Source organism: Delphinapterus leucas, chromosome 3, assembly GCF_059928025.1.
Source record: "Delphinapterus leucas isolate spDelLeu-1000000601 "Yukka" chromosome 3, BTC_Dleu_Yukka2, whole genome shotgun sequence".
In the NCBI taxonomy this organism is placed as follows: domain Eukaryota; kingdom Metazoa; phylum Chordata; class Mammalia; order Artiodactyla; family Monodontidae; genus Delphinapterus; species Delphinapterus leucas.
Genome location: NC_143131.1, coordinates 58,737,959 through 58,882,137, shown reverse-complemented (window position 1 = coordinate 58,882,137; position 144,179 = coordinate 58,737,959). Strand labels below are relative to the sequence as shown.

At 44.2% G+C, this 144,179-nt stretch overlaps 2 protein-coding genes and 1 long non-coding RNA gene across 26 annotated transcripts; 1 reads left to right on the top strand and 2 right to left on the bottom strand.

Annotated features, from left to right (window-relative positions):
• Positions 1–51,845: 51,845 nt before the first annotated feature.
• On the top strand, positions 51,846–121,657 carry LOC111185556 (uncharacterized). Of its 21 annotated transcripts, none has more exons than XR_016392698.1 (16): positions 51,846–54,848; positions 55,726–56,358; positions 56,759–56,864; positions 57,226–57,322; positions 64,963–65,072; positions 65,669–65,787; positions 67,509–71,811; positions 75,429–75,661; positions 75,990–76,191; positions 76,782–76,964; positions 77,559–77,624; positions 77,881–77,994; positions 95,998–96,713; positions 97,462–105,390; positions 112,236–112,339; positions 117,998–121,651. It is a non-coding gene; the product is annotated as an uncharacterized LOC111185556 (long non-coding RNA). The 21 variants fall into 21 exon arrangements; XR_016392690.1 differs by adding an exon at positions 59,290–59,329 and having other exon boundaries at positions 51,941–56,358; positions 117,998–121,652; XR_016392692.1 differs by having other exon boundaries at positions 51,941–54,848; positions 55,128–56,358; positions 117,998–121,649.
• Positions 75,235–76,261, bottom strand: TMEM174 (transmembrane protein 174). Its single transcript, XM_022595211.3, has 2 exons — positions 75,633–76,261; positions 75,235–75,442 (listed from the first exon to the last, which is right to left on the bottom strand). Exons 1-2 carry the CDS (start codon positions 76,259–76,261, stop codon positions 75,337–75,339), a joined length of 735 nt encoding a protein of 244 aa, XP_022450919.1. The 3' UTR covers positions 75,235–75,336.
• Positions 121,658–129,944: 8,287 nt separating the features above from the next.
• TMEM171 (transmembrane protein 171) lies at positions 129,945–140,267 on the bottom strand. Of its 4 annotated transcripts, XM_022595194.2 has the most exons (5): positions 139,339–139,450; positions 139,035–139,130; positions 136,515–137,221; positions 132,461–132,602; positions 129,945–130,221 (listed from the first exon to the last, which is right to left on the bottom strand). In XM_022595194.2, exons 3-5 carry the CDS (start codon positions 137,152–137,154, stop codon positions 130,026–130,028), a joined length of 978 nt encoding a protein of 325 aa, XP_022450902.1. In that variant the 5' UTR covers positions 137,155–137,221; positions 139,035–139,130; positions 139,339–139,450; the 3' UTR covers positions 129,945–130,025. The 4 variants fall into 4 exon arrangements, with proteins under 4 accessions (XP_022450902.1, XP_022450910.1, XP_022450890.1 ...); XM_022595202.3 differs by lacking the exons at positions 139,035–139,130; positions 139,339–139,450 and adding an exon at positions 140,131–140,267; XM_022595182.2 differs by lacking the exon at positions 139,035–139,130 and having other exon boundaries at positions 139,339–139,447.
• Positions 140,268–144,179: the final 3,912 nt, after the last annotated feature.

Genomic DNA, 144,179 nt, shown 5'->3' with positions numbered 1-144,179 from the left:
AAAAACTATACTAAAAAACAAAACAAACAAACAAAAAAATCAGCCAGTTATGTTAAACTAGCATATCTGCCTTTGTGTTTGTCATTGGCCTGAATAGAAAGACCTATAAAATTGGTTTTTTTAAGAAAGCATTTTGTTTGGTATTATATTTATTCAATTAAGTATTTAGTTTTTAAAAAGTCTCTCCTCCTCCTCTCCTCTTTCTCTCTCTCCCTTCCTTCCTCTCAACTGAATTTTGAAGTAAACTGTCTCTTCCTCACTTTGACTGTAGACTTAACTTCAAAAAGGGAGAAATAACTCAGAAATAACATTTGAGATCCTGATGTTGTGAACTCTCTTGCTCAGCTAAGTTTAGAAAGGAATTCGTATGTGAGGTGTGGGTTGGACAACAGAATAGACCTAGAAGAGGTGTGTACCTAAATGTCCCCTCTTCTGGAAAGCAGTGATGACCTTAGGGTCCTGGGGAAGCAGAACAGCCTAACCAAACTCCTTGCAGGTTGAACTGCCCTAAAATAAGCTGACAGCCTGGGCAGCTTATGTCACCAGGGTGCCAGCCCAGCCCAGTTAGGGGAGAATGAGGCCAGGAAACTTTTTGTTTGCAGCACAAGCGTATTGAATTTAATGACCCAGGCAGCAGCCGAGGTCACTGCAATAGCAACTCTAAAACCAAATTGTCCCACACGGAACACTGCTGTCTTTCTCTTTAAAGCAGCCCTGGAAAAACATAGGCAGAGCCCAGTCAGAATATACGTTTTTAGATTTCATTTTTCATTTTAGAGGTCAATAACTGAAAAATTGAAAAACGTGCAAGCCTCACCAAAAAATCAGGTTTGGAAACTTATAGTTAAGCTTTCATCACAGATTTGGTTCCAAATGTACATTGTTGGGGAGAAGCAGTTAAAATATAAGTTTTAGAACAACTGTTACTATTATGAGGATTTTTTATGAGAACATTGTTCAATGTAGTCACATTTCATTTCTAAAAATAGACAAATAACAAAAATGATTCACAGATGTTGACTTATGAGAAAAATAGTGAACGATATAAACCAAAATGTATTTGAAGGAAGGGTAGAGCCCCTCATTAAAAACTGTTCCATAAAAAGCACCTCCTTCTGCCTGACTCCCCAGAAAATTCCACAACACATGGGTACAGGCATGCACACCAGCACCAGGACCGCAACCCAGGGCAGGACCTTTCAGTTTAACACTCTCTGACAGGAGCCTGCTGAGGGCAGGTTCTCAGAGGTGGCAGTTCTCACTAGTTGGTCTACATCAGAATCACCTACAATGCTAGTTAAATGCAGGTTCCCTGGCCCCACTCCTAGAAACTCAGATTCAGTATATCTAGAATGGAGCCCAGGAATCTGCATGTGAAACCAGCCTTCCAAGCCGTTCTGCTGCAGGTGGAGCACAGACCACACTTTGAGAAACACTCCTCTGAGGGATCCCATTGAAGTCATTTCCTCACTGTCAGAATCCTGCAGTTGCCAATTAGGGTTCACCTCGTCTATCCGTGGTTTTTATTAGCACCTGTGGGAGTCTTTAATACCTAGGTTTTGGGAGCCATAAAAGGAGTAATTAGAAATGACCAAGCCCTCATTACGGATTGAGTCTGTAAACTGTTTACTATATAGTTAACCTAAGCATAATTATATAGATCAGACTACCATTACTAGAGTGTGTGGTTCTGGAAATACACCTAATCCTGCTGTATTGTACTATTGTCAAAACAGTCACCACCCCTCCTGACTTTGCCCCACCCTGGCAGTTGTCCCTGGGAGATTGGACATCCTTTTTGCAAGCAGGCTTGGCCATGTGACTCATTTTGGCCAATGAAATGTGGGTAGGAAGTGGTGGTGCCTCTTGGAGCAGAAGCTTCAAAAGCCACGGTGTGGTTCTGGCCTCTCTCTTCCCTCTGCCATGCGAGCAGCATGTCCCAGATAGAAACTGCTCCTTCAGTCTAGGCCTGAGTGGGGAAGACCAGGGGTCGAACTACAGCAGAGACTGAAGCAGACAGGTTACAGGTGTGAGGGAGAAACCTTGGCTGCTGTAAGTCCCAGAGGCAGCCTACTTGTTTGCTCCTGCAGCCTAACCTAGCAAAACCAGCCACTAATACGGCTCCTCATTAGTGTCAGCAAAATACTCAACTAGGCGTGACTAAGGGAAATACCTTGGTCCTGATTCTTTCCGGAATTTTCTCTTGTCATCTGAATTCTTTGTGTTCCACACCAATCTGTGCTTCTTTTTCATAGTATACTTAACATTAAGAAAATTATGAGTTATCTTGTAATTATGAGTTATCTTGTAAGTGTTCAAAGTTCAGAGCTGAAATACCAAAACTTCATCAGCTGTCCCTCCGTTATTCTTTTTTTTTTATTTGAAGTATAGTTGATTTACAATGTTGTGTTAGTTTCAGATGTACAGCACAGTGATTCAGTTAGGCACATATGTATATCTCTATTCTTTTTCAGATTCTTTTCCCTTATAGGTTATAATAAAATATTGAGTATAGTTCCCTGTGCTATACAGTAGGTCCTTGTTGGTTATCTATTTTATATATAGTACTGTGTATATATTAATGCCAAACTCCTAATTTATCCGTCCCATAAGGTGTTCTTTTTTTTAATTAAAAAATTTTTTTAAATATTTATTTATTTATTTTTGGCTGTGTTGGGTCTTAGTTGCCGCGTGCAGGCTTTCTCTAGTTGTGGCGAGCGGGGGCTACTCTTCGTCGGCGTGCACGGGCTTCTCATTGCGGTGGCTTCTCTTGTTGTGGAGCACGGGCTCTAGGTGAACAGGCTCAGCAGTTATGGCGTGCAGGCTCTAGAGCGCAGGCTCAGTAGTTGTGGCACACGGGCTTAGTTGCTCCGCAGCATGTGGGATCTTCCTGGACCAGGGAACGAACCTGTGTCCCCTGCATTGGCAGGCGGATTCTTATCCACTGCGCCGCCAGGGAAGCCCACAGGTGTTCTTAATTACACAGAACCTAGGAAGCACCCTCCACTTCCAATATGCTTTGCAGAGTGGCCTTCCACCAATTACCGATGAACAGGACCACGATCTATTTGTGTGGTATTGCAGCTTCTTGTCCACCTTTCTGTTCCTGACATGCTGTGATCTGACGTAGTGTCTCCAGGGCTATGGTGGTGAAAAATAGTGTTTATTTGCCTTTATTTTGTAGTGAGAGTAAAAAAAAAAAAATGTCCACTTGAGACCATGCTTTTAGAGCTCCAATATGGGCTGCATAATATTTCCCTTATAACATTATCAAATATCTCTGTGGAAACTGGGCTTTTATTGTTTGACCATTTCATGTCCCCACTGTGTTAAGCCAGTGTCCTGTCACTGTCAGAACACACTTGTGAGTACAGACAGCCTCTAGAGAAAGGGATGAGTGGCGGTTAGCTCGCTGAGAATTTCCCAGAGGTCACAACCCACTTTCGCTCCGGGGCTGCTGTTGGTGATGACCCACTATTTAAAAAAATTGAAGTGTAGTTGATTTACGATGTTGTGTTAATATTTGCTGTAGAGCAAAGTGATTCAGTCATATATATATATTCTTTTCCATTATTGTTTATCTCAGGATATTGAATATAGTTCCCTGAGCTGTACAAGAGGACATTGTTGTGTATCCATTCTATATGTAATAGTTTGCATCTGCTAACCCCGAACTCCCAGTCCATCCATCCCCCACCCCCGCTTTCCCCTTGGCAACCACAAGTCTGTTCTCCGTGTCTGTGAGTCTGTTTCATAGATAGGTTCATTTGTGTCATATTTTAGATTCCACATGTAAGTGATATCATATGATATTTGTCTTTCTCTTTCTGACTTACTTCACTTAGTATGATAATCTCTAGGTCCATCCATGTTGCTGCAAATGGCATTATTTTGTTCTTTCTTATGGCTGAGTAGTATTCCATTGCACATGTGTACCACATCTTCTTTATCCATTCCTCTGTCGGTGGACATTTAGGTTGTTTCCATGTCTTAGCTATTGTGAATAGTGCTGCTGTGAACATAGGGGTGCATGTATCTTTTTGAATTATAGTTTTCTCTGGATATATGCCCAGGAGTGGAATTGCTGGATCATATGGTAATGTGAGTGACCCACTTTTCTGTTAATCACTCCTAGACTTTTGCCATGTCAACTTCCAAATTTTCTACGTTCCTTGGGCTAACACTCTGGAGCCAGTGTAAGCACGGACAAAGGGGTGGATTCAGTGAGAATGGTTTGCAGCTTGGCCTTGGAAAGGCCTGGTAGCAGGATTAGAGAATCAGTGGGAGCCAGCCCAAATTTTCACTCTCCAGATCTGTCTCCCAGTCTCCTTGGTCTCATCCTTCCCCTGCCCATAGCTCCGGAGTCCCAGCCTCAAGCACAGGAGGGATCTCTCCATCATCTCAGTCCCCAGGACCATCAATTCAACAAATGTTTATTGAACACTCACTGTGTTCCAGACACTGCCGTAGGTGCTAGAGATACATAAGGGAAGGAAGAAGATTCCTGTGGGGTGGGAGATGGGGGCCAGAATTATGTTCCATAAATATGGTTTCCAGGAGCCCAACCCTATAAATCCCAGCAGGGGCCTCAGTAAGAAGGATCACTGTCAGCTGGGCAGATACCCCAGAAGGTGACACTCGCACAACCAGAAAGTAAGTGCCAAATGGGAAGATTGTACCTTTTATGCCACCCACATAAGCATGATCTCACATAGCATTTTTCACTCAAGTTTCATGAGTGCTTTACAACCTTATGCTATCACTCCTCGTTAGTTTTCTTTACCCTGAGCCAGGCCGGTGGCTCATGCTATTAACTTCATTTCTCAGAAAAACCAAAAAACAACAAATAAACAAGCAAAATGGGAGCAAGTAAAGAAAGGAGTTAAATGAAATCAGTGTTGCTAAGAATTCTTTTGAAACAGTTGATTCTCAAAATATGGTCAAATGACCACCAGGGTTCACTTCTGAAATGAATTAATATCAATAGTTTTCTCACAGCATTTCTCAAAGCTGTCTTATCCAAAGTTACACCATTGTTGTGACACAGTCTATTCAGCTCTGTTTGAGAGATGGTCTTGTGCAAGCAGGCCCTGGGCCACCATTCTAAACCTTACTCTGCTCCATCCAGGCACGCAGTTGGGCTCCAGTCAGAGATTTATAAACCTATGGTGAGAATGACTATTTTGTAAATGAAAATCTGCCTTTGATTTTGAGTCTGAGATAGTGAAAACAACCAGAAACAGAACCCAGATGGAGCTGCTTCAGGCCTGCTGGGGAGACAGCACAGCTGAGAGGCAAACTAGAACCAGAAGTAAGAATAGAAATTAGGTATTTACCCGATCCCACCACAGAAGTTGCCAAGAAAATCATGGAGACTCATTTTACTGTAACAGGCTGCACTTTCATCACACAAAGGGCAGTTCCAGTTATGGGAAGAAGAAAACAGTTGTGAGTGGGAAATATTAGCCCATTAAAGAGTAAGGATGGTTGGCCCCATGCGCCCATAGACAAACATTAACCCAGTAACACTCAGAATGAATGTGAGCCTCTGAAGCTACTTCACAGAGCTTAAGATGAACAATTTCTAGGGAAGGGAAGGGGGAAATTCAGGCAAAGAAGATGACCCAAGCAAAGACCTAGAGGCAAGAATGAACACAAATTGTTGAGGGGCTGCATGTTATTTCTGAGCCATGTTGTGAGGCAGGAAGTAGGAGGAATGCAAGGGGCAGAGGTGGACAGTGTCATTTAAGAAACTTGACTTTGTTCTGTAGGTGCAGGGAGCCATTGAATGGCCTGATTTAGATTTTGGCTGTTGCTGGGAGACAATTCCCCATGAGTTTATCACTTTTCTGCATGTCTTGTGAATCAGGTACTAACTCATCTCCATTCCTCCTTGCTTCTTGAGAATCACAGGGACAGCATGGAGTGACTCAGGCAGATGCTATACATGAAGTGGAGGTTCTGTCTCTGTGAGAAACCCCAAGTGAGCTTAGGGAACCTGAATATTTTATAATTTTATAATGGGCTGCAAGCAAAGCTGCTGCCCTTTGAGTCTCTATCTCCATCTTCCAAAGATGCTTGCTATACAAACATCCTTGAAAGAATAATCCAGAACAAAAGGGTAGTTTCCCAGCTACTTGCTCTACTGAAAGTTATAAAGTCCTTCGTATCTGACCCAGGAGTCTCATGTATTCTGTCAGCATCCGTGAAATGGCTAGCATCCAGCCTGAGTAGGGTAAATCTGAGATCCTTCATGGTTCTTGACAGCTGTATGTTGGTCCAATAGTTTGGAGGCTGTTGCAGTGATTCAGGTGAAAGATAAATTCGTTAACTAGGGCTATGAAAGTCAGTATAGAGAGGAGGCAATAGATACCAGAAATACTTAGGAAGTAAAATTGATATGACCTGTGATGGTTTGGATTGGAAGAATTGGTAAAGGAAAGTGATCGTAGATGATCCTACCTTCTAGCTTGGGCGTTTTGAGTCATTAGAAGAGCTTATGCCTAAGAGAGTGTTAGAGAAGGAACCTGATTGGGAGCACAATGAAGAGTTTAGTTTTATACACGTTGCCTTTGAGGTGCTCATGGGACATCCAAGAAAGGATGACCAGAAGATACCTTAATATATGTGTCTGAAACTCAGGGGGAGACATTAGGACGTGTATCAAGAGTCGGGAGGCTTCAGCATATAGGTGATGTGGTAGCCAGCCTCCAAGATGGCCCCTAATGATCCCTGCCTCCTAGTATTTGTTCTCTTGTGTAGTCATTGTATCAGAATTGGTCTGTGTAATCAATAGATGATACATATGCCATCACCAGCAGAAATGATAGTATACGACTGCCAAGCTCAGGTCATAAAAGAAATTGTGGTTTATGCCTTGGTCTCTCTCTTGGATCACTTGTTATAGGGGAAACTGGCTGCCGTGTAGTGAGGACACCCAAGCAACCTTATAGAGAGATGGATGCGAGTGAGCCACTGTGGAAGCAGGTTCTCCAGCCCAGTCAGAACCTCAGAGGACTGCAGCTCTGGCTGACATCTTGGTTACAACCTCATGAGAGAGCCTGAGCCAGAAACAGTCAGTTCAGCCATCCCCAGATTCCTGACTCTTAGAAAGAAGCTATGTGAGATAACAAATGTTTGCTGTTTAGGTTGCTAAGTTCTGGGGTAATTTGTCATGCAGCAATAGAGAACTAATACAGGTTGTAATTGAAGTTGTGATCTCCTTCAGCCCCCTTCACCCTCAGCAGATGACCCCCGGCCCTGACTTTGTAGAAAAAAATGCCAACAGGCTGTAACTCTTTCCATCTCCCACTCCATTACTCCCCATATCTAAAGATATCAGTTCTGCACCTGCACTTACCTTTCCTCCATCCTTAAAGGAAGACTTACCTGTCTGGCTTTGCAGCAAAATGCCTCTTTAACTTTACATATTCATTTCCTGGGGCTCCTGTAACAAAGTACCACAAACTGGGGTAGCTTAAAACAATAGAAATTTATTCTCTCACAGTTCTGGAGGCTAGAAGTCTTAGATCAAAGTTCCAGCAGGGTTATCCTCTCTTGGCAGGATCTAGGGAAGGATCTGTCCCATGTTTTTTTCTCCTTAGCTTCAGTGTTTGCCAGCAATCCTTGATGTTCCCTGGTTTACGCGGCACAGCTCCAGTCTGTGCCTCCGTTCTTCTTTCCATATCTGTCTTTCCTCCTCTTATAAGGACAGCAGTCATATTGGATTAGGAGCCCACCTTACTCCAGTATGACCTCATCTTAATTTATGTCTTAATTATATCTGCAACAACGCTGTTTCCAAGTAAGTTCACATTCTGAGGTTCCAGGGCTTAGGACTTGACCATATCTTTTCGGGAGCACAATTCAACCTGTGACACTGTGCATTTCCTAGTTCTCATCTTGTTGGCTCCCCTGCATCAGCATTTGACACTATTGATCACACTCCACTCAGAATTCCCCCTCCCTGACTTTCAGGGAATCACTTTTTCTTTTCTACCCACCTAACTATTCCTCAGTCTCCTCTACTGGTTCCTCTTCTGTGCCTCTCTACCAGTGAGTTCTCTGGACTTCAGTATTTGGCCTCCTTTTCTCCCAAAGTTATGTCCTATGTCTGGGTGATTCATACTCATGGCCTCAGAATGCACCTAAACCTCTATATTTAGTCCAGGCAATGATGCTGAGACCCAGACCCATGTATGCAAATACCAACTAGACAGATGAACCTCAGAAGCCACCTGTCCAAAACTAACCAAACTCTTGATTTCCTCCTCCATACTTGCTTTCCTTCTTGTAATTCCTTTTCTCTGTAAATTTCTCCCCTGTCCCTGAGTCCCCTAAGTCAAGTGTCTGGGGCTCATTTTATAATTTTCCCATCCCATGCCTGAGTCATGTTAATCTTACCTCCTAAAGAACTCCAGAATCTGGTCCCTCTGCATCACCTCTTGCCTGGTTCGGGCCCTCATCATCTCTCATTAGACCAAGGCCACACTCTCCTCAGTAGTCTTCCAACCTCCACTTTCTGCCCCCTACTCAATACTTCACACTGCTGCCAGAATCCTCTTCCTATAACTGATCTCATCTAATCTTGTCACTCTTTTGATTCAAACCCCTCAATAGTTCTTCTTTGCCTTCAGGATACAATCCAAAATTTCCCTAGCTGTCCTCTAAGGCCCACCTCACACAAATCTCTTGCCCTTTTAACCACTTAGTCCAATCTCTAGCCAACAGGATTACTTATTTCAAACTCATGTTGAGTTCTTCCATGCTTCTAGGGGCCTCTGCCTCCTTCTCTCCCCCTTTTAAAACTTGATGAGGTAGACATGAAAGTGTACATTTCAGACCTCCCATTACAGGATACATAACTGACCAGGGCCCCAGCTTGTATGCGCTGAAATCCATTGCTACATTTGTAGTAAGGCCTAATTCCATGGGATGCTCCCAGCTATTGAAAGAGTCTGGCAGAATATTACGGCAGGCCCTTTCTTAGGAGACACAGAACTTTTCAACAGCCTACTTTGGCTTGAAGACTCCCTGTCAGTCTTGCTGAACCTTTCTTAGACGATCAACCTTCCCTCCCTCTCTTCTTATTCCAGGTCAGACTTACATAGTGGTCTGACAGTTTCTCCCAGCCTTCTTGGGTTCCTTCCCTATCTTCTCTCACAGATGTCTCCTCTAATGAAAATGTTTAATTCTATCTTGGTGTCTGTTTCTCAGAGGATTCAGACTAACATACCCAGCTTAAGTGTCTCAAAGCCTCATGTCTTAGGAAACTAGAGAAAAAAAGAGCAATTTAAGCCTAAAGGAGAAAAAAGAAAAATAAAAATTAGAGAATATATCAACAAAATCTGAAACAGAAAAACAGAAATCAACAAAACCAAAGGCTGGTTCTTTAGGAAGAAAGTTAATACAGTTGATAAACTTCTAGCCAAGGTAACCAAGAGAAAAAGAGAGAGGACACAAGTTACAAATATTAATAATGAAAGAGGCATGGTCACTGCTGCTACCATGAAAATTTAAAGAATAATCAACAGATACTACAAACAACTCCATGCTCACAAATTTGATGACTTAAATGAGATGGACCAATTCCTTGAAAGGTACAAACTACCAAAACTTACACAAGGAGAAACGAATAATCTAAATAAGCCTTTATCTATTAAAGAAATTGAATCAAAAATTAATAACATTCCAAAAAAGAAAGCACTGGGCCCAGATGGTTTCATTGGTTAAATTTCACCAAACATTTAAGGCAGAAATGATACCAATTCTCCACAATCTCTTCCAGAAGATAGAAGCAGAGACAAAACTTCCTAACATATTCTATGAGGCCAGCATTATCCTTAATATCAACCAGACAAAGATATTACAAGGAAGGGAAACTACAGACCAGTGTCTCTCATGAACATAGATGCAAAAATCCTCAAAAAAATATTAGCAAATCAAATTCAACTATGTATAAAAGAATTATAATACCATGATCAAGTGGGATTTATTCTAGGTATGCAAGATTTATTCAGTATATGAAAACCAATCAATGTATTCCACTACATCAACAGGCTAAAGATAAATATCACATGATCATATCAATAGATGCAGAAAAAGCATTTGACAAAATCCAACACTCATTCATGATAAAAGCTCTCAACAGACTAGGAATAGAGAGATACTTCATAACTTGATTTTTAAAAGTCTACAAAAAATGTATACCTAACATCATGTTAAGAAACTCAAAGCTTTGCCATTAAGATCAGGAACAAGGCAAGGATGTACCCTTTCACCGCCCCATTTTTAATATCACACTGGAAGTCCTAGCCACAAGTCCTAGCAACAAGACAAGAAAAGGAAATAAAATGTATACAAATTTGGAAGAAAGAAATAAAACTGTCTTTGTTTTCAGATGACATAGAAAATGCCAAAGAATCAACAAACTCCTGAAAATAATAAGTGAGTATAGCTGGGTGGCAGGACACAGGTTAATATACAAAAGTGTCATCTTTGATTCTTCCTTGTTCCTTCTCAGGCAGTCTTACTAACTCCTCCTCAGGCCCTCCAATGTCATTTTACAGACCCCTGTTCCAGCAAATGTGGCTCACGTACATTTATCCAGATACTTGGCACCTTTCCTGGTGCATACAAACCTCCAATTTTTTGTTCAGTGTTATGTGCTCATGAACAGAGAGTGGGTTACTCCTCCAAAAACTTCCTGGTGAAAACTTCATTTCACCTGCTGTTTTCCAACAAAACCTCTTCTTGCTAAAGAAAAGGAGAAAAGCAAATGATAATCTCACTTGGGTCATTTCCCTTTTGAGAAAGGTTATTTTACTTCAATATTCAGAAATGTCAAAATGCTAGGACCCACTGTTCTAGGACAATACTTTTTCATTTGATATACCTAATTATCTTAGAGTAGGCAAATGATAAAAATTCAGTCCCCAAGTGTACATATGACAAATAGATGATATAATATCGCATCTGGATTCTGACATTGTCTCAGTCCTTATGTCAACAAAATGGTTTTTGAAATGATGTCATGCTGTATGGTAAATTGTTGCCAAATGGCCTGAAGAAGAGCAATGTTCTGATGAAAATTACAGAAATAATGAGCATGTGATGACGTGGAGGGAGCCTTGCAAGGGGGGATGGGAAAGTATAGCAGCAAAATCTGTGGGAACAAGTGGTACAAAAAGAATGAGAGTGTGAGGGTACTGCATAAGAACTCTGTGCTCTGACCCCAGTCCTGGCAGGGTTCTGAGTAGGCAAACCTGTCTGTTATACTCACTTGGGGGTTTACCTTTGAAATTCAAGGCCACCCTGTTGGAGAGGGAAGAGAGTGCCTGCAAGGGGTTGGTTCCTGTTAGACTACGTTACTTCTTAACCACTTCATGATTTCCTCTCCATGGTAATTCAGGTCAAAAGTAGAACAAGTTTTTCTCCTTTCCTCCTCCTTAAATCAGTCTCACTTTTGTTCTTCTTATCTAGAATCACTTTTTTTCAGCACCTCTATGTAATACTTACTAGGCATAGGGGAAAGTGAGGTGATCACCAAATGAATGGATAATTTTTAAAGCAGTAGCCTGAAGCACATTACTGTCAGACTTAATATATTGCCCCAACATCATCTCCACCTGAGTTGAGCTCAGTGTGCTGGGTAGTGCTTCCTGGGAGGAAGGTGGGGGTCTTATTCTCTCTAGGTGACCACTTTACCTGGCACAGAGCAAGTGTTTCATAAACTTTTGAATAAATAAATTTTATCTACTGTTGCCTTATCCACAACAAACTTAAAAATCAAGACATTTTCCATCTGCCAACTAGACTACGTCTGAGATACTTCCCCAAACCAGCAGTGTATGAACACCCAGAGAATGGAAATTAATTTTCTTAACCCTTTTCAGAAGACAAAGCTATGAATACTCTCCCCACCCAAATATAAATTTTTATCTTAATCTCTCTTGTCTAACATAGATGGATTTTCAATTTCCATTGGTTGAATTGTCTGTAGCCCACTGCTTACCCTGTTGGCCTGTATCCTTCAGAGTTAAATAAACCCTTTATTTATAGGTTTAGACATAGGTCTAATTCTAGACTTTGGAGAAGATTTGGCCCGATTTATAAGCTGATTGCAATGAAATAAATGAGTTTTTGGACCGCTGACTCTCTCTTAAAACCCTAATCTAGCACCTTAAAATGTAAAAAGGACCTCACATCAAGAAGTCATGGAGGCTCCTTAGTAGAACCCTGTTTAAACTTTCGGTTAGCATCAATTAGGAGGGGCTGTTAATGGGTCTATACAACACTGATTTATTTAGAGAGTGGCATGTGCCTGAGGGCTGCCTTGGCAAGGAACTGTGCTAAACATAGAGATACACACTCCCTGTCCACTGGGCTCACATAAAAGGGAAAAAATACCCCATAGGGGTTTACCTCAGTGGGGTGAGGCTTGATATTTTCCATATGGTGACACCACAAGTGAGTTCAATAGAAATATCTTTAGAAAAAGGTGCTTGAATATTAAATAAGCAATGAATATACACCAAGCCCTGATCTGCTGCTGCATCTCTTTACATCTGGACTGGGAGTGTCTCTTGTCCCTAGCTGCAGATGGGGCGGTCTCCTCTGTCAGTGGGAGGCCCCATTAGATGTCCCATTAGGAAGATTTTCTGGCAGAGTAAATTCTAGAACTGGAACATTGTCCACAAATAGATTCAGGACTTTTCTTGGCGTGACGAAGGGAGAAGAAGAAAGCAGCAAAGGAGAGATTTGACTTGATTGCAGGAGTCAAATTATATGCATTGTGTGTGAAAGAGCAGGCGTTTCCTTCTGACTTTGGGAAAAGGTCAGTAAATGCAACAGTTAAGAAGCATAAAATGGAGTTGGTCAAAATGATGATTGTGAAATAGCTCAGACATGAGCTGACCGAGGCTCCAGAGAGTCATTCATAAGACAGGAGACTATCAAAAGGGAACATATGTGAGCTATTTGGTGGGTGGGGACAGGCAAATCCAGGCACTTTATAAGTTTACATCTAAGGAAATTATGGTGATGATGAGAGTCTCACTCCATTATCTGCGTTGCCACCCTGTGTGCATGTGTGTGTGTGTGCGTGTGCGTGTTGGCAGGCAGAGTTCAGGAGGCCCCAGAAGAGGAGGTGGAGGTGGAGAAGTCCTCAGGCCCTGCTTCCCTGGTCCCTACACGAGCTCCTTCGACACTCACTAAGGAGGCACGAAGCCTCTCTTCCAGTTTTTGGTTAAAGCATATAGAATGCTCAAGTGAGTACTGCCAAAATACTGGGTTTTCATGTCAGGTACTATCAGTGGACAGTGTTAGGGTTGTGTGGTTGTGTGGTACTCTCAGCTGCTCCAGCCCAGCCCCCCTCAAAAGCAATGCCGATCAAGTTTTAAGGCTCATTCACATGAAAACAGAGCCAAAAACCTCCCACAGAGTTTTTCGGTGATGGATTATTTAAAGACCTATTGAAATGTCTCTGAAACCCTGACCTCTGGCAGTATTTCCCAAACTTCCCTAAAGATGAGAATTACCTGGCCATCTTAAACCACTAATTGCTGGGCTCCAACCCTCATCTGCTGACACAGAATTTCCTGGAAAAGAGACATGGTAATCTACGTGTTTAACAAATGTTCCAGGTGATACTTGTCATCAGGGTTCTCAACCCTGAGGGGCTTTTGAAAAATGCCTATGCCCAAGTTCATTGCTGTAGTGGTCCAGTTGTTGTGAGATGGGGCCCAGGCACGGGGTTTCCTCGAGTGACTGTGATAAGCACTCGGGGTTACTCTGGGACCCAGCGTGTACAGCAGTTCTGCTCAGGCTGTGGAGTCAGGCTGCCTGGGTTCACCTTTGGGCTCTGCTGCAGCTTCTACCTGTGCAGCCCCAGGCAGTTCTTTTAAATTCTCTAAGCTTCAGTTTCCTTGACTCTAAAACAGTAGCCACGATATGATTTGCCTCCTATGATTATTTTGAGGATTAAAGAGCTAATTGTGTGAACTACCTGGCACACTGCAAGCACTCAGTAGATTTTAGCTTTCATTAGTCATTTCACATGTGCCTCTGTGTTAAGAACTGGGACACAAAGATGAAGAGTTTGCCATCTCTTGGGAGAGACAGACATATGCAAGCTAATGGGTGATGAGTGGGATGGGCCATCGGAGCAATATGGACTAAGCACGTGAGCTCAGAAGGGACGGTGGGCATCTCTAGCAGGAGAAGGCAGTACCAGGGACATGCAAGGGGGCTGGGGTTTGAAGAATGGGGAATGTGTAGCCTGACCGAGAAGGTGGCAGGTGGGCAATCCCAGTGGGGAGAGCAGAGCATGAACAGAGGGCGTGAATGATATCTCAGCAGACGATATTTCAGCATGGCTGGGCTTAGTGTTGGGGAGATGAGCCTACAAGGTAGATTGGGATCAAATTCTGAAGGTGATATTGGAGGTTTTGGTCTTTTAGCAAAGGGGACCAATCACCAGAGGATTTTTAGGTTGCTAAGTGACATAACTGGATCTCTGTTTCAGAGCAATAATCCTGGCAAGAGCTTGTGGGATGCTGATAGGGGTGCAGAATGGGAGGCAGGAGGCAGGGTGAAGACAGGAGTGGAAATTTCCTTAATTCATTTAGTAGATATCTTTTGAGTACCTACTGATGCCGGACACCAGATGCTGATCTACAGCAGTGAACAGACCTGTGTCACTGCCCCCGCAGCTAGAAGGTGGTTACAATAGTTCAGGGATGTGACAGGGAGGCCTGACAGGACCAACAGGTGTGAGATAGATGAGATAGATAGAGGAGGAGGGGTGGGATGGGAAAGAGATTGTGGAGATTCAACTAAGAGACTTGGGGAAAAATAATCCAGATAAGACAAATGCATCAGAAGAGGGAAATTATGTGGGACAGCATGGCACCAAGGAGGTGCATATAGGAGAGACCACAAATCAGTGGTTCCCAATCTGAGGCTTCTACTGATAAGAAAGGCCTATGGACTACTTGCAATTATTTAAAAAGCTGGATATGAATATGCATTAGTCATTCCTGTTAAGAATGCAGATGGTAACTATGCTGGCTCTCTGTTGCTGTGTGACAAACTGCCCTGAAACATAAACAACCATTGACTCAAACAAACAGCCATTTATTGGATCTCACATTGTGCGGAATTTAAGCAGGGCTTGGCAGGGGCGGTTTTTCTACTCCACAGGCGTTAACTGGGGCCATGAGGCAGGATCCAGCTGGCAGTGAGCCCGACCTGCAGGCTCCAAGGTGTCTTCGTTCACATGCCTAGCACCTTGACAAGGACAGCTAGAGGCTGGGGCTCAGCTGGGCCCCTCTCCTTTTCCATGTAGTCTCTTTAGGGGGGTAATTAGACCTTTTAGATGGCAGCTCAAAGTTCCAAAAGACCTCCAGCAGGAAACAGTCAGTTATCTTCAAGGTTTAGCCCAGAACTCGCATCGTATCACTTGTGTATTCTATTGGTCAAAGTAATCACAGGCAAGCCCAGATTCAAAGGGAGAGGAAATAGGAAGATTATCAACAGTTTGCAGCCATCTTTAATCCAACACATCAATTAAAACTTTAATTTACTTTGTCTTTAAAAGCCGGGAGTATACTACCCTAAGTTATATTCCAAGTTATATAAGCCTAAGATGTAATTTGCAGTAATGACTGGATTAATTAGAATGGAAAAAAACATATCAAAACATGAGGTCCTTGGAAAATATAATGAAACATAATAAGAGGGTAACTATTATCGCCCTTATGATCAAAAGATTGACAAACACATATTCTAAAATCCAAATTCCCCACCATGGCCCATCATCCCTACGAGGTCTGGCCCCTGCCCACCTCATAACAGGTCGTGCTCCCTATCATTGTGTTCCAGGCACCCTATCTTCTTTTAGTTCCTTGATCTCTCCAAGCTCTGTCCCATGATAGGACCTTTGTGCACGCCTCTTCCGCAATTTTAAATTTTTTTCGTGGTTGACTCTTTCTCCTCCTCGAGAGGCCTTTATTGACCAGCCCATCTAGGTAGGCTTGTCATCCAGCCCTCCCATCACAAGTTATTCTCTAAGGCTGCCCTATTTACACTCTTCATGGTTTTCATCACAAGTCCCTCCTCCCACCTCCCAGGATATAATTCCATGCAGGTAAGAGATTTACTATTTAACTCCTTGCTGTATCCCTGGCACCTTGCACAGTGCCCAGCCAGAGCAGGCCGTCAATAAATATTTATTGAATGAATGAAACTTTCCCTTAGGCATCCCTAGAAGGTTCTGTTACCGCCTGTCAGGAGCACAGGAGCATGCCTTGTTGGAATGATGTCACTCTGACTCAGCAGAGACTATGTTGAGGGTGCTGAGCCCTGATCTTGGCAGAACATACATACTGGTCCACAGAGGTTGCAGGTGAAAAAGCTTAATGGGAAATGCTATCAGAAAATGTCAGACTGGAAGTTGGGCATTTATAAGCTATAACACACGGCAAAGCCCCTTGTATATCCATTTCCTATATCTTGCCTATCTCCTGTATTTTTCCCTGAGTTGCTCCATGGACCTTTGAAATCTGGGTGACTTGGTGTGATCCTGAAGGGGTAGGGAACCATTCTGTAGCCTGGACTTGACATTTGTTTTATGACGTTATCTTCATCTGGAGAGAAACCTACCTAGAGAACTTAATAAAATGAACAATAAGCAACCTCAGGCCTTCAGAACTAGGACACCAGAGTCATCTGGCCATAGTTGTCTGAACCAGGAAATAAAGACGTGGGGCTCCTTCCTCCTCCACTCTGTGCCTCGGCTCTGTTCTCCCACCTCCCTCCGCCGAGCAGCTGCTCCTGCTTCTGCTGGTTGATCACCATGTGACTTAAACTGGCACATGGATTCACTCCAGCTCTGACTCCATATGACCTTTGGGCCATCACCATCCATCAACAGGCTGACTCAGTCTCTCTGTCTCCATATGTAAATGCCCTTGGGAGGAGGATTGGCTCAGCTGGCCTATAAATTGGTTCCCCTTTGGGTCAGGTGTCTGTCCTTGGCCCAGTCATCTCAGGCCCAATCTCTGAGTAAAAGAGGCAGCTGGGGCTGGGGGCAGGGGTGGGGCTGAGGAAGGAAGGAAAGGGAAGTAGAGCAAATAAAACAAAGTTCTCTTGAATGTAACTCTTGTACCACCCCACCTCTAGTTGTACTGTTAAAACAGTCTCAGCGATGTGAGAAGAAAGTAAAAATAGCATTACCATCGTTTAAGAACAGTTTCTAAATATTACCCAGATTTAATAAATCCAATGAAATCTTAGTTTAAAATAGTAAAGCAATACAATATTCTTTATGATTCAAGTAGGTCCCATTCTAACCTTCTAAAGCTTCTTTAAGATTATTTATCCTAAAATATCTTTAAATTCCCTGAAAGACTCAGACGGAAATATGTCAACATATCATTTGCCTTAAGTATTACATAAACTCGAAGTGATTTTTATGTTTGAATTTTTAAATGAATTATATTGCACTTTTTATATGTATTTGTTCAGTATGCATATAGATCGTTCAGTTCTGTAAAGTTAACCAAAGCCTAAAGATTAATTCTAGCGCTGAGTTTTAATAAGTCTGTTTCTTAAAAATCACCTTTGAAAAGAATGAAGTCATGCATCAAATTAAACCAGAGTCACTACAGGCAGAGTTCAGTGGACATACAAAGCTGAAGGGCGTTATAATTTCTGCATCCTTAGTGATACATTCACAGAAAAAGAAAAAGTATTAAGAAGAAAGCCTTTGGTCTGGGAGATGAGATAGTAAAATGTCAGTGTGTTTCACCCGACTCAAAATGAAACCTCCGGAGTCTATAGAGAGGCGCCTGTCCCAGCTCTCATGCACTCGCATGAGCATGAGCCACGACAGGATGTCCTGAACAGCAAATGGGAGGGATTATGATATCTTCCTCAGAGGTTTTTAGGAAGACTGAATGAGTGAAGCGATGTCAAGTGCTTGGAATACTATCTGGCACACGGCACAGCCTCTGGGAGAGTTGGCGCTTACTGTACCATTGCTGCCATTCACCCTCACCTGAGCCAAAGACGTTTTGCCCCTGTGAATCACCTGCCTTGAGTCCTCGGTTCAGCTTGTCTTCGCTGCAGCCGTCTCCATGGTTACTGACCCTGGGATCCTGGCTCCTCCCCGGTTCAGTCAGCACAGGCTCTGGGCATATTCTCTGTTAGACACCTTTGAACCTGCAAACTGCCGGCTTCCCTTCTATCTTGGTTTGAGGTCACTAGGAGGCATGAATGGTGAGAACTGTCACACAAACATGTCTCCACTTACTCGCGAACTCAAATATTTGGATTCTAAAGGAAATGTAACTTCTTCTCTGCTCTCTCTCTTTTGAGCCACCTTGGAGGGGTGGGAGGATGAAGAACCTCATAGAAGAGTGGAATCCCAAAGAAACAGCTTTAGGACCTGAGAGGAGCCAGAAATTCAGTATATCTAGGGCTCCCTTGTGAAAACACAAAAACAAAAATAAAAATGCCTCCTGCCGCTTCAGCATTTCTCTTCCACTGATGCCCGCCCCCCCCGCCCCCACCATTTGCTTTAAAAACAAATGGAAAAAGCTGAGTGTTGATGGCAGTCACTGGGGGGTTAGAGTATGTGCCGGTATAGAAGAGGCGTACTCTTTCAGACTGACAAGACCTTAAAAACAAAAACCACAAGTCAGTGCTGGTGTGTGTATGTGTGTGTGTGTGTGTGTGTGTGTGTGTGTGTGCACGCAAGCTCATGGATCGGTGGGAGGGGGGCTTCACAAGAGTCTGGATTTGATTTGCAGGATTACGAATTGCCTTGAATGTTTTGAGGAAACTTTGAGGATTTGGTGGATATTTAAGAATTAGAAGTTTTATTTGAGGGCCATTTAAGGATCAAGAGTTGGTTATTTGGGAAGCATTAAGGGCAGACTCTGTCCGTAGCTACTTTCACGAATCTTCTTTGTTTCCAGGAAGTTTGAAGTTCTTTAAAAGAGAAATTTGCCCCTGATATTCAGGGGTGATGGTGAGTGTGGTCTTAACTGCAAAGACAAGAAAAAGACAAGTGAAAAATCTCAAACACTGCTTGAAGTTCTTACTCTAGAAGACCATTCCGTCCACTCTGAAAATTTAAGATTCTGTATTTGTATAAGTATTTTCAAACATCATACTAACTTTTGGACCATGTGGGACAATGTTTTTTCCTTTAAATTTTTTTTTACAATTTAATAAGTGTGATTGGTATCTCATTTTAGTCTTAACTTCTTTGATTACTAAGGAGGCCATACATCTTTCAATGTGTATATTTCCTTTCCTGTGAATTGTTTGTTCATGTTGTTTTCACATATTTATTTTGGAGTTTTAAGGGTTTTTCCTTAACAATTCATAAGTCCTCTTTTATGAATTATGGAATATTTCAGACATACAGAAAAGTAACAGACACACTTAGAGCTCCTTTTATAAACTTCCTGGATCCTACTTTCTGCCCCTTCTTCCAGAGGTAAACCACTTAGAGTTGCTATATATCTTTCCATTCCACATTTTAATATTTTTAGTCATCACACACACACACACACACACACACACACAGTATTGATTTGTACGTTTTTTAATTTTATGAGTGATAATATACCAACCTTAGCATTCTGCAACTTGCTCTTTTTAAACTCATTATTGTCTTGCTGAGATTTATTTACATTTTGACAAACTGTAAGATCCAATTGATTCTTTCTAATGACTAAATTGAATTCCACTGTATGAACTTAACATAGGTTATTTACTGTACTGTCAGGGACCTCTTTATATGATTTATTTAAGTACTGTAAGGGAACTCTTTATATGAATATACATTAACCCTACTTTTTGTTGGTGTCTGTGTGTGTGTTAGTTATAAATGTATTTCCCCATGTCTTCTTATTTTAATTATTTTTATTTTTACAGAAGTATAAACTTTATAGAGTTAAATCTGTTGATTGTTTCCTCTGTGATTTCTTCTGTTGCCTCAAAGCATACAACGTGTTCACCCCTCCAAGATAAAATTAATGTTATTAAGACCAACTATGTTCTGGATTTTCAAGTGAACATGTCAAATTTATCTTTGTATAATTTGGGATACTGGCTTAAGAAAGTATCCTCTTTTCTGTTATCCTGTAATGTTTTTATGTGAACCTCTATTAAAATGATCACATTCCATCTTAGTGACTCATATTAATATATACTTATATCAATATATTTCGTAAATTTCTCTCAATTACAATCTCCTTAAATTTTGGGGTAAACAGGATATTTTACATATTATTCTTTATAGTCAACATATAATGTTCAATTCTGTTTCCCCCAGTTATGCATTTTCAAAATATCTATAGTTTTTGTTTGTTTATATTTATTGGATTTAGTATCAGAACTGTGTTTGCTTCATCAAATGATCTGGGTACCTTTGCAGACATGTGCATGTCGAGGAACATCCATCAGTGTGACAGTATGGCTTCCTTCTGCTGGAGTGACTTATCTTATTGGTGAGTTTGGGGTAGAGCCGGCCCCTCCTCTTGGGAGCCAGCCTGCCCACAGAGAACATGCTTTCTGACCTACAACTCTTGGCCACACATTTTGCAAGACAAGTTCCATGTGGCGAGCATGTGCTAATTCAGTGCTACCTGTGGCAGAGGGTGTGGGTCATCTAAGGGTTAGTTCCGAAAGATTTATGCTTGTCACACATCTAAGCTACATCCTCCAATATAGCATTTGTTAGCAATAACTGTTTTGATTTCCATCTGTTTAATTTCCTTGCTTACCTCTCAATTAATTCTGACTTTTAGTGGGGGGAAAGGGCCCCCTAAAGCCCAAACAGTCCAATATATATTTAAAAGGAATTCCAGAAAGAGAGAATAAGATGAAAGGAAGAAAAACAGTAATGGATGGTGATGGCTACACAACTCTATGAATATACTAAAACCATTGAAGTGTACACGTTAAATGGGTGAATTTTATGGTATGTGAATTATGTCAGTAAAGATGCTTTTAATAAAAGATAATGGCTGAAAAATTTTAAGAAGCAATAGAAGTCACTAATTGTTTCAGAAATTACAGTGTAAATCAAAATGAAAACATCCCCAGGCATATCATAATGAAAGAGAGAAACTCTTAAGACATAGGAAAGATCTTAACAGCTACCAGAAAGAAAGGTAGGTAATCTTTACAAGAATAGCAATTCAGTTAGCAGACTTCTCAACAGAAGCCAGAAGCAATGGAATAATATCTGCAAAGTGCTGACAACTGGAATTCTACACGAGCTAAACCACTGGGTCAAAAGTCAGAATGAAATAAAAGACCTTCTCAAAATCTGAGATAATTTACCACTAATGCACCTCTGCTGAATAAACCCAAAGTAGAAAGAAGGAAATAACAAGAGCAGAAATAGATCAAAGATAAATCAAACTTAAAGAGAAGCATCAAAGCCAATAATAGGCTCTTTGAAAAAAACTAATAAAAAAAGACGAACTTCCTTCAAGATTGATCATAAAAGAGAAAAAAATGCAGAAATACAGAAATCGAGACTAGAAAGGGGACCTACCTAAAGATAAAGATTTTTTTAATTATAGGATAATTTTGAACAAGTCACTAAACTTGAAAACTTCAACAAAATGATCATTAATCCTGGAAAAAGATAAATTATCCAAGCTACAGATGAAATAGAAAATCTGAATAGAGTATTAGCCATTAAAAAATTGAATCATTAGTTTAAAAACTTCGAATTATTTAAGGAACTGGTAATCCAAGTATTGATATTACACAAACTGTTCCAAAGAAAGATGGAAATGTCCAAAATTATTTTACCTATGATTTCTGGGTCCTTATTCTCATTTCTCAACTATTTTAGCTCCTGTGACATTATCAGTCTTTCTCCTATCTTCATTCTTGGTGAATGCAAAATACACTGAGACAACCTTTCCAACAGTCTGAACACTTGGTTCTTTGAGCTCCTGCCCTCTGATGATTTTGTCCTCCAGCTGTTCACCCCTGTGATTGGAACCCGGCACAATCTCCATTTCATGCAGCCCCTCTCTACTCTAACCACTACCTCTAACCACCTCCTTGTATCTTTCCAGGTCCTTCTTTCTAGTACTCTACATTCAAAAACACTTGGACCTACCAGGACCTCCATCCACTGATTCTGCCACCTTTTTCACTGCCTCCCATGCCCTGATGTCCTCTTCCCCTCCCACCTTACCCAGCTGAAATTCCTCAGTGCTGTTGCCCCTTTCTCCTTAGTCCTACTCGCTCGGCAAAACCATGATCCCAGTTAAATCCAACTTTCCACCTACTCTGAGCCTGCAGAAGAAAAATGCACACCCAATCTGAAAGGCCTATTTTAAATTCAGGATCACAAACCTCAAGTGAGCTCTTAATGCTGCCTGGCAGACATACTATATTTCCTAGTCCATTTATCTCCTCATACTTGGCTATTTCATACCTTTTCCTTTGTTCTCAAATTTCCAACACCTAATCCCACCTCCTCATCCACTGAAAACCTTGCTTTCCATTTCGCTGAGGAAAATGAAGCAATCAGAAATTCTACAGATTTTACCCTCCTTCTGGTCTAAGGGCCACATATTCTGTCATCTAATCTACTACTCTAAGGGAGCTATCCATGCTTCCATCTGAAGTCAATCCCTCCACTTCAGAGCTAGGTATTATTTCCTCTGATCTAAGGGCTAGTAAAGGACATCTCTCCAGCAATTGCTCTCTCTCTCTCTCTCTCTCTCTACTGGATCATTTCCATTAGCATAGAAACATATGGTTATTTCTTCCATCTTGAAAGAAAATTCCTTTTGACCCCACCAGCTCCACTTAATGACTTTGCTCATCATTGTGGCAAAATTCCTTGAAAGTGTTGTCTATACTCACTTCAGTTCCTTTCCTCCTATTCTCTTTGAAATGGAGATTTCCCCTGCACCACTCCATTGAAAGCACCCTTTTCCAGTCTCAGCGAGGAAGGTTTTTAACTATAAATTCAAAGTCTTTAATAGATAAAGAGGTATTCAGGGTATTTCTTGGTTCTTGAATGATCTTTGGTAAATCATGTCTTTTCAAGGAGTTTGTCTATTTCATCTAAATTGCCAAAATTTTTGGCACAAAGTTGTCCAAAATATTCCCTTTTTGTTTTTTAAATATCTAAAAAATCTATAATGATGTCAAAAAAAAAAGATAAAGACAGTGGATCACTCCCTTCTCCTTGGTAGCCTTTCACTTGGCTTCTATGTTACTTCACTTCACTCTCTCTGTCTCTTCCTTAGCTGGCTCTTCCTCTTGTCCCTGACTTCTCGACATTGGATTGTCACAGCGCTCATCTCCTCATCCTCTCCTCTATCTATACTCATTCCTTCATTGTTCTCACTTAGTCACATGGCTTTACATGCCATCAATATGCAACAATTTCCAGACCACACGTCTCCCCTGTGCCTCAGATTCATATATCTAACTGCCTAACAGCCAACCCCGCTTGGGTATCCAACAGAAACCTTAACATGGCCAGCGCTGAAATTCTGGCCTTCTCCCACCACCCTATTCCACCCATCTTCCCCATCTCAGTTGTTGGTGATGCCATCTTTCCAGTAACTCAGCCCTAAAACCTTATAGTCTAAAACGCTTTTCCCCCTAATATTCCACATCCATCCATCAGGAAATTCTGTTGGCTATACCTCAAAATATACCTAAAACTGACCACTTATCACTAGTTCCACTGCTACTGCCCTGCTCTGAGCTTCTGTCTCTCACCTGAACTCCTGTAGAGCCTCCTGACTGGCCTCCTGCATCATCCTTACTGTTCTGTAGTCCAGAAATCCCCTAAAAAGTAAGCAAGGTTGTGTGTTTCCTCTACTCAAACCTCCCCAGGCCCACACAGCAGAAGGCTTACAGCACCCGCAGAGCCTCCCCACCCCCGTACCTTATCTCCGTTTCATCTCCTTCCTCATCTTCCCCCCACCCCCTGCTCCATCACTCCACTCCAGCCACCCCAGCCTACACACTGTTCCTCAAATAGCCAGGCTCCCAACTTAGAGCTTTTGCCATCACTGTCTCCTCTGCCTGTAATGCTCGCCCGCAGGTGTCTGCGTGGGTAATGCCCTCACTTCACATTTCTGCCCAAATGTCAGCAGGTCTTCTTCAGAAATCACAGGCAACCTCTCCACCACCACCGCACTCCTAGTCACCATCCCCTGATTTATTTTGTATGCACTTTCTTGAGCTATAATTCACATACCATGACACTTACTCATTTAAAGTATACAATGCAATACTAGTTATTAGAGTCACAGAATCACCACAATCAATTTTAGAACATTTTCATCACTCCCCCAAAACCCTATACCCATTACGGTCATTCCCCATTTCTCCCAAATTCCACCCCGCCCTCCAGCCCCTGGCAACCACTGATCTACTTTTTGTGTCTATGGATTTGCCTATTCTGGCCATTTTATATAAATGGACTCATACCATATGCGTTCCTTTGTGACTGGCTTCTGTCACTCAGCATGAAGTTTTTGTTTCATGCATGTTGTAGCATGTGTCAGCACTTCATTTCTTTTTATGGCCAAATAAAACATACCACATATCATTTATTCATTCATCTATTGATAGACACTAGGGTTTTTCCACTTTGGGGCTATTATGAATAATGCTGCTATAAACATTTGTGTACAACATTTTGTGTGGACATACGTTTTCATTTTTCTTGGGTAGATACCTAGGAGTAGAATTGCTGGGCCAGGTGGTAACTCCATGTGTAACCTTTTGAGCAATTGCCAGGCTGTTTTCCAAAGTGGCTGCACCATTTTATATTTCTAACCAAAGTGTATGAAGGTTGCAATTCTTCCATATCCCCTCCAACATATTTTATTATATCTTCTCAATACTTGCTTTATTGGTACAACAGCACTTATCATTTTCCAATACGCTATGTCATTCATTTCTTGAGTTTTTTATTGTCTGTCTCTCCACTATAATGTAAACTCCATAAAGGCAGGGACTTTTGCCTTTTCTCATCTGTTTTGTTCACTGTTGAGAGTACCTAGAACAGAGGAAGCACTCAATGAATATTGGTGGATTGGAATGCAATGGGTTTAGCGTAACTGATACCAAAACCAGACAACGGTGTGAGAAAAGAAAGACTGAGTGAGTCTCAGTTATTAATGCAGTCAAAAATTTAAACAAAATGTTACCAATGAAATGTTACCGATGAAATAGATTAAGATTGTAAAAAACATATGTACCTCAGACAATATAAGCTAAAAAAAGAAAAAGCTAGCTACACATTAGCCAGCTACTGGGAGACACAGGGCCAAAGATTCCGTGGCAATGTAACACAAAAAGTCATAACTGAATTCTGTTTCCTACAGGGTCCATAGCTCATTAACCATGAAAGAAGCAGAAAAACAAATCAAGGAACCAGTTATCCTTCAGGAAGCCAGCAGACCAAATGGGTGCCAACTTGGTACCAAGTTTGTTATAACTTGGTCGGGCTCCTGACCAGGCTTCTGCACAGGCACACTGGGTCTTAGCAAAGCCAGCGTGGGAAGGAAAAAGTAAACAGGAAGAGGGTGGGGGGACTAATAGCCTAGAGACCTGATGCAATGCAGAATTCTAGTAAGCATAGGCAGCAGCTGGTGTGCCATGGGGTCCAATCCAGTGTACGGTGTGGATACTGAGTCAGGCAGTCAGCGCTCCCAATTACCAGTCCATTCCCAGCAAGACCCCAGCCACTGGCCAAGGTATAAAGAACAGGATCCGGTTCCACCTACCCCAGGGGTTCCTGGCAGGGACCAGCCAGCGTGTCAGACCAGCCAAACGGGTGGAGGGCAGGGTTCCAATCCAGGGGTAGGAATGGGGGTGGGTGGAAGGAGAGGAGGGACGAAACTCTGGATGGCCAAGAAGTCTAGCTGTGGAAATTGACCAGTACAGTGTGGAATATGTGATATATTTGGGTGGTGGGGGTTAGAGAAGATGCCAGGGGACACAGTTTTACATGTTTGGCACTTGTTTTTTAATATCTTGTTTTTTCAAGGGGAGATGTCTATCTAGTCCCTGTAGGGCCTTTCCAGCCCCCATCTAAAAGTTGCATTCCCCACTCCACCCTAGCGGGGCCCAGCAGAGTACCCAATAAGCCTCTGTAATTTATCACTTGGCCCCCATTCCCTGAATAAAGAGACTTTCCACAGAACAGAACCGGCACCCACACAGTCTTCCCAACACTTGCTTTCTTCCTCTGGGCGGCCCCAGATCGCCCCCAGGGCAGGACCGTGAGATTCACGGGACATCTGAACTCTGCCCACAATACTGTGTAACCCAACAGCTACCCCTCTGACTGTGCTGACCTTTGATGGGGGGTGGGGGAGGCAAGGAAACCACCCTTTTTTACTCCTCGTTATCCCACCCTGTCACCTCCGTTTTCTAAAAAACACATGTACGTTTGGAAAAAAAAAAAAAAAGTCTTTCATCTGGGATATGGTTTCTTTACCAGAGCAAGTGTGTGTGGGAGGGGACGGCGGAGGGAGAGAGGGCGGGAAAGGGGGTACCAAAGTGCCCAGCGGCAGGAGCACCTACAAAAACAATCCTCCCTTGGTGAGGCACCGAAGGAAAATCGTACTAAGCAAAGTGACTTGCAACTCCGGGAAGGCTGGGCAGTTCACGGTGGGCAGGCCTGGGCGACGATGGGGGGCGGGGGGCGGGGATGAAGGGAAAAGAGACGGAGAGGGGGAAGGGCAAGAGGAGGGGGAGGGGGCGGTCCCGAGCAATTCAATGGCGCTTTGATTTAACAACTCCAAGCCCTTTGAAAACATTTTGCCAAGAAAAGCTTGCCATCAACACGTATAATCTCTTATCAGAGGCCCCTGAAAGCCCGGGCCCCGGGGTTAATTCCCCCATCGCAATGAGTTTGAATCAGCTCTAAACCCGCAGTGACATGAAAGCTCCCGAGCCCCGGGCCGCACAGAACCCACTGCGATCCGCCGACCGGGGAGGATTACGGGGCCTGTTTCGCGGCGAGCTCGCCGGCGGGACGGGCAGGCTCAAAAGAAAAAGAATAATTAGGGATAATTGCTTGTGTCCAAACACAAGCATTAAGGCCCCCTGTTCCCCTTTGGGACTTTGTGAGCCAGAATGAAAGAGACACCCCCTGTTTTGACAGCTGGAACAGCGGCCTGGATCCGTGACCAAGGGAGGAAGCGCTCCCGGCTGCTGGGAACGCGGCCGAGTCTGGCCGCGGGTGGGCGGGGGGGCCTCCGGGCCCGGAGCCGCCCGAGTCCACGCGCGGGGTCCGCTTTCGCGCTCGGCCCTCGCGAAGCTCGGAAAAAGCGGGTTGTCTCTCCGCCTGGCGCTTGCGGCCTCGGAAGCCCGAGGCAGCCCAGGGGCCTACAGCGGGGCTGGGCAGCAGAGGCCCGCTCCCAGCGCACGGCGGCGGGTTGGGGGAAGGTGGCCAGGGACCCAGGGCCTGGCGCCTGAGCCGCCCAAGGCGTCGGGTGCGGCAGAGCTCCAGAGGCTCCGCTACGCAGGTTTGCACCCCCAGCCCCAGGTGGCCTTTGTCAGACCCACTAAAGCTCACAAAATGGGAATGAATATCCGGTCCCATCTCTCTGGGCGTGAGGCGGACTGCGCCCCATTTGGAGACACCCGAATCCCAAGGTGGTCCCAGCCACATCCGGCTGCGCCCTTGAAGCCAAGGCCCGCGTAGGAGGCCTCCCTTCGTAGCTTGAAGAGAATTAAACGCAACTAGGGAAAGGAGCTTAATGCACACCCGCTGCCTCAGGGCCCGGCAACAAGGCCCACAATCCCGAGGCGAGCTTGATGCTGGGGTTTGGGGCCAGGGCGCTCCGGAGGAGACCAAAGAGGCCTCGGCTAACAATCTCCGGGGGCCGAACTTTCTGGGAGCTTGGCTAGTTTGCCCTTCGTAGTCCAGGAAGCCACAGGGCCCGAAAAGGCCAAGCCAGGCCTGGAAGTTTCCTTGAAGGAGTGGGGTGGAGGTGGGGGCCAAAAAGCGGCTCCTGCCAGCTGGGTGCCAGCTCCTAAGGCGAGGGGAGGGAAGGGGAGGGAGGAAGGTGGAGAAGGGGGAGAAGCTGACGGAAATACGGTCTTCGAGACCACCGGCAACACCTGGACCACCCAGACCGAGGCCTGGAACTGCGAAACCCTGAAGCCTGCGTGGCCAACCGGCTAGAAAGTCCGCAGAGGGGAGTGGATCTTCCAGAGTGTCACCAGCTGGGGTCTCTCCAAGGCGGCTGGCAGCCTGGTGGCCGGCGGAATCCACAACCGCGCCATCCCCAGATGCTCGGGCCTGCGCTCCGCTTCCAAATACGGATCATATGCGGGGCTGAAGGAAGAGTGGGGAAGCGGCGCGGCGAACACGCAGGCATGAGTAATTGATTAAAGGGAAACCACATCCGACAAGAAAAAGGTTTTCTGAAAGGAGCCGAGTCCGAGACGAGCTTCCGACCCTGCAGCTGTGGCCCAGACGGATCCTCCCGCGACTGGGCCCTCCCCACGCAGCAGAGGACGCGCGCTGGGGCCTGCTGGCCCAGCAGAAGGGACCCACCTGGCTTGCAAAGACTGTGTACTTCAGATAAAGCTCAAGGTTAAAAGTTTCCGGGTTGGCCTGGGACTGGGGGAGGCGGCGGGGGTGATCTCTGGACTTCCCCTGGCTGGCTGCGACCACCTGGGTCTCCCACAGTGGCCTTAGATAGAGCACCCGCGGGTTAGATATAGGCCCCGCAGGGGTCACCTACATTAACCCAAAGCCAGCTTGGGTTCACCAGACAGGACTATTCTGCAAACAGAGCTTTAAGATCTAAAGGTTCAGATCCGGACAAAACGCACACTTGCTTACATTTTTCTGCCCTTCGTCTCACCCCTTTCTTTTCGGGAAAACCGAACGGCAGCAACATTGCCGAGAAATAAGAGAAAAGGCTATTTTTTTAATACCTGTTTTCATTTTCTAATTGCCAGTTTATTAAGATACCCTTAGCTTGTTGAGGATTAAATACAAAATAAAGTTTATAACTGTCGGTAGATTTTTTAATTTTTGTAATTGTAGGCTTCGGATAATTCTCTTGACCAGAGAATAGTTGGGAAGATTCTAAATGAGGAAAAGTGTTGTGTTTCTCTACCATAAAAGAATGAGCTATCACACCTCCCTCCTGTGAGTATAAAAGTCAGGAAAAAATTTTAAAGCCTTGATTTGCAAAGTCTCCTTTCATAGAAATGGGTGATGCTATCTGAATTTTCAGACTGCGGCACACTTTTCAGGTTAGGCCTCAGGTTTTGAGGCAATCAACTCTTTATTTATTTGTTTTGGGGGAAGGGGAGAATATTCCGATGACAGCAAAGGAGACCTTCCTGCTCCTTTCTCGTGATTCCGAAATCCTCCGTCTTCTCTCTCCAGCTGCTTAATCAGGCTGCCCTAAAGAGAAAGCTTTGGTTTGGCACTTTGTTTTGCTTTGTTTCTGAGATTTAATATTGCATATATTTCATCACACCACACTGGTTTCAACAACATATAAAACCCATGAAATTTAATATTCAATTTCAGAACCTTGGCCAAGAGATTAAATTATTATACCAAGAAGAAGAAAAACAAAGATTCTTGGGAAAACGAGAACCTCCATCGAATCTCTACTTCCTCGGAATTACACCACTTCTGCTTACGGTGCCTTGTGGGCCTGTTCCCTCGGTGGGCTCAAAATAGGCGAGACAAACCGAAAAAGGAGGTGTGAAAATGACGTAATGCATCTGAATCGGTGCCCCGCAAACGTCACCTTGGCGTTGCGGAGTTACTCCACAGATATGCCTGCGGGCCGCACCCCAAACAGCCTGGAAAACCGAAGAGCGCGATACAGGAGAGGGCGGGTCCCGACCGGCGGCTGCAGCGTCGAGGCAGGCAGGCCGCCCGGAGGAGTTGCGGGTCTGAGCTTAGAAGGGGCGGGTGGTAGTTAAATAAAGACCACAGTTCGGAATCCGGAGTTGCTAGCGCCCCTCCCAGGGATTTGGAGGGGGTAGTGCAAGTGAAGGACCCAGAAGTTTAAGCTTCGTGAGTTTGATGATAAAGTCGCTTTGGAGTTTTAAAAATAGATCTATTGGTCCCACAAGTCCCCGCTAGGGAGGCCACCAGCCCGCTCCGGCCTGCGTGGAAGCCTGCAGGTTCTACGAGGCGTGGGCTCCGCGCGGACGCAGCCCTTGGGCGGTGAGGAACCTCGGCGTAATTTACGAATGTCCCCCAGGAGTCTGGGACTTTTTAAGGAGCTCCCCCTGGAAGGTCTGAGCGGGGAGACCCGAGCGCGGATCGCCTCCAGCCAGGAGCCCCGGGGCTTCGACGGGCCCCCCCGCTTCCCGTTCTGGCCCCGCGGCCGGGGAGCGCTGGGCGACCAAGGCTGTGCGGACTGCCCGGAAGCCGTGCCCGCCGTCCCGGTCTTCCAGCGCGGGTCGGGACCCGCTGCAGTTGAACCTGTGCCCCGCGAGCCCCGGGAGTAGGGCGCAACGTCAAGATCGCAGGTCCAGCGAGCCCCCGAGCCGGGTCTGCTCCCGCCTGGGTGCAGCGGGTTCAAGGCCCCCGCCGAGGGCGCGCGTCTCCGAATTCGTGCGGCAAGGTGGGCCCGGCGGCGGTGGGGGGAGAGGGCAGCAAACAAGATCTTTCCCGGGCTGGGAAGGCCCCCTTTCCGCCGAACCAGGGCACGCAAACTGGAACCGGAGACCCAGGGGGATTGTGGGCAGTCGCCGACCCCGCTAAATGGCGGGAGTTCCAGTTTTAAAGCAAATCTCAAGCTTCGCGGCTTAGCTGATGGACTCAGCTTTTCCTTTTAAGAAGCAAACCCAAGTTCTCGTGGAAAAGGCTAAAAGATGTTATCCACTTTCGAGTCTTCCTCTTTCCCCAAAGAGGTGCATATCCCCCATCCTTCACAGCTGCCTGCACTACTACAGCAATGAAACATTTGTTTTGTGGGATATGTTAGAATTAATGACAATAAGATCTATAATTTTTCAAAACAAATACAGATTTTTTTAACCATTGTCCTTATACACATTATGTGCGCGTGTGTGTATCCACTCATGTATACATAGCACGCATATTTGGGTATATACTGTGGACTTAAATTTGCATTCTAAAGCTGCAAAAATACAGTCATGTATACCATCACGTATGCTATGCTTGAGCATGCTGGTTTTCTCAAAGGCCAATTAAAATGCTATTTTCTTTTAGTTTTTATTTAGAACCTCCAAAACAGGAGCAAACTGTACTTTTAGAATGTAGCCACTCTACACATGAAAAGATGACATGTATAAATTATATTTTCAGTGGAATGTTTAACATTCATTTCTTTCTCTAATATAACCTGACTTCAGGGCATAGGGGCTTCTATTCTTGGAGGGACCCTTAGACACAGTCAGTTCTTGGCTCCCAGAGCAGTGCCTGATGCTGTAAAACACTAAATCTGGACAGATTTACACAGAACAGAAGCTTTAATTTCACCATTCAAATTCCAGCCAAACAGCTTTGGGGATTTTTTCTATGTTCCAGACCCCTTGAATGTTTTTCCAGGTTGTATGGTTGAGCCCTAGCCTATGGCAGCTCATCCAAAATCATGACATTATTAAACACAGAAAGGAGAGGTGTCATCATGGTTTTTTTTAAATTGTGTCCACCTTGTAGAACAAAGACATTTTATTTTAAAGATGCAACTACTATAACATTGATGAAACCACTTATGCATATATGATAAAAATTTGATGAAGGCCTTTACATGTAAGAGGTGTATTGTTTTATTTGTAGTCCTTTACTTGAAACTGTCTTCACACAGTTGTTTTCTTTTTTTCTAAACGATAATTTTATGAAGACAAAAAATGAAGAAGATATTCAAGATCATTCTTCCAGATACCACCTGAATGAAACTGACTTCTTCCCATTGAGACAGGCATGGGTTTTCCTCTAACTTTAAAATAAATGACTACTAACCCTCGTGCACTGTTGGTGGGAATGTAAATTGGTGCAGCCATTTTGGAGAACAGTATGGAGATTCCTCAAAAAACTAAAAGTAGAGCTACCATACAATCCAGCAATTCCGCTCCTGGATATTTATCTGAAGAAAACGAAAACACTAATTAGAAAAGATATATGTACCCCTATGTTCATGGCAGCACTATTTACAAAAGCCAAGATATAGAAACAACCTAAATGCCCATCAATAGAAGAATGGATAAAGAAGATGTGAGATTGATTTATGTATCTATCTATCTATCTATCTATCCCTCCATATATATATGTGCGTGTGTATATATATATATACACACACATACACACATATACAAGCAATGGAATATTAGCCGCAAAAAAATGGAATCTTGCCATTTGTAAAAACATGAGTAGACCTAGAGGGTATTATGCTAAGTGAAACAAGTCACAAAGAGAAAGACAAATACTGTATGATTTCACTTATGTGTGAAATCTAGAAAACCAATGAACACACATAACAAAACAGAAACAGAGTCATGGATTCAGAGAACAAACAGGTGGTTGCCAGAGGGGAAGGGTGTGGGGGAGGGAGAGAAATAGGTGAGGGAGATTAAGAGGTACAAAGTTCCAGCTGCAAAATAAATGAGTCACCGGTATGAAATGTACAGTGTGGAGAACACAGTCAGTAATTATGTAACATGTTTTTGTGGTGACAGATGGTAACTAGACATGGTGATCATTTTCAAATATGTAGAAATATGGAATTCACTATATTGTGTGTCAAGAACTAACATAGTTTTGAGATCAGTTATACTTCAAAAACAAACAAACAAACAAACAAACTCATAGAAAAAGAGATCAGATTTGAGGTTACCAGAGGTCGGGGTTGTGGAGAGAGGGAATTGGATGAAGGTGGTCAAAAGGTAGAAACTCCCAGTTATAGGATAAATAAGTACTAGGGCTGTAATGCACAACATGATAAGTATAATTATCACTGCTCTATGTTATATATGAAAATCGTTAAAAGAGTAAATCCTAAGAAATCTCATCACAAGGAAAAAATTTTTTTCTATTTCTTTAATTTTGTATCTATTTGAGATAATGGATGTTCACTAAACTTATTGTGGTATATCATTTCATGATATATGTTAAGTCAAATCATTATGTTCTACACCTTAAGCTTATACAGTGCTTTATGTCAATTATATTACAATAAAACTGGAAGAAGAATAAAATAGAATTAATTACTACTATTTGCATTAGTAGAAAGACCAGAATCTGTTTTCTTCTACTGCTAATGAAGAGTATATTGCATGTCCCCCAAATGAAACCTGGAATTTTCAAACTGGACTGCCAGGTGTATCGCCATTAATAAATAGCATGTAAGTGCTATTTGAGGGGGATGGGAATTTCTTCTAGTAGGCCCTGGCTGCACAGAGTTATACTCTCAAGATGCTTATAACTTACTGCAAATACACCTCAGGAGATACATTGTGTGAAAAGATGCAAGTCAAATACATATGTACGTTGTGTAAAAACAAAGAAATTTGTATTATCAGAGTTAGGACAGAGAATAGACTAAAAATAATTCTCCCTGATGGTAAATCCATTCATGGCTGGTAAAATAATTATGGACATTTTTTTCTCCACATAAATTTAGTCACATATGTATGAAGCTTGGTGCAACCATGAGATGTACCAGCATTTCTACAGAGCCCCCTCCAAAGCACCCAAGAAGTCTGAAATAGTTAAGGTACCCCTTGCATCTTTCTTCCCCTACAGGCCCCTGTGGAGAATAGTGGAAAGTACAATGTACTGAGTTAAACAAATATTTAACTTGCTCCATGTCCAAGGCAAATCAGATTTCAGGCCAACATATGGGCTCCAGCTTAGGGCTGGAGACATGGCCTCAGGTTGGCTGGGAGTGAATGATGTGTGTGGTCATTGTTGGAGGCTCTGGCTGGACCAAACAGACACCGTCTCACCCACCTTTCCCAGGGCTGTGGGGAGTCTGAGCTCTGCTTTGTTCCAGAACCCATCACAGGCTAGAGCTCTCTGAGGTAGGTCCAGCATGGTTAATGTAGATTCGGAATTTGAATTCTTGCTAGACTGGCTGAGTTCCTTTAGGGCAGGCACTATGATTTATTGGTTTGGGGTTCCCCACGTTTTGCACCATGGTAAGCACTTGATACAGGTCTGATGGATAACTGAAATCATTTAAGTTCCTGGTAAGGAAGATCCCCGTAATTATGGTCTTTGGGTCTTCAGGTGGCTTCAGAGCATCTAGATGTGGGTTGTGACACTGTCGCCAGTGGCCACATGTGGCTACTGCTGCTTGAAATGTAGCTTGTCCAAATTGATAGATGCCGTAAGCATAAGATATGTACTGGATTTTCACAGCTTAGTATGAAAAAAAGAATGTACAATATCTCAATCATTTTATATTGATTATATATGAAATAATACTTTAGACATATTGGGGTAAAATATATTTGTAGTAGCCGCTTCTAAGGTGACCCCTAATGACCCCAGCCTCCTGGTATTCATGCCCATATGTAATTCCCTCTCCTAGAAAGTAGGCTGGACTTCATGGCTCAATTCTAATGCATAGAATTTGGCAGGAGTGACGGGAAGTAACTTCCAAGATTAGATCACAAAAAGAAAGACTGCAGCCCCTCTTTTGGGTGTTCCTTCTTTCCCTCAATAGCTTGCTCCCTCTCTCTCTTTCCATCTCAGAGCCTAGTCATCAGTGAAGAACAGATTCTCCCGCTGAAGATGCCAGATGGAGAAGAGAGGCCCCGGAGAATCCAACCGCCGGCCATGAGAGTGATGCTCTTTGGAAGCGGACATGCCTGTCCCCGTCCACGCTTCAGATGATGTATCCAGACCACTAGCTTGACTGCAGACTCAGGAGAAGCACAGAGCCAGAATTATCCAACTAAGCCACTGTGCGTGCCGACCCATAGCAAGTGAGAAATAATACCATGTGTGTTTTAAGCTAAGTTTGGTGGTAATTTGGTACACAGCACTAAATAACTAATACGCTATTATTTAAATTAATTTCATTGGTTTCTTTTTACTTTTGAAAATGTGGCTACTAGAAAATTTTAAATTACTTGTGTGGTTCACATTCCATTTCTGTTGGACAGCACTGGTCTCTGTGGCTCAGACGGGGCAACAGTGCTCCCAGTTTAATTCGGGACTCTAAGGACCTAGACTCAAATTTATGATGTAGACAGTCATGAAATATTTAGGTATAAACCTTACAAATTATGTTATAATCTCTAATTTCTTGGCTAAGCCCATTCCTGATATTTACATATTAAAGAGCTGTGGATTCAGAGTCAAGAGTTACTCTATTCTCAGTTTAGCCCCCAGTTAGTTGGACACTGTACCCAGAGAGACCACTTTAATGTTCCTTCCAGCTCTAACATTCTGTGGTTCAACAACTGCTCATTTCAGCATTTTCTTGCCACCAGGGCATAACAGCAGTATTGGTGATAGCATTGGTGTTTCAGGTGATAATGAGCCAACATTAGCGGCTCCGCTTGTCCCACATGGTCTCTTAGCAAAGAGTGCTGAGTGGGTCAGAATGAGGGGTGGGCAGCCTGAGACAAGGCCACACTCTCCAGCATACCCGTGACTGCTCTCGCCATCCTCCACAGCCTTTCCTAGAATTCGTGCATATCTGTTCTTCACCGCTACTGACATCTACAACACCAGAAAACTGTGTTTTCCTTTAGGAGTATTGTAGCTAAGTTTGACGTGAGGAAGAAATGAAGGGCTTAGCTTTCTATTTATTTACAGAACCACAGAGATCCAAAGTGCTAATTAGAAAAATATTTTAGAAAACTGTGTTTCGATTGGATTTTATTTTGCTAGGACGATGACAAATTCTCATAACTTTTCAATGGTTTTTCCATCTTCTGACCAGAAGGCCACCGATTTGAGTCTCCCCTACTCTGGCAACTTACCGAAAGTTATAGAATAGGGCTATGTTACAAGAATGAACATAGTCCTCTGTGCTTTTTGCCACAGTTAATTAAGAAATTCTCTTCCTTCTGTCTTAAATACGTTTTACTTTGACAGCATGATTACAGACGTAATACATGGCCCTTCAGAGGGGGATGACTTCTCTGGCCATATTTTGACCAAAAGCAGAGAGTCTACTAAAAGGCTGTTGTCGATAGTTTCAATCACTTAAAAGTGACATTTGATAAATGTTGCTGAAAATATTCCCACTTTGGACTTACTGGGTGGGTGATTAAGTGAAGGGCAGGGACTGTTACACAAGCCATTATTTTATACATGTTAGTGGATAGTGGCTGCTCTGATGTTTTGTACAAAAAACCAAACAGGTTATTAATATAAATTAGCATTATTTTGGCAGATGGCATTTATTGTTTCATGATATTTATTTTATTAGGTCTTTCATTTGCAAATTTGTGTAACAACATTTTAGCAGAATTTAGATTTTCCTCAGGAGATGAGTTTTAGAAAGCCTTGCTAAACTGTAGAGGTAATGCTATGAGGGAATGGTAAAGTGACGTCGCTTATATGGAGACTATTACAAATTAGGGCTTTGTATTTAAGTGATAATTTAAATTCTAGATTTTGATTTTCAGTTTTCTAAATGTACATGATTTTTTCCTAAATAAAATCATTAGTGCTTGTCTAAGTACACAAAACAGGAAAATCAACCATTTCAGGTGATACCAAAGCTTTCCCAAGTTTCCAGAATAATGGGATTAAAGTCTCTTCTTTAAGAGACTCTTAAAGAGTGTCTTCTTCTGTTTGCTCTTCTGTTTTCCATAGGCACTAACTTCAGCTATCGCTTCACAACACCAAGGAAGCTGGCTTTCAAAACGTACTCAACATATGCTTCTGATAACTTTCTAAAGCAAGTAATGAACAGCACAGCATGTTAGAGTAGACTTACGTAAATTAATGTCCAAGAAGTGATGGTTCTTAGTTTCTCATTTTTATTCTCATTTTCAAACCAATTTTCTTTGGTTTAGCATTAAACATTAAGCAATATACACCCAAACCTTGGAAAGCTTTTTCTCCTATTTTTTTCACATTTGCAGGCACAACATAATTTTTTTCAACTGAAGAAAGCCATGGTTTTACCAGTGAAATTCTATTACTGTCTTCAGGGAATGATGATTTATACTACTAAGGTTTAGAACGTGGAACTTTTTTTTTTTTTTTTTTTTGCGGTACGCGGGCCTCTCACTGTTGTGGCCTCTCCCGTTGCGGAGCACAGGCTCCGGACGCGCAGGCTCAGCGGCCATGGCTCACGGGCCCAGCCGCTCCGCGGCATGTGGGATCTTCCCGGACGGGGCACGAACCCACGTCCCCTGCATCGGCAGGCGGACTCTCAACCACTGAGCCACCAGGGAAGCCCCAGACCGTGGAACTTTTTATCTTCAGCTCTTGGAATCCAATGGAACCATTTTCGTGCCTTTGCCTCTTTACTCCTCTTCCTCCCTCCTCCTCGTCCACCTCCTTGACCATTTCACGTCCTTCCGCAGCCACACACAGTCTCATTCTTCACTCTCTGCAGCTCTCTCTCCAGGGTGCGCCCTCTGCCTTTGGTGGTCCTGCAACTTCAGGCTAATCCAGCCACTGACCACTAATTCTGTTCCTTCCACCACTCGCTCCCTCCACCTCCCCTGCCCACACAGAGGGTGCTCTCCCCTCCCCTCCCCGCAAGGGGCTTACCACACAGACTCAGCTTCAGCAAAGGGAAGTGCTCACAGGGCAAGGAGAGGAAGAGGACTTAACGTTAACGTCAAAAACAAGGAAAAGAGTTGATATGCAGCCTTAAGCGTGTGCAGGATGCTCTAGTTGTCTTTCTGAAGTCCTGCCTGCTAGTCCCCCAATGCCCCCAAGGCACTCCCACAAAATTTGCTGTTACCAGCCATGCAGATATTTTCCTAATTCCCAATTCTAACCCCACCTCACAAACAGGTGCCTTTTAGTGCAATCAGGATAAAATACACGTGTGGCTATTACTTTGTTGCTTTGAAAAGGTGATGAAGGGCATAGGGCCTATCAGGCCAGGCCACCCCTGGGTAATTTGCCATGAGCCTCTGTGTGGATCCAGATCCTCCCTTTGTTTGAGATCTGATTCCTGCAGATGACTGACAAGGGCGGACTTGTAACAACATTATTTCAGGAGGATAATACCCAGCCACCATAAATTCCTTTTTTAATAGTTTATTGCAGGTTGTAGGCTATTGACAATGACTTTATTTTAAGCACGAAGGAAAATGGTTCCTTGTTGCTGCTAGTCTCTAAAACCACTTTAAGACGTTTTAGTACCCTCAGAGAAAACCTAGGCTTTCATGAAATGAATCATAAATAGTTGAGTTAAAGAAAACCACCGTTCAATAGGAAGAGAGAGGAAGGGACGAGAAAAGAAGATATCTGAGATACAAAAGAGATGCTCTGGGAGCCGCTTCCATGCAAGTAAAATTTCAACCCAACTTTCACAGCCATCCTTCCACGTCTTAACTTTCCCGGATGATAAATAAAATCGAACAAAGAAATTTCTAAAAGCCTTAACCATACCTATGTGGAAGAATGAAAATGAGTTAGGAACTAGCTCATTCTCAGATTAGCAGGAGGAACTCTGGGTTTCCTTTCATTTCGTGTTCTGTTGAGGCACATGACTTCATTACTGATTCTTTGCAGTGAAAAAGAGACATTACAATTTTCATGGACGATCTCAAATTTCGTTAGTATTTGTACATCTTGACTTCAAGTGGTGCTGCAAGAGATTTTTAGCAGTTCTTGTAGTTTCAGACCACACACCAGTACCTATGCCGTAAAAGGCCATCAGGAAATAGAAAATAATTTTATGGACATTTAATTAGAGGAGAATGTTTATAAGAGCGTGTGTATCTATTTTTTCTTTTCCTTTAAAAACGTGTTGCCTTTTGTTGGAAAAACATAAAAATACAAGCCCTAAAATATCTTTCTAAAAAGCAATTCTTGTAAAACACGCGTAGAGTTAAAACCATGCAAGGTAGGTACATATGTGACTAATCATATTTTTGATATATCTCTCTACCTAATCATTAACTATAAATGCCATATAAGAATTTGTAATCCACAGTAAATTATTTCATAGAAATAATTTAAGAGGGCTGCTGACTAATGTGAAACATTCTAGTTTCCACCAGCAGTTGGCTGCCAAACGTTGTAAAAAAAAAAAAAAAAAAGAGTCCCAGATATAAGTTGACATAAATTATCATGACTATAAATCTCTAACGATCAAGTGGCAGTTAGATATTATTGCATTTAGAAGATAGGGAAAAACATATTAAACACCATGAAGTCTTTCCTGGTTCCACTTTACATATTAGGAAACTGGATCTTTAAAAATCCCCTCAAAGCCTTTTAACTTCTTTAATGCCCTAGACTCAATGTCCTATGTTTCAAAATACATTGTAATAGTTAGAGTTTACTGAGCATAGAAAAAAAAGGGGGAAATCATATTATAATTACCAGAAAGACAGCCTAAGCTCTATTTTTAAAATGTAAGTTAGAAAATTTAGTTTTAAACTAAAACTTTTAACATTTTTCAAATGCCTTTCTCAGAGTGTCCTTTTTGCAGCAAAAATCAGAATAACTCCAAGTGATAATTATCCAAATAACAGTTATGAGGGGTCTTTTGCCCCCTTTCAAATTCTTAGGTTCTCTGTAAAGCTGGAAACGTTTGAGTGGAAATAATGTTCAGATTATAAAAAGCAGCAGCACATGAGTGAAATCAGGCAGAATTGGCCTGACAAGGGGTCAGAAACCAGAAACAGTGACATGCAACCACTCAGATGGCAGCATTATTAGGTAGAAATCCATAATTAGCTGAATTTTTTGCGTTTAGAGGATTAGTATAAAGTGCAGGGGGAAAATAGTAAGTCTGGTTGAGAAAATTAATTCCCTTTCCAAATCTTCATCCTTCCCTTCAAGATGTGACTCCAAAGAAAGACAATTATGTCAAAGAAGGTTAGGGGCCTAATTCTGAACACTGCCTTTTAAGCACATTCTAGAGGCCTATTAGACATCATGTAAACTGTAGACAGCCGTGCTTCCACCACCCCAATACTAAACATCTGTGCACCAGCTTCTTGGGAGCAGAAATGGAGACATACGCATTTTAACATATTCCAAGAATATAGTCACAGGGGGAAATCTACCTTTCACCATATATGGCCGTTGCGCAACTCTATCCAAGACCTTGACGCAGATATTATGTAATATCTTCACTCCCTGTCCCCATAGGTTGGCAGAGGTTTAAGGAAATACTTTGGGGAGACCCCTGCAAAGTTGGTTTTCTAAACTATGAATGGTGCTGATGGAAAAAAGCTGAAATGCTTTTTTGAGCATGAATTGGACTATCTCCATGTGGGGGTATGTCAGAGAATTTTTTATCAGTCTTTCTAAAAATACCTATAGATATAAAAAGTTGTAGTTATTATATACACTGAACATACTATCTGTGCCAGAGGTTTTTTGGTAAATTGTGATCTTGCCCCATTTCTTTGTGTAATATCTCAGTATGCACTCAATTCCAGTGATGGAAAAGAAGATCCATGGGATAAAGTGAATACCAGGTGATATTTTACAAGTGACTTTGGGAAATTGTCCAACACGGCTAGATTAACACTTTGCTGCTTATGAGGGAGGAGAAATACAACCAGTGGGAGGAATTACAATAATGGTATTCCAAAAGAGACATAGCGTTAAAAATGACACTTAAAAATTTTTCATGAGTATAATTTGCGTAAACCATTGTGAAATTAGCATGCTGGCGTGTAGTGGACATTTAAAGAACATACAGCAGGCATGATAATGTAGTCAAATGAGCAGCTATGATGTTTTATTACAAAACTTTAAGTATGTGGAGGGGGGTTTCAGAAGGCCTGGATTCTAATTATGCTTTGCATTTTTTTTTAAAACTAGCTTTCTGACTGTGGCTAAGTTTCCTCATCAGAAAGAAAGAGAGATGATAATATTTGTCCTTCTTACCTCACAGTTATTACAAAGCTAAAATAAGAGAACATATATACAATTGCCTTGAAAACCGTCAAGCACTCCAGAGGCACAAGGTACGATTATCGTCATATTCTCAACCATCCTGCAGTAATAGGATGCCATTTTCATGTCAGTGCTAATGTAGGATTCCCACTGGGAAGAAAATAATCAAAAGAATGCCGCTGCCTCCACTCGAGCTCTCCGTAAGGAGCCCTTTGAGCACTGAGAAAGGGCCATGCTCCCGCTCTAAGCATCACCCACTGCTCCCCATGGACTCTCTGGCCAGAGTGCTCACCCGGAGGATGGTTCGCGCACTCACGCTCACAGAGAGGACATGGCTCTAGGATTTGCCCTGTACCTGCCTGTCTCCCACACGTTAATAATGAAAGCTATTCTCAAACCTCCAGGATCAGCCTATACCTTTGTAGAACAGAGAAGCTGCAAATCACCGGTGCTGCCTGGCCTTCTGTCTTAACACAGCTGCGCTGCATTTACTGCTTCCCTACTCAGCTCACCCTTCCTGCAAAATATATCAATATTATCTTTAAAATGTGTTCAGTAAATTGTTACCTAGGAGAGATTTTAGCTCCGGGGGTGAGGGTGGGGCTTAAAAATGTTAATTATCTGGAGCATAGAGCTTAACATTCTGGACTCCAAGATGGTTCTTAAGCCTATTTAGATTTTCTCCAAATTCTTTAAGGCTAATGCAACTTCTGAATGTATCTAGTAATCTCTAATTATTTGTGGAAATGGTAGATGTGAGAAGACCAGATTAAATCCACAGATAATCCCAAAATCCCATTTTAGCCAACAGCACGGCTCTTTTCCCACCAAGCCCTGCGCTAGAAGGACCATTAAGAAAAGTTAAGGCTGCCTGGAGTTCCAAGCTCCCCGTTTCCCTGCCTACCCTCTGGTGGAGATGCTAACGCATCAGCCAAACTGCCAGACAAATAGGCCTGCAGAAAGAAGGGTGGGAGATCAGGGGCCTGGGCCACTGCCAAGCTAGAAAAGCAGATGCTGAGGAACTAGAAGGCCCTGGAGTCTTAGCAGAAAGGAGCAACCCAGGAGCCTTGCCTTGGAGTCCTGGGCTACAGTTGCCAGAAGCAGCAGGGTGGTTCTACCTTGCAAAGCTGTCATACTCAGATCATTGCCCTCTGCCCAGTGTGACCATCTGTGTGCTCACCCAAGATGAACAAGAGCAAGGTACAATCAGGAGTTTCCTCCCTGGGTTCATAGCACCAAGGCGGTGGACTGATCCAAGCCCTCTCCTCAACTGAACTGCCAGTTTACTCCCAGGATGAGGAAGGAAAAGACGAAGATTCTATTTTTAGGACTCTTTGTAAATCCCACTGACCTTCACTTTAGTGTTCTCCCCGTCTCGGTGCTTTTTATTTTTTCTAACTCGATGGTTTATAAACGTCAGAACAGCAGTGTTTCACAATCCTTTCGAATCCAGGTCTACTTTTAATGAACATAAAATGTTTACAGGGTCTGTAAGGATATTTGACATCTCAAAATAAATATCAGTGAAACAAATCAATGCAAGCCACTTTAGGATAAAGCTTTTTTTTCCTTTTTTTTTTTTTTAAAGACAAGAATATTTTATTGAACAAGTTAATGCTTACTCAGTACCCTCAAAATGCAATTTGATTTTTGCTCCGCCTCTTTCCTTTCCGGGGCCATTTCCATTTGTGTCGGAGCTCTCTGAACTAGTACTTTTTCGGCTCAAACGCGTCAGGAATAAATTTGGTAAAAGGAAGAAAAAGAGAAATGGAGACTTATGTGAAGAAGGGAAGAGAACCGGGATGACCGTAACTTCTTGGGGTGAATGCTGAAAATGTGTGGAAGTTTGTACTAAAAGATAAAAGAGTTGACGTGGAGGGGCCACGGTCGGAGAAAACAACAAGAAAAGGTGTCCATGTAATTAGACGTAAAAACCTGGCTCCTGAATTTAAACCTTCTGAACCCCAGGGCTCAGAATTAGCAGAATTGATTTACGGTCTAAATTATGTCCTTTAGGCTCATGACACCTCCAGGCCTCTATACCTGCGAAACAGGGGAAGGAGGGTGGGGGGAATACGGGGTCGCCAGATGCTGGGAGGGCGGTTTCGGCCCTGAGGACAGACGGGACGCGGGGAGCAGCTGGCCACCTTCCTTCCCAGGGCAGCCTTCCTCTCAGAGGCTGCCATGACTGTCCCCCGGCTTTCGGGGCGGCGGGACCCCTCGGCCGGCACAGCCCCCTCGATCCCGAGCGTCCCCCAGCGCAGGTCGGGCAGCGGCGGAGCGCGCGGCCACTCCCAGGGCTCCGGACCCGAGCGCGCGCGGACCCCCGCGAGCCCCGCGCTCCGCGAGCGCCCGGCGCCTCGGCGGGCCGGTGTCTTCGGTCCCTCTGTCCTGCCCCCCTGCGGCCATCGCGGGGAGAGCAGCGCGGCCGCTCCTCGGTCCTGGCCGGCCAGGGTCGCCGCCGCCGCCGCCGCCGCCGCTGCCACCTCGACGGCGGGCACCTGGGTGGACAGGCTGCGCTCCGAAGGGGACGGAGGTGATTCCCCGGGGACCGATACCCCCTGGGATCATCGAGAAGGTTCAGGCAACCGTCCCCCAAACCCACTCTGTCCACAACAATGAGAACAACGGGGGGAACCCTCTCCCAGCGCCAGGCTCGTCGTCTCGTTGGCAGTAACTGAAGTATCTATCGCAGAAATCAAGTGTGGAGGTAGAAGGTGGGGGAACGGTGCCCTGCGTTTTAGGACGACAGGAGGACCTGTGGCAGCCACCACCTTTGCAGATCGGGGCTTAGATGTTCATTTCATTTTAAGGCCCCTCTCTCACTGCCTCTACTAGCCTAGAGAGAGTTCCAAACGACTTCCACATCCCGGTAGTACGTGGGTGCATGGCCTTTCCCTTAGCCAACCAGCCAGCCCAATTTCGGTTGCCAGAAAATGTGTTTCCCATCTAACACTTCTCTCACAAGGACAAAATATAATGTGTCTAAAAATGGTGAACTTCCTGTCTGGGCTTCACGAACCCTGGTTCCCCACTTTGGAATAAGACTTGAGTACCAAAGATTAGCTGGAAACCTATTTTCCTTTGTACATCCCAGCTTTCTGCTGGTTCAGTGTCCCGTGTCAGGTGAAATTATTCATGAGGCTCTGAACAGAGTTGATAAGTCTTACCCCTTCCCCCTCAAAATTCCAAGTGGATTTAAATCACTCCCTGGTTGCTTCAGAGAGCCTGTGTTTTATGGGAGTTCTCTAGTGGGCTTTGAAGTATTTGCTTACCAAATCTGTTTCTCAGCTTCCAGCTCCTGAATAAATTACCCACCCCTTCTCTCCGCTGCCACTCCCCCTGCTTCCCACACATGTGAACAGTCGGGGTGTTCTCTGGGCAATAGCTTAGAATGTGAGCTCTGGGACGTATCAGTCAGTTGCCAGTCCTGGGACACCCATTTGCTACATGCTTGACTGAGAGATTTTGATTGTCTAATGGAATAGGCAGGGAATTGGGGCCCTCGGACCATATTCTGTGCACAGATTTATCCCTTGCGTGCAGGATCACTTAACCAGTGTCTCCATTTACCATCTTGAGGCCAGTTGCCTTGTCAGGAAAATGGCCATGAGAACGCTCATTTAGAGAACACATCAAAATCCTCGTGTTGAAAACATCTTGGAGCTTCCTTGAGGATTGCCACTTGCCAGAGGTTAGTGTCAATTGATGTCAGGCAGGTCTGCTGGGAAGAATGTAGACTTCTATTTATTTGGTTGTGTGTATAAGGGCTAGAGAGGATAAAGGGAAAATGGGCAGCCACGGCGGCCCTTTGGTGAGCCAGGAGGCATTTTGCATGATCAGCCAAGCTACTTAAAAAAGCACTGTCGTCCAGCCTTCTGTGCGAGTGAAATGAGACATGGCTAAGTTGTCCATTTCGATGCCTGCCCTTGCTGTCCCCATGCCCAGTATGTCACTAAAATCACCATTTCCCTCATTCACGCCACGTGTGTTAGAGGTAATTAAAGACTCCCTGGGAGATTTGAGGGCAGCCACTTCTGGGGTTAAGGTTTGTCACGTTTCTATGCTTCACCTCACCGGAGGCCTCAGCCGCACAAGGATTCCTTGATTCTCCAGCTGGGCCCTCCCAGGCAAAAACAAGGACCCCGTTACCCTTTCCTTACTTAGAGTTTTACTAAAACAACATCATCATCATCAACAACAAGGAAAACAAACGAGAATCAAAATATACAAAAGCATAAACATCTGGTGTGTTTACCGAGCACAGATTTCTTACCCTGAAATAATTAAAGCCTGTCAGACCTGGCTGATCCCACCTCTGGCTGGGCTCACGCCTTCAGATTCCTTGTCACTCACATCACTGCTGCTTCATTAGAAGAATGGGTTCACACCACTCTGCTCCTTGGTCCTCTTCTTTGCTGGGGGACCTCTGGCTTGGCTGGACTCCCACTTTTGTGCACCCTGGCCTCTGAGCCCGAGAAAAGCATTTCTCAGGCCGGGGTTGGGGTTCCTCCCCGAACCTCCTGGCAGTCCCTCCCGTGCAGGGAGGTTCAGAGCCCTCCCCTGTCACTCTACTCTCAGGCAGCCAGCCCAGGCTTCAGCCCTGGGTCCCACCCTTCCAGAAGCCTGCCTGCCTTGTATTCACCCCTCACCTCCCCCACTCTCCCCAGCCAGCCAGCACCACTGAAAACCACCTGTTTTGTGTTTTGAAAGCCTGGAAGCACCCCCGTCCTCCACCCTCGCAGACCTCCCACTGAGTCCCAGTTTCCTATCCAAACTTCAGATTTGAGGTCTCAACTCATTTGAAGGACATGAGAGCTCGCTGCATATTCAGTTCAAGTCTTTCCTTCCTGGCCGGGCTTGCCAGTGGTCCCCCACTCAGGGGAGGAGTGGTCTTTTAAAGTTCTAAGCTTGGCAGCCCCCTGGGGCAGCCCTCAGACTTGTCAGAGGTTAGAATGCATGCAAAGTCACAGTCATCTCTGCAGGACACCGTGTCACCAATTAGTCCCCTCAAATGTTCTAGGAACAATTTTACAGGCAAAAACTATGATCCTGCTCTGGCATGTACTGTACCATGAAATCACAACCACCAGTAAAAAGGTTCACACACACACACACACACACACACACACACACACACACACACACAAGGGAAACTATTGAAGTCTCTGATGGGCAGTTTCTGAATATTCTGGTGATGCTAATTCAATTTGTTCGGCAATTTTTTTAACCTTCTGCCAGCATTTGCTACCTGGTGACTGGGAGTAGATATCAAAGGTTGGAGAAAAACCTAGAGAAGATAAAAAATTTAACATTGATAAAGCTCTCCCCACATAGTGGGCAGAATAATAGCCTTCCCAAGATGTTCACCTTCGAATCCCCAGAATCTGTGAATATGTTGCCTTACAGAGCAAACGGGACTGTGCAGATATGATTAAGCCAAGGATCCTGAGATGCGGAGATTGTCCTGGATTGTCTGGGTGGGCCCAATGGAGTCGCAATGGTGATCATAAGTGAAAGAGTCAGAGTCAGAGAGAGATTTGAAGATACTAGAGTGCTGGCTTTGAAGATGGAGGAAGAGGTCTAGAACCAGAGAATGCGGAAGCCTCTAGAAGATGGAGAAGCCAAGGGACTGGATCCTCCCCCAGAACCTCCAGAAGGAACACAGCCCTGCCGACATCTTGACTTTAATCCAGCAAACCCCATTTCAGACTTCTGACTTCCAGAACCGTAAGATAAAAAATGTGCATGATTTTAAGCCACTAAGTTTGTGGTAATTTGTTACAACAGCAACAGGAAACCAGTACTTTCCATTAACTTAATTGTTTATGTGACTTGAGAACAGAATACCTTCTTTAGGACGTGATGGGAGCAAGCTAGTACAACACGAAGAAGGAAACAGCGTCGCCATTCACTTTTTTCCAATAGTTATCAATTGTCGTTTACTCCACTGCCACCTACACCAAGCCAAGGTCTGGACTAGTCACTGATAGACCAGCAAGAGCCGTTGGTGGTAGGTATCGTTATGCACTTTTTACTGAAGAGGAGACCGAGGCTCGGCAGCAACTGCCCCAAGGTCACACACCAGTGGCTGATAGGTGGAGAGAAGGGATGCCACTTCTACTTCAGCTAATTCCAAAGCCTTTGCTGTTTCCTGCAACCCATCTTTATGCCCCTTCTCGGAGAGCAGCTTATGAGCCACTGTTCTTCAACTCCAACCTGTTCATCCACAGGAATACTCAGTCCTACAGCCAGAGAAGTGCCTTTTTCTGCCATGATAGGTGGCAAGCCATAGTCAAAACTGCTTCTTGGAAACTTCTTTCAGTTGCAAAAAAAAAGGTTGGAGTTGAGCCTTTGGCTAGAGGCATAATCAGAAAGTCTTAATGTGGCACTGGCCTTAGGTTCAGTTACTGCACGGGTCTGTGTGTTGGTTTATAGGATAACATGTCCACTTCAAAGTGCAGGAGCAGGAGATTCAGGGCTCCTCTCTCCTGACAGGACCTCTGGCCTGTGCTCGTAAGCCCCACGCCCCGTAGAGGTATGAGGAAGGCACTAGGGAGTGACCTGACGGCTGTACGCTTGGCCCGGATTCAGCGATTCTCCATCCTGACTGCACATTCAGACCACCTCAGAAACTAGAAGAACCTGGCCGCGTGGGGCCCCACCCCAGCCACGTAAACCACACTCTGTACGGTAGGGCCAGGGCATCAAGGTGCAGGTCAGAGTCTCCCCGGTGATTCTAATGTGCTGTCAGGACCGCCACGGGACCCCTAATCAGCAGGTTATATCCTTCACCGGAGCTGTGTAGGTGCCGGCTGCCACGGTGCGTACTTGCCTGGGTGCGCCAGCTCTACGGAGTCAGTAAGCACGAGGACTTCAGATCCCTCTCGGAAGAGCAGGTGGCCCCATTCACAGGACACCGCGCAGCCGAGAAAGCAGAAGGTACACCTTAGGGTGACCAGCCACCCCATTTTGCCCAGGACTTTGGGGGAGAGGGGTGTTCCCAGACGTAAGATTTTAAGTGCTAAAATCAGGAAAGTCCCTGGCATTTGGACAGGGAATGGGAAGTCAGAAGTCCACGGGGAGTAAACTCTCATGCTTGGGTGGGAACGCTCTGGCATCAGAAGAGGGGTGTGTGTGAGTGTGTGTGTGTTTGTGTGAGTGTTCCATGCGTATGTGTGAGAGTTGTGCATTCCCGTATGAGAGTGTGTGTGCATGAGTTTGTGTGTGAGAGTGTAAGCATTCTGGGGACAGCAGACCTCACCAACCCAGAATCGCCCCACTGCAGTGGCTTCTATCATATCTCAGCATGTGCCAACCGAGCTGGCCCTGAATCCTGCCAGAGCGCAGCCCTGAGTGGTTCAGTGAACTCAGGGGTAGACATCGTACATTTATTTTGCTCTATGACAGTATAATTAGCTTTTCCTCTTGTGAGGAATGAGGGTAGCGTGCTTTCTGACAGCTGTGGGAGCTGCCTTCCTGCCTGGATAAATCTAGTATCCCTGATATTGTTACACCTGTTTAAACAAGGAACAAAATAGGTATTTATTTGAAGTTCAAGAGGCCATATGAGCCAGGGCCTAAATATAGGCCTGGATATAATTATAAAGATACTTAATTCCTTGTTCTGAAAGACTTGTGCAGCCCGCTGTTCCCTCAGAGGCTTGGGCGGTTTCCTTAAACACGTGTACTTCCCACAAAGAGGCAAGACGGGGCTGAGAATGCCTTGTGGAGGCAGGGGAGCATGGAACAGCAGTGATTCCCAGACCTGGCCGGTCGATCCTCAGAAGCACCAGGCGGAGGCTTGATAAAGATGCAGAACTCAGGCTCCTCCTGTGGAGACTGTCTCTCCTTTGGTCTTGGAATGCAGGACAGGAACTTGTATTTTTCAAGCCCCCCAGGTGATTCTGATGACTATCCAAGTTTGGGAACCCCTGAGCTAAGGCATTTCTGGAACTAGGTCAGGGATACTAATAATTGCTGTTTCCTGAGGACCCCCTCCATATAGGCCCCCGTTATTACTCCCAGTTTGCAGATAAGACAACTGAGTTCTTTCATTCATTTCTGTGCTGATAGCAACCAGAGCACCTCAGGGCAGGAGTTCACCATGTTTTTTTAGGTCACAGGGCCTTCTGAGACTCCGATGAAAGTTATAAACCCTCTCATCATAAAACTGCACTCGCACAGAAGATTTTGCACGATTTTGCAAGGTTCATGGAGCCCCCCAAAGCCTGCCCTAGGATCTCTGCCCATCGTAAAGGACATTCCCTAAGAGGGGTCCACAAACAGGGACAGCAAGCTGGACCCTCAGCAGCCTGAGGAAGGGCTTATGGGGCGTTCACTGTGGGCTTAATGGGGTTCAGGGCACACTGAGGGGAGCTGTGGATGCAAAAAGGGAGGGTGGGATGCAGCCCCTGCTTCCAGTTTAGTTGGAAAGACATGCCGCACAAGAAGAAAGACAATATGAAGTTCAAGGTGGTTTATGCCAGGCCCAAACAAGGGCTGGCACTGTGCACTGCAGCTCAGTGAGCTAAGCCATCATGGGAGGGCCAAGAGGTGGGGAGGTGACGACTGAGCCTGGCAGGAGCCTGGCCTGAGATCAGCAGGAAGGAGACAGTTCTGGGCAGGGGGAGCTTGGTGATCATTTGGGGAAGGAGGGGAGAAAGCCACATGCACAGCAGAGACAAGGAAAGACAGGCCATTAAAGGGAAAAAAAAAATAATATTCTGTATGCTAAGAAATGAATCCTAACCCCACCCTCTCCAGAAAAAGGGAAGAAAGTAAAGGATATGAGAAAGAAATGTTTAACAGAGTGATAACCTTTGTGGTCATTTTATAGTATGTCTTCATCGACCAATTAATTATTTGAACATAATGCTAGATAATTGTGCTTTACATCTACAGAAACAATTACGATTACCAAAAAATTACAGAATTTATTAAAAACATATTAATTTGTAGTTCTCCACAGATAACGTGGTCCAGTAACAGGACCTAAGATAAAGTTGTATGGGGACATCTGTCAGTTTATCTCTGAGACTCTACGCATAACCTCATTTGCAGATTACTTCAGAACTTTAACTTGTAGGTTCTTTGTGAAAATGGGGTTAGAGCCAAATGACCCTCCTACCTACCTTTCACCCAGGATAGACCCTGTCACAGTGTGGCTGAAAGTCTGTGCAGAAGAAAGTGGCGGAAATAGAGGTGTGAGGTTGGATGTGATAGAAGGGTCTGGGGCCCCACTGAGTTTCCTCCTTTGTCCTGTAGGGGGAGCCGCTGCAGTTTTGAGGGAAGTTCTTGGAGTCCCAATAAGGTGAAGGGCAGAGGGCGCTGGGTGTGGGAGAAACTGGAGGCTGGGAGATTGGCCAAGAAACAATTGCAGAGGGGCAGATGCAAGGAGGAGAGGCTGGGCAAGGGCCAGGGAAGGGCAGATTCCAAGAAGCGAGGATTATCCAGCCCTAGGGACCTGGGGGAGGGAGAAGAGGGAGAGAGGAGCCGTGGTTTTGCCAGAGGGTGACTGGGCACCGGTGGCTGCACAGACAGAACCAGAATCCATAGGGTACGAAGGGCGAAGACAAGCTCAGCATTGGTCCACCCTCTGGCAGGGGGCTGGGAGGCTCTCCACATAGGGTGCCTCAACTGGGCTTCTTCCCAATCAGAGTGTCGTAATAGTTCCTTAAATGACAAATGCTGCAGGCGGGGTCCTCTGCCTGCCTGGCACTGTGTTGCCTGAAGGGTGCTCAGATTCTAGGGAGCACTTCTTTCCTCAACTGTTTGCTCTGCCCAGAACTTGGCCCCATAATGGGAGACGGGTTCTTTAAATAGACGAGGAATTTCAGCAACTCCAGGGCAAGATGCCTTGTAAATATATGCAGAATGTTTTAATAATTAAACGTATGAAAATTAATAATGAAAAACAAAGCTAGGAGTGAATCTGTAAGGTTAGATGGAGGGAGAAATAGGGAAATGGGCTGGGATGGACGTTGCTCTTTGAGAGCAGCAGGAATAAACACAGAAATAAGCTTATGTGGAAGTAGAAGAAAGTGTAGGGTCAGATACCTGTTTCCCACAGTGATCCAGGGCCCTAGGAGTTTCAGAAATGCACATTGCCACTGCCTGGGTTAGTGCAATGATTTCTTAAGCAACTAAAGTAGTTTCCTGCTTCTGTTTCCTGTTTCTTTGCATAACAATAAGCTTACTAAACAGACTCAGAAATTATCACAACATCCTTTAACCCATTCCCATGTTTAGACAAAGCTACATATGACCACTTTTAAAGAATAATAGCAACATACAGATACATTGAGCCCTATTTTCATTTAAAAGAACTCCTTGCAGTGGGAAGGGACAAGTGACTAGTTCTGGCCAATAAAATGTGAATCACCTCCTCTCAGCCCATACCAGACCTGCAGCTGCCATGATCTTGAACTTGCCAGCCTCCGGACTGTGAGAAATAAATGTTTGTTGTTTATAAGCCACACCATGGCAGCCCAAACAGACTAAGACGATGGCCATTGTCCTGCTCTCCAGTTTTTCACTATTATTTACAATGCTGCAGTTGACATCTTTCCTGTATCTCTTTGTGCTCAGCCGTGAGAGTTTTTCTAGGGAATGTAACAAAAAATAGAATTGTTGGGTCCTGCTTGATATTGCTAAATGATTCTTGAAGAGGCTGGACCAGTTTATACTGGGGGGCAGCTATTTTTTGAGCTTACATCATAGCTTTGCCCAGTGTCCTGATACAGACAATGTTTGTTATGCATTTCACCTTTAGAGATCTTCTAAACCAACCACTCTTATTCTAGATAGTTGTGTTTTACAACACTTTTAAGCTTTAATTTTTTTAAAAAAGAGACATATTCATTGTAAAAAAAATGTAAATAACTCATAAAGGTACAAAGAACAAGGTAATAACCATCTGAAATCCTACCATTTGAAGAAAACCACCATTAATGTTTTGGCGAATATCCTTCTGAGCGTTTCTGATGGAAATGTGTGTGTGTGTGATGTTACATAAAAGGAATCAGGCTCTGCTAGTTTATCACCTGCATTTTTACTCAATGGTCTGTTATGAATACGTTGAGATAGTTTTCCAAATCTACAAAACTCCTCTGATTTCCTTTCCTTTGGCCTGGGGTTGCTTCAAAGTTAGAAGATGAGAGGAAGGGAAGGGAAGAGAGAGAACTAATAGTGGTAAAGGGCTTAGCGTGCGCTCTGATTTCCTCAACCATCCCGGGAGGCAGGTGCTGCTGCCCATTGCACAGATGGGGAAATTAAGGTCACAACAACAGAGGGCAATGGAGTCAGCATTCAGTAAGGTCTGTGCTTACTCCACTTCATTTGCTCCACCTACTCCCCTGTTACCCGTCTCCCGCTGGGCTTCCCCAGTCCTCTGCGGATGCAAAGAATGGCAGAGATCTGAAGACCTAGATGTGAGGTCCAGGCCCCACCACAATCTTGGTGAATCATGGTGAGAATATAAAAAATCTGCCCCACTGAGGTAGGTATCTGCTTTCCCTTCTCCATCCTTAGGAAAGAGGGGGCAGCGGTGTCTTCCTGAAGGCACTCGGAGGGGGGTGGATCTGGAAACATCTTAGGAAGGTGAAGGGACATGCCTCGGGGGGTGGGGAGTGGAAGCAGCCAGGTCCTGAGAGAGGGTTCCGATTTCTCCCAGACTTGGAGAGGGGAAGGGAGGGTCAGGGAACATGGAGAGGCAGAGGTATGATAGTTAGTAGATGCAAAGTCTGTGGCCAGTGGGGCGGAGAGCTGTGAGGGCCTCTCTGAGCTTCAGGAGTGCCCAAAAGCCTGTGAGGACTGTGGTCAGCTGTGGCTTCCTGTAGCCCCGGGAGCAATGGTAAAGGAGGAAGCCACCAGGGCCCAAGGGCCTCCTGGCCTCCTTCCCACCCCCGCCATTGTTTAGCACCACATAAGCCCGGTTTCTTGTAGGATCGCAGGATTAAGAGAGGGAACACCCTAATAATTTGGAGGCTAAATTATTTTATTGAAGTATAGTTGACTTACAATGTTGTGTAGATTCAGGTGTACAGAAAAGTGATTCAGTTATATATATATATTTTTTCAGATTATTTTCCATTATAGGTTATTACAGGATATCAAATATTGTTCCCTGTGCTATACAGTAAATCCTTGTTGCTTATCTATTTTATGGATGGTAGTTTGTATCTGTTACTTGCATACTCCTAATTTGTCCGTCCCCCCTCCTCCTCTCCCCTTTGGTAACCCTAAGTTTGTTTTTTATATCTGTGAGTCTGTTTTGTATATAGATTCATTTCATTTGTATTATTTTCAGATTCTACATATAAGTGATACATTACAATATTTGTCTTTCTCTGTCTGACTTAGGACTTCACTTAGTATGACAATCTCTAGGTCCATCCATGTTGCTGCAAATGGCAGTATTTCATTCTTTTTTATGGCTGAGTGTGTGTGTGCGTGTGTATCCCACATCTTCGTATATATATGCCACTTCTGTTGATAGGCATTTGGGTTGCTTCCATGTCTTGGCTATTGTAAACAGTGCTGCATGACACTGGGGTGCGTGTATCTTTTTGAATTAGAGTTTTCATCTTTTCCAGATATATGCCCAGGAGTGGGATTGATATTTTTAGTGTTTCAAGGAACCTCCATACTGTTCTCCATAGTGGCTGCACCAATTTACATTCCCACCAACAGCGTAGGAGGCTAAATTTTATTTTGGAGAAATAGAGGAATGTGACGTTCCTTGAATTTGACATTGCGGCCTAAACTTCAGGGCTGACGATATGGGAATGTACCCTGTACAGTCACCCAGAGCCTCACACTCAGAAGAGCCTTGCACTTGGTTTAATGCTCTGCCGTCGCCATCTTGAAACTCTTAATTTCTGAACAAGGAGCCCCACGTTGTCATTTTGTAGTCATGTATGAATTAGTAGCCAGTCTTGCAAAAATACATGCCCGCTGCCTCCCCACTTAGCAGAAGTTTCCAAATCTTACAACTTGAGCAGAAATCCTCACTGAAGGCTGGAGCAATTAAAGAGGACACTAGGGCTTTCCTGGTGGCGCAGTGGTTGGGAGTCCGCCTGCCAATGCAGGGCACACGGGTTCGTGCTCCGGTCCGGGAAGATCCCACATGCCGCGGAGCGGCTGGGCCCGTGAGCCATGGCCGCTGAGCCTGCGCGTCCGGAGCCTGTGCTCCGCAGCGGGAGAGGCCACAGCAGTGGGAGGCCCGCGTACCGCAAAAAAATAAAAACAGGACACTAACCACAGGTCAGCCCCACTGTACACTGCATGCACCGTACCCACCTCGTGTTTGTTTGCGCCGTTATATTTCTATAAGCAATGCTCGTTCACCAAATGGTCGCTACACACGTCTAAAACAGAGCTAAATATAAACTTAATATGTATTATTATAAAACTAAATGTGAAAACCATGGTGGTGCATAGAAAGGAAGCTGAGATGAAAGTGAGCTGGCGAGGGGTGGGGGCACTTTTGGGTTATTTCAGTGGAGCGGGGTTGAAAGTGCCAGGGAGGCCTGAATGGTAACACGTGTGTCCCAAGCGTCCCGGCTTGCTCCCAGTGTAAGCGCTCACCTAGTGCTGACAGTTTGGAGCATTTCTCCCTGCAGAGTTCCCTCTTGTTCCTTGGTCTTTGATTTCCACAGATCTTCAGAAGTTACACATCAATGTGAAGTCTTTGTATATATTTGGAACTGAATAATCCGCTGTTGAAGTCGTCAGATCCTGATGTTTACGATGTCTCTGCAGTTGGTTCCCTGGTTCTTGGGGGCGTACATGACTTTTTTATGGGGTGAGGACACTTTTTCCCCAAGGTTCTGGAATTCATGCTGCTCCCGCCTGGGGCTTCCAGAAGCCCCTGCAGTTACCTGAGCGTATGTAGGTGCTGGACAGAAATGCCCCCAGGGGTGAGGGGTTTGGGGCGATGGGTGTGACCAGGAGCTAGGGGACCGGGCGCAGTGTCCCTCTGACACAGACTCCTCTACCTACGTCTCCCCTCACTCACTCTCCCCCCCTACAGTCTGCTTGCCCTGTAATTAACACAGACACTGCTGCCTCTGTTTTCTTACAGGTAGCGTTAATCATTCACCAAGTATGTATTCAGGCACACACCAAAGTGCTCAGAGGTGGGAAATGTCGTTAGTGCCTCCAGGCTAGATTTTATTAAGTGCTTTCAGTGTTCTGGGCACCGCTCTAAGCATCTCTCATGGGTGGTTCTGTTTAACCCTCAAAACTACCTAATGAAGCAGGCACTCTTATTATCTCCTTTTAACATGAGAAAAATGAGACCCTGAGACACCAAAGAAATTGATGCAAGCTAGCAAGTGTTGGAGCCAGAAATCGAAACCCAGCTGAGCCCACCAATACGATCCCACACATGCTACCGGCCAAGCAGGTAGAAAGAGGAAGCTAATGATAACAAAACCCCCAGAGCAAGGGTGCGAGCTGACACCCACTGAGAAATTTGGGGCGTTTGGGCATGAGTGAGGTCAGAAGGCAGCAGCCTCTTTGGAGTGATGGTAACATCAAGCACGAGAGAAGCGCTGGCCCCCTCGGACTCCCAGGCAGTGACCTGATAAGGATGTGGCCCCCTGTGGAGACCAAGCCAGGCCAGGGACACAGGTGAGCAGTCAGTGAAGAGGAACCATTCTCGGCACTGCCCATTGCAGGTTACTCTGATTGTCTTCTAGTCCAGTCCACCCAAGGGCTCTGGGGCAGCCTCTTCAGGAGAACGTGATATCACCTGAAAGAAAGAGCAGGTTCAGTGACAGACCTGGTCCACCAGAAGCTTGAGGGAAACTGAGAGGAGAGCTTCGTTCTGCTTTGTGCCCCAATGATGGAGTGGAAGGCAGGTGGGGAGGTCTTTGCTCCAGGTAATAGGAACAGCTGTCAGAGCTAAACAGAGGCGTGGTCCCATCCAGTGGAAGAGGGGGAGTATCAGGGTGAACCTCACGGAACTGCCATTGAGGTAGGTCAAAAACAGAAGAGTATTGACAATTTCACTTGTTAATTCTAATTCAGCTCAGCCGCCAGCAGAGCATCAGCTGTGGCTGAGAAGAGGGTATATTAACACAGTGGATGGGTAAGTGCAGGGAGCGGGGAGAAGCCAGCGTGGGGGAGGGCAGAGGTCAGATAAGGCCTGAGATATTCAAGAGAGCCCTTGAGCCCAGAGAAAGGAGCTTGCTGTGGCCGAAACATTTCCCTGCACGGGAGCTGGAGGACAAGACCAGCGTCCTATGAATATCGTCCGAATCCTGTTCTGAGCTGACCTGACCTGGGGATGAGCATTACGCGACACACAGGTAGAGGTGGCCAAGCTGGCCGTGTCAGTTGAGTGTCACCAGTACCCATGGGCTGGGTGACCAGGGGAGGCTTCTCGGAGGAGGTGCACCTTGAGTTAATTTTTTTCAAGGACGGGTGGGAATTAAAAGAGTTGCAGAGAAAAGAAGAAGGTGAGAGCTGGAGAAATCTATTATACAATTCTACAGGTATTTTAAAACAGAGAAAGTCACAAAATGGTATGGATACAATGATTTTTTTTTTGTTAAAAACATGTATGAGTATATACATCTGCATGCAGACACTCATATCTATACATAGAATGATATATGGAAGTATATTTATTAAAATGTTAACTATGTTGTCATTACTGGGCATTACTTTCTTCTTTGTGCTTATCTGTATTTTCTAATTGTTCTGCAGTAAGCTGGTATTGCTCGTAAAACATGTTTTAGAGGGTAAAGAATATAGGCTGCCTGAAGTCCTGTCGGTGTGTAGACGCTCCGTGAGAGGAAGCTGCTACCTGAATGTGAGTTAGAATTCTTCCCAGGTGTTACTGAGGTAGTGAATGCCACAGGATTCCCACAGCTCCTAGGATACCTAACAGAATGGTTTACGAGTGCCCACTCCGTAGGTTTAATTCGATCTCCACAACTTGCTAGTTAGTAAAATGGGATAATGATAGTACCTACTTCTGAGGCTCTTTTTGAGCGCTCAGAGAATGTTACTATTGGCTTCTCTGTCTCTGTCACGCTCCCTCTTTTATACACACGCACTCTGACTTGAACACTGCTCTCAACCACCCACATGAAGATAGTGTAGACTGATAGTGTAGACTTCTCAGACTTTAATATGCACATAAACAACCTGGGAACCTTGTTAAAATGCAGGTTCTACCTCAGGAGGGCTGAGCTGGAGCCTGAGACTCTAACAAGCTCCAGGTGATGTCCCGCTGCTGATCCGTGGACCACACTTCGCGAAGTGAAGGTGAGAATGAGTTCATGTCCTTTGAGGACGTCCTGGAACAAAATGTACTTCAGCGTATTCAGGTATTACCTGTCACATGGATTCCCATCTCTCTTGGGCAAGTATTACATCACCCTGTTCCTCAGGAAACAGAAACACCTACTTCTATGTGTAAGACTCTGTGCTGGATTCTGGGACATCAAGGTCTCTGTTGTAAGGCAGGGCCCCTGCCTTAAGGAGCTTATATTCAACACCTAAACATAAAAATCTAGGCAGCCAATAAAAGAACCTATTCTGGGTGCCAAAGGAGGGCTACAGACAGTGAACGAGAGTGAGACTCCGGGGTCTATTCTAAGTTCTGGAGAGAATTTAAGTCCAAATGCTTCCTTTGAAATGTTGAGGAGTAGCAAATGCTCCAGATGCAGGGCTTCATTAATAAGCCTTAACTTTTTTTAAAGGAGTTGTTGGGGGTAGGGGTTTATTAATTAATTTATTTATTTTTGCTGTGTTGGGTCTTCGTTTCTGTGCGAGGGCTTTCTCTAGTTGTGGCAAGCGGGGGCCACTCCTCATCGCGGTGCGCGGGCCTCTCACTATCGCGGCCTCTCTTGTTGCGGAGCACAGGCTCCAGACGCGCGGGCTCAGTAGTTGTGGCTCACGGGCCTAGTTGCCCCGCGGCATGTGGGATCCTCCCAGACCAGGGCTCGAACCCGTGTCCCCTGCATTAGCAGGCAGATTCTCAACCACTGCGCCACCAGGGAAGCCTTAAGTCTTAACTTTGAATGTGAAAGTCACGTCTCTGTTATAAATATATGCTCCCGGGACTTCCCTGGTGGCACAGTGGTTAAGAGTCCGCATGCCCATGCAGGGGACACGGGTTCGAGCCCTCGTCCAGGAAGGTCCCACATGTCACGGAGCAACTAAGCCCGTGTGCCACAACTACTGAGCCTGCGCTCTAGAGCCCGTGAGCCACAACTACTGAGCCCACGTGCCACAACTACTGAAGCCCATGCACCTGAAGCCCATTCTCTGCAACAAGAGAAGCCACCGCGATAAGAAGCCCGAGCACCACAATGAAGAGTAGCCCCCGCTCGCCACAACTAGAGAGAGCCCGCGTGCAGCAATGAAGACCCAATGCAGCCAAAAATAAAATATAAATAAGTAAATTTATTTAAAAAAACAACAACAAAAAATAAATATATGCTCCTATGGGATTTGTGAAGTTGTGGCGTATTGTTTTTGTAGCAGCCAGCCTTCCTCATTCCTCATTAGTGGGGTAAACAGGGGTGGAGATACGGAAGTCATCTGGAACATAAATACACAGGCTGGCAGCCACACCGCTCCATTGTATCCATTGTTTAAGGAACACGTTTGTCTCATTCAGCTGCATCTTGTGGGGCTTTCAGCTTCTGCTTTATTCCATTTGAAAATTATTTGCTATCGAAACAGTGATGTCAAATTGGTGTAGGTGGGGCTTAGGGCCATAAATAAACACAAAATAGTTCAATACAGGGGAAACGAGTTATTATTAAGTCTAGGAGTTGTCCGCTTGTGCAGGTCACCCCTCCCAAGCCCTGTGTTTTGGGCAGAGCAGTCTGCCAGGCTTGAGGGGGGGCACTGGCTTACCTGGGAGAAAGTGTCATTTTATTTTATTTTTATTATTATTATTATTTGCGGTACATGGGCCTCTCACTGCTGTGGCCTCTCCCGCTGCAGAGCACAGGCTCTGGACGTGCAGGATCAGCGGCCATGGCCCACGGGCCCAGCCGCTCCGCGGCATGTGGGATCCTCCCGGACCGGGGCACAAACCCGCGTCCCCTGCATCGGCAGGCGGACTCTCAACCACTGTGCCACCAGGGAAGCCCCTATTTTTTATTATGTTTTAATTGAAGTATAGTTAATTTACAGTGTTATGTTAGTTTCTGGTGTACAGCAAAGTGGTTAAGTTATACGTATATACATATTCTTTTTCATGTTCTTTTCCATTATAGGTTGTTACAAGATATTGAATATAATTCCCTGTGCTATATGGTAGGACTTTGTTGTTCATCTATTTTTTATATTAGTTTGTATCTGCTAGTCCCAAACTCCTAATTCATACCTCCACCCTTTCCCCTTTGGTAGCCCTAAGTTTGTTTTCTGTCTGTGTGTCTGTTTCTGTTTTGTAAATAAGTTCATTAGTATTATTTTTTGGATTCCACATGTAAGTGATATCATATGGTATTTGTCTTTCTCTGTCTGACTTACTTCACTTAGTATGATCATCTCTAGGTCTGAGAAAGTGTCCGTTTTGAATAGCACAATGTCTTAGAATACAGAAGCCCTGCTGAAACAGGACGTGGTCTGCCCACAGAAGCAGTGGGGAAGAAGAGAGAGGGGACCTAATGGGGCACATTGACAATGTGATCAAATGTTAGAATATTTTCTTGAGTGGTTATTTCCCTAGGAAGCAAGAGCTCTTTTTGGAGATCAGGAATTTCTATCAGGTGGCGACACTTTGGAATGGAAACTCCTGGAAAACAGGGCTCCCTGGGGAAGCTTGGAGTTGAGCAGAGCTGAAGCTGGCAGGAACTGCCATGGGAAGCCATGGGGCCCAGAGAGACCCTCCAGACCTGGCCCACGGGGAGGAGGGGGGATGTAAACAAGATTGCCCAGCAATATCAGCTCTTTTTTATCAGGTGCTAATTATGTTCCAGGCATTATATCCTTTGATTCTCCCAATAAACCTTATGACCTGGATAGTAATGTTGCTTCCATTCCCAAAGATGTGGAAATTGAGACTTAGCAGGGCCAAGAACTTGCCAAAGGTCATAAGAGAATAATGGAGAGAGATGAGCCTGTTCTGACTCCAGAACCGGCTTTACTAAACACCATTCTATGTCCTTAAAGAAAAAGACTGAGCCACAACCTTAGAGGTTGAATGTAATCTGCCAGAAGTGTTTGCTTTCACTAGACCCATGAAACTCACACCATGGTCGGGACAGAGCACCCATCAAATCAGGGCCCAGGGAGACCTAGAGGGTCACCAGCCTCCATCTGCTGGTTTTCACCTGGTGAAGGCAGTGAAATCGTAGCCCCGGAGCTGTGCCCGGCCACCACTGCACCATTCACAGGGTTCCTACCAGGGCTCCAGGCCCATGCTGAGCCTCAGGGCAACATTAAGAGGCCCAGACTACCCCCTGGACAGATAAAGGGGACAGAGGTGGGATAGTTTCGGGGGCGTACTCAGAGTCACTCAGCCTGTAAGGCGCCAAGCCTTTGGCTACAGAAGTCGGCCCTTGACCGCTGTGCTCTGCTGTGTGCAGGCCAGAGGCCTGGCGACTGCAGGTGAGCATGAGAGCCACTCGAGGACCAGGACTGCGATCCGGACAGTGTTGGAGGCCCCTTTGACTATTGCCTTTGAAAAGGCTGAGGGCAGACTGAGGCCAGAAGAACCCTCAGCCAAATTTGCAACTGTTTCACCACACATGTTCCAAACAACCTAATCAAAAAATGGGCAGAAGACCTAAAAAGACATTTCTCCAAAGAAGACATACAGATGGCCAACAGGCGCATGAAAAGATGCTCAACACTGCTAATTATTAGAGGTGCAAATCAAAACTATAATGAGGTATCACCTCATACCAGTCAGAAGGGCCATCATCAAAAGGTCTACAAATGATAAATGCTGGAGAGAGTGTGGAGAAAGGGGAACCCTCCTACACTGTTGGTGGGAATGTAAATTGATACAGCCACCATGGAGAACAGTATGGAGGTTCCTCAAAAAACTAAAAATAGGGCTTCCCTGGTGGCACAGTGGTTGAGAGTCCGCCTGCCGATGCAGGGGACACGGGTTCGTGCCCCGGTCCGGGAGGATCCCACATGCTGCAGAGCAGCTGGGCCCGTGGGCCGTGGCTGATGAGCCTGCTCGTCCAGAGCCTGTGCTCCGTGACGGGAGAGGCCACAACAGTGAGAGGCCCGCATACAGCAAAAAAAAAAAAAAAAAAAAAAAAAGATAAAAGACAAGGTCCTACTGTGTAGCACAGGGGACTATATTCAGTATCTTATAATAGCCTATAATGGAAAAGAATCTGAAAAAGAATATATATACATAAAACTGAAAAAAAACCTGAGCCACTTTGCTGTACACCAGAAACTAACACCTAACACAACACCATAAATCAACTATACTTCAATAAAATAAATGAATAACCACACATGTTCCATTCTTCTCCGGGGCCATCATTTCCCTCTCAGCACCCAGAGCCTTCATTCTGACCTGTGGCCTCCCAGCGGGGTTTGCCGCTGCACCATTCACCTGTGCACATGTTGCACAAGTATCACTGAGTGATTCCTTTGTTCCAAACACTGAGACTTTGGTGGGGGGCTGGCAGGGCCCTTTGACCTGGAGTCCAGCTTGAGGGTGAAGTTTGGTGAGGATGAGGCTACATCATAAATGCTGATTTCTCCCTTAAGCTCTATCCTCTAAGTCTGCCCATAGGAATTGAAAACTCAGAGAAGAAGACAAAAAAAAAAAAAAAGAAAAATTCCCAGCAGAAACCGTAAATGGAAAACTGACCATCCAGTTCCAATGGCATCTGGATCTGACGGAGAAAGGGTCTCGGACTCCACAAACTAGGGCAGGGTCTTTACAAGGTGTGCAGCCCAGTAAGGATGGTGGGTATGGAAAAAGTGCTTTGCAAACTCTGAAGTGACACTTGAGTGTGGGTTGCTGTTTTAATGAAATAAAATACATGTCTTAGAAAATATCCAAGAAATGAGCTCAGGAACTGGGGCAAATTAAAAGTGAAATTTGCAATCATATAAGCCACTCAGGGACCACAAATCATACAGTGCCTTAATTTTTCACCCTAGTCACAAGTTGCTGGTTTGAGGCCCAATTTCTAGATTCCCTTTTGAGTTCTTCCTTTCCAGAAGGCATACTCGTCTCCCTGCTGTCCTCTGCCTCTCTTCTTCTCCACCGCCACCCAGGGCTGTGACATACGTCTGTGCAGTTTGTCCCCAGCACAGCTGCAGCAGGGGCCATTCACATCGAAGTCTACATGAGTCAGACCATTGATGCTTTTTTTTTTATAACATTTTTTTGTAGTATAATTGCTTTACAATGGTGTGTTAATTTCTGCTTTATAACAAAGTGAATCAGTTATTCATATACTCTGTATATGATATACTCTGTAGATACCCATATCTCTTCCCTCTTGTGTCTCCCTCCCTCCCACCCTCCCACCCTTCTAGCTGGTCACACAGCACCGAGCTGATCTCCCTGTGCTACGTGGCTGCTTCCTACTAGCTATCTATTTTACGTTTGGTAGTGTATATATGTCCATGCCACTCTCTCACTTTGTCCCAGCTCACCCTTCCCCCTCCCCGTATCCTCAAGTCCATTCTCTAGTAGGTCTGTGTCTTTATTCCTGTCTTGCCCTAGGTTCTTCATGATCTTTTTTTTTTTTGGATTCCATATATATGTGTTAGCATACGGTATTTGTTTTTCTCTTTCTGACTTACTTCACTCTGTATGACAGACTCTAGGTCCATCCATCTCATTACAAATAACTCAATTTCATTTCTTTTTATGGCTGAGTAATATTCCATTGTATATATGTGCCACATCTTTATCCATTCATCTGTTGATGGACACTTAGGTTCGTTCCATGTCCTGGCTATTGTAAATAGAGCTGCAATGAACATTGTGGTACATGACTCTTTATGAATTATGGTTTTCTCAGGGTATATGCCCAGTAGTGGAATTGCTGGGTTGTATGGTAGTTCTATTTGTAGTTTTTTAAGGAACCTCCATACTGTTCTTCATAGTGGCTATATCAATTTACATTCCCACACACAGTGCAAGAGGGTTCCCTTTTCTCCACACCCTATCCAGCATTTATTGTTTGCAAATTTTTTGATGATGTCCATTCTGACTGGTGTGAGGTGATACCTCATTGTAGTTTTGATTTGCATTTCTCTAATGATTAGTGATGTTGAGCATCCTTTCATGTGTTTCTTGGCAGTCCGTATATCTTCTTTGGAGAAATGTCTATTTAGGTCTTCTGCCCATTTTTGGATTGGGTTGTTTGTTTTTTTGATATTGAGCTGCATGAGCTGCTTGTAAATTTTAGAGATTAATCCTTTGTCAGTTGCTTCATTTGCAAATATTTTCTCCCATTCTGAGGGTAGACCATTGATTCTTAAACCCGGCTGCACAATGGAATCGCTTGGGGGACTTTAAACATTATTAATGTCTTGGTCACTCCTCCAGAGAGTCTGATTTAATTGGTTTGAAGTACAATCTGGGCACTGAGATTTTTTTAACTTCTCAGGTAATTCTAATATGCAACCATGTTTGAGAACCACTGAATTAGACTATGCTGAGAATGGCATCCCCTGGGGATGTGGGGTATACAACCTGCTAGCCCTTCAGCTTCGCTCTGCTCGCCCCCATATGTGGTCTTCAATGACCTGAACTCGCTAGTGGGAGAGATCACAGACTAAATACACACTTTTCTGAGTCTTGTTTTCCCTAGGGCTGGGATTGAGGTTAAGGAGAGCATAGGTACTGATCTCTGAGTCTTTGCAGGCTCTCTTAACACTTCCTGCATCCTTCTGAGGGATGAGGGAGAGGCAGGGGTCTAATCCCACTGAAAACTGGGAATTTTTCAAGCCTGGTTTTGGAGGCTACCCAACTCCGGTGCTCTGCCCAGGGTGAGCATGCTGTTTTGATCGCCTGGCTGAGAGAGTGATTTAGGCCCTCGGAAGAATCTGGCTTATTTCCCCTGGTACCTAGGTCATTCCGTGATTATAAATCAGCCACTCTTAGCAGCTGCCTTTCCCTCTCCCAGGCCGCAAGGGAACTGTGCAGTTTTTACTGAATTAGCAACTTAATTGCAATACATATAGCTCTAATGCCCCAAAGAAGTTATGGCAGCTCCCAAAGGTGTCTGGCTTCCCACACTCCCCCTACCCCAACCTCCTCTCCAAACTCAGGGAGCAAGTTAAACTCTGAGCAATTTGAACTTACTAAGTCACAGCTTCTGGAATGAACTCACTTTGTTTTGCATATGTCAGTATCATCAGATCCTGCCATCTGAATTTAATGTCACCATTTCCTATAACAACTAACGTCCTTCAAATGGGACAAAGAGGCTGACCAAAAATCCCACAAAAACCCAGAGAAATGAGACAAATATGTGATACAAGCAAATCTGTTGACTCACGGTTCGGTCAAAAGCTCGCCTGTTTTACAGCGTAGATGCTCTGTAACTCACTGATGCTCCCCCCACCACGAGCGCATCTGTCATTCTAAAATTACAAGTTGAACTTCTTGGCTGAAACCTTGCATCTGGCATGTGTATTTATACTTGGCATTTCAGAGTTAATATTTTTGGTTCAGCAGAGGGATTTAAAACAAACATTTTCTGAAAAGTTCCAAATTCTTGAGCAGATATTGGAATCCGACTAAAGTGAATGAGAGAGAGAGAGAGAGAGAGAGAGAGAGAGAGAGAGAGAACCAAGTATGAAAGAGGCTGCTAGTGGCTTACCCAATATCTGTTCTACTCTTTTTTATATAGTCAACAGTACATCCTCCAATTTCATCCTTTCTTCCAATGGTGTCCTTTTTTTTTTCTACTCTTTTCCCTTTGTAATTTTTAAAAATTTACATTTCCCAGATGTCTTTGCAGCTTGGTATGGCCACAGGATCAAATTCTGGTCAAAGAGGTAGAAGTGGAAGTATGACATGGAACTTCCAGAAAGGATTTCTTGAAAGGAATCAAATCAGGTGAGAGGTGTGTCCTTTTTTTTCTTTTCTTTTTCTCCTACCTTCTAGAATGTAGACATAACGCCAGAGCTTCAGTAGCCATCATGGACCATGAGACGACTTGGAGGAGGAAAGCCAGGTGCTAAATTTGGGTGGTGGCAAAAGAGGCCACTGGTGACAGAGGGATCAGCCTTGTATTGACACTATCTACCTCCGGATTTTTTATATGTGAGAGAGAAATAAACTTATCTTGTTTAAGTTAAAGTTATTTGGGGTTTTTATTTATACAAAAACAAATCTGATCCTGCATGATAGATGAGGATAGGGTAAAGTTAATAGAAAAATCATTTCTTATACTATGTCAGCACACTTTGGCCCATGTTAGCCCATCTGCTAGAGTGAGCAGCATGACTTGAGGACATGGACATAACTATGTCTTGTGCTCAGCAAGGTTAAGCCACGTGCCTCAAGTCACCCAGCTAATAAGCGACAGAGGCAGTATTCTAACTCAGCCTATGCGTTTACTTAAAACTGCTGTCCCTGTCAGTGCAGCATGAGTCAATAACTACAGCTCTGTAGAATGTGCAGTTTTTAATCAACAATATTATTATGTTTAGTCCTTAGCAGGCTGTGTAGTGGTCAGATCCGGCCTGAATCCATTCCGCACCCAAGGAGCTTGGGAGAGATTTGCTTACCCCAAAGATGCTCCCCTTCTGGAATCTACTGGACTTTGCAAGTAAGGCTTCTGTGTGTCTCTCCTTTATCCAGCCCCCACCTGTGATGCCCCCACATAAATGGTAATAGATTCTGTATAACAGGAGAGAAGAGACTGCTGAGGGTCCATAGAAAGTTGCCTTTGCTTAGAGGATTTAAGTCACAGGTGGTTCCATGGACAAGGTTTGATGACCTCCTACAACTGGACTTTCAAATCCAGGCAGTTACTAACAATATTGACAATGTAGTGTGAGAGAGCCCTCAACAACTGACGTGGCTAATCGGGGATGTGAGATGTGTTAACCCATCAAAATTAAGGAGAGGGAAGTCTTTTGGTTTATTTGGGCCATTCTGGTTCAGTGAGTGTAGTGACAATGAAATTTATTCAAGAGAACTTTAAGTCACGCCCTGGAAATACCAATTAAGTGACAAGCCGTCTGCTTTTCTCTCCATACCCAGAATAGTCTGTTATCCTAGTGTAGGGCCTGCAGCAGAGCTGTGAGGGCAGTGCTAGGTCCTGGAGTGAGGCGATGTCCTCCACGGACCACAAGGGCTCTGAGCGCAGGAGTACCCAGTGCTTGCTTCACTGCCTGCCAATGAGATGGGCTTCCTAAATGTTTGTAGCTCAAAGAGTTGAATGAACTTCTTTTTTTTTTTAACACCTTTATTGGAGTATCATTGCTTTACAATGTGAATGAATTTCTGAGTGCCTGTAATACTAACCCTGAATAATGCTTTTTCAACATCACACCTTAAGACAGTGGTTGACATGGGAATAAAACCCAATCTTAGAAATACCTATGAAATAATTATATAATCCACATAAAATAGGTCCTTTGTAGCTGGTCTTAGCACATTGCCACACTTAAAAGGAGCAGAATTAGGTTCCACTATGTGGAACAGACAGACCAAAATAATACTGACTTAAACAAGATTTCAAAGTTTATTTCTCTCTCTCAAAAAGTTCTCTTAGAAGAACTCTGACGTAGATAGTCAGGCAGCATCATTGTCATTGGGGACCCAGCTTTCTTCTATCTTGCTGTTCCATCTTTGTAACAAGTAGTCGCCATCCTCAAGGTCACCTCGTGGTTCAAGGTAGCTGCTGAAGCTTCTGTGATCACATATAAGTCGTAGTCTTCAAGGAAGAAAAACAGAATGAGGAAAAAGCGAAAGTCAAAAAAGGAATTCCCCCGGCTGTTTTCTAAGCAGTCTTTGAGGAAGCCCCTTCCAAAAACGTCTCCTTACATCCAGTTAGCCAGAACTTAGTCATATGGCCAAACTTAGCTGCAAAGGAGGCTGGGAAGTGTAGTCTTTTGCTGGGCACGTTGCCGCCTCTCCCTCTCCCCCCAGTAATATACGCCAGCAGTTCTTAACATTTTTGGTCTTGAAAACCCTTTATACCTGTAAAATTTACTGAGGAACCCAAAGAACTTTTGTTTATGGACTATCTATTAGTATTTACCATTTACTATATTAGAAATTAAAGCCAAAAAAGCATAAAATATTTGTTTATTCATTTAAAAATTATAATGCACATATCAAATCATCACATCATACACTTTAAATATCTTACAATTTTTTATCAGTTATACCTCAATAAAGCTGGAAAATTAAAACAGCTCCAGGACCTTCAAAAATATTAAAACATGAAAATTACAATTATAAACTCTTTCTGTATTAAATAGCATATTTTTCCAAAGGAAAAAAGAAAATGAGAAGTGATATTGTTTTGTATTTTTGCAGATTTGTTTATTATCTTACTTAACAGAAGACAGCCAGACTCTCATATCTCATACCTGCTTCTGCTTTGAATCTGTTGCCATGTGTTGTTTTGGTTGAACTGTATGAAGAGAATCTGGTCTCACACAGATGTGTAGTTGGAAAATACAGAAGTATTTAAAAAACTTTTCAGGTAATTGTGGATATTCCTCTTGGATACCAGACCAAAACCCAGGTGGTAAGTTCTGAAAGGCTAGTTGCAATGTGGAATCTGAAATTGTATCAATGAACATTTTGTACTCTGTCACATTAAAATCCATTGGTCTATCTTGTACACTGAGTTCATTTTTCCCACACATGATTTTGTAATATCATGTAGTGGTCATGTGGAAAATATTCGTTCACTGAGTTATACTGACCTTTCAAATGCTGACACATTTCATTATATAAATTTTTAGAAATTACATTTTAAAATATCAATACCGATCTCAAAAGAAAAGTCCACTTTTGGAGAAGTTGTCAAGCTCACAATGACAAATAGAAGTTTTCAAAAATTCTAATTTTCACTTGAAAGGTTGAATGTTATCATTGGCAACAAATACTGTCAGTTATTTCCCTTGAAGTGACAGGCTCATTTTGTTCAGTTTTGAGAACGTCTGCCAAATGCACGAGTGAATAACTATGGTGCCTCCTGCCACAGGCCTTCGAGGACCACAGGGTAGGCTGGGAAGTCAGTTGGGATGTCACTTGAGCACAGGGACCAGAAAGGTGACCCCCAAGGATGAGCCCCCCCGCCATGGCCTCCAAGGGGCTCTAATGAGGCACAGACACACTCTAGCCTAAACCTGTCCTCTTTGAGCTTTGTAGACGGCACACAAAGCGATCTATTTGCCTTCTGAAAAATTCCAAGCATGCTTGTGTGGCTCCCGTTTAGGCTGTTGAGGGATCAGGGCGTCCTTCCTGGTTGAGGTGGGACCAGACCAGCCCCACAGGCCCCGGAGGAGGAGCCCCTGACCAATTCCAGGACAGAAAGGAGCAGGGGGGGCTGCTGTAGCCACGATTCCCTCTCACACCCACTTGGGGTGGGGAGGCAGGGGAAGCATGCAGAGTTAATCCCTGGAGCTCCTGATGAGGAATCCATTTACTTAGGTTGCTCTGTTTCACCTCTGAAGGTACAATGGTGGTGGCTCTTTGGTAAGTGAATGGCTGTCTGCTGTGAACAGTTTTTCAAGTGTGAAGGAGGAATCTGGGTTGAGACAAATCATCCAAGGAAGAACCATGTGGAATCAGATTCATGGCTCTGTGCGCTGCTGTTACACTGACGTTGGTCAGTGTTTTACCCCATGGGCAGAGGACTTTAGCAACAACATGTATGTGTGAAAATTCTTTCACGTACACAGTGAAAGCTCTGTTCTCTCCCCCAGAGACTTTGTGTGTGTGTGTGTCTATATAGAAGTGTTACTCATATTACATTGCCTTGTGTCCACATAGATGTATGTATACATACCACATTTGTTTCTGTGTCTTGTGTGTGTTTACCTGTTACACGTATAAGCAGCAGTGACAATGAAAATCATTTATCCTTGGACTCAAGAAGATGAGGTTAACATTAAAAGCACATGGAGAGAGATCATTTCCTTTTCTTCCTGTATTCTAAAAATAATTTTATGAACAGGCAATATTATGAACATGATAAAAAAATTTATTAATTAGCATGAATTAAAGTGAAAAATAGGTCTCCCATCCTCTGCCCCAGACATGATTATTACCAGTTTTTAAGTCTTCTTCAAGAGGTATTCTATATATTTAAAAAAGAGTATGCACACACATACCCCTTTAAAAAAAAAAATGTGTTCTTTTAAACTAATGGAAGGTTAAAACAGGAAAATCACATAGCTTCATTTCCAGCCCCTTGTGTGTAAGCACAGACTCCAGCACACATATTTGTGTCTATGATTTACACATGTGTAGGTTTTGTGCTGGAGGAAAAATTCTTTGTTATAAGGAAACTTCTGGAACCTAGAAAACTGACTTCCTTCCCAGTTCATCTGGTTATTAATCTTCCTAAAAGTGCAAGACAAATAAAATCCCCATATCTGAGAACTTTGTGGTATCCCAGAGGCAGGAGAGAATCATTCCCATGGAATTGTCTTCACTTTCTGATTTGTCATCAGTTCTTAGGAGCAATCCAGTAAGGGTTTATTTAGTACAGCTCTCTGTTGATTTTATAACCAACTGCTGACTGCTTGGGACATAAAACTCTTGATGATTTACAAGTAGTGAGTGGGAAAGAAATCCATAAATCACATTCAATAATAAGAAGGTGTAGGTGAACACACACACACACACACACACACACACACCTTCAAAGGAAGAGTTGTAGGCATGACCAGAAAATATATTCGTTTTTAATATGAAAATTGAGAACTCATTGGTAAGAGGCCCACAGTCAATAACCTCAGAGAGTTTAATAGTACCAGGTGGTATTTTAATGTAGAGCAAGAGGTTTTATTTCTTAGAGAGAAGACGCTGGTTCCCACTTTTGAAATGTTCAAAGGAGTTTTTATGGTCTCTGGAGTAAAAACCTTTTTTTTTTTTTCCTAAAAACTTTCACCAACCAAGCCAGGAATACTGATGGTTATCAGTTTTCTGATATTATTGAAACTCTTGAAACTATTATGCAACAAATATTTCTCAAACACTCAAAGATTTTTTTAATGTCATTTTTTTCTAGGACTGTGCTTAGAAAAATCTCTAATAATATGCTAAAAGTAGAAAAAAATAAGTTTCTAATTCCAGGAGAGTCCTAGAGTTTCAGGGAACTGCCAGGGAAATATAAAGCAAAAAACCTTGAAAAACATTTTTTTGGGGAAAGTGAAATTTAATAAATATGATTCTGCTACCGTGAATAGTTTGCGAACTCTCTGCCTCCAAAATATAGTATAATATAGACAGAAATTAAGGATCCATTTATCCAAAAGCCAATCTCATTTGGATCCTGATTCAAACAAAACAAAGAAGTAAAAAATTAAGCAGAATAGAGAAAACTGAAGACATTGAATAATGACGAAATATTTGAAGACATTAAGGAGTTATTATAAATTTGGGGGGTGTAATAATGGTGTTGTATTTTTTGGAGTTTTTATCTTTTAAAGATACACAATGAAATGTTTTAGGATGAAATGACTTGATGGTTTGGATTTGCTTTTTAAAAATCCAGGTGGGGGATTGTGGGTGGGAGGATAAAAGATGTAAGATTGGCCATGAGTTGAGGGTGGGTAATGGCTACATAGGGTTTCATATACTGTTCTCTCTAATCTTGTACTTGTTTGAAATTTTACATAATGAGAAAAAAAAAAGAGCTAAGTTGAACTAGAGTGGTTGTTAGCTATTTGAAAAGTTCTTCGTTTATTCATTTCACATTTGTTATTCACCAGGAACCAAGCATCCGTAGAGGGCTTTGCGTGAGGCCCTTGGTGACTGTCAAGGGGTGTAAGCGGCAGTCTGCCGACAGTGCCTGCTTGTGACAGGCGGGGACACTACTGAGAGCTAGGCTGCCCGCCCCCTTCTCTCGGTTGGTAAGAAGGTGTCTATCCCACGACCACTGTGAGGCACTTCCGTTTTGGGGGAGAAACACCAGCCCCCTGGGGGTGTGGACCTTCAGCTCAGCCCCACACCACTGACCCGATAGTAAACAAGGCCAAAGACGAACCCCAGAGGGCCGAAGCTGAAAACAGCCACCCAAGGCCAGCTCATCACAAACAAGTGTTTTGTTTTTACACTGTACACCCCACCCCCCCCAAAAAGTGGGGGGAGCACTTAAAGGGCTGTTTTGGAGCAGAGCCACTTGCTGCATTTGAAACTTAGACCCGTGCCAGGTTCAGTGGAGCGAAAGGGAAAACGATTGCCATCCCTGCAGGGTACCTACCTCTCAGGGCCCTGCAGAGGGCGTGGCCAGACCCACACTGCAGGAGAGATCAGCCCAAGAGGAGAAAGAAGTCTAAGAGCTTTGTGAAAGTTTCTTCCCTTTGGTGCCTGGGCCTCATTACCCAGGCTTGGAGGGTCCGTTCCTGTCCTATCAAGGTTGGCAGCGGTCATCAGTGCCTCCAGACCAGAGGCCCAACCCAAACTGGCTCCCGAGAGATGTGAACATTTAGTTCTCAAGACACCCGTCCCCTTTGATTAACAAGACCTTTTTGGCTTTGTTCTGAATGATGTGTAGATTGCCAGAGCATGCCCAGCCATGGCACCCCGGTGAAGACTGAAGGTAGAGGAGAGGGATGTCTCCTGGTGCTCCGGTCACTGACATCTGGACTTTCCCAGCAAGGTCAGTATCACACCCTATGTGCCTCTGGGTCTTGCCCTAACCAGGAAGTGTTCAGAATCAGATCACAGCTCCCTCGTCATTAAAACTCTTCAATGACTTCCCAATTGCTCTGCAGACACATACTAAGATGTTTAACAAGGCCGACAATGGCCCATGGGTTCTGGCCCGGACACTGGACCTTTGAGCATGTGCCTAAAGCCAGGGCCACGTTCCACACCAGGAATCTCAGGGTGGATGGCATAGCTGGGACCAGACAGACCCCAATTCACTCTCCCCAGATCACAGTCCTCCATTCAGCGCTGATAAGATACTGAGAGAGAGAATGAGAAAAGGCAAATATCCACAAAACAAACCTGAAACTCTGCCAGAAGTGTGTCCTCGCTGGTCAAAGAGACCAGCGAAGACCTGGCGTCAGAGTCCAGGGGCCAGTTGGTGGGCTTCCCATTATGTTGGCCCCTGCAACCCCAAAGGAAAACAGAAAGAGAGCATGGTGGGGTTGCTTCGAAGCCAGAGAGCTGGTGGATATAATTTCCCAGGTGCTGGAAGGCAGCTCTGTTTTTTTTGTGTTTTGGGCTTTTTTGCAGTACGCGGGCCTCTCACTGTTGTGGCCTCTCCCATTACGGAGCACAGGCTCCGGACGCGCAGGCTCAGCGGCCATGGCTCACGGGCCCAGCTGCTCCGCGGCATGTGGGATCTTCCCGGACCGGGGCACGAACCCGTGTCCCCTGCATCGGCAGGTGGACTCTCAACCACTGCGCCACCAGGGAAGCCCGGCAGCTCTGTTTGAAGGCTGTAGCAGCAGCAAAATAGAAAGGTCTACACAGCTGGCCCCTCCTCCTCCCCTTTGTCTAGTATCAGCCGCTGTTCCTCTAGCTCCTGGCACCGGCCTCAGAGGCCCAGGGAGTCCGACGTCATGGCTCTCCGTGTAACGGTGCTCCTGGGGTTATACAGGGCCGTGGTCCTGACTTCACTTTCCCAAGTCAGCTCTGTTGACCCTCCTGACTAGTCCAAATCCCTCTTATGGCTCCAGGACCCCTCTTGGGTGTCAGGGCATAAGTGATCAGTAGCTGTCTCTCTCTCTCGACTAGCCGTAGCTGCTTTTCTGCGGGTTCAGTTTTTCAATGTTATAACCCTACTTGATGGCCCGGGTCCTGACACAGAGGACGTGCTCAATAAATAAGTGCTGAATTCCTATCTTCTGAGCCCCACCTCCCACCTTGGGCTGTCAGCTCTGGCGCACTGTCTCCAGAAGCATAAACTACCTCTGCGTTAGCACTTTGTCTGCCTTGGAACAGGGACAGTTGGTGCTGAATGACTGCAGCCTAGAGCTAAAAAGCCCCCAAGGCCACTTCCCTGCACATCGGACTCCAGGCATCACTGAGACAAAGTAGCTGTCCCACCGTCCCACCTTTCACACGTGGTTGTCCTTTCTTAACATCTCTTTCCCTTTTGAACTACCCTTGATGCTCATTGGTACCCAAATCCAGGAACATAAAGTTATGCGGTGGGTGAGGATGACGAGGGAGAGGGATGAAGGAGGCAGGTGTGTGGGCGTTGCCGGTGGGCATGCCACTGGTGGTGCTCAACTATGTCCCTGTCACCTAACGTCCTCCCTGAACTGATGGCCCTCAGCCAGGAGTCCAGTGTTTCATGAATATGCTGAGCAAAAAGCTATTTTCTGTTAACTGAAGCATATTTTTCAATCACCTGCTATCACTGAACATGAAAATGAATTCTCATACAAAGAGATTTCGTCCCTAGTGAGAGAGTGGCATGGACATATATATTCATATACACACTACCAAATGTAAAATAGATAGCTAGTGGGAAACAGCCACATAGCACAGGGAGATCAGCTCGGTGTTTTGTGACCGCCTAGAGGGGTGGGGTAGGGAGGGTGGGAGAGAGGCACAAGAGGGAGGAGATATGGCGATAAATGTATATGTATAACTGATTCACTTTGTTTTACAGCAGAAACTAACACACCATTGTAAAGCAATTTTACTCCAATAAAGATGTTAAGAAAAGTGAAGTACAATATAGATACAAAAAAAAAAGTAGCAATGACCATTAAAGGAGAGTGTGTTACAGTATTTTAAATCAACTACACCCCAATATAAAATAAAAATTAAATTAAAAAAGAGATTTCGCCCCTAAGATATAATACAAATCACAATAATAATATACCAAGCTTATTTTAATCATATCTTTGGAAAACTAGATACTTCTGATAAAGATTAGTAAAAATCACTCCATATACGAACACAGTACCAAAACTCTAAAGGATTGCTAAATCCTGGTCTTCCTTTGGGATGAGCCACGCACCCTTACCTTGAGTGGCCTACCTTTGTAGCCTATGGAAAACACTTTCTTTTAAACTCTGATGGTTTAGTCTGTCTCTTCTAAAGCCTGTGGATCTGTTCTGGTTGTTTATTACACAGCCCAGATTCTGGGAGATTAAGAGCACCTAAGTATTTTTATAAAGAAGGTGAGCTTATCTTGACCGTAAAGATTGTTTCCATGACATGATTTTCCAGGTGTTGACACAGCAGCTCTATTCTGTCTAATTTAACAGATCTCATCTATGTGTAGGGAGGTGCTCGTGTTCTGTTGGCCACTGGGTCCAGCACAAATCCCATGCTGGGGTGGGCACCTCAAGCTTCAGCCTTGCTAGAGAGAACATCGACAGCTGCGAGTCGCTGTGATGTGTCTCTCCGTGGTAACTTAAGGATTTATTGACATCATTGTCCTATTATTTTTTTTTATTAATTTTTATTGGAGCATGGTTGCTTTACAATGTTGCGTTAGCCTCCACTGCCCAACAAAATGAATCAGCCATACACATACAGATATCCCCTCGCTTTTGGACTTCCCTCCCATTTAGGTTACCACAGTGCATTAGGTAGAGTTCCCTATGCTACACAGTATGTTCCCATCAGTTGTCTATTTTATTAGCCAGCTATCTAATACTGTTCTAACAGAAGACATTATTTTATTCCATTTAATTCATTTATTTTTGCAGCCTTTAAGATGCCAGAGTCCTCAAGGGACGCCAGATGGCAACCAAGTTCTTATATGTATGAAGATCCCCAGCTGAGAACAGGAACTGGGAAATCTCCATTTGAGCCCGTTTTCTATTCCCTGCTTCCTTCCCCTACCCCCATTCTCACTACTGTGGAAACTCCCAAAGTCACAGCAGTAGTGAGTTTTCCCTTGGCTACTGGAGCTCAAATTAAGACACCAGTGCGTTCCAGTGGGAAAGGGGCGGGTGGTGAATAAACAGGTGAAATTCCTGATCCTGAGCCATATCCAGGGGATTTCTAGCTCGATCGGAAGTGCATATCCCCACCCTAGCCTAATTTTTAACAGTCAGAGATTCTACCTCCCATTTCCCCCTTCCCCACCTCGAATGGTATCTGTCAGGCTTCCTGGGCTGCTCTGTTGTCTAACTTCTGAAGGTCACAGCATGGAACACTTCAGTTGTCAGCAAAAAGCTAAAACTCTGTGCCCCCAGCCGCATAGTCTCTAGCGAGGGAGGGAGCATATTTCCTCATAGCGGGGAGGAGAGAAGCAGGCAGAGTCCTCATCTCCCAGCTGTGTCTCTTCTATCTGCTCAGCATCAGGGCCAGTCCTGAAACGGGAGCAGAAAGCACAAAATGCATTACAGCCCACAGCACCGCTCTCAGAACCAACGCCACCATCCTGGCAACGGGCCACACGGAGATCTGCAGTCTCCCACCACCTTCCTTACAGACCAAACACAGCCATAGACCGTGACTGCCACAGCTGGAAGGGGAGCATCGCCAAGGCACACATCCTACCTGTCATTTCCACCGTCCACGGAGGAAAGGTAGTCCTGGTCATCAACAAAGGCAGCATTCTCTGGAGGGTAGATGGTGTAGTACTGAGGAGGGCTTGGCATGGTGGCCACCATCCCTCCAGATGGTATGAGGCCACACGGGTTCACCACTGGCTGCAGGTAGGTGGTGTTCATCCCCATGGGCTCTTGAGAGCCATAAGGAGGAGGGATGTACTGCACCACGGTGGCCCCATGGAAGGTGATGGGTTGGTTGATACCAGTGAAAACAAACGATTGTCCTCCTGCCATCTGCTCTGAGTCCGGGAGCCTCTCCTCACTTTCTTTGCACAATTGGCAAGAGAGCATTTTGAACTTGCAGATGGCAATCAGGATGAATGTCACCCCCACTGACAGCAGGATGGGCCCAAGGAGCTGGGTCCATTCAAAGTGGGAGGCTCCTTGGTGTTTGATCCAGCCCATGATGGTGAACGTGATCCCCACCAGTCCCAGGAAGATGCCTGAGAAGAGCAAGGTGGCCCCCGCCTTGTCGTCATCCGACACCTGGATGTCAGCAGTACTGGGTGTGTAAGGAGTGACCGAAAACACGTTGAGAGGGAAATCTTCCATGCGGCCGCGGCCCTGCTCCATCATCCTTACACTGCTTCAAGGGGAAAGAGGTTGTGAGAGCTCCTGAGAGCAGAGCAAAGGAATCCCAGGTTCAGATTAGTTATGGAAGAACTTTGGGCTTCTGTGGTTAACAGAGTAGAACATGCAGAGCCCTGAACTTTGTTTAGAAGAATAAAGGTCTGAGAAATGAAGCCTGAATCTTTCTCCATATATTGTCAACAATTGGAGGCCTCTGATTTGCAATTCAATGACAAGCTCTCTCTCTTCCCATTCATTCACTCATTCAGAAAGTTTTTACTGAGCCCATCTTATGTGCCAGGCGGTACTTTTTTAGATGTGTTAGGCACTGCTTCAAGGCTCTGTTTGCATCCTACCCAAACCAAGATTGTAGAAATAGCAGAGGACCCCCCCAGGGCCTCTGGTTGTGCAGGGGCCCTTGATGTGTCCACCACATGCTCAGGAATCTAACCCAACTTTCCTGCTGGGTCAGCTCACTAGAAATAGAGACCTGTTTCATGACTGTCTGTTTTCCTTCCCACCCCAGGAATCTCTAGTTGTGATGACACTTAAACTTTCATAGCAACTCTCACAAAGCTCTGAGGTCCTGCTCTTTCCTGGCCAGCTCCAAGTGCCTTTGCTTTCAGCATTTGGGGAACAATTCCAGCTGTGGGAGAGGAAAGACACCCTAGAGGCCTTTCCATGCACCACGTCACTGGCAGAGCATCAGGTATGACCTGGGGTCTCAGGGACACGCACTTCAGACCCTGGCTCGGTAGTGGCAGCACCATCCCCAGTTTCCATCGTGAAGTAAACAGCTGGATTTTCAAGTCTGCTGTGTTTTGCAACCAAACCCAAGCTGATTTCAAGAAGAAAACTTGCCCTTCAATGACATGATCTGTCATTCATAACTACAGAACTTCAGAAGAGCCCCAACCAATTTCGTCCTCCACAGAATAGTAACTGTAGCCCTGTAACTTTCCTAGACAGATCTTCTCCAAACAGGTGTGTCTCTTCAGGGGTTAAATATTATATCAGCTCCCTTTTGCAGGCATGAGTTCAAGGTCCAGGAGGAGTTGCCCTCTTGCCCTAGGGCAGGGCTTCCCAAACTTGCCTGATGATAAAAATCACCTGGGCCACTTTTTTTAAATGTCAGCATGTGAGTTCCCAACTCAGCTCAACAGAACCAACATTTCCAAGGGAGAGTAAGTGCCTCAGTTGGTTCTTATCATCAGAAATCTTTGGAAACCCTACGTTTATCCCAAGTGCTCCTGGGAAACCAGGGGACTTTTTTTCCCCTCCAAAATGTCTCTCCCTGCTACAGGACAAGGCTGGTGATCTTCAACTTCACTGCCAAACAGAAGGGAAAGCAAGCAGGTGACCCCCTCAGGTATCTCCCCGTGCGTGTCCTCCAGCAGCAAGGATGGAGTGGTGTTGCAGTAGGAGGGGTCTGCCCCTTTTCCCACTGGGATAGATCAGAGATCCAGGGGAGCCAACTTTTCTCTTTAATCATAAAAATTCTGGTCAGCTAACCTGACATTCTTTTCAGGCTCTTAACACCTGAAAGTCCCTGGCATTTAGAAAGAGCTAGGCTCTCCAAATTGTTCTTCTAAACCACTCAGTTTATGTTTCTCATTTGTCTTTAGCTACATCCACTTGCAATTACGACAACTGGGAACACTGAAAGAGCAGGGGAGAGAGAGCACCTTCCTCTAAACAGCTCATGAATCCAAAACTGGAATGGCTTTCAGAGCAGACTGGTGAGGAAATTCTAGTTATAATTCCTTTTTATTTTATTTTATTTTATTTATATTTTATTGAGGCATAGTTGATTTATTATATTAGTTTCAGGTGTACAACAAAGTGATTCAAAATTTTACAGATTATACTCCATTTAAAGTCATTATAGAATATTGGCTATATTCCCTCCGCTGTACAATATATCCATGTAGCTTATTTATTTAATACATAGTAGTTTGTACCTCTTAATCCCCTTCCTGTGTCTTGTCCCTTCCCCCTTTCCCTCTCCCTACTGGTAACCACTGGTTTGTTCTCTATATCTGTGAATCTGTTTCTGTTACTCATTCATTTGTCTTATTTTTTAGATTCCACATATAAATGATAACATACAGTATTTGTCTTTCTCTGTCTGACTTATTTCACTAAGCATAATACCCTCCAACTCCATCCATGCTGTTGCAGATGGCAAAATTTCATTCATTTTTATGGCTGGGTAATATTCCATTGTATATATGTATACCACATCTTCTTTATCTATTGATCTATTCATGAACACTTAGGTTGCTTCCATATCTTGGCTATTGCAAATAATGCTGCTCTGAACATTAGGGTGCATGTATCTTTTTTATTGAAGTATAGTTGATTTACAATGTTGTGTTAGTTTCAAGTGTACAGCAAAGTGATTTAGTTATATACATATATGTGTATATATTTTCAGATTATTTTCCATTATAGGTTATTACAAGATATTGAATATTGTTCCCTGGGCTATACAGTAAATCCTTGTTGCTTATTTTATGTATAGAAGTTTGTATCTGTTAACCTCATACTCCTAATTTATCCCTCTCTCCCCACCCTGCACCTTCCTCTTTGGTAACCATAAGTTTGTTTTCTATGTCTGTGGGTCTGTTTCTGTTTTGTGCATGTGTCTTTTTGAATCAGTGTTTTCATTTTCTTTGGGTATATACCCAAAGAATTGCTGGGTCATATGGTAGTTCTATTTTTAGTTTTTTGAGGAACCTCTGTCCTGTTTCCACAGGGGCTGCACCAGTTTACATTCCCACCAACAGTGTACAAGGGTTCCCTTTTCTTCACATCCTCATTAACATTTGTTATTTGTGTTCTTTTTGACGGTGGCCATCCTGACAGCTGTGAGGTGATATCTCATTGTGGTTTTGATTTGCGTTTCTCTGATGATTAGTGATGTTGAGCATATTTTCATGTGCTGATTGGCCAAGTGGTCATTTGGAAAAAATGTCTACTTAGGTCTTCTGCCCATTTTTCTATTGGGTTGTGTGTTTTTTTAATATTAAGTTGTATGAGCCATTTATATATTTTTGGATATTAACCCTTTATTGGTCATATCATTTGCAAATATTTCCTCCCATTCAGTAGGTTGTCTTTTTGTTTTGTCAATGGTTTCCTTTGCTGTGCAAAAGCTTTTAAGTACCATTTGTATATTTTTGTTTCCTTTGACTTAGGAGACAGATTCAAAAAAACTCTTACTATGATTTATGTCAAAGAGTGTTCTGCCTATGTTTTCTTCTAGGAATTTTGTGGTTTCTGGTCTTACATTTTGCTCTTTAATCTATTTTGAGTTTATTTTTGTATAAGGTGTGAGAAAATGTTCTGATTTCATTGTTTTACATGTAGCTGTACAGTTTCTCAGCACCACTTATTGAAGAAAATATCTTTTCCCCATTGTATATTCTTGCCTCCTTTGTCACAGATTAATTGACCATAAATGTGTGGATTTATTTCTGGGCTCTTTTTTCTGTTCCATTGCTCTATGTGTTTTTTGTGCCAGTACCATACTGTTTTGATGACTGCAGCTTTGTAGTATAGTCTGAAGTTAGGGAGCATGATACCTTCAGCTCTGTACTTCTTTCTCAAAATTGTTTTGTCTATTCAGGGTTTTTTGTGCTACCATACAAGTTTTTAAAATTATTTGTTCTAGTTCTAGGATAAAGGCCACTGGTATTTTGATAGGGATTGAATTGAATCTGTAGATTGTATTGGTAGTATAGTCATTTTAACAATATTTATTCTTCCAATCCATGAACATGGAATATCTTTCTATTTGTGTTGTCTTCCATTTCTTTCATCAGTGTCTCATAGTTTTCTGAGTATAGGTCTTTTACCTCCTTAGTTAGGTTTATTCCTAGGTATTTTATTCTATTTAATGCAATTGTAAATCCTTAAATTTCTCTTTCTCATAGTTTGTACTTAGAGTATAGAAATGCAACAGATTTCTGTATATTTATTTTGTATCCTGCAACTTTACCAAATTCATCAATGAGCTCTAGTAGTTTTTTGGTGGTGTCCTTTGGATTTTATATGTATAGTATCATGTCATCTGCAAAGAGCAACAGTTTTACTTCTTCCTTTCCAATTTGGATTCCTTTTATTTCTTTTTCTTATCTGATTGTTATGGCTAGAACTTCCAGTACTATGTTGAATAAAAGTGGCAAGAGTGGACATCCTTGTCTTTTTCCTTATCTTAGAGGAAATGCTTTTGGCTTTTCACTGTTGAGAATTATGTGAGCTGTGGGCTTGTCATATGTGGCCTTTATTACATTGAGGTATGTTCCTTCTATACCCATTTTGTGGAGAGTTTTCATAATAAATGGGGGCTGAATTTTGTCAAAAGCTTTTTCTGCATCTATTGAGATGATCACATTATTTTTAATCTTCAGTTTGTTAACATGGTGTATCACCTTGATTGATTTGCAAATCTTGAACCATCCTTGCATCCCTGGGATAAATCTCATTTGATCATGGTGTATGGTCCTTTTAATATATTGTTGGATTGAGTTTGCTAATATTTTGTTGAGGATATTTTCATGTATGTTCATAGTGATATTGGACTGTAATTTTCTTTTTTTTTTGTAATTTTCTTTTTTGTGATATCTTTGGTATCAGGGTAATGCTGACCTTGTAGAATGAGTTTAGGAGCATTCTTTCCTCTGCCAATTTTTGGAATAGTTTGAGAGGGATAGGTGTTAACTTTTCTCTAAGTGTTTGGTAGAGTTCATCTATGAAGCCATCTGGTACCGGACTTTTGTTTGTTGGGAGCTCTTTTATTATTATTATTACATATTCAGTTGCATTGCTGGTGATTTGCTTGTTCATATTTTCTATTTCTTCCTGGTTCAGTGTTGGGAGATTGTACATTTCTAGGGATTTTCTCATTTCTTCTAGGTTGTCCATTTTCTTGGTATATAGCTGTTCAAAGTAAGCTCTTATGATCCTTTGTATTTCTGTGGTGTCAGTTGTAACTTCTCCTTTTTCACTTTTGATTTCACTGATTTGGGCCCTCTCTGTTTTTTTCTTGATGAGTCTGGCTAAAGGTTTGTCAATTTTGCTTATGTTTTCAAAGAATCAGCTCTTAGTTTCTTTCTTTCTTTCTTTCTTTGTCTCTATTTCATTTATTTCTGTTCTGATCTTTATGATTTTTTTTCCTTCTACTAACTTCTGGTTTTGTTTTTTCTTCTTTTTCTAATTCCTTTAAGTGTAAGATTAGGTTGTTTATTTGATATTTGTTTCCTGAGTTGGCATGTATCACTATAAACTTTCCTCTTAGAACTGCTTTTGCTGCATCCCATAGATTTTTGATCATTGTGTTTTCATTTTCATTTGTCTCCAGGTATTTTTAAATTTCTTCTTTGATTTCTTCAGTGATCCATTTGTTGTTTAGTAGCATACTGTTTAGCCTCCATGTGTTTGTGTTTTTGCAGTTTTTTCTTGTAGTTGATTTCTAGTCTCATAGCATTGTTGTTGGAAAAGATGCTTCATATGATTTCAGTTTTCTTAAATTTACTGATATATTTTTGTCATCTAGCATGTGATCTATCCTGGAAGAATGTTCCATGTGCACTTGAACAGGACGTGTATTCTGCTGCTTTTGAATGGGATGTTCTATCAATTAAGTCCCTCTGGTCTAATGTGTCATTTAAGGCCAGTGTTTCCTTATTGATTTTCTGTCTGGATGATGTGTCCATTGATGTAAATGGTGTGTTAAAATCTTCTATTATTATTGGGTTACTGTCAGTTTCTCCCTTTATATCTGTTAATGTTTGCTTTATGTATTTATGTACTCCTGTGTTGGATGCCTATATATTTACAATTGTTTTATCTTCTTCTTAGATTGAGCTCTTGATCATTACATAATATTCTTCTTTGTATCTTGTGATAGTCTTGTTTTAAAGTTTATTTTGCCTGATATAAGTATTGCTACCCCAGCTTTCTTTTGATTTCCATTTGCATGGAATACCTTTTTCTATTCCCTCACTTTCAGTCTGTGTGTGTCTTTAGATCTGAAGTGAGTCTCTTGTAGAGTCACTATATATATGGGTATATATGTATATGTCTATGTGGGTCTTGTTTTTGTATCCATTCAGCCACTCTCTGTCTTTTGATTGGAGCAGTTAGTCTATTTACATTTAAAGTAATTATTGATAGGTATGTACTTATTGCCATTTTGTTAATTTTGGGGGATTGCTTTTGTAGTTCTTTTTTGTTCTCTTCTTCTTTTGTTCTTCCCTTGTGATTTGATGACTATATTTAGTGTTATGTTTGGATTCCTCTCTCTTTTTTGTGTATGTATTTATTATAGATTTTTGGTTTTTGGTTACCATGAGGTTTATATATAGCAATCTCTTTCTAGATTGATGGATGGATGGTTGGATGGATAGATAGATAGATAGATACAGATATGATTATTTTAAGTTGCTGATCCCTTAGTTTCAAACACATTTTAACAATTCTGCATTTTTACTCCCCCTCATGATTACTGGTTTTGACATATTTTACAACTTTTTGTTTTCTGTATCCCTTAACTACTTATTACAGACATAGACAAGTTTACTACTTTTGTCTTTTAACCTTCATACTAGCTCTGTACATGGTTGATTTACCACCTTCACTGTATATTTGCCTTTACCAGTGAGCTTTTTCCTTTTGTAATTTTCATGTTACTAGTTGTGGCCTTTTCTTTTTCACTTAGAGAACTCCCTTTAATACTCCTTGCAAAGCTGATTTGGTGGTAATGAACTCTTTAAGCTTTTACTTCTCTGTAAAAGTTTTGATCTCTCCGTTAAATCTGAATGAAAGCCTTGCCAGATAGAATATTCTTGGTTGTAGGTTTTCCCCTTTCATCACTTTGAATCTATTGTGTCAGTTCCCTCTGGCCTGCACAGTTTCTACTGAAAAGTCAGGTGATAGACTTATGGGCATTCCCTTGTACATAACTTGTTGCTTTTTCCTTGCTGCTTTTAATATTCTCTCTTTATCTTTACTTTTTGCTACTTTAATTACAGTGTGTCTTGGTGTGGTCCCTTTGGGGTTGATCCTATTGGGAATTCTTTGTGATTCCTGCACCTGAATGTCTGCTTCCTTTCCCAAGTTAGGGAAGTTTTCAGCTATTAAGATATGATGTTTTCAAATATGTTCTCTGCCCCTTTCACTCTCTCTTCTCCTTCTGGGACCCCTATAATGTGAATGGTAGTATGCTTGATGTTGTCTCAGAAGACTCTTATGCTTTCTTCATTTCTTTTTATTCTTTTTTCTGTGATTTCCACTACTCTGTCTTCCAGCTCACTGATCCATTCCTCTGTATCATTTAATTTATTGCTGATTCCTTCTAATGTATATTTCATTTCAGTTATTGTATTCTTAGGCTCTATTTGCTTCTTCTTTATACTTTCTAATGCTTTGTAAAACTTCTCACTGTGTTCATCCATTCTTCTCCCAAGTTCTTTGATCATCTTTATGATCATTACCTTGAACTCTTTATTGGATAGATTGCCTATCTCCACTTCACCTAGTTCTTCTTCTGGGGTTTTATCTTGTTCCTTCAGTTGGAACATATTCCTTTGTTGCCTCATTTTTCCTAACTTTCTGTTTTTAATTATATGTATCTGGTAGGTTGGTTACATTTCCTGACATTGGAGAAGTGGCCTTTTGTAAGAGACATCCTATGCATCCCAGCAGTGCACTTTCCTCTTGTCGCCAAAGCTATATGCTCTAGGGGTGCTCCGTATGTGGGCTGCCTGGGTCCTTCTGTTGTGGGGTCTGACTACAGTCTGGTAGGTGTGTCTGGCCTCCAGTCTGTTCAGTTGCCAGGCCCTGCTTTGTGCAGAGGCTGCCAGCTGCTGGTTAGTGGAGCCAGATCACAAGGCGACTGGCTGTGAACACCAGGAGGTCCCAGGGCTAGTTTTGGTTCACTGGTGGGCAGAGCCAGGTTCTGGGGTGGGTAATTGTGGTGCCAGGATTTCCAGATCTAGTGTCAGCCTGTTGGTGGGTGGGGCCAGTTCCTGACACAGCTGGCTGTGGGTTCCAGGGTGTCCCAATGCTGATAATGGCCCACTTGTGAGTGGGGCTAGATCTCAGGATGGCTGGGTGAGGAGTCCAATGTATCTCAGAGCTGGTGTTGGCCTGCTGGTGGGTGGGACGGGGACCTGAGTTGTCCTAGAGCTGGAATTGGCCTGCCGGTGGACAGAGCCAGGGCTGAAGGGGTGCTGGGGCTGGTGTTGGCCTGCTGGTATGTTGGCTGCGTCTTGCAGTTGTCCTGAAGCCAGTGTCCACTTGCTGGTAGGTGGGGTTGGGGTCCAGGTGCTCCTGGGCCTGGTGCCTACCCACCAGTGGGTGAAGCCTGGTGCTGAGGCTAGTGGCAGCCCACTGGCAGATTCAGGCCCTAGAACCTCTGGTTGCAGGGCCCAGGAGTCTCAGAGCTGGTGTCTGACCACTGATGGGTGAGGCTGATTCCTGACACAGCTGGCTGTGGGGTCCAGGGTGTCCTAAGGCTTGTGTCAACCCACTGGTGAGTGGGGCCATATCCCAGGGCAGCTGGCTGAGGGGTCCAAGGTGTCTTTTTTTTTTTTGCGGTACACAGGCCTCTCACTGCTGCAGCCTCTCCCAGTGCGGAGCACAGGCTCTGGACACACAGGCTCAGCGGCCATGGCTCACGGGCCCAGCCGCTCCACAGCACGTGGGATCTTCCCGGACCAGGATATGAACCCACGTCCCCTGCATCGGCAGGCGGACTCTCAACCACTGCGCCACCAGGGAAGCCCCCAAGGTGTCTTGAGCTTGTGTAGGGCGGCTGATGGGAAGGGTTGGGGCTCAGAATGTCCTGGGCCTGGTTCTGGCTTGCTGGTGGGTAGGCTGGGTCCTGCCATAGCAGGCTGCAGGGCTGTGGTTATCCTGGAGCTGGTCCCTGCCCACTGTTGAGTGAGGCTGATCCCAAGTTAGATCCAGCTCACGGATGGGCAGGACTGGGGCCCAAGGGGTCCTGGGATTGGTGCCTTCCCACTGGGTCCTGGGGTCTCTGGGTGCAGGACCCTGGGGGTCCCGGGTCTAGTGCCTGTGCAGTGATATGTGAGGCCAAGCTGTGGGCCCTCCAGTAGACAGGGCTGTGTCCAGTGGTGGCTGTGTGTTCAGAGAGTCTTAAGGCTGCCTGCCTGCTGGCAGGTGGGGCTGTGCTTGGCCTGAGGCATCCCAGTACTGGTGCCTACAAGTTGGTAGGCAGTGGTGGGACTGGGTCCTGAGGCTAACAAGCTACAGGGAGGATTACAAAATGGAACTTGCCAGTGCCAGTGTCCACAAGCTCCCCAAAATAGCTCCTGTCAGTGTCTGTGTCCCCAGGGTGAGCTCCAGTTGCTTCCTGCCTCTCTAGGAGACTCTCCAAGGTCAGCAGGTGAGCTTGACCTAGATTCCTTTCAAATTACTGCTTCTGCCCTGGGTCTCAGAGTGTGTGAAATTTTGTGTGTGCCCTGTAAGAGTGGAGTCTCTACACAGCCCTCTGGGTCTCCCAATAGTAATCCTCCCTGGTCTTCAAAGCCAAATGTTCTGAGGACTTGTCTTCCCCAGGCAGGACTCCCAGGCTGAGGAGGCCAGCGTGGAGTTTAGACCCCTCACTCCTTGGGGAAAACCTCTGCAATAGTAATTATTCTGTCATTTGTGGGTCACCAACCTGGGGGCATATGTCTGGACTATACCGTGACTCTGCCCCTCCTACATGTCTAGTTGTGGTTCTTTCTTTATACCTTTAGTTGTAGAAGATCTTTTCTGGTAGATTCCAGTCTTTCTCACCAATACTTGCTCTGTAAATAGCTGTAACTTTGGTGTGCCATGAGAGTAGGTAAGCTGAGTGTCTTCCTATTCTACCATCTTGTCTAAGCTCTCAATTCAGATCCCTCCACTTACACTTTCAAGGTCACCTTGACTCTGCCTCTCTCCCTAAAAACTCAAATTCTGTATATATATAGTAAATACCAATTTTTAAGAAGCTAACAAGCTGAATTCAGTAGCATGTTAAAAGTATTATACACCATGACCAACTGGGATTTATTCCTGGAATGCAAGAATGGTTCAGCATATGAAAACCAATCAGTGTAAAAAAATACACTACATTGAAGGGAAAAGACCCCATAGGCTCATCTCAGTGCACACCAGGAAAAAAAAAAGTGTTAAGATTTATTGAACACTTACAATGCATCAGGCACAATTCTAGATATTTAATGTACATGGTTTCATTTCATCCTTTTAACAACCAGGTTACAATCGAGAGAACTAGGCTGATTATTAAGCTGTTGTGACTCTGCTCCAAACCCACCCCTTGATACTTTGCTTTAGTCGAAACTCTGCCAAGAACAAATATTTCCCTTTGCCAGATGGTTCCATATTAGACTCTGCCAGTAGGGGACACTAGAGGGAGACTGCAAAGTGCGAGGAAGGAGAAAGCAATTACAACTGATCCTTGAACCACAGGGGTCTGAACTGCATGGGTCTACCTATACTGGGATTTTTTTCAATAGTAAATACTACAGTACTACACAATCTGCGGTTGGTTGAATCTGCAGATGCAGAACCACAGATACAGGGAAACCACAGACACCACAGGCTGACTGTAAGTGATGCGTGGGTTTTCAACTGCATGGAAGGTTGACATCCCTAACCACCCCACCACATTGTACAAGGGTCAGCTGTACTACTTCATCTTTTGCTTGCTGCTACTGTCAGTGTCACCCCATCAGCAGTTCTTCATCCTGGTAGGAACAGTTCCAATTTCCAGTTTCCCTCCACACATACACCCAGAGCCAGCCTCACTGTGCCCCTTCAAAAACACCACCACCTGCCAAACAATGCTCTCTCCTCAGAGGTTCTTTTTTTTTTTTTAATAGATTACTGGTTTATTTTAAAAGGATGTGACTCAGGAACAGCCAGACAGAAGAGATGCACTGGGCAAGGTATGGGGAAAGGTGCACAGAGCTCCCATTGTCTCTCGGAGTGCACCACTCTCCCCAAATCTCCACGTGTTCACCAACCTAGAAGCTCTCTGGACCCTGTCCTTTTGGGCTTTTATGGCGGCTCCCCAGAGGTTCTTTATCCCAACTCCTGAGATGCCAGCACAAGCTGAATGGCATCCCTTATCCAGCAAGCAAGGTGCCAGCTCCATGGGGTCCCTTCTCTAAGCATCTATATTCTAATGTAACTCCAGCTCCTTCCCTCTGTTGCCCCAACCTATTTTTACTATCTCTGAGTTACCTCGGTGTTCATTTTTTGTGTTTTCAGTCCTCCAATACCTGTTTAACTAGTTTCCTAAATTAAATCCTCTCTATTAAAATAACTAGTATGGTTTGTGTTTCCCTAACTGGATCCTGACTGATATGTAGTACCAACAGTGGGTTTAGGAAACATACTTACAAAGGTGGGATTCTGGAGTTGGTTTGGTCATATTCTTGGCCTCAAATACAGTGCTAAGCTCAATGAAGAATGGGACATTAGTAACCCAAATCACGTAGTAACATCAAAATTAATCAAAATATCACCTGTGGTAGGCTGCAAAAAAAGTGCCTAGTGAAGGAAGAGCCTTAGGGACCAAGTGACTGCTACAGTTAACTAGTATGATAGGCTATGAGAATTGTGAGATGGAGGTGGCCACTTCTGAGTGCCCTAGAACACTTACAAAAAGAAAAATAGCAATCTCAAGTCTTTAAAATATCAGCTCAAGTGATGGTCAGAGAGCCAAAGGGCTTCTACAGTGGCCCTAAAAGAATTTCTTCTTTCTAGTATCTTCAGGGCTGACCTCACTGAAAATCAAGCACAAAATTTAAACATTCAGGGTACATAATTACAACAAAAGTTGAATTCACAGCCTTATCAAGTATCTAATATGAAAGTTAGGGGGTTGATTGTGAAGGATTGGGATCCTCAGACTTGGAATGAGGACACCCACGTAGGCTCAGATGAAGTTGAGAATCTTGAGCCCCTGAGACATTCTGAGCCATCCTTGTTAGAAGAAGCAACTCTCTCCACTTATTTCACCTGAATACACTATAATAACCTCACCTTAAGCAGCAAAGAATGCCTATTCTCAAAATTCACGCCAGGTACCTCTTGTTGCCTCTAAACATAATGTATCAAATTTCAGCATACTCTAGGGGTGTAGTACACTCTATTCTGACTCAGGAGAAAATGGCTTACTCTCCAAAAGAATTATAAAATTAAAAAAATTTATATCAGCAGAAATGTGGAGAATATGGGTAGAAATTAATCCTAAGGATTAATAGAATATAATATTGGATTGGTAAATTTTTATATGGGTGCACTTAACAGATATTCTAGATTTAATGTTAGTGTTATTTATTTATTGTTGTTTAATTTAATGTTAACGTATTCTAGATTTAATGTTAATGTGTATAGCTGGAAGTGGCCTTACTAGTGGACCTGGTTGGTTGATTGATACTTGGACTCTACAGTGGCTTGTATTCAATGAGGTTGAGATACCAGAAATTCTCTGGTATAATGTAGAGGAATTCAAAGACTTTGAGAGATAGAGATGTTGGAGTAGACTTTTTAAGACTGACCTTTACACTTATTTTCTACCCCTTGATCCCTTCACCAAGGTGTTGAGAAATACATTAGTGCAGAAAGCATCAATATCCTTGAAAAGTTTACTGATGGCTGTCTTCTCTAGGCCAGGTATGATATCAAGAAATGTTGCCAATAAGGTGGGCCCGCTGATTTTAACGGGACTGATATGGGAATTTCAGACTAGTAGAGGCCAAGAGAAAGCACTTAATAGCCAAAGACAAGAGGAGTGCATTTATCATAATGGGTATCAGGGATGAAGGATGGTAGTCAGAATATTTTGACCCACCATAACCTTTGGTTATGGCTAATCGATCATCATGTCCCTAGGAATGAAATAGATGAGCATCCTACTAAAATGTTACTTGGTGTGCATAACAGGTAAAACTCCAGATCTGGTGACCAAAAACCTGACTCGTATTATCACAATAGAAAGTCAAGGCTTCTTATTCAGTTTTTGAACCTAAGCCATTCACAGACCTGGAGCTCCATGACTGGAGGAGAGGCTGGTTCCCCTTCAAAAAGAACCCTGCCACACTGCTACAAGTATATATACTTTAAATCTTCCTCCAAGTATTTTTCAAAGGACATACAGCCATTTACCCAAACCTCTGGGAATTGATACACCCTGACTCTGAACTGACACTATTTCTAGGGACCCAAAATGCCACTGTGGTCCATAAGTCAAAGTGGGGGGCTTAGGGTGGTTAGGTGCTAAATGGAATTTTGTCTTGTTGAATACAGTGGGGCCAGTAGTTCTGTGAAACCACCCTGTGTTTATTTCCCCAGTTCCTGAATGTAAAATTAGAATAGACATACGTGGCAACTGGTAAATCCCCACATTAATTCTCTAACCTGTGGAACATGGCTACTATGGTAGGAAGAGCCAAGTAGAAGTCCTTCCCTATCAGGATAGAAAAATAAAAGCAATGACACTTTCCTGGAGGAAATTGCAGAGATCAGTGTCATCATGAAAGACTTGAAAGATATAGGGGTGGTGATACCTATCACATCCCTATTTAATTTACCCCTTTGGATTCTTAAGAAAATTATAAATTTATCAAGTGGTGATTCCAATTGTAGTTGATGTTCCAAATATAGATCTTAACTCGAGAAAATCATCATAGCCCCTGGCGCCTGATATGTAGTGATTGATCTGGCAAATGCTTTATTTTCTACATCAGTTTATAAGAACCAATTCTTTCTCTATTCTCTCTTCAAAATTTTTATCAGTGTAAATAGGGCTTTTAGCACATTAATATATATCTTTTGTTATGAGCACCCTTTTCAGTTTGGCTCCCTCTTTCAACCTAAATTTTTTTTCAGCCATATCTAAAGAATAGAGCCTCTTCCTTCTGAAGCAATCATGACATTGACCTTGCAGGAAATTTCAGGCAGTGTTTTATTGCTAGTTTGATTGTGGTTTATAATTTGGATAGACTTTGCTTCTTATTAACACACTTTGTATCTATACTTCCAGACTTATTTTTTTCTTACAACAAGTTTACACATTTCATAGAAATGGAGTCACATGAAACTATGTCATTCATTAACTCTCTTTTTACCTAATAGCTCATGCCATCTTTCCCAATCCATACAGTTTATTTTTTAATATTCTGACAAAAATAATTGTTTGATGCAATTATAGCTAGGAGTTTCTCAAACAAGACGTATCAAGATATCAAAGAGAAATCAAGGATTAAGTTCATTTAGGCTACTATAATAAAATCCATAATCTGAATAGGAATCCAGGGTAAACAATTTTTAAACTTTGGTAATACACTGTTGGGGCAAGAGTATAGGAAAATAGTCATTTTAAAATCTAATTGGTGAGAGTACAACTTGAAACAACTTTTTTGGAAGGGAACAATATCTATTAAAATTTAAAATGCACATACAATAGAATAGAATTGAATTATAGGAATGTAACCCAAGTATATCCTTTAGACACCTGCATAAAAGAGTATTTTAGCAGAATAAACAATGAATCACTGTCTTTGGGGGAAAAAAACCCCTAAATATCCATCAATAGTGGACTGGATAAATAAGTTACAGTGATAAACAATGGGGTATCCTGCCACTGTTTAAGAGGGGGTACAGCCTCAAGCCCTGCGTTTCTTTTTCTTTTCTTTCTCTCTTTCTTTTTTTTTTTTTTACTTTGGAAGAGAGAAGAACAGAGTGTTCGATTCTGCCCTATTTATGTTTCTATTTGGGAACAAACATTGGTTGTGTGCGTGTGTGTGTGTGTGTGTGTGTGTGTGTGTTTTCTGCCACTGTTTAAGAGCAAGCCATGTCTATGTGAACAAGTATGGGATAATCTCGAAGATGTGTTGTTGACTGAAAAAAAAGTAAAGTGAATAGTGTATTTACTATGCTACCATTTGCAAGGGGAGTGAGGTATACTTGTTATTGAAAGTACATGCATAAAATATCACTGAAAGGATGCATAATCAATTGGGAAAGAGAATCGGGAGAAGTTCCAGTTATATAACAAAATACTCCCAAATTTTGTGGCTTAAAACATAATTCTGTAACTTGACTGAGTTTTGCTGGACAGTTGGCTAGGGTTACAGTCATCCATAAGCCCAACTGAATTGGATGTCCAAGATGCTTCACTCACACGGCTGAGAGTTATTCTGGCCATTGCTGGGAGTTGAATGGGTGTTGTCTACCAGAGCTCCTACCTGTGGCCTTTCCATGTGATTTCTCCAAGCATGGCAACTGGGTTTCGAGAGGGAATGTCCTAAGAGTGAGTGTTCCAAGAGTCCCAGGTGGCAGCTGCAAGGCGTCTTGTGACCTAGCTTTGGAAGTCCCAGAATATCACTTGCATTTCATTCTATTGCTCAAGGAAGTCACTAAGTCAACCCAGATACAAAAGAAAGAGAATTAGAGTCTTCCTCTCTAGGGGAAGAATGTCAAGGTCACAGTGCAGAAGAACATGTGGCATAGGAGATATTACTGCCACCCTCTGGAAAGTACAATCTTCCACAGAGGGATATTGGCTTTTCACTGTTTCGTCTGTGCTACTGCTTGAACATTTGTCTATGTGGACATCCAAGTATGCCCCAAGATTTCAGATCAAGCATGTTTGTCTACTCATTCTCTTATCGGTGGTTAGTAACCTCATCCTTCTTTACTGGCAAATTCTGGATCGGACCTACTCGGGCAACTCTGTGGCAGTCGTCAGTAACGCCGAATTCTGATTTGTCCTGAGTTTCTTGCATATTCCCACTGTTTTTCAGACTTAAACATCAAACTTCCAATTTTTAACCACCAATCCACACTCCTAGTTAACAACTGTAATTTTGAAATGATTACAGTACAAAGAGATGAATGAAAAGTGACGCTAAAACCACAAAAACAAGAGTTTTCCGAGCTTATCAGAGAACTCTTGTGGGAAGTGAAACAAAACAGTCACGTATTTGTTAACAAAACCTTTGACTGAACACATTGCGGTGGGAGTAAATTGCTTTGTGGAATTTGTGTGTGTGTGTGTGTGTGTGTTATGTGTGTGATCAAATGGCTTTTTTTTAAAGTTTGGTAGGGGCTTCCCTGGTGGCGCAGTGGTTGAGAGTCCACCTGCTAATGCGGGGGACACGGGTTCGTGCCCCGGTCCAGGAGGATCCCACATGCCACGGAGCAGCTGGGCCCGTGAGCCATGGCCGCTGGGCCTGTTTGTCGGGAGCCTGTGCTCTGCAACAGGAGAGGCCACAACAGTGAGAGGCCCGTGTACCGCAAAAAAAAAAAAAAAGAAACAAAAGTTTGGTAAAGTGACCAATTCATTTTGCAAAACGCTCTAGCTGCTCAGGCCATGCTCCTGCAGCATAACCTGTTTCTGCTACAGTGCAGGCCATATTCACTTTGATTTGATTACAGATGAAATACCACCAGTTCTCTAATAGCAAAAAAGTACCAAATATTTCAACCACTGAAAGCACATAAAAGGCAAAATAGAATAAAACAAAACCATGAGCTCGGACAACATGGGAAAATAGCAATCTACTAGTTTTGCTTTCAAATATGTGTCTCAAAACCCTTCAAGATTTCCAGAATTCAGAAAGAATTTATCCCCAAACATTTAGGTAGAAATGACACCATGTGGCTTCCCCTATACCTAGCACACTGTCGGAGGGGGAGGGGGAGTTTAAGGGGGTGGGGGAAAACAAAGAAGCAGCAGGAAGGGGGCTGGATGCTCTGCTCTGCACAGTAGGCCAATGTCAAAATGGCCTGTCATCTGTCAATGGCCACCATCATCCCCAACGGTGAGAAGATCAACAAAATCAGAAAAGGTTTGGAGGGCATGATTGGGTTCTCAAGGAACCTGGTCCATGGGCTCAACTCTGCATTCAGCTGCTGTGAGAGGAAAAGAGGGTCAGAATGCACAGCTCCTGACCCTGCTCGGAAGTCCAGGGCCTAGAATGGTCCTGGTGTCCCACACAAGGCAGGCACTTCCACCAGGACATGCCTGTCATTAGTGCTAGAGGAGGGGAAACAGGCAGCTGTCATGGAGGGGGCGGCTAGGGTCCAAAAGCCATGCTCCGACCAGCTCTGTGCCTTCAGAGGGCCGAGGGTGCAGACATCAGGGAACATGAACCAGGCCGCACGTGGTACTCAGCAGTACCGGGACAAGCACTTGTGGCAGGAGGATCGATGCACAGTACAGGTGGAACAGATGTGGAACCTCAGCCCTGAGAAGTGAATCTGCACTTAGACGAATGTCAGGTGTCTGTAAGTCAGTTGGAGGTATCTGGTGGGATCTCAATAGCAGGAGTTACCTGCTGCTAACCTGTTTTATTTACTTGAATTGCACCTGACCGTGGCACCAGAGAGTTACATTCACCTTTTACAGTAAAAAGACACAGTGGTTGAATCATAGCTGTACTATCATAGCTGTACTATAGTCATGTAGAAAATCAAAGCGGTCTCCATGAATTTTACTTTGTTACAAGAATAACAAGAATCTTGGGGAGGGGTGGGTGGGCAGGGATCACTGCTGTACAGATTCTGTGCATCTAACCCATCCTCTTGCTTGAGCTTCCTAATATCCTGGTGAGGGACATCTTTATAGATGATTAATCTCAGAAACGGGGAAGTATGTTATCTGACCAAGTAGCGGCACAGGAGGACAATCTGTTTTCCTAAACTGCTTTTAAACTCCTCCTCTGTGAAGGACAGGCACATGCTGACAAGCTCTCTGCCGAGTGCTTGAGCCAGGCTGTCTGTGAGGGGCTCTGGGGCAGGCGGTCTTCAGGCTGTTCTCCCTGACAACCTTTTTTCGGACTGAACTGAATGCTACCTTGCTGGGGCTGGGATTTAGGTCACAGCCCCTGACATTTTCATCACACCATAAGGTAAGCCTCCCAGGGGCTCAGCTCTTCTGAGGATCTTCCGATGGAGTAGGTCTGCACTGGGCAGTAGCTCCCTTCTGGATCCAGGAATCTGTGTACTTGTGTATTCGCTTTCTATTGTGGTCACAACCACAGACTTAGAGGCTTACAAAGACCCTCATATTATATTGATAGTGAGTCGGGCATCGTCTTATCTGGAGGTTCTGGGAAGAATCTGTTCCCACGTTCCTTGAGGTTGTTGGCAAATTGGACCCTGTGCAGATGCAGAAGTGAGGGCCTGGTTCCTGGCTGAAGGTCACTTTCTGCTTCCATGTCCCTTCTCTTGTGGCCCTCTCCATCATCACAGCAGCTATGGCACTTTGCCTCATTCTCAGGCTTCAAATCTCTCTGACTTGTTTTACCTCCTCCTTCTGCCTTATTCTGTTGCTGTGACGGTTACAGAAAGTTCTCTGCTTCTCTGAAAGCCCTGTGTGATTAAATTATACCCACTCAGATAATTCCTTTCTAGATGGATCGTGCCATATAACATAACACGGGCACAGGAATGCTATCACGTTCACAGGTTCGGGGAACAACGGGTATGGAATCCTTTGGGGGGAGGGCTGTTTTAGAATTCTTCCTACCACATTCTGCTTCTGTTGCTGAGAGGCGGAGAGTTATTTAGGAACAAGTGACGCAGCTAAGACTGACCATGTGTAGGTTTTGTCGGCATTGCTAAGGAAGTGTAAGTAACAACACTACGGCAGGTCTTACGGTCCTTACCGAGTGCAATTCACTCTCACGCAGTTGTTCGCACGGTGCCGTCCCAGGACCAGCAGCACCAGCATCACCTGGGACCTTGTCAGAAATGCAAATTTTGGGCCTCACCCCAGACCTACTGAATTAGACGCTGTGGGGTTGGGGTCCAGAGCAACCGGGTGATTCTGATTCTTGCTCAATTAAGAACTATTTCTTTAAGGCAAGTCCCCACTTTGGTTTTTTGTGGAAATCAAAAGTCAGGGAGGGGCCAGATAGGTCATCTCTAAGGTGACTTCCAACAACCTATGATTCTGTGAATATTATTAAAATGATCACACTTCATAAACCAAAGTGCACATGTATACACCATTGCACGTGTACATGTGTGTGTGTGTGTGTGAGCTTACACAAGCGTAATGGTTAAGAGTGAGCTTAGGCTCTGGAGTCTTTTCTGTGATCAAATCCTGGCTCCACCAATCCCTAGATATGCAGCTGGATCAGCCGCTTAGATTCTCTGAGCCTCGGTTTCCACACTTACAAAAGAAGCTAATAACAGTACCTACTTCATAAGGGTGTGAGGGGCAAATGAGATGATACAGAAAGAGAATGTAGCATAGTAAGCTCAGTGCTGTTCAGGTGCATTTACTCTATCTTGCTACATTTCTTTAAACTTCCCCCTCGGGTACTTGAGGAGCTGGGTCCCTGGTAGGGCTGGAGCACCCAGGCCCTTGCCAGGAGGCCCTGAAGCCATTCCCTGGGTACGAAGGATCAGCTGCTACGAGGTCTGAAAGCCAAGGTGAACCTTCTCTGATTCTTAGAGTCAGCTTAAGTCCTATTACTGCAAAGGAAGACATATAGGTGAAGTGTGTACGTACTCCTAGGACTGCACTGATCTCCTCCTCTGGGAAGCTGAAAAACACAAGGTGGAAACCGCATATCTTAACGTGGAATCAGCTGAAATTTGGAGAGGGGCTGGAAACAATAGGTCTCTGCATCTGTGTGTGTGCCTATTAATATGTTTGTTTATTTTTGGTTTTGTATTTTGTTGTTTTTGTATCTTCAAAGGAGCAGAAATCGTTAAGCCTGGAATAGAGTCCAGATGTGCCTCTGTATGAAGTTTTGGTGATAAAGTGTGTCACTTGGGGGAGCATAAGGCACCCTCCACCCCACGTCCCACCCTGACCTCCCAGCCCTCACCAGCCAAGCCTGGCGAGATCTTGCCCAGTTTGCTGAGGGGCCAGAAGGGTGAAGGCCTTGTGGAGCCAGAAGCCTGGGAGAGAGGAGAGGCCCTCTTTCCTCTGAGGGGATCTCTGCTTTTGTCAGTCTTCTGGGTAGTTCTCCATGGCGTTGACGTAGAAGACAAGCCAGAGGCCACCCAGTGTGAATCGCTGCTGCCCGAAATGGAATCTGGTCTCCAGGCGTCGGCAGGCAGTGACACGAGGGGCTGATACCCACAGCTGCTCCCCACCTGCACCCTCTTCCCAGGCAACACATGGTGCCCGGAGCCTCACTGCCACCAAGAGAGCGGCTCAGCCTGTGAGTCACTGATCTGCTAATAGCCTCCAATAGCCACAGGAACTCTCCGGGCAGGACGCCAACCGGGTCCTCGGCCCGGGAAGGAGAAGCGAGAGCTTGCAGGTATCTGCCCTCTTTGAGTTGGATCTCCGGCCGAGGTCTTAAGCAGCTGCCTTCCTTTTCTGTGCCTGGTGAAGCATGAGCCAGAGCCAGGGAACTCCTCTGCCTGCCTCCCCTAGGAAAATGCCCACCAGCCTCAGGGAGAGGTGAGCTCCCCCAGTGAGAGTTCAGAGGATCTGGGAGGTTTGGGGAAGGCCCCATAGTCCAGAGAGTCAGAAGCCCGGAGGTGCATTCATAACTGCTCTTGCCATCTAACACTTCCTCTATTCCCCAGCAATGTTCTCTGCATATTCATCCATTTGGTTCCCTTCATGCAGACCAAATGGTACAATTGGCAGGGGGTGGGGTTGGGGGGGGATTAAAGATACTTTGTTCTCTTTTCTGTCACTCTAGAAAGCTCGCTGATCATTTGGTTCCAGTTAGGTAGAATTCTGGATAACAGCATTCTGCGATATTAAACAAGGTTCATAAAATGTCACTATGGAAGGAGCCTTAGAGACTAGCAAATGGTGCTGAGTACAAAAAAAAGTTAGGAATAAAATGAAGTCTACAGCACAATATAGCATAGGAAAATTAAAAATCCATACACGAAACAATACTCATATGTTATAAAACTACGTACCTACTCAAAGATAAATAGCTTTCACATTGATGTGGTTGTCTCTTGGGAGAAAAAGGATCGGTGCTGGGAATGGAGAAAGCAGGAAGGGAAGAGGGGCGGGGCGGGGGGAGAGGGGAAGGGAGGGGAGGAGAAAAACTTGCTGGAACGATGAGGGTACCAGACCATGTCTTGAAGAGAATGAGTAATTCTACCCTCTAGAGTGAAGTTCTAGAACAAAAGTAAAAAAAAAAAAGAAAGGAAGCAAGGCTTAGTCTAATCTTTGCATTTTACAGATGGAGAAACTGAGGCTCATAAAGATGAATTATTTGGCTCTGGGGTTTTATTGCCACTCAATGGCAGAAACCAGGTATTTTGATTCCTGTTTCACTGCTCTCCCTACTACATTCAAACTGCTGCACGTGTACTTACAAAACCTCCATTCCTCCCCTTCTAATGAGTAATTCATGCAGTTACAGTTTTAACTAGAAACGTTGATCATTGCTGGCCCAACTCATAACCCCTCCTCAGAGAAGCTACCCCACACTGCTGAAAGACAGTGGCCCTGCTGGACACCAGATGACCCAGGTCTCCTTCTCTTAAGGTGAACATTTGATCCAAGGGCAACCCTTCCCTAGATAGAGGGAAGGGCGGCCAACCATCATGCTTTGCCTGGTCTGAAGGGGTTCCCAGGACACAAAACTTTCAGTGCTAAAACCAGAAAATTCCTAGGCCAACTAGGACAAGTTGGTCATCCTAGCAAGAAGGGACTTACGACCTGTGTAGCCAAGTTCAAAACAATAGCATGGGAAATCAGATTCTCAGTTAGAAACTGGGAAACTAAAAATTGATGCCAGTGGCTGAAATAGAAGCGCCATGACATAGACAGAGGGCAAGGAGAGTTGAAGAGCTGCATATTGGTCACGTGTAAACAGAACTTAAGAGCAGAAACTGAGTAAGTAGAGGACACTGATTATATTTGAGGAAAACTGACTTTCAGTAGCTTTTTCCTTAAAAACCACCGTGGCCAATTTCAGATCCTTGCAGAGTCTTTCCAGATGCTTCTGTTTGCTGCTGCTTCTGCTTTCACTGCCAAGCAGAAGACTACAGCAGATGACTCTTCTGTATAAAAGCCAATTCTCTCCAGACCACTGCTGCTTATCTTCCACACTAAAAAGAGACAAGCAAAATCCAGCACACTTAGAAATTTCAACTTGGGAAACCCAAGTGACTTCCTGATTCCTGCCTCATATCTTATGGAGCTCACGAAGCTCTTAATTAGCCAAAGCTGGCGCAACAGACTTTCTCCCAAAGATAGCTACGATAGCATTTCCCATTTCTCGTTCTCTTCTTACATTGCTACTTGGACACTACTCTTATGAAGAGATGGCGTCTATGTCCCCTGCCCTTGACACTGATGGGCTTTTGTGACCATCTCATAGCGTACGGCGGAAGCAACACCATGTGACCTCCAAGGCTAGGTCATCAGACACAACTTCCACATTGTTCAGTGGTGCTTTCGCTCTGGAAGCCTTTAGTCGCCATGGGAGCTGTCTGATTGCCCAGGGGCAGCAGTGCCGTGAGGAAGCCTAAGTTGTTCCACGTAGAGAAACCACACACAGAGGTCCTGAGACTACATGAGGAGAGCGACCAATGCCCGGTCAGCCCCCAGCTGCTTCATCCCTTCTCTCTTCCAGCTCCACCTAGCATGTAATTACAACTACATGAGACACCCTGAGCTGGAAGTGACAGGCCGACCCACTACTTCCTTTCTGACCCAGAGACCCATAGTTTATAAGAGATAATAAAGTGACTGTTGTTACTTTAAGCCCCTAAGTTTGGGGATGATTTGTTTACAGCAATAGATACCAGGATCAGCTGACCTTGAAGAAGTAATAAAACCTGTGGCCTGATCTCTCCTCAGAACCGCACCTGCCACAGCAGGACCAGAAGAACCTAACTAAATGCAGTAGGTAGCCCCATACCAAGCTAGGAATCTGACTCCACATTTACATGAACGACAGATCAGGTAGTGGCCAATCTTTTAGAAATAATTATTCATTTTACCAAATGATTCACAATAACATCCTTTGTATGTGCAAGTATTTCAAATAAGTTAAAGACAACTTTCTTTACAAAAATTGATCTAGACTCAACTTTTTGGGAACATGTCAGTATGTGCTGAATTCTCATACATGGCCCGCCACCAGCAGTTTAAAGCAGCTGTGTCTTCTAGGCACCAGACCCCAGGCAGCCAGCCCTGATGCTGGCAGACACATAAAGAGCATACAGACAGGAGACAAAACACAGGACTGTAAGAACAGGCGAAGGAGCAGAGCCTCTTGGAGGATGAAATAGAGTGGGGTCGGTAGGGCTGCACATTTTTCCTTTAACCAAGGAAGTTTCAAGTTTCAGCTGAGCACATAATCGTCTGGTTAGAGAATACATTCAGTTCCATCTGCCTCCCAGCAGGTGTAGCCATGTGACTAATTTCTGGCTAAAGGAGGTGAGTGGAAGTGATCTATGCCAAGTTAGGATCATGCCCGTGAAAGAAACAGGCGAAGTTCTGGAGCTGGATAGCGGTGATGGTTGCACAAAAGTGTGAATGTACTTAACGCCACTGAACTGTGCACTTAAAAATGATCATTTCGGGCTTCCCTGGTGGCGCAGTGGTTGAGAGTCCGCTTGCCGACGCAGGGGACACGGGTTCGTGCCCCGGTCCGGGAAGATCCCACATGCCGCGGAGCGGCTGGGCCCGTGAGCCATGGCCGCTGAGCCTGAGCGTCCAGAGCCTGTGCTCCGCAACGGGAGAGGCCTCAACAGTGAGAGGCCCGCCTACCACACACACAAAAAAAAGATCATTTCTATGTTATGTGTATTTTACCACAATGAATAAATTAAGGAATGAACAAACAAATAAAAGCAAGGGACCCCTCTGGCCCTTTCCCCCTCCCCTGGCTGCAGTGCAGACATGACAGCAAGAGCTGGGGGCAGCCATTGCAGACCGTGCAGTGAAGCTGCGTATCAGGGATGGCAATGCAACTCTCATTCCTGATCCCGGGCCCCTAGACAGCCTTATGGGGCAGAGCCACCTCTCCAGCCCTCAGCTTCCTCCAGGCTGTTTTGTGTGAGAAGAATACACATCTGTCTTGCTCAACAACCTTGGGGTCTGCTTATTACAGCAGCTTAGATTGAACCCTGACTAGGGTCGCAAAGTTGCAGGAACGGTATCGCTTTCACCAAGTAGGGGAAATTCTAAGGTGGTGTCTTTACATGGGTGGCAGTAAGAGGTTGTTGATCTCCTCTGTTCCCTGCATTCCCCCTCCTCTTCACCACTAGTGGGAAGAGATCGTTCAGCTGAAGGACAGTTCAAGGTTAAACTATGAAAGGTGAACGGTATTAGTGGATGAAATGTTTGTTTCTCTGTGGGCGTGCCTCTCCACAGAACTTGACCTGAGCCACAAGGGACCATCAGCTGCATGAATTCCCTGCGGCCCTTGCAGTGCCATCAGTCATGGTACCAGCCGGCTGAAACCAGGACCCTGTAGGGCTAGCCAAGGAAGAGAAAAGGAAAGAGACAGGAAGACTAGGGGAGGGGAGCTCCTGGAAACCACCAGAGATTCACTGTAAATGGCTTAAAAATTCTGGCCCAGATTTCCCTAGCCGAGCCTGGGCACCCACCCTCAGCTGCTGTGAATGTGGTTGCTGACAGCTCACAGCTGTTCCCAATCTAGAGAACTGCCCCCGGCCAATGGGAGCCTTCTCTCCCAGAGGATTACGCCCACCCCCAAGGGAACCCCCAGCCAAAGTCAAGCTGACATGGGCGTACAAAAGGCCAGTCTCCTTACTTCATGGAAGACCAGCTCAGCGGGACAATTAATGCTCCTGTGCTTCGTGGGATTGGGCTGACGCTGGTCTCCAGCTGAGACTGCATCCTTGCTTAGTGTCCCCGCACCACCTCCCATCTCCTTCTTTCCTCACACCTTTTCTCCTGAGAGCACTTCCTCAACATATCACAAGGACGAGAATCCCCCTCTAAGGCTGTTTCTGCGCATCCCAACCTAGGACAGACCTTTCCTCGGGCAAGTAAGTAACAATAGTATACTATGGACTGAAATCAATGTGTGATTTTTTTGTGATTGGCTGCTAGTAGGAATGCATTCTGTCTAGGAATGTGCAGTACTGGGACTGGCCTCCAGACCTTTCAGTGCATAGTGAGGGGTCATCCCATATTCGCTCAGTTTCTCATTTAACAACGTTTATTGGCCACCCATGATATGCAGAGTGTGGAGCAAGACCTGTTTCCTATGGTCAAGGAGTTTGTATTGTAGTAAGGAAGACTTACGTGTAACCACAAACTCTACTCCAAGACAGAATAAAATATGGACTACGACAAAGTCAAACACATATTTCTAGACGGTAGAGAATGCTACATGGGGTGGTAGTGTTTTGGTAGCTAGAGATGCAGGGAAGGGCATTCCAGCAAAGGGAACAACATGTAAAAGACACACACGCTTGGGATGCGTGCATTGTTCTCTGGCACACCTCCTCCGGTAAATGTGCTTCTCTCGGTTCCATCCTGTATGTGTTGAGTGCATTTGAGGGGGGTTTAACTCCAAGAGGGCAATATTATTTCCCTCATTTGTGTATTTCTGGAAGGAAGCGGATTATAGCCCCAAATATGGATAATACAACCATTGTTACCTACGGCAGTCACCACGGGACCGCTAATGGTAAATGGCTGTAAGGATGACAAGAGCCCCTGCAGGCCTCTTTAGCCTTGAGTTGGCCCCGTCTTTAGGCAGGAAAAGCCCAGTCCAGTGTGTACTATAAAGAACCTCCCTCCAGGTCATCACTACCTCTGAGCCCCAAACCTGCCTCCAAGCCTACCGGCCATGACCCTTCTGAGAGCAGGCTCACTGCTGCATTCCACTTCACAGCCTGAGGCCCGAACCGTTTTGCTGCAGGGACAGAGCCGCTTTTATTCATTGTTCTATCTGTATGGGCACTAAGATGATGCTTTGCAATCCATGTTTGTAAAATGAAATTTGACCTACCTGTTTTGCCAGTCTCTTTCCAGAGAGAATGGATCCAAGCCAAGTGAGAAACTTTTTTTTTGCGGTACGCAGGCCTCTCACTGTTGTGGCCTCTCCCGTTGCGGAGCACAGGCTCCGGACGCGCAGGCTCAAAGGCCATGGCTCACGGGCCCAGCTGCTCCGCGGCATGTGGGATCTTCCCAGACCGGGGCACGAACCCATGTCCCCTGCATCGGCAGGCGGACTCTCAACCACTGCACCACCAGGAAAGCCTGAGAAACATTTTTAAAGCAGATGGACAGAATACCTGAGTCAACTGCAGGCCATGTGACTTCCCCCTAGAGATGCGAAAAAGCAACAGCAATTCACTTAGAGGGACACTCCTAGTGGGCTTCCTTCAGAGGGGTCTGTGTGCCTGACCTGACTATCCACCTCTTGGTGGGTTTTTATGTGATCTTTCCTTGTATCTTTTTCTGCTTTGCTACTTTTTCCATGCCTTTCAATCACTTCCTGACCTGACTTTCCTCATTGTCTCAGACTCCCAATCGTCTGTTTCTTTATTCCCCCCTCCCTTCTGACTTTCTTCCTGAGTTAACTATAATTAACTAGATCTACATCTACACATAAAATATGTTTATAAAGTTTATGTTTTCTGTTCTTTTTTTTCTCTTTTTAAATTGAGGTGTAACTGACACAGAACATTATATTAGTTTCAGGTGTACAACATAATTTGATATTTGCATGTATTGCAAAATGATCACCACAGTAAGTCTAGTTAACGTCTGTTGCCAGACATAGTTAAAATGTTTTTCTTGTGAATTTTAAGATCTACTCTCTTAGCAACTTCCAAATGTGCAGTACAGTATTAGTAACCATCGTCACTCTTCTTTCTTTCTTTTTCTTAAACATCTTTATTAAATAGAGTATAATTGCTTTACAATGGTGTGTTAGTTTCTGCTTTATAACAAAGTGAATCAGCTATACATATACATATATCCCCATATCCCCTCCCTCTTGCGTCTCCCTCCCACCCTCCCTATCCCACCCCTCTAGGTGGTCACAAAGCACTGAGCTGATCTCCCTGTGCTACGTGGCTGCTTCCCACTAGCTAGCTATTTTACATTTGGTAGTGTATATATGTCCACGCCACTCTCTCACTTCGTCCCAGCTTACCCTTCCCCCTTCCCGTGTCTGCAAGTCCATTCTGATGTCTGTGTCTTTATTCCTGTCCTGCACCCAGGTTCTTCAGAACCTTTTTTTTTTAGATTCCATATATATGTGTTAGCATACGGTATTTGTTTTTCTCTTTCTGACTTACTTCACTCTGTATGACAGACTCTAGGTCCATCCACCTCACTACCAATAACTCAATTTTGTTTCTTTTTATGGCTGAGTAATATTCCATTATATATATGTGCCACATCTTCTTTATCCATTCATCTGTCCATGGACACTTAGGTTGCTTCCATGTCCTGGCTATTGTAAATAGAGCTGCAATGAACATTGTGGTACATGACTCTTTATGAATTATGGTTTTCTTAGGGTATATGCCCAGTAGTGGAATTGCTGGGTGGTATGGTAGTTCTATTTTTAGTTCTTTAAGGAACCTCCATACTGTTCTCCATAGTGGCTGTATCAATTTACATTCCCACCAACAGTGCAAGAGGGTTCCCTTTCCTCCACACCCTCTCCAGCATTTATTGTTTGTAGATTTTTTGATGATGCCCATTCTGACTGGTGTGAGGTGATACCTCACTGTGGTTTTGATTTGCATTTCTCTAATGATTAGTGATGTTGAGCATCCTTTCATGTGTTTGTTGGCAATCTGTATATCTTCTTTGGAGAAATGTCTATTTAGGTCTTCTGCCCATTTTTGGATTGGGTTGTTTGTTTTTTTGATATTGAGCTGCATGAACTGCTTGTCAATTTTGGAGATTAATCCTTTGTCAGTTGCTTCATTTGCAAATATTCTCTCCCATTCTGAGGGTTGTCTTTTCGTCTTGTTTATGATTTCCTTTGCTGTGCAAAAGCTTTTAAGTTTCGTTAGGTCCCATTTGTTTATTTTTGTTTTTATTTCCATTTCTCTAGGAGGAGGGTCAAAAAGGATCTTGCTGTGATTAATGTCATGTCACTCTTATTTCTAAAGATATGAAAGTAGAATGTGTAGTGGGTAAACTGGCTGGGTGGCCTTGGTATCTACCCAGGACTTCAAAACACCCACACGTCTTTGCCCCCTCTTTCTCTCCCTCCATCTCAGAGAAGTCTCTTCTTGCTAAACTGCCCTCCACGTGGGTTATGATCTCATCCTTAACCGTTGGCTTTCTTAACTATCCCACTTCCTCTCTCCCAGTCTCTCCACTCGGTCTCTGGGCATACTCAGGTCTCCAGACACTGAAACCCTCTCCTCCCTTCCCCAACCTCACGCCCTCTACCACAACCAGCACGGTGTTGCACCCACCTTCTTGAAGAATCCTTTGCACCTTGTGCCCCCATTTCCCTCCTTCCTGGGCAATCTCTAAGCCCTTCTACTTACCCCCCAGCCCTTACCTAAGGAAATTACTAAGGCCCTGAGCCCCAAGCCCACCCAGCAGCCCCGATCCAGTGAACTATTTTCAGCCCTTAACCTCAGAAACGCTCATGTAACATTTCCCACGTTTATCACACGTTCCCCCATCAGACTCCTCCCTTCCCTGGCTCTGCCCCCTACTTGCTGAAGGTGGGCCTTCCTAAGGAAGAACTTCCAGATTTCCTACCCTTCCCTCACCAGCTCCAAGACCTCACCTGCCCAAGGCTCTGGGCACTGTCTCAGGCTACTGGTGATTTTGAGGTCTGAAGAGAGACATTTTAATGCCAAAATGTAACCTTTTGTAAGGGGTGTGTAGCCTTTTGTAAGGTGCCTGCATAAGCCTGCTTTTCACTGTTTAGCAAACAGGGCCACCTGCGTCTTGTTTTCCCTGAGACTTGGTTTGGCTGGCAGGATTCAGCTGGGGAACGCCTGTGCAGGCTCAGAGAAGGGTTCAACAGTGCGGGGGGGAAGGGAGGGTAACTAGTTATCCATTCACCTCCCTCCTACCAAGGGCAGCAGAGAAGTGGCCCCTGCCTGGGTATCCCTGACACAACATGTTTCGAGACCCTCCCTGCCCCAGCAAGCTACCAAGAGAGCCGGAAAGCCACCAGAGCTGCAATCAGGTATTTGTAACGCTCTTCGTTTCCGGGATTCTGTTCAAAAACAAGCACTTAGAAGAACTTGGAGAAAATTATGACTCTAGCCATGTCTTCATAAGTGTCCTCTAAAGAAGAATTTGTAGACTTTGGGGCAAGCCATAACACCTCAACATTAACTTTTCTTCCCACAGTAGTAATAATAGCTATTATTATTATTATTATTGAAAGTTGGTGGGAAATGTAGAAAAGTCATAAAAGTTGAAAGCACAATGAAACTCTATATGCCCTTCGTCTTTTCAACATGTATTAACATCTGTCAGGTTTGTTTCATCTCTCTGTGTGTATTTGAGTACATGTTTTTGTTCTTATTGAACCATTTGAAATAAGTTGCAGACATCATGACATTTCAATCCTAAATACTTCAGCATGCATCTCCTTAGAGTAAGGACATGATTCTACCCAACCAAAATAACATTATCACACCTGAGACTATCAACAATCGTTCTGTAATATTATCTAATAGCCAGACCATATTCACAATTGCCCAGTCATCTTAAAAATCTTTTATAGGTGTGTTTTCACCAAATCAGGATCCAGCTGGAATTCACACAGTGCATTTGGTTATTATTTTTCTTTAGTCTATTAGACTTTTTTTTAACTGAAGTAAAATTAACATTCATTTTAATGCATCCATTTTAAATGTACAGTTTCAGTTTAATATACACGTGTGTATATACATATATATATGTACTCTTGTAACAACCGCCACAATCAAGATATAGAAAATGTTCCCTCATGCCACCTTTGCAACCAATCACCCCTTCAACTCCTGCCCCAGGCAACCACTGGTCTGATTTTTATCACTATGGATAGTTTTGGCTGGTCAAGAACTTCATAAATCCAAGAATACAGTTTATTTCTTTTGTGTCTGGTTTCTTTTGATCAGTATATATTTTTTAATGAATGGATTTATTTTATTTATTCATTTTTGGCCGTGTTGGGTCTTCGCTGCTGTGCACAGGCCCTCTCCAGTTGCGTCGATTGGAGGCCACTCTTCACTGTGGTGTGCGGGCCTTTCGCTGCAGTGGCCTCTCCTGTTGCAGAGCACGGCCTCCAGGCGCGCGGGCCTCAGTAGTTGTGGCATGTGCACTCAGTAGTTGTGGCTTGCGGGCTCCAGAGCGCAGGCTCAGCAGCTGTGGCACACCTGCCCAGTTGCTCCACAGCATGTGGGATCCTCCTGGACCAGGGCCCCAACCTGTTTCCCCCACACTGGCAGGCAGACTCCCAACCACTGCACCCCCAGGGAAGCCCTGACCAGCATTATTTTTTTTTTAACATCTTTATCAGAGTATAATTGCTTTACAATTGTGTGTTAGTTTCTGCTTTATAACAAAGTGAATCAGCTATACATATACATATATCCCCATATCTCCTCCCTCTTGCGTCTCCCTCCCACCCTCCCTATCCCACCCCTCTAGGTGGTCACAAAGCACCGAGCTGATCTCCCTGTGCTATGTGGCTGCTTCCCACTAGCTAGCCATTTTACGTTTGGTAGTGTATATATGTCCATGCCACTCTCTCACTTCATCCAAGCTTACCCTTCCCCCTTCCCATGTCCTCAAGTCCATTCTCTATGTCTTTATTCCTGTCCTGCACCTAGGTTCTTCAGAACCTTTTTTTTTTTAGATTCCATATATATGTGTTAGCATACGGTATTTGTTTTTCTCTTTCTGACTTACTTCACTCTGTATGACAGACTCTAGGTCCATCCACCTCACTACCAATAACTCAATTTCGTTTCCTTTTATGGCTGAGTAATATTCCATTGTATATATGTGCCACATCTTCTTTATCCATTCATCTGCCAATGGATACTTAGGTTGCTTCCATGTCCTGGCTATTGTAAATAGATCTGCAATGAACATTGTGGTACATGACTTTTTTGAACTATGGTTTTCTTAGGGTATATGCCCAGTAGTGGAATTGCCGGGTGGTATGGTAGTTCTATTTTTAGTTCTTTAAGGAACCTCCATACTGTTCTCCATAGTGGCTGTATCAATTTACATTCCCACCAACAGTGCAAAAGGGTTCCCTTTTCTCCACACCCTCTCTAGAATTTGTTGTTTGTAGATTTTTTGATGATGCCCATTCTGACTGGTGTGAGGTGATACTTTATTGTAGTTTTGATTTGCATTTCTCTAATGATTAGTGATGTTGAGCATTCTTTCATGTGTTTGTTGGCAATCTGTATATCTTTTTTGGAGAAATGTCTATTTAGGTCTTCTGCCCATTTTTGGATTGGGTTGTTTGTTTTTTTGATATTGAGCTGCATGAGCTGCTTGTCAATTTTGGAGATTAATCCTTTGTCAGTTGCTTCATTTGCAAATATTCTCTCCCATTCTGAGGGTTGTCTTTTCGTCTTGTTTATGATTTCCTTTGCTGTGCAAAAGCTTTTCAGTTTCATTAGGTCCCATTTGTTTATTTTTATTTTTATTTCCATTTCTCTAGGGGGTGGGTCAAAAAAGATCTTGCTGTGATTTGTCAAAGAGTGTTCTGCCTATGTTTTCCTCTAAAAGCTTGATAGTGTCTGGTCTTACATTTAGGTCTTTAATCCATTTTGAGTTTCTTTTTGTGTATGGTGTTAGGGAGTGTTCTAATTTCATTCTTTTACATTTAGCTGTCCAGTTTTCCCAGCACCACTTATTGAAGATGCTGTCTTTTCTCCATTGTATATTCTTGCCTCCTTTATCAAAAATAAGGTGACCATATGTGCATGGGTTTATCTCTGGGCTTTCTATCCTGTTCCATTGATCTATATTTCTGTTTTTGTGCCAGTACCACACTGTCTTGATTACTGTAGCTTTGTAGTATAGTCTGGAGTCCAGGAGCCTGTTTCCTCCAGCTCCGTTTTTCTTTCTCAAGATTGCTTTGGCTATTCGGGGTCTTTTGTGTTTCCATACAAATTGTGGAATTTTTTGTTCTAGTTCTGTGAAAAATGCCATTGGTAGTTTGATAGGGATTGCACTGAATCTGTAGATTGCTTTGGGTCATATAGTCATTTTCACAATGTTGATTCTTCCAATCCAAGAACATGATATATCTCTCCATCTATTTGTATCATCTTTAATTTCTTTCATCAGTGTCTTATAGTTTTCTGCATACAGGTCTTTTGTCTCATTAGGTAGGTTTATTCCTAGGTATTTTATTCTTTTTGTTGCAATGGTAAATGGGAGTGTTTCCTTAATTTCTCTTTCAGCTCTTACATCATTAGTGTATAGGAATGCAAGAGATTTCTGTGCATTAATTTTGATTCCTGCTACTTTACCAAATTCATTGATTAGCTCTAGTAGTTTTCTCATAGACTCTTTAGGATTCTCTATGTATAGTATCATGTCGTCTCCAAACAGTGACAGCTTTACTTCTTTTTTGGATTTGGATTCCTTTTATTTCTTTTTCTTCCCTGATTGCTGTGGCTAAAACTTCCAAAACTATGTTGAATAATAGTGGTGAGAGTGGGCAACCTTGTCTTGTTCCTGATCTTAGTGGAAATGGTTTCAGTTTTTCACCATTGAGAACAATGTTGGCTGTGGGTTTGTCATATATGGCCTTTATTATGTTGAGATAGGTTCCCTCTATGCCTACTTTCTGGAGAGTTTTTATCATAAATGGGTGTTGAATTTTGTCAAAAGCTTTTCCTGCATCTATTGAGATGATCATATGGTTTTTATTCTTCAATTTGTTAATATGGTGTATCACATTGATTGCTTTGAGTATATTGAAGAATCCTTGCATTCCTGGGATAAACCCCACTTGATCATGGTGTATGATCCTTTTAATGTGCTGTTGGATTCTGTTTGCTAGTATTTTGTTGAGGATTTTTGCATCTATGTTCATCAGTGATATTGGCCTGTAGTTTTCTTTCTTTGTGAACATCTTTGTCTGGTTTTGGTGTCAGGGTGATGGTGGCCTCATAGAATGAGTTTGGGAATATTCCTCCCTCTGCTATATTTTGGAAGAGTTTGAGAAGGATAGGTGTTAGCTCTTCTCTAAACGTTTGACAGAATTCGCCTGTGAAGCCATCTGGTCCTGGGCTTTTGTTTGTTGGAAAATTTTAAATCACAGTCTGAATTTCAGTGCTTGTGATTGGTCTGTTTGTATTTTCTATTTCTTCCTGGTTCAGTGTCAGAAGGTTGTGCTTTTCTAAGAATTTGTCCATTTCTTCCAGGTTGTCCATTTTATTGGCATAGAGTTGCTTGTAGTAATCGCTCACGATCTTTTGTATTTCTGCAGTGTCAGTTGTTACTTCTGCTTTTTCATTTCTAGCTCTATTGATGTGAGTCTTCTCCCTTTTTTTCATGTTTAGTCTGGCTCATGAATTATCAATTTTGTTTATCTTCTCAAAGAATCAGCTTTTAGTTTTATTGATCTTTGCTATTGTTTCCTTCATTTCTTTTTCATTTATTTCTGATCTGATCTTTATGATTTCTTTCCTTCTCCTAACTTTGGGGTTTTTTTTTTCTTCTTTCTCAAATTGTAAGGTAAGGTTGTTTATTTGAGATGTTTCTTGTTTCTTGAGGTAGGATTGTATTGCTATAAACTTCCCTCTTAGAACTGCTTTTGCTGCATCCCATAGGCTTTGGGTCATTGTGTTTTCATTGTCATTTGTTTCTAGGTATTTTTTTATTTCCTCTTTGATTTCTTCAGTGATCTCTTGGTTATTAAGTAGTGTATTGTTTAGCCTCCATGTATTTGTATTTTTTACAGTTTTCCTGTAATTGATATCTAGTCTCATAGCATTGTGGTCAGAAAAGATATTTGATATGATTTTAATTTTCTTAAATTCACCAAGGCTTGATTTGTGACCCAAGGTATGATCTATCCTGGAGAACGTTCCATGAGCACTTGAGAAGAAAGTGTATTCTGTTGTTTTTGGATGGAATGTCCTATAAATATCAATTAAGTCCATCTTGTTTAATGTATCATTTAAAGCTTGTGTTTCCTTATTTATTTTCATTTTGGATGATCTGTCCATTGATGAAAGTGGGGTGTTAAAGTCTCCCACTATTATTGTGCTTCTGTCATTTTCCCCTTATGGCTGTCAGCATTTGCCTTAGGTATTGAGGTACTCCTATGTTGGGTGCATAAATATTTACAATTGTCATATCTTCTTCTTGGATTGATCCCTTGATCATTATGTAGTGTCCTTCTTTGTCTCTTGTAATAGTCTTTATTTTAAAGTCTCTGTTGTCTGATATGAGAATTGCTACTCCAGCTTTCTTTTGATTTCCATTTCCATGGAATATCTTTTTCCATCCCCTCACTTTCAGTCTGTATGTGTCCCTAGGTCTGAAGTGGGTCTCTTGTAGACAGCATATATACGGGTCTTGTTTTTGTATCCATTCAGCCAATCTATGTCTTTTGGTTGGAGCACTTAATCCATTTACATTTAAGGTAATTATCGATATGTATGTCCCTATTACCATTTTCTTAATTATTTTGAGTTTGTTATTGTAGGTCTTTTCCTTCTCTTGTGTTTCCTGCCTAGAGGAGTTCCTTTAGCATTTGTTGTACAGCTGGTTTGGTGGTGCTGAATTCTCTTAGCTTTTGCTTGTCTGTAAAGGTTTTAATTTCTCTGTTGAATCTGAATGAGATTCTTGCTGGGTAGAGTAATCTTGGTTGTAGGTTCTTCCCTTTCATCACTTTAAATATGTCCTGCCACTCCCTTCTGGCTTGCAGAGTTTCTGCTGAAAGATCAGCTGTTAACCTTATGGGGATTCCCTTGTATGTTATTTGTTGCTTTTCCCTTGCTGCTTTTAATATTTTTTCTTTGTATTTAATTTTTGATAGTTTGATTAATATGTGTCTTGGTGTGTTTCTCCTTGGATTTATCCTGTATGGGACTCTCTGTGCTTCCTGGACTTGATTAACTATTTCCTTTCCCATATTAAGGAAGTTTTCAACTATAATCTCTTCAAATATTTTCTCAGTCCCTTTCTTTTTCTCTTCTTCTTCTGAGACCCCTATAATTCGAATGTTGGTGCATTTAATGTGGTCACAGAGGTCTCTGAGACTGTCCTCAATTCTTTTCATTCTTTTTTCTTATTGTGTTCTGCAGTAGTCATTTGCAGTATTTTATCTTCCATGTCACTTATCCGTTCTTCTGCCTCAGTTATTCTGCTATTGATTCCTTCTAGAGAATTTTTAATTTCATTTACTGTGTTGTTCATCATTGCTTGTTTGCTCTTTTGTTCTTCTAGGTCCTTGTTAAATGTTTCTTGTATTTTCTCCATTCTATTTTTTGGATCATCTTTACTATCATTACTCTGAATTCTTTTTCAGGTAGACTGCCTATTTTCTCTTCATTTGCTTGGTCTGGTGGGTTTTTACCATGCTCCTTCATCTGCTGTGTGTTTCTCTGTCTTCTCATTTTGCTTAACTTGCTGTGTTTGGGTTCTCCTTTTCACAGGCTACAGGTTCATAGTTCCTGTTGTTTTTGATGTCTGCCCCCGGTGGCTAAGGTTGGTTCAGTGGGTTGTGTAGGCTTCCTGGTGGAGGGGACTAGTGCCTGTGTTCTGGTGGATGAGGCTGGATTTTTCTGGTGGGCAAGTTTGTGTCCAGTGGTGTGTTTTGGGGTGTCTGTGACCTTATGATGATTTTAGACAGCCTCTCTGCTAAGGGGTGGGGTTGTCTTCCTGTCTTGCTAGTTGTTTGGCATAGGGTGTACAGCACTGTAGCTTGCTGGTCGTTGAGTGGAGCTGGGTCTTAGCATTGAGATGGAGATGTCTGGGAGAGCTTTTGCCTTTTGATATTACATGGAGCTGGGAGGTCTCTGGTGGACCAATGTCCTAAACTCGGCTCTCCCTCCTCAGAGGCACAGACCTGACATCCGGCTGGAGCACCAAGACCCTGTCAGCTACACGGCTCAGAAGAAAAGGGAGAAAAAATGAAGAAAGAAAGAAAAAATAAAATGAAGGTATTAAAATAAAAAATAATTATTAAAAAAAGTTATAATAAAAGAAAGAAAGAAAGAAGAGAGCAACCAAACCAAAAAACAAATCCACCAATGATAACAAGTGCTAAAAAGTATACTAAAAAGAAAAACCAAAAAAACAAACAAAAAAGGAAAGAACACTAGGACAAATGGTAAAAGCAAAAGTATACAGACAAAATCACACACAGGGGCTTCCCTGGTGGCACAGTGGTTAAGAATCCACCTGCCAATGCAGGAGACACGGGTTCTAATCCTGGTCCGGGAAGATCCCACATGCCGCAGAGCAACTAAGCCCGTGTGCCACAGCTACTGAGCCTGTGCTCTAGATCCCACAAGCCACAACTACTGAGCCCATGTGCCACAACTACTGAAGCCTGTGTGCCTAGAGCCCGTGCTCTACAACAAGAGAAGCCACTGCAACGAGAAGCCCATACACTGCAACGAAGAGTAGCCCCTGCTCACGGCAACTAGAGAAAAGCCCGTGCGCAGCAACGAAGACCCAACACAGCCAAAAATAAAAAAAAAAAAAATAATCACACACAGAAGCATATACATACACACTCACAAAAAGGGAAAAAGGAAAAAAATATATATCATTGCTCCCAAAGTCCACCACCTCAATTTGGGATGATTCATTGTCTATTCAGGTATTCCACAGATGCAGGGTACATGAAGTTGATTGTGCAGATTGAATCCGCTGCTCCTGGGGCTGCTGGGAGAGATTTCCCTTTCTCTTCTTTGTTCGCACAGCTCCCGGGGTTCAGCTTTGGATTTGGCCCCGCCTCTGCGTGTACGTCGCCTGAGGGTGTCTGTTCCCTCTCAGACAGGACGGGGTTAAAGGAGCAGCTGATTCGGGGGCTCTGGCTCACTCAGGCCGCGGGGAGGGAGGGGTATGGATGTGGGGTGAGCCTGCGGTGGCAGAGGCTGACGTGATGTTGCACCAGCCTGAGGTGCGCCGTGTGTTCTCCTGGAGAAGTTGTCCCTGGATCCCGGGAACCTGGCAGTGGCGAGCTGCACAGGCTTCCGGGAGGGGAGGTGGGGATAGTCACCTGTGCTTGCACACAGGCTTCTTGGTGGCGGCGGCAGCAGCCTTAGCGTCTCATGCCCGTCTATGGGGTCCGCGCTGATAGCCGCGGCTCACGCCCGTCTCTGGAGCTCGTTTAGGCGGTGCTCTGAATCCCCTCTCCTCGTACCCCCCCGAAACAATGGTCTCTTACCTCTTAGGCAGGTCCAGACTTTTTCCCAGACTTCCTGCTGGCTAGCTGTGGCGCACTAGTCCCCTTCAGACTGTGTTCACACCGTCAGTCCTCTCCCTGGGGTCCGACCTAAGCCCGAGCCTCAGCTCGCAGCCCCCACCCGCCCCGGCGGGTGAGCAGACAAGCCCCTCGGGCTGGTGAGTGCCGGTCGGCACCGATCCTCTGTGCGGGAATCTCTCAGCTTTGCCCTCTGCACCCCTGTTGCTGCGCTCTCCTCCGCGGCTCCAAAGCTTTCCCCCTCCGCCCCCCGCAGTCTCCACCCGCGAAGGGCCTTCCTAGTGTGTGGAGACCTTTCCTCCTTCACGGCTCCCTCCCGCTGGTGCAGGTCCCGTCCCTATTCTTTTGTCTCTGTTTTTTCTTTTTTCTTTTGCCCTACTTAGGTACATGGGGAGTTTCTTGCCTTTTGGGAGGTCTGAGGTCTTCTGCCAGCGTTCAGTAGGTGTTCTGTAGGAGTTGTTCCACGTGTAGATGTATTTCTGATGTATCTGTGGGGAGGAAGTTGATCTCCACCTCTTACTCTTCTGCCATCTTGAAGGTCTCCCCCTGATCAGCATATTTTTGAGATTCATTTGTCTTGTTGCATATATGAGTAGTTTGTTCCTTTTTATTGATGAGTAATATTCCATTGTATGAATATACCAGTTTGTTTAACCATTCACCCACTGATGAACTGGATTGTTTCCAGTTTTAAGCTATTGTGATTCAAGCTACTGTGAACATTCATATACAACTCTTTCTGTGGACATATGTTTTCATTTCTGTTGGGTAAAAATCTAGATGTAAAATTGCTACGTCATACAGTAAGTATATGTGTAACTTTGGAAAACAGTTTGGCAGTTTGTTATAAAGTGTTTATAACATTTTACATTCTTATGAGGAATATATGAGTAGTTTCTCCATATCCTCACCAGTGCTTAATATTATCAATCTCTTTACTTTTTTTTCCATTTTACTGGGTGTGTAGTGACAGTAAAAATGGTGTTTACTGGGTGTATATCAGTGTGATTTTAATTTGCATGTCCCTCATAACTAGAGATGTTGTACATCTTTTCATGTGCTTATTGCTTATATATATATATATATATATATATATATATATATATATATACTTTTTGTGATGTGTCTGTTCAGATATTTGCCCTTTTAAAAATTGGGTTATCTTTTTATTACTGACTTGCACTTATGAGTCCTTTGCCAGGTTTATGTGTTACAAATATTTTCTTCTAGTCAGTGACTTGACTTTTCATTTTTTGATGGTCTTTTGAAGAGCAGAAGTTTTAAATTTTGGTGAAATCCAATTTATCAGTATTTTCTTTTAAGATTGGTGCTTTTTTGTATCCTAACAAATCTTTGCCTATCCCAAGGTTGTTCTGTGTTTTATTCTAGAAGTTTTATAGTTTTAGCTTTTATATGTAGGCCTAGAATCCATTTAGAGTTAATTTTTATATGTAGTGTGAGATAGGGGTTAAGTTTTTTTAATACATATATTCAGTTGTTCTAGCACCATTTGTTGAAAAGACTGTTTTTTTCCCATTCTGTTACCTTGACACCTTTGCAAAAAAAAAAAATCAATTGACCGTGTATATACAGGTCTACTTCTAGATTCTATGCTAGTCCATTGTCTATCCTATGTCAGTATCACAGTGTCTTCATTACTATAGCTTTATAGTAGATCTTGAATTCAGTGTGTAAGTCTTTCAGATTTGTTCTTCTTTTCTGAAATTATTTTGAGTCTTCTGGTCCTTTACATTTTCATATAAATTTTATAACAAACTTCCCATTTTCTATTTTTAAAAATGCTTGTTGAGATTTTGATTGGGATTGTATTGAATCTATTAATCTGTTGGGGAGAACTGACATTTTAACAATACTGATTCTTCCAATCCATGAACATGGTAAATCTGTCCATTCATTTGAAGATAGTTTAATTTCATGGAGATTGTTTAATTTTGTTAAACAATCTATTGTAATTTTCAGTACACAGTTCATATATTTATATATAAGTTTATTTGAAAACAATTTTTTGATATTATAAATAGTATTTCATTTTCCAGTTGTTTTTGCTGAATATGGGTATACTTTTGATTTCTGTATATTGACCTTGTGTTCTGCATCCTTGCTAGATTCGCTTTTTGGTTTTACTAGTTTTTTTGTGGAATCCTTAGGATTTTCTATGGTCACAATCATGTTTTACTTCTTCAATATTTACCCCTTTTTTTTTTGTTTTTTTTTTTTGCCTTTTTGCACTAGCTAGGACCACAGCAATATGTTGAATGGAAATGGTAAAAGAAAACTTCCTTCCTTGTCTCTGATCTTAGGGGGAAATAGTCTTTTACCAAAATATATGATGCTAGCTAAAGGTTAATAAGAGAAAGCACTTTACAAATTTCAAAACCCATTCATGATTAAAACACTCAGTAAAGTTGGAATCAAAAGTCAAAGGCATCTATGTGCTCTTCCTTTAAAGATTGTTGAGTATTGTTTCCATAGGCAATTAATTTATATGTGGATTGACTTGATTCTTTGAAGCCTTATTTTTAAACTTTGTTGAGGCAGCTTAGCTAGAGTAGGTTTGCCCTAATCCTGAGGCGTGGCCTTTCTGTTAGTCTACTCCTAAAACCCTCCATGCTCAGTGAGACCTTTCCATTCTGGTTGGTCAAAACTCTAGTATCTCCCAACTCTGTGGGCTCCGGGAGTTGTTATGTTTACAGCTCCCTGGTAACCTTTCTTTCTGGATAGTTGCTTTTTAAACACAATTTGTGGTGTCTCCCCTACACATGCACAACCTGGTATTTAGCCAAAGACTCAAAGAGGACCCCAGGGCCTAGAATTCCTTCTCTGTGTAGTTTTTTCTTCTAAAATGTTCTACCCTGCAAATTCCAGCTGCCTCAGCCTCCCTCCCCACTGTCCGGTGTCTGTCTTGTCAGCTTAGTGAGAATGCTGTATACTGTTTGCATCCCCCTCCCTGGGTTGGGAATCCAGCAAATGCCTCTGGTAGAAAACCTAGATGATCGTAGGGCTCACCTTGTTTGTTTCCTTTCACTCTGTGCTACCATTTACTGCATGTCTAAAAACAATTATTTCGTATATCCAGTGTTCTAATTGTGTATGGCAGAATGGCTAGCCAGTCCTACTTATTCTGTCATCAGTGGAAGCAGAGGAGTCATTGGTCTCGTTTAATTTAGAACAGGGGTCTAAACTTTTTCTGAAGGGCAAGATAGAAACTATCTCAGATTGCTGGGCCACACTGTTTCTGTTGCAGTCACTCAACTGTGACACTGTAGCACAAAAACAGCCATAGACAATCCATAAGCTAATAAGTGTGACTATGTTCCAATAAAATTATATTTACAAAAATAGGCCACTGACCTGTTGGTCATAGTTTGGCAACCTTTGATCTAGAACAGTGCTTCTGCCCTTTTTCCCCCCATGACATAGACTTTTTCAAGAGTCCAAGCCAGTCATCTTATTGAATTCCCCCAATTCTAGATTCATCTAGTTATTTTCTCAAGGTACTGTGTAATGCATTCCTTCATCCTCTATATTTTCTATAAACTGTTAATTAGGTCAAGGGGCTTCATGAGAGTCACGTTAAGTATTGGGGGGCAAGAATGATTTCATAGGTAATGTTGGGAATATTAACTTTTGAAAAAGCATCATCTAAGTTGATGCAACTGCACTTCAATCATTGATGAATTCCTTCACTCATCCATCCATCCTCCATCCATCCTCCATCCATCAAGGAGGTTCTACAATGCGCTAACCCTCTGCCATGTGTGATGCTGAGTGCTCTGAGGGATATAGTGATGCGGTCCATTCTTCCCTCAATGATTAGGTGACAGAAAAGCACAGTGCTAGAAAAGCCAGTGCCTCACTCTGTCTTTCTGGGTCAGAGCCAAAGGGCTCACTTTCCTGAAACAGTTGTAAAAGTACAGATTCACCAACCCCTAAGACCCAGTGAAATAGAATCTCTCAGCAAGGTCCAGAAATCTGCATGTTAAGAGGTCAAAGGAAAGCAGGTTGTGATGAAAGTTAATTCCTAAGGGGAGAAGCCATCCACCTGGGAGGAGGCTGCATTTTCCTCTGATTTACCAGAAAGGTAGACATACTGGAGAGCCCAGGGGTCTGGCAGTCCTTCAGTTACAAGAGGAAAAGCATCCAAGCCTTGGGGACTATGATGAGTTTAAAATATGCCACAAATTGTACGGGGTACCTCTCTTCAAAAGGTAAAAATTAATTCCTCTCCCCTTGAGAGTGAGCCAGACTTAATGACTCGCTTCTAACAAATAGGTTATGGTGGAAATGATAATGTATGACTTCAAGACTAAATTCTGAAAAGCACTGCAGCTTCCCCCTTGCTTTCTCTCAAACCTCTTGCTCCAAGGGAAGCCAGCCGTCATGTTGTGAAGACACTCCAGAAGCCCTATGGCTGTCCCCAAGGAGAGCAACTGAGCCAGCATCAACTTGCCAGCCCTGTGAGGGACCATCCTGGAAGCAGGCCGTCCAGCCCCCAAGTCAGGTCAGAGGACTGTGGCCCTGGCTAACATTTTGACCACATCCTCCTAAGAGACTATAAGCCAGAACAACCCAGCTGAGCTGCTCCTAAATTTCTGACTCACAGAAACATGTGAGATAATATATGTTTGCTCATTTGGGGATAGTTTCTTATGCAGCAATAGGTAATTAATAATATAGAGACTTCACACATAGTTTTAGAACTACTGCTGGGATGGTGCTGGTGAGCCCCATCTGCCACTCCATTTGAGGCAGCCAGCTTGAGAACATCACCACATGGGGCTCTGCATGCTTTCCTGTTGGACACATGTATCTTCTCAACTGGCTGCTGACCTCGCAGTGAAACTCCCAGGCAGAAACCTATACTCGGCCTCCAAAGAATCAGGAGTTGGAGCATCCACCCCCTGGGTGAACTGTCCATTGGAGATGATGCCATTACCCCTTCCTTACCCACAGAGTATTCTTTTGAGACTTCTGTTTGAATGGAATGCAGCTGGGCAGCCCCACTCCTGACTGGGGAACAGCTTTTCTCAATGTAGAGCCAACAGCACATGTGGGTATCAGAACTGCCATCTTTGTTGCGTTAACACCGTGTTCTAACAAAACCAGCTGACTGGCCATGATTTTGAAAAATAATGAAACATTGCTTTGGTGCCAAATTCTCTAGTCAATTTGATAGGACCTATGAAGAAAGGTTACATTTTAAGGGATCACCAACATTTTTTGGTTTAGAGTGAGTTTTGGGGTGAGGGAACAAGGGACAGTATTGTGATGTTTCCTTGTTGGTTTGATTTTGTGTTTTATTGGGTTGGCCAGAGGTTTGTTTGCTTTTTTCCATAAGACAGCTCTAGTAGCACTTAGTTGTCTTTAACTTCATTCAAAACAATTTTTTTAGATTGTATGTGACAGCTGTCATATCAGCGTGCATTTAAAAAATGACTTATCAAATTTGGTGAATTTTTGTGTAGCCATTTTAATAGTGAAAATGGAAGGAAAAAGCAACATTTTTGGCATATTATGCATTATTATTTCAAGAAAGGTAAAAATGCAACTGAAATGCAAAAAAAGAGTTGTGCAGTGTATGGAAAAGGTGCTGTGAGTGATCGAACGTGTCAAAAGTGGTTTACGAAGTTTCGTGCTGGAGAATTCTCGCTGGACGATGCTCCAAGGTCAGGTAGACCAGTTGAAGTTAATAGCGATCACATCGAGACATTAAATGAGAATAAGCAACGTTATACCATGCGGGAGATGGCCAACATACTCAAAATATCCAAATCAAGCGTTGAAAATCATTTGCTCCATCTTGGTTATGTTAATCGCTTTGATGTTTGGGTTCCACATAAGTTAAGTGAAAAAAACCTTCTTGACCATATTTCTGCATACGATTCTCTACTTAAAAGTAATTAAAACGTTCCGTTTTTAAAGCAAATTATGACAGGCGATGAAAAGTGGATGCTGTATAATAATGTGGAACGGAAGAGATCGTGGGGCAAGCGAAATGAATCACCAAAAGCCACACCAAAAGCCGGTCTTCATCCAAAGAAAATGATGTGTATATGGTGGGATTGGAAGGGAGTCCTCTATTATGAGCTCCTTCCGGAAAACCAAACGATTAATTCCAACAAGTACTGCTCCCAATTAGACTAACTGAAAGCAGCACTCGACGAGAAGCGTCCGGAATTAGAAGATGCATAATCTTCCATCAGGATAACGCAAGATCGCATGTTTCTTTGATGACCAGGCAAAAACTGTTACAGCTTGGCTGGGAAGTTCTGATTCATCTGCCATATTCACCAGACATTGCACCTTCGCATTTGCATTTATTTAGGTCTTAACAAAATTCTCTTAATGGAAAACATTTCAATTCCCTGGAAGACTGTAAAAGGCACCTGGAACTGTCCTTTGCTCAAAAAGATAGAAAGTTTTGGGAAGATGGAATTATGAAGTTGCCTAAAAAATGGCAGAAGGTAATGGAACAAAAGGGTGAATACGTTGTTCAATAAAGTTCTTGGTGAAAATGAAAAATGTGTCTTTTATTTTTACTTAAAAACCTAAGGCACTTTTTGGCCAACCCAATATATCTCTCTAATAGGTACAAGTAAAAAGTTACTTTGCTTGCCTCAAGAAAGAATTGAGTTAAATTAAAAAAAAAACAACCCCAAACTAGACTACAACCCAATAAATAATGAGCAAAGAATGTAAACAGATAGATCACAGAATAGTCAAAAAGCTCTTAACCTTTGAAAAGATTCTCAGTGTCACTCATAGGTAGAGAAATGTAAATTAAAACAGCCCCGAAATATGATCTCTTGCCTAGCAGATTGGCAAAAATCCAAAAGTTGGATTTGGACAACACACTCTATTGACGAAGCTGTTAGGAAATAGGCACTTTTACATATTGCTAATGAGACTGCAAAATGGCAGACACCTTATGGAGGAAAATTTGGCTATATCTAACAAAATTACATATGCATTTACCTTTCAAAGTGGCTCATTTCTAGAAGTTTGCACTGAAGATGCACCTACTCAAAAAACAACATAAGCACAAGGTTATTTATTGTGACATTATTTGTAATATTAAAAGATTAGGGGACTTCCCTGGTGGTGCAATGGGTAAGAATCTGCCTGCCAATGCAGGGGACACGGGTTCGAGCCCTGGTCTGGGAAGATCCAACATGCCGCAGAGCAACTAAGTCTGTGCGCCACAACTACTGAGCCTGAGCTCTAGAGCCCGTGAGCCACAACTACTGAGCCCAGGCGCCACAACTACTGCCGCCCACACACGTAGAACCCGTGCTCTGCAACAAGAGAAGCCACCGCAATGAGAAGCCCACGCACCGCAATGAAGAGTAGCCCCCGCTCATCACAACTAGAGAAAGCCCACGCACAGCAACAAAGACCCAACGTAGCCAAAAAAAAAAAAAAAAGTTTAGGAACAACCTAAATGTCCATAATAGTTGAACAAACTATGGTATAGTCACATAACGGGGTACTATGTAGCTAATACCAAAAAAAATGAGAAAGATCTCTCCATATGGAATGATTGCCAGGAGGTATTTATTAGATGAAAAAAGCCAGATGCACAATGTAAAATGGATGGCTAGTGGGAAGCTGCCGCGTAGCACAGGGAGATCAGCTCGATGCTTTGTGACCACCTAGAGGGGTATGATAGGGAGGGTGGGAGGGAGGCTCAAGAGGGAGAGGATATGGGGATACATGTATACATATAACTGATTCACTTTGTTGTACAGCAGAAACTAACACAACATTGTAAAGCCATTATACTCCAGTAAAGATGTTAAAAAGAAAAAAAGCAAGGTGCTGAGCAGCATATATGAGTATATAAATAAATAAATAGATATATAAAATACTATATATTACTATATATTAGTATATATAATATATATTATATGCTATATATTAGTATATATTGTAATATATTGGCATATTATATACCATATATTAGCATATGTATTATTATATGTAAATATAGATTGTATATATGTACGTACATAGATATAGATATATATGTAGATATATATGTGTATATATACACGTGTATGTATATACACATATGCATATATATACACATATATATCAACAAAGAAACACTGGAAATATATACCTGAACCTAATCAAAATAATGATGACCTAGAAGGGGTGGATGGAACAGGGTAGATAAGAAAGGGGTAGAACCAAGACTTTTTTAGCACATCGTTTCAAATAGTATATGTTTTATGTGTTCAAAAATTAAATTAAAATTAATCTTAATACTGAATATTAACGGGAATAAATGACCCTAATTGTATATCAAATCAGTAACATAAAAGCAAAGAAAAATAATTATCTAAATGACTTTCAACACAGTACTCTAAGTTTACATATGTGCTTAAGTGAGATATATTTTAAGGATCTAAAAACTTCAAAAAATCTTTTACTTTACTTAGTAGTTTTTGTTTTTGTTTTTTTTGTGGTACACCGGCCTCTCACTGTTGTGGCCTCTCCCGTTGCGGAGCACAGGATCCGGACGCGCAGGCTCAGCAGCCATGGCTCACAGGCCCAGCCGCTCTGCGGCATGTGGGATCTTCCCGGACCGGGGCACGAACCTGTGTACCCTGCATCAGCAGGCGGACTCTCAACCACTGCGCCACCAGGGAAGCCCTACTTAGTAGTTTTAATGGTAGTAGTATTGAATTGTAATTCAAACAGAGAAAGAATTCCAAAGCCAGCAACCTACTATGGAAAGAGGAGACCCTTATAGAAACTGGACTGCAATTCTGGCTTTTTTCCAGAGCAGAAGGGCACTCCAGAGATGCGCTAGGACAGGAGCAGTGCAGCGACCTGCCCAAGGCCACACACGTCTAACCAGGTGTGAAGTTCCCGCCCTAGCACACAGCCATGAAGGACAGACCCTTTGAAGGACATCAGGCTCTGTCAGATTCCACCCGTGGATTGCAAACAACTGTTAGTGTTCATGGAGTGGCAGCGGGAAAGCATCTCAGCCTGGTCTGGCACCTGCAGAGCTGTGCTCTGGTTCCCACCCTGCAGACTCCTATGGGAAAACTCCAGCTGGACAAAAAGGGCTGAGAGAGCAGAGCTTCAGGGCCTGAGGAAGGAAATCTTGGAGCAACTTAGCACCTAAAGGCCCGAAGGAAGGCAGGAGCACCAGAGAGTGTCTGGTGGGGCCTGGGAGACCTGACAGACGGGAAGTGATTACTTCCTACATGGGGTCTGGGCCACCAGGAGGACCCTGAGCTTGAGGAAGAGCCATAGCCCTTGTAGAGACCAGGACCTCCCCAAGCCTCTCCAGCCTGTGGAAGAGACAGGCCTCTGCCTCTGTGAAAACTCCTAATAAATAAGCCATTTGGCCACCCAGCACCTGTAGGCAGGACTCACTCACTCATTCAGAGGCCTTTAAGGAAAAGTCTTACGAGTGATTTGGCACAGGACAGCAGTGGTGGCTCATCCACGCCCACCAAACTGGCCTGCCCAGCTTCCGCACCTTCAGGCCTGAGCAGCCTCCGGGAGAACACGCAGAGCAGTTAAATCACCGTCTAACTAACTGCCTTCCTCATCAGGTTGCTGTCTGCCACCCTGCCCCATCCGGGAGTGAGGGCATGAAGTCACCCTGCACTCCCAGCATTGGCCACACCCAACCAGAGGGCTGGGCACCCTGCTGAGCGAAGCAAGACACAGAGAGCCTATCCAAGCAGTCCCATGCTTCGCTCAGCAGGAATCTCCGCCCCCCGCCACCCCCGCCAAAGCATTCCTTACTAGCGGCGAAAGCTGCATCGATATCATCCCCTTTGTTCCTGTTGGGGTACTCAGATTGGTGGCAGCATGCATGATACTCCAGGAATTCCAGGTATGCAATACCCCAGGAGGGCTCATGGCATGAAGCAGCCCAACCATGCATGGTTGCCCACTAACAGTGAGAGGACATTTCACCCCTCCGGCCCACTCACCACCCTCTCAGTGTGCTTCCCGACCTCTCTTTCCTTTGGAGAAGCTTCTACACCAGAGGCTCAGGGATCTGCGTTTCCTGTGTCCAGGGTGGCAGCTGGCAGAGCCCAGCCCACCACACTGACTGGTCCATCAGGGGCTGGAAGGCACTGAGAGGAAGGGGCCCTGTCTGAGGCAGTTTTCAAACTTCTGCCCACTTGGACAATCTCAAGCATTTTCCATTTCAACCCAGCTAGTGTTTTCCTCTACTCTGCCTTATCCTGATAAACGTCTTTGATGCTTCCAGTTGTAGACATGTAGCCATTGACCTCTTCCAACACAAAACCATGCCTTCCTTAAAAAATGAGTCCAAATTTCCCCAGTCTGGAAATACAGGAGGAAAGGGCAGGTGACATGACCCTGCCTTTGTTTCCACACTCCCTTGGGGCTCTCTCATGAATCACGTGCAGAGTTGCCTAGAAGGCTAGCACTGGGCATTTGTGTGAAGCCCCCATCAGCACTGGGGTCTAACTGGGGACCCACATCCTACCCCTCAAAGACCTTTAGCACAGGCTGGGATGTGTAAACAGGACCCTCCAGAAGGCCTTGAAGTCACAAACAAGGAACTCATAATCCCAGATAATCTAGCCCACAAGGTGCTGCCTCCAGTTTCCCTCTGTTGTCCTCACAGGAAGTGTTTCCCAGATTCCCAGACAATAAACTTTACCCCCCTGGAGATTAGTCCAGTCTGAAATGGGACTCAGGAATTTAACTTTTTCAACAATCATCTTGATTCTTATCATCATGGATCCTTGCAGTTCCAACCAAACTACCATCTCTCTTCTGCCCACCTAAGGCTGCCTTCTGAGGTCTACTTCCTATCTCTGGATGCATTCCTTTCCTGTGACCTTCCCTGGAATAATGACCCCCTTCAGGAGAAACCCACCACTCACATGGCCTCAGTCCTCTACATATTAACTAGAAGGCCAACAGTCACATCACACAAGGTTGTCACAGAGCCCACCTTAACTTTTGTTTTTTAATTTTTTAAAAATTGAAGTACAGTTGATTTATAATGTGTTAATGACTGCTGTATAGCAAAGTGATTCAGTTATACATATGTACACATTCTTTCTTTAATATTCTTTTCTATTATGGTTTATCATAGGATATTGAATATAGTTCTCTCTGCTATACAGTAGGACATTGTTGTGTATCCATTCTATACATAAAAGCTTACATCTGCTAACACCAACCTCCCACTTCATCCCTCCCCCAACCCCCTCCCCCTTGGCAACCACCAGTGTGTTCTCTACATCCGTGATTCTGTTTCTGTTGCATAGATAGGTTCATTTGTGTCATATTTTAGATTCCACATATAAGTGCTATCATATGGTATTTATCTTTCTCTTTCTGACTTACTTCACTTAGTATGATAAACTCTAGGTCCATCCATGTTGCTGCAAATGGCATTATTTCATTCTTCTTTATGGCTGAGTAGTATTCCATTGTATATATGTAACACATCTTCTTTATTCATTCATCTGTTGATGGACATTTAGGTTGTTTCCATGTCTTGGCTATGGTGAATAGTGCTGCTATGAACACAGGGGTGCATGTATCTTTTTGAATTATAGTTTTGTCTGGATATATGCCCAGGAGTGGGATTGCTGGATCATATGGTAATTCTATTTTTAGTTTTCTGAGGAACCTCCATACTGTTTTCCACAGTGAGAGCACCAACTTACATTCCCACCAATAGTGCAGGAGGGTTCCCTTTTCTCCACACCCTCTCCAGCATTTGTTATTTGTAGACTTCTTGATGATGGCCATCCTGACTGGTGAGAAGAGGTACCTCATTGTAGTTTTGATTTGCATTTCTCTAATAATTAGCAATGTTGAGCATCTTTTCATGTGCCTACTGGCCATCTGTATTTCTTCTTTGGAGAAATGTCTATTTAGGTGTTCTGCCCATTTTTGGGTTGGGTTGTTTGTTTTTTTGTTGTTGAGTTGTATGAGCTGTTTGTATATTTTGGAAATTAAGCCCTTGTCGGTCTCATTGTTTGCAAATATTTTCTCCCATTCTTCAGGTTGTGTTTTCATTTTGTTTATGGTTTCCTTTGCTGTGCAAAAGCTTGTAAGTTTGATTAGGTCCCATTTGTTTATTTTTGTTTTTATTTCTATTTCCTTGGGAGACTGACCTAAGAAAACATTGCTATGATTTATGTCAGACTGTGTTTTGCCTATGTTCTCTTCTAGGAGTTTTATGGTGTCATGTCTTATGTTTAAGTCTTTAAGCCATTTTGAGTTTATTTTTGTGTATGGCGTGAGGGAGTGTTCTAACTTCATTGATTTACAGGCAGCTGTCCAGCTTTCCCAACACCATTACTGAAGAGACTATCTTTTTTCCATTGTATAATCTTGCCTCCTTTGTAGAAGATTAATTGACCTCAGGTGTATGGGCTTATTTCTGGGCTCTCTATTCTGTTCCATTGATCCATATGTCTTTCTTTGTGCCAATACCATACTGTTTTGATTACTGTAGCTTTGTAGTATTGTCTGGAACCTGGGAGGGTTATGCATCCTGCTTTGTTCTTTTTCTTCAGGATTGCTTTGGCAATTCTGGGTCTTTTATGGTTCCATATGAATTTTAGGATTATATGTTCTAGTTCTGTGAAAAATGTCATGGGTAATTTGATAGGGATAGTGTTAAAGAGGCCAACTTTAAATGCCCTTCTCCTCACCCCACTCCAACTTTTCAGATGGAAGTTGGATGCACACATACTTACCTTCCCCCTCAGCTTTCATCCTCTGAAAACTGTTCATTGGCCTGCCCATTCCCCCATAGCTCATAGAAATACCAAAGGGACCTTACCTTGTCCCTTCAGTTTCATTAGAATTTGTTGATTGGGTTAGTCCACTTAACTGATCTCCAGGGGAGGACAAAGATATCACAAGAAGTGGTTTTCATAGTGTAGAGGCAGCATGGTAGTACCTGGCGTGGGTAGTTCCACCTGAAGTTGCCGACCTCATCACTATTTTCATACCTCCCAATGCCACAGGAGGAAAATCTGGAGTAAGGTTTCTTATGCTCCTGATAACATTTGGTGTTCAAAACAATACATGAAAAGATGCTCAACATTATCAGTCATTAGGGAAATTGAAATCAAAACCATAATGAGATACCACTTTGTACTCAGGTGACAATAATAATAACAGAAAATAAATGGTGGTGAGGATGTGGAAGAATTGAACTTTTGTACAGGGCTGGTGGGGATATAAAAAGGTGGAGCCTCTGTGGAAAACAGTGTTCAGTTCCTCAAAAACTTAAAGTTCACGTATGATCCAGCAATTCCGTTTCTACGTATGTACCCATAAGAGTTGAAAACAGGTACTCCAACAAATACTTGTACATGAATGTTAATAACTACACTATTAACTATTTGGGACTGGAGCCCTGAAATGCAATACTCTCTGCAGGTACTTTGTGGGAATTTTGAACACGACCTCTGGCCAAATGGAAGTATATGATGCTGGATTGTTCAATATGCAGCCGCTGTTTTCCGATGAATCAGTTCAGAGTGAATCGACACCAGAGAGTCACACCAAATCTTTTAGAGAAAAGATGGATTCTTGCATTGAAGCCTTTGGTACCACCAAACAGGAGCGGGCTCTGAACTCCAGGAGAATGAACAAAGTTGGCAGTGAATCTTTGAATAGTGCAGTGGCTAAAGCTGCAGAGAGTATAATTGATACAAAGGGTGTGACTGGTAAGCAGCTGGAACTTGGGGTAAGAGGCTGCTGGTAGAAACAGCTTTCCCTTCTCTTGAGATCTTTCACCTGCCCCACAGATGGAAATGATTGGAGTTAGGGCTGGATTCCTTCCTGCTTCTCCCTGAGGGCCTTCTTAGGAGCAGACTCTGGAAATCATAAGAAACATCTGACATGGCCTGCTCTCAGTGAGCTCACAGTCGAGTAGAGGAGACAGACATGGGAACAGTTATGTGCCCTCTGTGTCCTTGGTGCCAGGGCTACAGCCTGCAGGGCAGAAGAGGGAGACGGCCTCAAGTCTCTGTGAGTTACAGGGAGGTTTTAGTCAAAAAGTCTGATGTGATGATGAACTAGCCTCTAGAGACACTTTGAGGTCACTGGATCTTTTTCTTTTCCTAAATTCTTCAGCAGCTTGAGTATTAAATTGTATTATTTAAAAAAAAAAACAGCTGCTTTAAAAAAAGCACGTGTCTCACTACAGCCAGATGGCTGACACAACCCAAATGCCCATTGTGAATACACTGTGGCACATACATACGTGGAATATTATTCAGCTCCAGAAAGGAATGAAGTACTGATACACATTACAACGTAGATGAATCTCTAAAACAGCATGCTAAATGAAAGGCAGACACAAAAGTTCACATATTGTATGACATGACTTATATGAAATACCCAGAAAAGGTAAATCTACAGAGACAGAAGCAGATTGGTGGTTGCCAGGAGGTAGGGAGGAGGGAGGGAGTGGGGAGTGACTACGTACTAGGTATGGGGTTTTATTGGGGGTGATGAAAATATTTTGGAATTTGATCGAGGTGGTGGCTGTACAACGTTGTGAATTTAACGAATGCCACTGAATCGTTCACCTTAAAATGGTTAATCTTATACGATTAATTTCACATCAAAAAAAATTTAACACATATAAAGAAAATAAGCAGCAGACCACCAGATGGGTTTTCAGAAGCTACCATCCTTTGCCAGAACCTTGATAGGCAAAGAATGCATCTTCGTATGACTAAATGATTCGTCCCAGCTCAGCTGCCCACGATTCAGTTCTGCAATAAACATCTCACGCTTGCGGACCCCTTTCATTGTTGTGGCTTCATCTGTCCCCACTTGGCTGAATACTGCGGAGACCGATGGAGGTAAGGCAGACTTCCCCAACCAGAAGGTCCAACTTATACCTAAGCATTGCTAACAACTGCCATTTAAGTTTACTAGCATATAATAGTAAAATGACCAGTTACAAACCCTAGCTTTGAGCCACTAAAAATGCTCTTGATTATATATGAGAACTCGTAAGTGTTTAATTCTACTTAGAAGTTTCAGCTTAATCATTTTAAGCAAATAACAGAAGGAAGTGGTGATAATCTACCCTTTGTTCTAATATTAAAATGTGAATAATTAACCTTCCAGGAAAAAAAAGAAGCAGAATTTTAAGAGCAGTTCAGTCTAATAAATGTCCAGTTTAGAAATAGGTCAGTCCTTCTGGTACAGACTGTTACTCCTGATTTATTGCAGTGGCAATTCCCATGAAATCAGTCATTACTTCAGTTAAACTATTGGAGCATTAACACCTTTAAATTCTGCTTTCAGGCACTTAAATGCTGGATAATACTGATTTTTATGGGGATGATGGCTTGTGGTAAAAGGCCTAAAAAGTTCATTTTTGCTACATCAAATTTTGTTAACAAAAATGCTAAGTTCCTACAGAATTTATTTTTTTTCCTACAGACTTTATTTTTTTTCCTACAGACTTTAGATTCTAAAAATCAGTTTTTCCTGGGTAGAACTGATAATACTTAGTGATTATTTTTTAAGGTTTATATCTAGAAGTAAATAAATATTATTGCACCCAACTATACAAACACTTTTGTTCAGCAATAGCTTCATAAGAATAAAAGTTGGTGGTCCAGACAGTCGGGCACCTTATAGTACAGAAAGACTCATCCCTCATGAACCTCTCCAGGGGAAATCTAGTTACCAAAGTGCCCCAAGAAATTTCTTCTCCAAAAATGTCACATCACTATAAGAAGGCTTTAGGATATCAGTATGCTGGTAACTGCCCCAGTGAAAATTACCTAGTTACCCTAACTACCTTCTTTCAGAATGAAAAAAAAAAAGAAAAAAGGAATAGGGAGAGGAGGAAGAAGGAGGAGAGGGAGAAGAAAGGGAAGAAGAGCTGCAAGAAATAATAAAGAAATGAGGAAAGTAATCTGGTTTCTCTGCCCCAGAAGCAATGAACATTGGAAACCCAATGGGCCAAGCTAAACATTAACCAGTACTTTTGGTTGGCCTTTGACAGCACAGGGTAGAGATATGCACCTCGCTTTCAGAAGCTAGCTAGATGGGTTCAAAGCCCAACCTCACCATTTAGAAGCAATGTGACCTTGAATAAGTTAATGAGCCTTTCTGAGCCTCTGCTTTTTCATCCACCAATGCGAACGATCCCACCCACCTCCCAGAGTAGGAGGCCTCAATGAGAGAAGCATCTTAGATTCCCAGCCAGAGGCACGCTGCCTCTCCTGTGGTCTGAAGCACTGACAGCTTAATCTGGAAGGTTTGTTATTGATGTTGATACTACACCAGGAAGTCAGGACATAGCCGATTCTATTGTATTTTTTATTAGAAAAACAAATTAAATAGTGATTGATTCTATAAAAAATTGAACTGGAGTCCATGGCTCATGGTGGGGAAGGCTCAGAAGATGGAGACAAGGATGTGGGGACGGCAGTTTCTTTTTCTTCATATCTGGGAGGCAATTCGGATGAGAGACAGGGAGTGTGTGAGGTCTCAGAGGATGAAGCAGTCCCAGAAATAGTATATATAGATTCACAGTCTCTCTCAGAGGCTGCGCCTTGGCCCTCAGGAGTTGGGATCCTATGAAGAAGGAGAGAGAACATGAAAGGGAGCAGAGGGACTCAGTCACATGCCTTAACTACCAGGTTCTTTTCACATGTTTAATTAGATGCATTTGGAAACATTTGCAAGGGTCTCCAGAGTAATTTCTTCCATATTCTATTCTGCATAGATATGTTTTGATTTCTTACCCCTTCCTGTCCTTAGAGCTCATGGTTACTTTAAGACTGTCTCACTCCTGTTGTCATTCCCCTTGTCATTGAAAAGACGTAGAGTACAAACACATAGCTGCCTTCCGAAGAGAACATGCACACACACAGTTACTCTTCTCTGCTACTTCATCTTCTGAGACAGCTAATGGAAGGCAGACAAACTTATGCAAAGAGAAAATTAAATCATTAAGCCAAAAACTTGAAGGAAGGCAGGAAGACGTACTGGTTAATGGAGTGGGGTCTAGCAAAGGGCAGACCTGCATCTGAATTTCCACTCTGCTGCTTTCTAGCTGTCTGATCTCAGGCAAGTTACTTAACCTCTCTAAGCCTCAGTTTCCTCATCTGTAAAATGGGGATGATGACAGTGCCTACCTTCTAAGTAACTATGAGAATGACCTGAGGTAATGTAAGAAAAGGCAGACTCTGGCATAGCAACAGCCGTAGGAGTAGTTTTTAGTAGCCGTAGAAATAGACATTTATTTTAGGGCTCTGGGAAGTTCATCATTGGAGAAAAGAATACAAAAATTCACTAAGAGAATTCTACAAATGTCCAGAACCTAACCTCCCTTTCACCCACACAGGGGAACTCCTGCATTCATCCCTGGTCAGATCTCCAGCTCATCACCCGGTTTGAGGTACAAGAACACGTGCCATGAAACATGAATGACCAGGTATGGCAGCCCCCGTCCCTAGCACACTCGTGACATCTCTCAGGTCCTGCTTCTCACTGCTTTCAAAAATGCACGTGTCTCAGTGTCTCAAAAGCCACTTTTCACTGAGGCCTGCTTTTCCCTGTGAGATTTTCCACTGATCCTACCTTCACTTCCTACACCCTGGTTTCCCATGTGGGAAGGTGCAGAGCCTTTTCCAGCCCTGCTCGTCCCTGACGCTTCCCAGAACTCCTTCCTTTCATGCCTTCCCCGCCCGTGGATTCTCCACAGGCCTCTGTCACCTTGCCCTCTTGGTTTCAGCAGCCTCTTTGCCATTTCGTCTCCAGTACCCCATCTCTCTCCCAAGACCTGGCCCATCCGGTCTAGCTCAAAGGCCCACACCTCGCTCTCCCTCTACTGCAAGCCAGCTCACCATCTTCTCCCACTTACACAGGCCCCGTCTCTGTCTTCCTCAGTCAGGGACATTCCCTGTCCCTGTCACTCCCCCTTGACATCATCATCTCCGCTCTTCATCCCTGTCGTCCTCCACAGCAGACATCCTCACACACTCCTCCCCTTCTGACCACCCCAGTCCCAGGCTCCTGTTACCTTCAGCCTGTCCGTGAGAGAAGGCTTCCTCTCCGGTCTGGTCACCCCCAGCCTTTGCCCAGCACGAGCTGTGCTAACCACTGCTCGGACCCTGTTGCCGTGACTCCACAGCCTTCAATGGCATCCCTCTGCCTCCAGGAAAAACACTTACATTTACACTGTTTAATCTGACGCCAGGTACGCCTCCAAATTTGTGGCAAAGCATGGGGGATGGGGATGGGAATCTCGTATTTCTCTTCGGTCAATCTGAGAAGGCTCTGAGGCCCAGGGAACAACTTAATATTGAGGGGAGAAGCCTGGCGTGGTCAAGTCAGGGTGCAGGTTGATTTTAGCCGGCCACTCAAGTATCTCCATTAGATACCGAAATGCTCTGGAGGAGTACCTGCTGGAGGTCCCCTGGGACCCTCACCCCTCCCACAGTCTAAAGCAGCAAAGCCTAACCTAGCAGGGGCCTCCTGAGTTCTGCTCCAGCGCTCGGGATGGCTGATGGGTTTGTGCAGCATTTTGAGGATCAGCCCTGCTAGGACCACATAAAGATGCCTGGAGAAGGCTTCATATGAACCCGGCATAACCACTTTTATAATTTTTAACTCATGTGCCGCCCAAAGTTTCCTGAAAAGTACTAGGAATATTAAGGCAATGATTCTGGCACAATGTCCGCCAAAAAGATACTCACACTTGGATGGCTACACCTCTACCATAGCCTTAAAGCTGATTTGGCCTGAACGTAGACATAGGCCTGAAAAGGTTAAACTTTCCTACTCTTGACGTTCAAACGGAAAGTCTTACCTATAGTTAAAAATACTGTAATATGAAGGTGGATTTTCATTTGGGAGCCAACTGTCAGCCCCAGGACTCCGAGTAGCTGCAGAAACTGAAGACTCAGGAAAGTAAGGTGGTGGAGGAGGTGGGAATATGATCACGGCATCACCTAAGGAAACACAACATTTCATTGATGATAGATGAGTACTAAATGCAAGCAAGTGAGCAACAGCCAAAGAAATTAATTATATATTTGGCCCATCTATAGAAAAGGTCAAAACACCAGAATTTAAAAGTGAGCCTATCCAACTTACAGAGACGGAGAGCAGAGGTTGCCAGGGGCTGGAGGCTAGGGCGACTGGACTTAGTGTTTAATGCAGGCAGGGTTTCTGTTCAGGATAATGAAAAACTTCCGGGAATTGATCATGGTGGTGGCTGTACAACATGGTGAATGTACTTAATACCACTCTACACTTTAAAATGATTAAACTGGTAAATTGTATGTTGTCTATTTTGCCACATGAAAAAAAAAATAGTGGGCCTATATTTCATAGCAAGTCTGAGCTAAAGCATTTCTGTGAAGCATTTGCTAACAATGTTCCTTACCTCCCCTGGGATGTCTGCTGCTACAAAGTTTTTCTCGTTTTCTACTTACAATTTTAATTCTTCAAAAGTTAGCTGTTGGATAAAGTGCCTCCACTCCTCAAATGCAGTTTCAACTCTGAACAAATGCCAGTACAGCCACAATACAGCCCATCATCCCTATTTCCATGGTTGTGGTTTATGCACTTGAAGAGTTTTTTTTATCTACCAATGTTTCTTCCAAGCTTTACAAAAGAAAGTCAAACTCAAAGAAAAGCTAGGGTTTTTTTTTGTTTTGTTTTGTTTTGTTGCATTTCTGTTGGTACTGTTCACTCCAAAGACATCCCTGCGTTTGGGCGAGGAGAACTGGGGACCAGATGCAAGCTCTAATTTGATTCCAACACAAAATGTACCAGATGAGTTGCCCAGAACCTTCTAGACATGAGGTCTGAGGGTGGCCTCTGATAAGCTGGCAGCACCAAATGACAGCTCAGGAAGAATGAAAGAGGAAAGAGGACTTTACTTCCCTGCAGGGAGGAGATGGTTTGTACTGGTAGCAGAGCTGATGCTCACCTAGGTAGCTGCAGGGTTCTCTAGAGTTACCGGGGTTCCACTTGCCAGTTCCCACCAAGCGTGGCCCTGAACAAGTTACGTGCCCTCTCTAGGCCTCCCTCAGCCACCGCATCTGTAAACGGCAGGCTGTAACTGTACCTGCCTCAGAGGACAGGTAGGAGGACTGGATTTGCGCGCGGGGTTAAAACGGTGCTGAGCACGGGGCAAGCTCTCTCAACTGTAACACATCCTCAGAGGGACTTTCTTCACAACCACCAGCAAGTGGCACCTATGTGCATGTCTGAAGAAACATTCCCGACTGGCAGTCTGGCCAGTGGCTCCACTCTCCAACTTGATGCCTCGGTCGCCGCCCCAGAGGTAACTTAGCCCTGCAGAAAACGCATTACCCCCATCTCTCCTTCTGCAAGGAGATGGCGGTTCAAGCTTTTAATATACATCGCTAACCGAAGCTGGAAAAAGCATAGTGGTGGTCTTGGGATTCTCATTTAATTTTTTCAGAAGGTCTTCGTAGGTCAGAGGAAGGTAGGTTGAATGTTCACTTTAATTACACATTGTAGGACAAAGGATCTGGAAACAAGCCTCTAAAGCAGGCTGATCACCTATCAAACACAGACAAGGAAGTACTCAGAGTCTCCAGTTATCTCTGAGGCTTAGCCACCCCTCTGCCAGGTCAGCTCCTAGCCCTCCTGCTCTCCCCGGAAAGTCCCACGCCCCGGGGGTTTCCCTTCCACTATGTCCTGAAAGACTTGATGTCCTGTGTGAGTTGACCATACGCCTGCTTGTGCATCCAGGGTCCAGCACTAGGTGTGCCCACAATGCAGATATCATGCATCTTGGTTTCTCTCTTCTGTCTTCCATTCTGGGAGGAGCTGCATTCTGGCACTCAGCCAAGGACTGCCTCTTATCACCCCAATTTCCCTCACAAGGCAGAACTGACCATTGACAGGCAATGCCTGGAGTCTTAACAACTGTGCTAAAAGGCATGATTTCTAACAACGTAAACCCTATTCCATAATACCAAAGGAGAGAAAGACAAGGTGCCAGATTTTCACAGGTTTGATAGGACTTAAACGGTTATATGGAAAAGATTTGAAACTATGCAGTGCCAACATCAGGACAGAACCGCCCAGGAGTCACTCCAGCACAAGCCCTGCTCCCTACCGCCCCCCATTCCAACCACCAGGAAGAAAGCTGGGCCCCAAAACTCCCGGATAGTAAACCCAAAGGGCACACCTTGAAATGCTCCCAACTAAGTGGAAGCCCGTGAGTGTCTCATGAGAGTATTTACTTGGACCCCACTGTGTTCCCTGAAAGAACTAAGAACATCTATAATATTGGGTGAGCCCTTTCGTCATGTAACAACAACCCAGGACACCTGGTGAAGGATGAAGCCTGCAGAAACAGAATTACAGCAAGTGCCTGGGGAGGGCGCTATGCAACGGCCATAGCATACGCATGCCCACCGCCTCCGTTAGGATCCTGGCTCTGCCACTTGCTAGTTTGTGACGCTGGGCAAATTACTTGGGATCCCTGACCCTTGGTTTCTTTATCTTTAACATGGAGACACTAAGAGCATCTGCCTCAGTGGATTGTTGTAGGTGTGAATGAATTTCACACAACAGGCCCTTGACGAGTACATGCTAAAATACACCTAGATGGGTATTTGGCCCAAGAATAAGCCCTATATATTTGTTTGCTATTATTAACACATAACTAATATTGATGTTGTCACCATAATTATATAAACACACAAATAAGGAAGTTGGGAGCTTCAACCCTGGCTGAACACAAGGATCGTCTGTAAATCCATCTGCCCTTCCTTTCTCAGGCCAATACCATGCAAGGTCCACAGCCCAGGGAATCCCCACAGTGAGTACCGCCAGCTCGACAGACAGCCCCACCCGTGAGAAACATCTCATTCGCCACCTTCCTTCCCTGTTCCTTCCACGGTTTCTGCTCTGTAATCCTCTTTGCCCGCCCAGCCTTTTACATGTTAAGGCTGTGGCTTCAGAGTGGGAGACTGAAATAAAACAGTGATTTGCAAAAATGAGCAGCGGTGGGGGTGTTTTGTCTGTGTGAACGTGAGGCCAAAGCTACTGGTATGGTTCTGTGGGGACCTGACTCTGGGAAATGGTGATCCATCTCTTCTGCAGATCCCTGGGGACCCAAAGGGACACTCTGTAGGCACTCCATGGAGGAAAGAAGCGACAGGTGCTGTCATATTTCATCTTTGTCTATGCCACTGCTTCCAAACCTTGCTCCGACCCTGAAGCCAAGGATGAAATTACAGAAAATGAAGAATGATGCAGAAAACAGTACAGAAGACTCCCTCAAAACGTGGAAGACCAATGGACTTGTGACAGATTCAGAACCCTAGATATTAGTGCTGTCAGGAATCTTAGAAATGCAGTGCCCATTTTATAAATACATAAAGTAAGGCCAGGAGAGGTTCAGGACTTCCAAAGACAGCCAGTCAGAGATGAGAACCCACATTTCCAACAACCAGAAGTGCCATAAGTGTTTGGTGTGAGAATAACAGGGGAAACAGGGTCACTTGGCAGGTACCTGAGGTTTTAGAAGGCTCCCAGGCTTTCCTCAAGGATCCTCTCACTTTCCTCTTTATTTGCTCTGTGACCTTAGTGAAGGTCACAAGTTCATGTCCCAATGCTTTTGCTAGATAATAAGGAATTGCTGGGAGGAGATGACGTGCTCAAGGATTCTTATGGGGATAAGTACAGCAGCAGAACTGTGTCTGTGTGCGTCTGCGTGCGTGTATGTGTGTGTGAGAGAGAGAGACACACACAGGGACAGGGACAAAGAGAGAGAAGGAGAAAGAGAATCTAGGCCAGACCCGGGAGCAGCTCAGTGAAGCCTTGATGCTACAGCCATGGTGATATGAACAAGAACAGGAAGGACAGCCACCCACCTACAGTGACCTGGACGGGCTCCATGTTCTGGGTCTGTCTCTCTTCACTTTCGGAAGCATCCTGGCCCACATTCGAGTTGCTTCTCTTCTTAACATGGGCAACCACGAAGAAACACAATCCCACAAGCACAATCAAGGGTCCCAAGATCTGCAGGGACAGGAATCCACAGATCTGGGGCTCTGAGTCAGCAGTGTCTGTCTCATTCAGCGGTTCCTGCACCCAGTCTGAGCCACACCCGGGGACCCAAATGCCCAGTACACTGATGAGCATACCACTCGTCAGGAACAGAAACCCAAAGATGAGACACTGGACAAACTGGCGGCTCTCCCCACAGAGGAAGGCTCGGTCGGAGGCCCCCTGGTTGCCTCGCAGGCGCTCCTCACTTCGCTGAAGTCGTGCCCGGGAGCGGGCCAGGACCACAGCCCCCAGCCCAATCACGGCACACGCGGGCCCGGAGATCTTCAGCACCATGCTACAGTCTGGGAGGGTTTCGTATTGGCATGCCTGGAACCCAAAGATGGAGAGCAGGACTCCCACACACAGCAGGATGGCACCGATGACAAAAAGGAAGAAAATGAGCTTGGTGACACGCCTGTCTCCCTGGACCCCATCTGGCTCGGCAGCAGCTGCAGGAGACATGGCCAGAAGAGGCCACTTCCCCGAGGTGGGTGGGATGTGTTCCTTCCCTTCAATGGTTTCAACAACTCTGCAGACATAACCAAACACCAAATTAAAGTGGGCGCAGGTGTTCCTGACCTGCCCTGTTCTTTTTCCCAGATCACACTAGGATGAAATCACAGGGAACAGAACTTTGTGCAACTGATACACTGTAGTACAATGAACTGGTTCATGAGTCAGAGGAACTGGCATTCAGAAACTCCTGAACATGTAATTTTATAAAGATATGCAAGAAGGGCAAATGCAATTACCATGCACCTAAGAGTATCTTGAAAAATCAAAACCCATGCAACAAAAGTAAATGGGTGTGGCTTTTCCTGTTATGAGTCTTAACAGACTCACTTCCCCAGGCCAAAAAAACCCAAAACCCAAAACATAAAAACAATGGTGAGTGAAAGAAGAACCACAGGGATTGTTTCTGATTTACAAACATCCCATATTTCATCACAGCTGCTATGAGTATTTCCAAGTCGGTAAATTTTCATTCAGTACCTAACTTTCCATTTCCTATTTTAGACTGCAGCAACTTTCCATTCCGTGCTTTATCCTAAGGCTACATCTACAGGAGACCCAAGTTTCAACTGAATGGGAAGGCGGTTCAGGAACACGTGAGTTTGGTGGATTTTTAAGTTAATTCTGTCAAAATGTGACTCTTGAGTTCTCAAACAGGCACACATTGGGGCTGCCCTGAAATCTGGTGGCCTGGCTGCTTGGTTCTGGTATAACCCAGGGTGGTCTGGTAGCACCTGTCCCTCAGGTGGGCAGGTGGCCTCTTGCTCACCCTCTTCCGTGGTGCCACCCACTTACACAAAAAGGTTTAGACCCAGTTAAAAATAAGCAGCCGATAAAATCACCAGTTACAAAACACTAAACAGCAATAGAACTTGATTTTGAAAGAAGAGTATACATGAAATCAAGTGGCAAAGCACCTTCCATAAGACCACCCAAGCCCGGTACTTCAAGGCTCTCATATATTAAATGTATCCCGAGCAGTGGGTAAAGAATTGTCTACCTTACACACCCTGAATTTATTATCCAGTTATCTTGTCTTACTCTAATGAATGGAATATTTTTCCAGGACCCTTCAAGTTGGGGCACTCAAAAAGACAACCCAAGTGTAAAGAACATTTTCACTTGCTCAAGGAAAGAAAACTTTTAAAATCTTTTGTGCCACTTGCATCCATGGTCACGTGAAGGAGCTCAAGATTGAGTCGCTAAAGCCAAGGCCGTCTTGACAAACCCAAATCATGTCCAAGTAGGGTCAGGTTAGGTAAAGAAAGGAAACAACTGGTCTTATGCTAGCAAGTGCTTTTCCAGGAAAAAGTAAGATACAATCAGAAGGAAGTTGGAGAAAGAAGGAAATAGAGGTGGGAAACAAGCTTCCGTGTTAAACTTGGACAAACTATATTTATGAAGATGTAATTAAGCGGAAACAAACATTTAAAGTATTGCACTAACTAAAAAAAATTCTGAGTCCTGTAATATCTTTCGCTGGTCTGAAGATATGACTGAGGGGTGACTGTCTGCCACAAAGTCCTATCAATTCATTGGACCTTGGATTGAGACCTGGACTTTGTCGTGAGTCACAAGGCTTCAACTGCCTTAAGGCAAATTCCCCAATACTAGTAAAGCCTAAAACTGGATTCGTAGCTTCCTTTCCATGGACTAGTGGGCTCAGCACCTGGCATAGGTGTTCATCCCCATCCAAAATAGTATGTGGGTAGTTCGCTCTCTCCCCCCCCATAGATGCGCTCACAAACTGACTCAGAGACATCTGCACTAATAGATTAAACCTTTTCCAAATACCAACCTACATTTCATTTCCCCAAAGCCAAATTCACCTCCCCAACGCTGTTTCCCAAAGGACATTTCCAAATCAGCAGCATGTCACCACGTCCAAAGCTGTGTTTGGGTACTGACGCAGAGAGGCACAAGTCCTTTACGGGAAAGAGCCTGGTGGGTTTAGAGAGCCGGAGCGCAACACCAGACCGCAGAGCTCGGCGCGCGGCCCCCGCGGGCGCAGGTGCAGTGCGGGTCCTCCGCTCCTCGCTCCCAGCCTGGCCCCCAAAGCTCAGTGCCCGCCCCGCGGCCCCAGAGCGCGGGCTCCCGGGGTGCAGAGGAGCGCGGGAGGCCGGGAGCGCTTACCTGAGGCTCCGTCCTGCGAGGGCGCTGTCTGCGCCGGCAGTCGGCGGGCAGCGCGGCGCCCGCCTCCACCCGCGGCCTCCCGGGCGGCGGGCCGCACCGCACACTCCCACCTGTGTGTCCCGGCGCAGAGGGCGGGCCGCGCGGTGTTTACGGAGGAGGCGTCGCCGGCGCGGGCAGGGCAGGGCGGACTGGCGGGAGCTGGCCGCCGCCGGGTGCTGCCCTTCGGGGTCCAGAGGCGCGCCCGGCTCCGGGGTGGAGAGCGCGGGGCGGCGGACCGGGCGGCTTCCGCGTCCGTAACCGTGCGCGCGAGGAATCCGGGAAAATGCCCCCCCCCTCCGCCTCCTCCTCCTCCTCCTTGGCCCGTGGCCCTGCGGGCACGGGGCGGCAAGTTGGGATTCTCCTGGCTGTCTCAACTCGCGAGGCGACGGTCGAGGTCCGGGCGGCGTGAAGGGAGCCGGTTCCCTTCCGGGCCGAGAGCCCAGAATTTGGGCCGGGGCTGGGGAAGAAAGGGGCAGCGCCTGCCCCCCTCTTCGGTGTGGCCGCCACCCAGGCAGGGGTCCCCGCGTTCCCGCCGCCGCGCCCTCTGGGACGGGTGCACCCGGGGACCTGTGGCCCTTCTGCCGCTCCAGAGACCTTGGCTGGGGTCACTGGGGCTAGCCCCTCGCCGCGAGCTCCCCGACGAAGAGGTTATAGAGACACCAGGTCACAGAAACGTGCGCTCCATTAGCGTGTGAGGCAAGGGTCGTACATGCCCGAAGCGTACAGGCATCCGGTCCTAGCTCCGAGACTCACACGTGTGGTCGTCATGGTATTCGCAGTCCCGCGTTGCCATCGAACCCCTTCCTGGTTCTCAGTCGCTAATGATTTGCCGGACTTAAACTGCTCACTTTCTCTGCCCTTGAACTGGGCGTTTTGGGATGGGTTTGCTAATCCCCGTGCTATTTGTAACCTGCCCCGTGACACGTGACATGGAATCAGCTGTGCCAGTTTCCACACCAGAGGTCAGGGCGCTGTGAAAGGTGAGTCAAGAGCTCAGCCCAAAGTGGGGAGCGCCATGAGCCCTGCGGCCTTTCCCATCCCTGCCACTTCTCCCTGGAGTCCTATCCACTTTGCCTGAAATCAGCCCAGTCAAGAGTTAACGCCAACTGCCTTAACCTTTTGGAAGCGAGAACACCTTGCATACCTGATACAGCAAGCTCTTCCCAGTCGTTTTTCACTGCAGTAAAGAATGAGTTGGCTTAGCTGATTACAGAAGGGAGAAGGAGACTCAAAGAAGGGCTCACAGGGAGGCAAACAGGGAAGGGTGTCCACCTGGGTTCTGCAGGTTGGCGGGCTGGGTGGGTAAGACAGGGCTTCGTAAGGGAAGCAGACTGGGCAGGGTCTAGTGGGAGGGATTTGCTGGGCCGCTTGCCCCAGTGGCCAAAGATTATTACTATCTTGAATATCAACACCGCTTGCTCTGGGCCAGGTTCTGTGTTGCCTGCTTTACCTACATGCAGCCTGTGGTTCTTCACTGTGTGTCTCCAGCAACTCAGAGAAGGTTGCAGGCAGAAGGCAATAGGGGAGCTAAAACGGTCATTTTTCAGCTGAGGAAACCACAGCCCAAAGATGTAAAGCGATCTCCACAGATGGTTAATGTGGAGCAAGGGCCTGAACCAGGCTGACTGTTCCTCCTGGGTACGTCTGCCACCCAAAGGACACACAATGCCACAAACTCAGAAAATGTCTTTTTATCATGTGGCATTTTTATCCCTGCAACAGAACAGACGCTGTATCCCAAGGACATTGTGGCAATCTGTGTCCGGGTGGAGCTATCCTGGTCAAAGTGTCAGATTATACCACCTGCTGGAAGGGCCTCAGAGCACGCCCAGCTAACGAGCAAATAACCAGCAGTGGCGATCACACAACAGCAGCGGGCACGCAGCTTTCCAAGAACGCAGCCCTGACTATAGGATTTGCCTCCCTACACAGGCCTGCTAGCAATTCCTTTCTGTACAAGGGGGTTTCCTTTTGTTTTCCCTAATCATTCTTTCCTTCTCCCCTATTTGAAACTCCGTCTCTGGCCACGTCATGTGCGGACCTGCAAGGGCCCTGTTGATACAGCTGCCCCTCTGGTGCCACATGACTGCAGGCTGGCCACACATGACAGATTTGAATGTACTGGCACCAAGGACAATCAGATTAGCCTCCACTTGGGATGTCTGCCACTTGAACTGTTTGTGTCTTTTGGAGCCTGTTTGACTAAATTAAACTCCTTGGAAACCAGTCATCGGTCATGTATGAAAGACATACCCACCAGCATTCAAGGTGCTTGTCCTTTGTAGCAGACCTGTTCTTAAGAAAGAGACTGAGTGACCTTGTCACTATCTAAAACCTGGTGGCCTTTTCCAGCCCATGTGGTAGTGAAAAAAGATCAGCCCAGGCCAAGTCCTTAGAAAAATAGCATCAGAGCAAGCATAAAAAATGGATGAATCTTGAATTCAGGAAGTGAATATGGAGGGTAAAGCTGAGGAATGCAGCAAAAGCTTGAGAGGAATGAGAAAGCAAGCATATTGATTATCTATCATTACATAAGAAATTATCCCAGAATATAGAGCTTTTTAAAAAATTTATTTATTTTATTTATTTATTTTTGGCTGCGTTGGGTCTTCCTTGCTGTGCGTGGGCTTTCTCTAGTTGCGGCGAGCGGGGGCTACTCTTTGTTGCGGTGCGCGGGCTTCTCACTGCGGTGGCTTCTCTAGTTGTGGAGCATGGGCTCTAGGCGCGCGGGCTTCAGTAGTTGTGGTGTGCAGGCTCAGTAGTTGTGGCTCGTGGGCTCTAGAGCACAGGCTTGGTAGTTGTGGCGCATGGGCTTAGTTGCTCTGCGGCATGTGGGATCTTCCCGGACCAGAGTTTGAACCCATGTTCCCTGCATTGGCAGGCAGATTCTTAACCACTGTGCCACCAGGGAAGCCCCCAAAATGTAGAGCTATAAACAACAAAGATTTATTCTCTCACAGTTTCTGAGGGTCAGGTGTCTGGGAATAGCTTAGTGGGGTTGTTCTGGCTTGGGATCTCTCATGAGGCTGCAGTCAAGCAGTTTGCTGGGGCTGCATCATCTGAAGGCCTGACTGGGGCTGGAGGACCTGTTTCCAAGGTGGCTGTCCCCCATGGCTGTTGGCAGGAGGCCTCAGTTTTTCAGTATGTGAACCTCTCCACAGAGCCGCTTGAGTGTTCTCATGACATGGCAGCTGGCTTCCTCTAGGGTGAGTAATCCAAGAGAGAGCAAATGAGGAGGAAGCTGTAGTGCCTTTTATGACAGTCTCTGAAGTCCCACACCATTGCTTCTGCTTTACTCTAGTTCTTAGGATTGAGTCACTAAGTCAAGGAGAGAGGGATTAAGCTCCACCTCTTGAAGGGGAGAGTATCAAAGAATTTGTGAACATATTTTAGAACTGCCACAGAGAACTGTGGTGATATTTGGGGGAAGAGGGGAAGAGCACTTCAGGCAGAGAAAACAGCAAGTGCAAAGGCCCTGAGGCAGGAGCAGGCATAGCATATTCAGGGAAGAACAAGAAGCCAGGGTTGCTGGAGTAGGTAAGCAAGGGAGAGTGGAATAGGAGGAGGTCAGTAGGGCTTGGTGGGCCACTGTAAGTCCTTTTTTATTTCTGGCTGTGCCACGCCACTTACAGGATCTTAGTTTCCTGACCAGGGATTGAACCTGGGCCCTCAGTAGTGAAAGTGCGGAGTCCTAACCACTGGACTGTCAGGGAGTTCCCTGTTGTAAGTAACGTTGAGTAAGATGAGCAGCCTTTGGAGGTTTTTTTAGCTGAATGTGATGTGATCTGACTTATTTTAAAAAAGAAAACAGAGGCTTCTGGGTGAGCGTAGCCAGAGGAGGAGGAAGTAGAGATGAAGAGACCATTTAGGAGACTATTATAAATAACCTGGGAGAGAGATGATCGTGGCTTTTGTTTGAAGGTGATAAACACAATTGGATTCTGTATATATCTCATATAATACATCTCGAAGATAGAGTCAATGGGGTTTTCCATGGACTGAATGTGGGTTTTGACTCCAAGGTTTTTGACCTGAAGAACTGGAAACATGGTTCTGGCATTGACCGAGACTAAAGGCAGGACAAGTTTGAGGGGGAAGCTTCACAGTTCGGTTTGGGACATGTTAACTTTGAGATGTCTCCTAGACACCTGAGTGGAGAAGCTGAGTAGGCAATGGAACATATAGGCCTGGAGTTCAGGAATTCTGGAAGGAACAATTTCCTGTGGTCTGCCAGTGACGTTTATTACAAAATCAAGAGGGCTGGGCCCATCCCCTGGAAGAGTTTACACATGTATATGTGGCTACTGAGGGCTCCAAGCAGGCATAAAGCAAGGGGCAGACTGATGCCTGACACTCCCCGGGGCACTGCCAACCTGGAGAAGCAGCTCAGGACAAGTGATTGGCTCAGGGTTCTAGAATTCAGTACGGCCATTTTTCAGGACTCACAAGACTGCAGAAAGACAGTCCATCAGTTGAGTCTGCCAGCTTCTGGTTTCTCGTTTCTCTTTTGGTTGTTCTCTGGTTCTGCCCCCAATTAACCTTGGCACCCAGAGGCATGCATTCCTTTCTTCCAATTCCTGACATTTCTTGAGCCTCCCCCGGGGCTGGTGTACAGGAACTTGCTCTCGAGTGCTTGGTCTTGGATCCACGTGTCAGCTAATATTCCCAGGACTCCCAGTGATGCTTTTGAACCGCACTGGGCCTCCTCCAGCTGCCTAGCCCTGCAGAGGGCGCTGCAGTCAGGGGAGGCTGAGGTTCTTGGGGCATTTTCTTCTGCCCCACCCTGAAGTTAGATGTAGACC

Excerpts from the sequence above, each read along its gene's own strand:
- TMEM174 (XM_022595211.3), bottom strand. The coding sequence starts at position 76,261 with ATGATGGAGCAGGGCCGCGGCCGCATGGAAGATTTCCCTCTCAACGTG. Across the intron at positions 75,443-75,632 it reads GTGGACGGTGGAAATGACAG|GACTGGCCCTGATGCTGAGC; the intron begins GTAGGATGTGTG and ends CTCCCGTTTCAG.
- TMEM171 (XM_022595202.3), bottom strand. The coding sequence starts at position 137,154 with ATGTCTCCTGCAGCTGCTGCCGAGCCAGATGGGGTCCAGGGAGACAGG. Across the intron at positions 132,603-136,514 it reads GCCCGTCCAGGTCACTGTAG|GTGATGCCGTGATCATATTC; the intron begins GTGGGTGGCTGT and ends GTGTTTCCTTAG. Across the intron at positions 130,222-132,460 it reads TACAGTATTTTTAACTATAG|GATCCCAACTCCTGAGGGCC; the intron begins GTAAGACTTTCC and ends CCTTCTTCATAG.